The following is a 144,179-nucleotide window of genomic DNA, read 5'->3' on the forward strand; positions in this document are numbered from 1 at the left end:
CAAAAGTAAAATTAGATCATAATCTCATTTCATACAGAAAAAAAATAAACTCCAGATGGTTTAAGAATCTTAATATGAAAAATAACTTTGAAAGTTTTAGAAAACATAAGAATATTTTAATAAATTCTAAATAGAGGTGGATTTCTGGGGCAAAACACACGAAAAAGAAATCATATGGAAAGTGAATTATAAAATTGATCACAACAAAATTAAAAGTTTGTATAACATATAACATAAATATACCATAAATCTAGTTCAGAGATACAAATCAAATTGAGAAAGATAATTGTAATATATATATATATATATATATATATATATATATATATATATACACATATGTATGTATATGTATATATAATTGACATGTATATATTAAAAACTATTAAAAATCAATAGAAAAGAAGATGAATAACCTAATTAAAAATAAATAAAGGTTATGCACAGACAAAAACACCCAATTAGCCAACAAACATATTGAAAATATGATGAACTTCACTAGTAACTAGAGAAAAGCAGAATAGTGTGGGAAGCCATTGCCTACCTCACGCTCCAGTGGGCACTCTGTGGGGCTGGCTTTGGGCATTCCCTTCAGCTTTGAGACCCCGATTCCTTCCCATGAACACCATCTTCGCCACAGCCTTGGTCTACTCTGAGGAGCCCAAGCTCTTTCAGATGTTTGGTGAAGCATGTTTTCAGATTTCTCAAATCTCTGAAGGAGCTTCTACCAAATCATGCCCCCCATCTCAAATATCTACGTTGATGGTTGATAGTGGGAGGTGGGGAGTGAAGACATTTCCATGTTGCCGCTTTTTCTATTCTTCCTCTTTATATAGGCCCTCCTTAGATAGTCCCTCCTCTCAGCAAAAGGAAGGCTTTTTCTTAATTTCTTTCCTCATTTATTTCTTACACCGGAAAGGTGGAGAAGTTTGGGTAAGCCTAAATGATAAGAGGAAAAGAGGAATAGTAGCTGAGGGCAAAAGAATGAATGAATACGTAGATTATGCAATGACAAAAGTCCAATATTGCATTAATGTTTTGTGAAAGGCTCAGAGCAAGAGGTTCCTGAAAGGGTGAAGCCACACGTTGCAGAGACCACGCCAAGAGCAGCTGGACACCTGTGTGGCATGGCTCCGGGAGATATTTCCATCACAGGCTGTGATGATGGACTGAACTAACTGTCAATGGCTAAGACTCTAGTAATGTGTGGCTATGTTTTGATCTGTGGACTGCCAGAAAGGTGAACAAGTGAGTCCCAGAGCAAATGAATCCTGAAACCTCACTGGAGGCAAAAATGACAAAACTGAAGCTGTCCTGCTTTGGGCACATCATGAGAAGGTGGGGTTCTTTGGAAAAGAAAAGAAAGCTGGGAAAAATAGAAGGCAGCAGGAAAAGAGGAAAACTAAATGTGAGATGGAGCGGCTCCACAAGGCAGCCATAGGCACCATGAGTCTACAGGCACCTTGAGTGGCCATCTCTCCGTCATAGGGTCACCAGGAGTTAGAACCAACTCAATGGCACATGACACACAACCGTTTATTTTTATATTATGTCTACTTCAGTTCAGTGATATGTTGTAATACTGATAGTGGTGGTCAAATGCATTGTTAAACTACACTGAGTGGCCAGATTATTATGATCTCTGAACGCATAATAATCTGGCCACTCAGTGTATATCTTATATAATAAAAGGCTAATATGTAAATTGTCCCCTCGACCAGGAGTGCGACCAGCAGGCAGGTTGGCCAGCCGCCCATGTCCCCTCCCCCTGGCCAGGCTGTCCAGACCCCACCCATGCACGAATTCATGCACCAGGCCTCTAATATATATATACACTGAGTGGCCAGATTATTATGCGTTCAGAGATCATAATAATCTGGCCACTCAGTGTAAGTTAAAGCCTCCCCAGTATAAATGGTGGAAAATGAGTGGCCTGGGGAAGAACTGGTTTTATCTAGCTATTGGCTCATTTCTATGCCAAATAATTCTGCACAAGTTTAACCCAATGCTAAATCAAGGGAATGGCTTTATAGAATGGATCAATCATTTCTTTAAACTATTGCTCCCTACACTGGCTCCTCCAAATGTTCGGTATATGTGTAAAGATGGTATTGCTCTGTCTGGTATATTGATGCTATACTAAATGTAGATGCCCACACGAACAAACTTATTTGGCTATAAGAGAGTCTTGGACAAAGGCCAAGGGATAGGCTGTGTAGTGAAGAACTTGACCTTGCACAAACAGAAGTCTGGTATTTTCTTAGGCTTCTAGTAGGTAAACGATGTCAGGTCTCATAGGAGTGTTTTTGTTTAGGGTTGAGGCTGGCCATTCCAGATTTTCGGGGGAAAGGGCAGTGGCCATGCCTAATAGTTTTAAAGCAGGGGTTTGGTATGCCAAATAGACCAACATTGTGATTTAAAGTAAGAGCTTTGAATCATGTAATATCAGTCAGTTAGGGAAACTGAGTCCAATCATGTGGCCAATCAATCAATTATGCCTGCATCATGCAGACTCAGTAAAAACTCCAGATATCATAGCTCAGGTGACGTTTTATTTTTGATAAATACTCCTTGTGTGTTTTCATATATCACTAGAGGCCTGGTGCACAAGATTCGTGCACTGGTGGAGGGCGTGGCCTGTGGGGATCAGCCAGCTGTGGGAACACCCTTCATCCTGGTCAGCCAAGCAGCTATGGACCCGCCCTCTGAGTGGCTGCTCCCACTGTGGGAGCGCATGACCACCAGGGGGCAGCTCCTGCATTGAGCGTCTGCTCCCTGGTGGTCAGTGCACATCATAGGGACTGATCGACTGGTCATTCTGGTCATTCCACCATTCAGTCGCTGGGCTTTTATTATATAGGATTGCTGGGAGAGTAACATGTCCTGATTTCAAGAGGAAAGAGTCTTTGGAAACTTCCTGGACTTCACTCTATGTATTTTCCCCTTGGCTAATTTTAATCTGTACCTTTCTCTTTAATAAACTGCAGCCATTGATATAATTGTTTGAGTGAGTTCCATGAGTCTCCTAAGTGGCTACTGAACTGATGGCGGTTTGGGGAACCCCTCAAATGTACAGTTAATGTCAGAAGTGAAGGGGGTCTTATAAGGACTATGCCCTCGAACTTTACAGTTTTACAAACTCCAAGCATCCTGTCAACATTAATGACAGTAGTTTGCTTGTTTGTTCACTTTTACATTTGCAAAAAGGGTAATTTGAATTACTTACTTAGGTATTTTCTTTTATATTGGTCAGGTTTTACATCTCTATGAGAGAAGATAATTTACTTTTTGTGTTTTGTAACTGAAAGAGGTTTTAGATGTATGGTGACAATTAATTGTGGGCTAAGTCAGATGTGAAAATGGATTCCATACATAGGTTTCTTGATTATAGAACCATACTATTCCCTAAGACTATTTCCACCCTTGGGTTGTAAAGTGTTATTTGCACATACTTTGATATTTTTCCTTTCAAATTAAGCACAGTGAGATATTGCAAAAGCATCCTATTCTCTAACGTGTACTCTAAAAAATGCTCTTTACATGATTAGTGTAAAGAAGACCTTTAATTGATGTCTCAGAGGTTCTTATTACTTCTAATCAACTACATTTTTCATAATTATAATATGTAGTTAGAACCAAAAGTTCTTAAGATAAAGGGAAGCTGAACAGGAGAGGTAGACTCTCTGCCATTAGTACCTTTAGACCCGTGTTCTTCTCCACCAAAAACTTACTGTCACCCCTTAATTCACAGATAGTACACCAGAACTTATTATGACGTGCTCTTCAGCAAGAAAGCATTCCTTAGCAAAAAGACTGATATTTTCCTCAAATGCTTTATAAATTCCTTTTAATCATGATGGTAAAGATTTAAAAATAGAACAGATTCATAGAAATACTTTCCTACCTCCCTTTCTTTGTTGATGGACATCATTTAACTCTGCCAATGACAGAGAGTAGACAAAATGCCTTCGCTTTTTATTATTTGGACATTTCTAACCATTTTTTTCACTGTTTATTTATGTAGAATAAATGGTAACTAGGGTTCCTGAAGGATCTTTATTAAAACATGTTTATTTTATTAATTTGATGGTAAAGGGGGGCTTATTTAATATACATTTGTTATCTAAGATGATCTTTTTTTTTCTTTCTACATGAACCTCCCCATCATGACCTGGCCAAATAGTAGAAACATTTTGTGCTTAACACAGCTCATGAAAGCTCCAAAGATCAATGAGATTTTATGGAGAAGTGTTGACCTTAAAGCATTTGCAGTTGAACTGTTCTTACCATGTGTGTGCATTCTCGAAAGGTGCTAGATGGAGAAGGAGAAAGTCCATATTGGACTCACTTGGGGAGCTATTCTATAATTCACAAATCCACCCATGGCTTTGTCTTCCACATCCTTCCAATTGACAACCGATTGTCTAAATACTATTTGTGCAAATGTAGTAGAGTATTTTCCTTGAGTCATTGAAGTCCCTAAATATGCTTCTGTATATAAAACCTACAAAATTATTACTACAAGAAACATTTGCGAGAGAACCAAGATGGAGGCATAGGCAAACACCTGTACTCACCCACCTCCATCAACCACATGAAAATTACAACTAAAATACAGGACACCCGTCATCCAGAACTGCTGGAAAGCTGGCTGAATGGAAATACTACAACTAGAGAAGTAAAGAAGAAAGCACACTGAGACTGGGAGGAGGGGCGGAGGTGCAGAACAGGCTGGTCCAGCTTCCACGTGAGCCGCTGTTTTAATCAGGAGGGAGATCACCTCTGTGGAGGCTGCTAGAGGAGCAAGGGGTCCCAGCACCACACCAGACCTCCAGCCCAGGGTTCCAGAGCTTGGAAAAGAAGTCCCTATGGGCAGTAAGAACTATAGGCTGTAAAAACCAGTGCGGATTGGGACTCAGTGACACAGAGGCTGCCGGAGACCCAGCTGTTCCTCTTAAAAGTCCAAAACCATGACTGAACTTACAAGGTCCTGCTTCCTCCTCTGAGCTCCAGCACCAGGGCAAGGTCTCTGTGGCACACACACACATATGAGGAGGAACTGGATTGTCTGGCATCAGGGCAGGAACTTGGGGTGGCTTTCTCCCACATGGAGGTACTCACGGGGGTCATTATTTCTATGCTGGTACCTCCCCAGTCACAGGGCTGACTGGCAGCCATTTCTGTTTGCTCTGCCCTGGTGATTCCCTAAGACACCCCCCCATCCAAATTACAACCCCACCCAAGATATGTGAAGCAGTTTTTGCATATGAATGGGATTTGTCCTTCCTCAGGCTAAAACCTCTCAAACAAGCTGCAGCTGGGTCAGGGAGCCCCAAACCTATCAATAAAAGGACCAAGATCTGGCATCAGCACCAGCCTCCCTTGTTTCATAGCTGGGCCTCATCTGGGCACTTCCAAATCCGATACAAAGAGGAGAAATCTTCAGATCTCTCTGTAGCTCCTACTGGTTGGTCCCAGGAAGTGGCTGACTTTGCACCTCCCTGGAGCCCAAGAGTCAGTGTACCCAGTGGTCAGTGTCAGACCATACCACATTACAACTCTTCACATCCATAAGCAACACACTCAGGGGGCAGACTCAGTGAGCACCAAAGCCCCACTGCAGCAAGTCCTGCTCCATAGGGGTGCCTTCTTCACAGCAGCTCTCCCACTTTAGTCGCAGCTGGTCCCCATAGTCAATTGGCCTGGAGGTCAATTCCTCCCAGTGACACCAACAGCAATCAAGGCTCAACTATAACAAGACTGTTCACACAGCCCACAAAGGGGTGCACCTAGAGTGCCCAGCTCAGGTGACTGGGAGGCTGAGCCACTGGGCCCTACAGGACACCTACTACACAGGGCCACTCTACTAACTCAAGGAGACATAGCAGCTACCCAATACATAGAAACAAACAGGGAAGCAGCCAAAATGTGGAGACAAAGAAACATGTCACAAATGAAAGAAATGGAAGAAAAAAACTACTGGATACAGAGTTCAAAACCACAGTTATAAGGTGACTCAAGAATATTCTAGAAACCTCCAAGGGACTTAGTGAGACTTTCAAGGATCTTAGTGAGAATACCAAAAAAATGGAAAAGGACCAGTCAGAAATTAAGCATACACTGACTGAAATAAAGAATAATATACAGGGATTCAACAGTAGACTAGAGGATCCCAAGAATCAAATCAAAAATTTGAAATGTGAGTAAGCAAAAAACACCCAACCAGAAGAGAAAAAAGAAAAAAGAAACCAAAAAATATGAAGATAGTGTAAGGAGCCTCTGGGACAACTTCAAGCGTACCAACATTATGGGGGTGCCAGAGAAGAGAGAGAGCAAGATTTTTAAAACCTATTTGAAGAAATAATGACAGAAAATTTCCCCTAGACTTTCTTTTACCAGAGAGTCCCAAACAAGAAGCACAGAGAGTCCCAAACAAAAAGAACCCAAAGAGGACCACTCTAAGACACATCATAATTAAAATGCCAAGGGCTAAAGACAAAGAGAGAATCATAAAATCAACAAGAGAAAAACAGTTAGTTACCTACAAGGGAGCACCCATACGATTGTCAGCTGATTTCTCAACAGAAACTATGCAGGCCAGACAGGAGTGGCAAGAAATATTCAAAGTGATGAATAGCAAGAACCTACAACCAAGATTACTCTACCCAGCAAAGCTATCATTTAGAATTGAAGGTCAGATAAAGAGCTTCACAGATAAGAAAAAGCTAAAGGAGTTCATCACCACCAAACCAGGATTATATGAAATGTTGAAGGGTATTCGTTAAGAAGAGAAAGACGAAGAAAAAGTAAAAGTTTTAAAAAAATATGAACAACAAAAGGGCAACAAATAGATACCTATCAACAATTGAATCTAAAAATCAAAATAAACTAATAAGAAATCTAATGAACAGAATAAACTGGTGAATAAAATAGCATCAGGAACAGCCTGACAATTCTCAGAGGGAAGGGGACTGGGGGTGGGAAGAGATTAAACAGACAACTTACTTGCATATATGCATTACCTATGGGCACAGACAATAGGATGACAAAGGCCTGGGGTGAGGTGGGAACCCGGTGAAAGAGGGCTATGCGGAGAAAAAAGAGGGACATCTGTAATAATCTCAACAATAAAGATTTTTTTTTTTTTTAAAGAGAGAGAGATTTGCTTTTTGCCTTTAGTTGACGTAATAATTCTTACCAGGGCTTTTATCCTTTGTAACCTGCTTATAGCTGTCTGCTACACTTAGAGTTGCAGCAATTTAGTGACATTTCTAAAACTTTCTCATCCTTACTAAACACAGTAAAAATGATTAAATGGCAGCCAAGAGAGCCTGAGAAACAATAGCATTCATTAATTATAGTATTACTTAAGAGGAAGACACAGGAAACCAGCAACAAATAGACTTAATAGCAAGAAACCAGAAAGTAGAGACTCTAGCACTAAGACGCTAGAATAAGGAATTAGATTCCATTGAGCACTGGTGACATAAACCACTCGGCATTTAATTGATAGATTGCAGGATTTAGCCAGACAGGTAAGCCTCCCAGGCTTCTAGGCTTCTTTCCAATTCTGCACCTGAGGAAGCTGCAAAGCCTTTATTTTAATAGCTTAGTAAATAATAGTTATCTGGTATCTGAGGCTCACAGGAGAGAGTTGCTATGGAGCTAAAAAGGATTATAGCGGCACCCTAGAGGAGGTTGGGGTTTACACACTGACACCCCAGGAGCTGGATCGGAGCTTGCCCTGTAAAGATGAGCTTCAGAGAAAATCCTCTAAATAAGATCCTGGTGAAATCGGATCTGACCAGAGTCCCCTCAAACTGAAGAGAACTTCTGAGCTCTCTTGAGTTGGGTACCACATTCTTTGACCTCAAAAGCATTAGAAAATGCAATGGACGTCTAGTAAATCGTACCTATGTTATATATATTTTGGTTGAAACCCCAATTTTAACCGATGTTTCAAGGTGAGGAAAATGACTGCTGACTACTTGATGTGCTTTTGTGTACACGTTTTAATATCAAAGGACACAATTAAAGCGTTCTAATCCAAAGATACATACAGTTGCCATTAAAAAAAATCCAAATGCTGTCATGGTCCAGGAAAATATAAAAGGTTTATTTATAATTGTTAGGAAGCTGAACTGCTCACCAACTTGTTCACCAACACATTTTGACTCCCACTGATGCTTTATGTCCCCGCATTTATATTTTAAAAATTCACCTGTACATGAAAATAAAAAGCTGCCAATACCAGATTTCTGGCCCCTATTTTTCACTTGCAGTCATGCTTAGGTACCTTTTGATCCATTAGGAAAAGAAAAGACAGCCTACAGTTCCGAACTACCAATCATAGGAAGAAGAGATTTTTCTCCTAAAGAATGAAATGTTTCCTATCACAGTGGATTCCAGCATGTATGTAGTATGCTGGCTAGTTGCATGTTGGCCTAGTTAAATTAGCTGATCATCCTATGTGTTTTATGCAGCATTTGGCAAACCTAGAAAATGTCATAGGTCTGAAAGAAGTCCAAATCATTAATACCTCCAAACACAGCTTTGATTGTGTGGCATTTAGAAGAGCGCCTCGGTCATTTCTGCATTTTTTATTGGCTCTCCTTGCTAACGCCAATACAACCTAATGAGTTTCGGTTGGGAAAAAAGGCAGAGATAGGGAAACCACAAGAAAACTTGCACATGAAGGCTTTCATTCTCTGGTATTCTCTGATTATTTGGAAGCTTTTGTACTAAACCTGAGGGAACAGTAAGATTAGATCTTTGAAGTGTATTTCACAACAAAATGATCAATATTATAAGATGCAATAAAATCTAAGTGAAACATTTCATGTCACCGAAGTCTAAAACAAGTCAGTTTCTATAGTGGGATCCAATCTATCCATTACAACGCATGAGCTATATTTTAAAGTATTCAGAACATAAACATCGCCATTTGACCAAATATGTTACTCTCAGTCATTGCATATCATTATACTATTATATCATAGTCCCCGAATATCCACTTTTCACTAGAAAATACAAAGAAGTAAAGTGCTTGGTTGTAGAGAATTAAAGCTTACATTCTAATTGTAGATATAAAGCCCATCCACCTAAGGTAAAAAAAAAAAATTGCAATAAAGCGCAATCAATAATAATTGCCCAATGAGCATTACATATATAAGACCTATTGCAGAATTTAGGACCATGCCATAGCACATGACCTGGGACTATAAAAATGTCTCTGATGACACATGAAAAAATGTGAGTAGGCTTCAGATAAAGTAACATAGTCTAACTCAAAGTGAGAAAAGAACCAAAGCAGTACCAAACAAAAATGTGAAGTGAAATGGATAGCACAAGTTTTTCAGAAAAAATATCAAGTTGAGGATATCCAGCGAGGGTTGCCCAAAAACCAAGGATAAGCGAGAGAGTGGGATTTAGGCAATACCTCTCTCTTGAGATACTCCACTGTGTGTAGCAGATCGTCATTATCTGCTGGGTCACGGGGGCTCAGCAACGACTGTGCGTCAGCAGTGTCTACCCCCGTAGGAAAGGCCTGGGATGGGTGGGATCCAAAACTACTCCACCAAGGTTCGGACCACAGATCTACCAGTTCCCGGATTCTTCTACTGCGTTCATCTGATTGCAGGAACTCAGTGCCATGAGAACCACTTGGAAACTCCCATTTCTATTTTTGAAATGCAGGGCGACTATTTCCTGACAGATGAGATGACACTTCTGCAGACCCCATCAGTGAACACAAAGCCCCATCCAGATGCATTACAGGAGTAGTCACTGAGTGTCAGCAAGTACTATCGGTCAATAAAGAAAGAAAAAGATGGTGATACAGGGAGAAACCAAACAAAAACAAACTAACAAGCCACGCCATCTATCCAGATAATTGATGCACACATTGAGGTTAGGCATAGGGGTTCTCAACCTTTCTAATGCCGCGACCCTTTAATACAGTTCTCATGTTGTGGTGACCCCCAACCATAAAATTATTTTCGTTGCTACTTCATAACTGTAATTTTGCTACTGTTAATGAATGGTAATGTAAATATCTGTGTTTTCTGAAGGTCTTAGGCGACCCTGCTAGCGGTTCTCAACCTGTGGGTTGTGACATTAGAACCACTGCTGTAGAGCCTGTGAGGAACTGCATTAAAGGGTCGCGGCATTAGAAAGGTTGAGAACAACTGCTCTAGATGCAAACAAGAAAAGAGAAATCAAATGCAGAAATGAAAGTTTTGAAACAGATTATGAGACAGAGAATTTCTATGCCTAAGTTATGTGTTGCCATGACATTTTTGTAGAGCACCAGTGGCCTCAGACTTGAGGCTGGACAGTAGAAAGCAAGAGATCACGTAGGTAATTATTAGAATATTAAATTGAAGAGTTGGGCTGTGCCAGATTTCAGAAAACCACTAGGAAAGTCTGCATTAGAACGCTACTTGCATCTAGGCAGCCACCTGAGACCCCTCACCTGCTCTGCCTACCCATCGCCAGTAGGAGAGCACATTGCTGTTCCCACACTCCTTAGGCTTTTGCACTTACTATTCCCTCTGTCTGGACCATTTTCCTTCCAGGTGCGTGTGGGGCCCACTCCTGCATCTCCTTCAAGGATCTTTAAAATGGCAAGGTAGTGCGTGAGACCTTCCCTGACAACCTGTTTAAAATGTCAGCCTCACCTTTGACTGCCAACACCGCGATCCCTTCCTTGCCTTGTATCACTGATCACCCTGCTGTATAGGAACTAGCTTTCACAGATGTCTTTATTCCCTGTTCCCTTCCCTAGTTTGTAAGCTTCGTGAATGCAGAACTTGGGGGTTTTGTTTGCCTGGTGAATCAGCACTATTACAGGGGTGGGAATGTCCAGACTGAGAGCTGTATAAGGCCCATGAAGTCATTTGATCTGGCCCTGCTAAGGCTACCACTCGCGGGACTCAAATTCAATAAATTTAGGAGGTTTTATCCACAGCAACATAAATTTATATTAAGTGAGTTATATTAAGCGAATAATGTTATAAATACCCAAATGGCCTTTGGCAGAATAAAGGTTCCCCAAACCTGATTTAAAAGAACATTTGTTGATACTCAAAACATGTGTGAGTGTGACAGTCCTATATAATAAAAGGCTAATATGCAAATCAACCAAACAGCAGAACAACCGGTGGCTATGATGTGCACTGATCACCAGGGGGCAGATGCTCAACACAGGAGCTGCCCCCTGGTTATCAGTACGCTCCCACAGGGAGAGTGCTGCTAAGCCAGAAGCCGGGAAGCAGGCCTAAGCCGGCAGTCAGACATCCCCTGAGGGCTCCCAGACTGCAAGAGGGCACAGGCTGAGCTGAGGGACCCCTCCCCCGAGTGCACAAATTTCATGCACTGGGCCTTTAGTTTGTTAATAAGTATAATGTTCCAAATAGAATTAGTGATCTGAGCCAAGGCAAAGTGATGTTTGAAAACAAGAGAAAGCCCAAGTCCAGTTGAATAAGAACATAATGTAGACAGAGAATTAGTCAGAAATATGATCAGGACATAAGTCCATATAAGAACCATATATCTTACAAACGACATACTGGAAATACAAAACTATATTTAAAAGTTTGGATTATGCATCAATTAGAATAAAGGAAAAAATCATAGCCAGAGTTTTGAAACCTAAAAAAATATTACTGTTGGTCCAAACAAATCAAACAAGGACTGTATGACTAAGATACAGAAAATAGAAAGTCATATACATTAGCAGTATACACTAAGACTTAAGAGGAACATCCTTTTGTTTTTTATATATACATATATACATACACATAGAGAAATAGATGATAGATAAATAGATAGGAATGTATTTATAAACAAAAGTAACATAAAAAGAGGGAAAATATTGTGTCCAGAAAAATATAAGTTAATATTAATATAAGTAAAATATAAGTTAAATATAAGTAGATAATCCCAGGCATATTCTATCAACCTTCTTAGAGTATTATAGTCACGAGAAAACAGTTACTGTTGCCCTAGCTGGTTTGGCTCCGTGGATAGAGCGTCAGCCTGCCGACTGAAGGGTCCCGGGTTCCATTCTGGTCAAGGACACATGCCTGGGTTGTGGGCTTGGTCCCCAGTAGCGGGTGGGCAGGAGGCAGCTGATCAATGATTCTCTCTCATCATTGATGTTTCCATCTCTCTCTCCCTCTCCCTCCCTCTCTGAAATCAATAAAAATATATTTTTAAAATGAAAGAAAACAAACATGTTATTGTTATTTGAGACACATTACTTGAAACAGAAGTCCTAACTTGATTCCATAGATCTCCTGAAATTTCTGATTTTTCTTATCTTTTCTAATTGATAAATTTTGGTATATACTGAAAACATAAGAAGGTAGCAGAGATCCTAATAGAATTGTCACCTATGCGGATGAACAAGTAATGAAAAATGAAGTTGGAGTTAGTAAAATCATAGAAAGAGTCTGAGAGTTTGCTTTTAATTTGAGTAAAGCACCCGTTAATGAGGACCATTAGAAGTCAAAAACGCTAATTTAGTGAAAACCTCCAATTACATTCTGTTAGATTTTCCCATTAACAATATCAACTTTCAGCAGGTTTTCTCATTAGACATTAAAAGAATATCAAAGAAATTAAAATAAGGGCATGTTTAAACCAATAGAATTAGTGTAAAGACTAGGTGAAATTTCACAAGAAGAGCTATAGTAAATTTCCCAGGAGACCAGATAATTCTGGAAACCAAATGTAAAAAATTTATCCCAAGTTTGTATTATAATTTCAGCCCCTGGGACATACACTGTAATTAGACTAACCAATAATTTAGACTTGCATTCTTTAATGGGGGTATTTTTACCCCAAAATCTTCTGAAGATGCCCACATTATAATTTAGGTTGGACATGGATAGAAACAATGTATAAACCCCCAAACTATCGCCAAAAGGTCTTTGGTCCTGGGTAGTAAATGTTTTAGAATCAAATCTGGGAGGTGGATAGCCTGGTTTTACATTTCTCCATTTCTGTGTTATAAATGTGACCACTACCCTGACCAATTCCAAGCTTTATGTAAGTCCTGGTTTTAAAAGACTTCAATTACTTGAAAGATTTTTTTGACAAATAGTATTTTGTATATCTGTAACTGTTTTGCTTTTAATGGTTAATATATGAATTTTATAAAGTCCTTTTTAATAAATATTTAAACAGTGCTGCAATGAATATCCTTGTCTACTCATCATTTTGCTTATGTGTGTGGTAGATGATATTTTAAATGTTTCATGGAATGTATACTAGACTTACCAGTGTGTTCCTTATTACCCACAGCCCAAAGTTTTTGCTAAAGCAACAAACTTATATAGAAAAGTTAATACATGATATGAATTTTCTTTCCCAGCACAGGCAAACTGGAGTGTATGAGCTGCTGACTGCCATCATCAATCTTTCAATCTTGGCTTGCCAATATTCATTACATCGCACAAGAGCATGAGCTCAGACAATTACATTTTCCCTTTCAGGGGGAAAAAATATTAAAGACTTTCATTCTCTCATTACATTCTCCATCTATTCTCATCATCATTTCAAATCTCGTTCTTCTTTTCTTGACGATCTTAATTATTGTTATGTTAAAGCCCTGGTGTGATTATTTCAGTATCTGGGTCATCGGCATTTGTTTCCATTGTCTGTCTGCTCCTTCTCCTTGGCTTTTAAATTGCATGTTGAACCCTGTCTATGAGAAAATGCAGCGGGTCTGTGTGTTACCTTCTTCAGTGGGGGCCCACCCTCTCCTTCCATAGGCAGGCAGAATGGAGGGTGATCGATCCCCTGCTCCCAGCCCAGGACTGAGCTGGCGCTGAGGCTGGTGCACGGCTGGCAGGCCCATTTTCCTCTCTGCTGCAGATCCCAGGACGTATTCCTTCAGAGGTTTTAACTGAGGGGAGGGTCCAGTGTCCACAGGGCCTGTCCACAGGGCCTCTCCTCCCAACACTAACCTCCACCGTGAGACTGCGCAATCTCTGCTCTGATTTCTACTCTCTCAGAAGAATATCGAGCTCTCTCCTATTACAGGGAATTTGGCCTCTTAAATCTCAAGCTTCTTGTCTCTTGAGCCTGATGGGACTATCAAAGGTTCTGCCAGTCTCTCTGTCTCTGGGTCACATGAACTGCTACCCCATTCTGCGAATCAAAGGCGCCCGGAGGGAGATAAATAACAGTTGCAGAATTCCTCCTTGTGTCTGTGCTCTGAATCTGCTTTATCAGGATTTTGTCCCCTCAAGACTTAGCTGCTGCAAAGATTATCCATTGCCTTCAAACACTTATTTTTCATCTGGCTTTCCACGTTTTCCTCAGTGAGATCATTGGTTGACTGAAAACCACTCCATCACAGCTGGACGCTGAAATCCCTCCAGCAGGAATTTGTACTAAGAAAAGGCAAACGGAATGCAAGCAGGCAAGCAAGGAAGGAACCGAATCAGAGAGCTGTGGGTACTGACTGTGAGGACACACAGGAAGGAGGAATCTGAGACAAAGCTGCAATCAATGTGCTAAGCGAAAATTATAAGAAAAAGAAGTAACACAGTAAAATAAAGTCCATAGAAGCACCCACAGAACTTAGTCCTCCTTGGGAAGGTAATAGATATTCAACAACAAAGAATTCTGTAACATAAAAACCATTGTGAGAAATACAATCTCACTAATATGTGAAATCTAACCAACAAAATAAACCGACAAGCAAAATGGAACCAGAACCATGAATTCATGGAACAGACTGGCCAGCGCCCAAGGGGAGGAGGACAGGGAGTCCTTGGATAAAGAAGGTGAAGGAAATAGCTAAAGAACATAGATGCTCACCCCGTGGACACGGGCAAAAGTTGGGTAAAGGCTTAGGGAGGGGGAAACGGGGGAGCTTGGAGACAGGGAAAGGGGGAGGGGACCGCTGCAATAAGATCAACATTAACATTTTTTAATAAAAAATAAATGCAGAACACACACACACACACACACACATATATATATATATATATACACACACATACACACACACACATACACACACACACACACACATACACACGCACACACACAGCTGCAGAGCCTGGGCTGCACATCATACTCTTCAGTTAACATGTGCTTTTCAAATATTTGGCCCTGATTTTTATTAGAGATGCTACATTTACAAAATTAAAAAAAAATACATATGAGGAGTATATAAAAGGCACCACCACCGTTCTATAAAAACAGAAAGAGAAATATGTATAAATAGTATGTTTTCATCAAATAAATTAAATATTCTTCAAGTATAATTTAAACATATAAAAACAATTTATAAAAATAAACAAAAAGAAAAAATCATTAAAGAAAAACAAATAGGTTTGTAAGTACCAGAGACATCAATATACCCCTGTGCTCTATGAATCAGGCTCCTAGATCTCTTTTTAACATTGTCCCAAGTGTATCTGACTGGGAACCTTTTCATAACAGAATTGTGAAAACTTGTGCACATAAGTGGTAAGTGGTGCCAGACAAAATTCAATAACATTTGAAAACCTAAAAGTCTTAATATATAAAGTAAACAAAAACAATTTTGAGAAAATAGAAAAAAAGAGAGAGAGAGAGAGAGAGACAATTAGCAGGAAGCAGGAACGAATGCTGTTGAGTTCCTACAAACACCTTGCATGCGGGCGTGCTGGCCGCTACCTTCTATTCTTGGGCTCCCCTATCAGTCATGCCTACCTATGGGCCAATGAAAATATTTATAGTAACCCCCTCCACCAAAAACTTAAACATAATTAATGTAAAGTATAAAACAAAGTATTTCAACCCATTTCTTTTACATGATAAAAGTGTCTTTCCATTAAAAGTTACTCAATACATTCATAAATCTATCCAAAGTATTCTGAAAGATGCTTTGTTTCAGCTGTGAAAAAATTAGTTCTGCCACCAAGAGGTGAGCTTGATTATAATAGACCAGTGGCCTGGTGCACAGATTCCTACACATTGAAAGGAAATTAATTAGAAGAAATATTTTCATATCACTATTCACCCTTTCTCTGTAATAGAAGTGTCAACCAAATTCACAATCGACAATGACAGATCGAAACACATGCGTGCGATGGCGCCAGAGAGAGCTTTATATGTATCGTGCATGCGCGCGTCAACTTAGCCTTTTATAGATATAGAAAAAAACTTGCTTCGTTAGACCTGCTTTCTGAGGTAGCTAAACTTTTTCCAGCCCAGTAAAGCACCCCAACTTCTCTTTCAGGTAATTGTCAGCAACACAGCAGTAAATATCAACACAAAGCAGATTATTATTGTAGATCACGCAGGGAGAACAAAGGGTAAAATATTTAACTGCAGAAGTGTTTGACTATATTCTGTGCAGTGAGAAAACCTGAAGTCACTTTCAAGGTCCACTTCCTTTCAGTCGGGTCAAGTTCCTAAGCTTTCTAAATCTCCATTTCCTGGCTAATGAAAAGAAAGTAGTATTCTACTGAGTCTCCTATCTACCTACTCCAGGACTTCTGTGAGGATCAAATGAGATGAGGCACAGGAAAATGCCTCACAGACATTTGGCTAAAGTGAAAATGTTTCCACCTGGCTATAAAGCAAGTCATGTTCCTGGGCTGAAGAAACTCCAAGGAGGCTAGTCGCTAGGGAGAGGAAGCCAGGTGATTAGACCTGCTTTCTGATGTAGCTAAACTTTTTCCAGCCCAGTGGGGTCATTACTGGGCACCCACAGCGACCGTTTCCGGCTGTGGGCCGCATTTGGTCCCATGGGGTCTCAGCAGCGTTGGCTGCGATTTGGTGGGCTGTTGCTCTAGGGTGGTGGCGGGGCCTGTGTCCCACTTGGGGGAAGCCAAGTGTTGGTTTGTCAGCACCAGGTCCCCGGTGCTGTTTCTTTGTAAATGGCCAGTGTGCGTCATGGCAGTTCTTGCGTTGAGCACCTGCCTCTGGTGGTCAGTGCACATCATGGTGACCAGTCGGATGGTCGGAGAAACACTTAGCATATTAGCCTTTTATATATATAGATACTTCAGATGCAATCAGCACACACACTGGGGCAGTGACTCTGACTCCGTGGAAGAAAAAAAATTATGCATCTCCTCCAGAGGCTCTCTTTTGACTTGACAATTTGGCATTCATTCAATATCTTAGCATTATTGTGAGTTTTCTTGTTACACATATATTAGCTACTCTATAAAAAGTAAAATTTAAAATACCTCTTGCAAACAACTAACAGTACAAAATCCAGGAAAGAAATATCTCATAAAGCAAAGAAAAATGAGAAAATAAAATCTATACTATTTGTTTTCATTTGTGTTTCATTGAAGAAAAACTAGCTAGAGGTAATTAATTAAATTCTCTTTGGAGCAAAGTTTGAGATAGCATATTGATCCAATATTCATTTTTCCATTGCAAGCCAATGAAGTGTTCTTGTCAGGGTTGCTGCAAATGCATAAACAATTTTTATCTTCCATATGATAAATAGAGCTTGAAGAGAAGCAGGGAATTTAAAAATGAGAATGAAAGAGCCAAGAAAAACACTGAAGACAAAGTATTTTAGAATAAATAGTTCAGGCATCAAGCAGGTGGCCTAAGTGTGTCCATTGTGTCAGGTATAAGACAAAAGGCTGTGGAGTTGTGATAAGATAGCTTGTGCTACATCCATATTCATTGTTTATATTGTGTATGGGCAAGTGAGACCTAGAGCCATCATGTGAGCAGCTATTTTTTGACTTCTGCTTTAGACGCAGCCAGCCCCAGAACGTAGCAAGAAGCAAGGCAGAGAAGGTAGGCTATATAGTAAGAAGTTGCATCCATTGATTGCTTTCCGTGGGAAGCCCTGTTTAAAATGCTTAACAGGTTATCTAAATATATAAAAGGGTAAGCAACTGTCCGACTGGCCAGTAGGTATGATGTGTATTGACCACCAGGGGGCAGACAGTCAATGCATTTGCTGCCGATCTCTGGTGACTTGGCAGTTGCAGTTCTTGGGTGATGCAGAGAGAAGGGAGTCTGATTCTGGTTGCATCACCCAAGAATCACCCTCTCACAATCCAGGACCCCTCAGGGGATGTTGGAGAGCCAGTTTTGGCCTGATCCCTGCAGGCCAGGCTGAGGGACCTACCTGCCAGAGGGACCCTGCTCACTCTGCAGACACCCTTAGAGCTGCGGTGGGGAGGGACTGCGGGAGGTTGGCTCCAGGGCATGTCCAGCCCATCTCACCCAGTCCCACCCCTCCAGCCACCTTCTAACTAATTTCCTTACAATGTGCACCAATTCGTGCACTGGGGCACTAGTATTAACATAATATCTTAACAGCGTAAGAGGGAGATACTATGAATAACTCCACTTTACAGATTCTGTCTCTCATAAAATTTGTGATGGGTTGTTTTCATTTACTGAGTCTAGTCTTTTAAAAATAACTTATTTATTAAAATTTTACTCTAGTCTATCCAGGTACTCTACTAAGCATTATTGTATTTACTTCTTATCTCAACCCTTTGGAGAGGCTGTGTTTAAGTAAACTGAAGCCCCAACAGCTTAAACGAGGGAAGGAGAAATTTGTCGCCCAAATAAGTAAGTAGCCTAAATAGTAGAGTGCGTAGGCCTTGGGGGTGGTGGGGGGGGGGTGATTATTCCTTTACCATTAGAAATCCAGATTCCATGGCTGCATTGGGCTTTTGATAAGTACCGTTAAAGAGAAAACCACAGGCCCAACATGGCATCACTTGTGCTAAAAACCCGTGATACCAAATCAAGCTTTAGTACCTGATTTAACTGCAGCTTCAATCTCCTTCAATCTCCTCCAAAACATCATCTGAATCTACCAGTCTGGAATGTTTTGGTCAAGAACCAGTAATCTATGGCTCTCTCCATCCCCCATAGAAAGAAGAGGCAATCTGCATGACAAAAACCCTTCCTTTCTCTTCCCCCAAAGAAAGCAAATCTGGGTGTAAATGTAAACCAACCTTCCTTCCTTCCTTCCTTCCTTCCTTCCTTCCTTCCTTCCTTCCTTCCTTCCTTCCTTCCTTCCTTCCTTCCTTCCTTCTTTCCTTCCTTCCTTTCTTTCTTCTTTCTTTCTTTCTTTCTTTCTTTCTTTCTTTCTTTCTTTCTTTCTTTCTTTCTTTCTTTCTTTCTTTCTTTCTTTCTTTTGTGTCTATAGCTTTCTTGATCCACCCTTCTTCCTATAAAACCTTCCTTTTTGTACAACTCATGGGAGCCCCCTTCTAGTTGCTGCCTGGGATGCTGCCTGATTCGTGAATTGCTCAGTAAAGCCAATTAAACATGCAAACGTGCTTGGTTGGATTTTGTTTCCAAACACACTGATAGAAAGCAGCTCTGGTCCCAGTGGACACAGGCCGGGCCCGCGTGCCCCTTGCGGCTCCTGGTCTCTGTCTGCAGCGTCCAGGCCAGCGGGGAAGCAGCCCCGTCCGGTGAATATTGGTAAACGATAAAGGTGGTTCCGTGTTTCAGCTGCCATTCTGGTTCCGATTTTTCTGACGAGCACCCAAGTCGATGCTTCATAATGTGCTCTTTGTCAAACCAGGCATTTCATGGAAATCCATGCTGTTTTAATAGCATATTCTTTCCCACGAAGAAAATTTACTTCTGGAAACATACTTCCTTCAAAAGAAAATTGCAGACCCCCCAGGAGTGATGAAGTGTGAGGAACACTTTTTTTTTTTTTTTTTTTGGTGTGGATTTATGGAATGACACCACCTCTCCCACCACCTCTCAGGCCATCAAGGCCTTCCTAATACCCAGGCCCTCCCGGTTTCTCCCCTGTCCTCCTGTCCCCTCAGGGCTGGTTGCAGCAAAGGGGTTCATCGGCGAGTAAAAATGCAGGACAATCCCCTTAGCAGAGCCATGGGGTTTGTGCTAAAAAACTATCCCCCTGGATCTCCAACCACAAGAAAGGAAAATCTGATCTCATAACATGCGGTGGAAATCCTTCCACCACTTCCCATAGCACCAGGCGTGCCAGGATCCCCCTGCCACTCCAAGCATGCAGGTCCCAGGTTCCTCTTCGCATCTCAAAGCAATGCGTCTAAAACAATGCCTCCCCCAACCGGTTTGGCTCAGTGGATAGAGCGTTGGCCTGCGGACTGAAGGGTCCCAGGTTCGATTCTGGTCAAGGGCATGTACCTTGGTTGTGGGCACATTCCCAGTAGGGGGTGTGCAGGAGGCAGCTGATCGATGTTTCTCTCTCATCAATGTTTCTAACTCTCTATCCCTCTCCCTTCCTCTCTGTAAAAAATCAATAAAATATATTTTTAAAAAAACAATGCCTGTACATTGCTAATCGATGCTTATTTTATTCATAAGTGTATCAGTGAAGGAAGATATATTATGATATTCCTGCTTTCCTTTCTGCATGGTGGCACAGAAAACGCAGCGTGTCAAGTCCAGCTGCACTCGTCCTTCCTGTTGTTTCTATGTGGTAGCACTACAGGACAGCAGAACCACACTAAGGGGATTGGAATTAAGAGCTGGATCTGATTACAGTGATGAATAGAGCCACTTCCCTGGAGAAAAACACTCCTGGAGAGAGTGTGCTTCTCAGAAGGGAGCAGAGGGAGCTTATAAATAGGCTTTGCTCTGTGCCCCTGTGTTCAGGCTCAACATCTCTAACTCCAGGCATATCCGAGGGACACAGTGAAAAGGACATTAAGCTGCATCAGAAGAACCGGCTCTCTCCCTGGCTCCGCGGGCAGAAAGCTGTGTGACCCGGGCAGATCTTCCCTTGGCTTCTCCTCTGGCTCCTCAGATGCTCAGCGAGGAGCTTATTCCTCCAGCTCTCAGAAATTGTGCTGGCTCCCTGCTGAGTGTGTCCCAGAGGCCTGGGACACAAGAGGACCCAGATGGTCAAAGCCCTGCCTGAAAAGCCTTTTGTTCTAGGGGGTGAGGGAGGCAAGGGGAATAGGCAATAAACAAATGGGCACAAAGCAAAGGGCAGTAAAGGCCTTGAAGCAATCAAATAGAGCAGTGGTTTTCAACCTTCCTAATGCCGCGACCCTTTAATACAGTTCCTTGTGTTGTGGTGACCCCCAACCATAAAATTATTTTCGTTGCTACTTCATAACTGTAATGTTGCTACTGTTAATGAATCATAATGTAAATATCTTTGTTTTCCAATGGTCTTAGGTGACCCCTGTGAAAGGGTCATTCGATCCCCAAAGGGATCGCGACCCACAGGTTGAGAACCGCTGAAATAGAGGGATGGATGGAGAGAGCCTCCCGAGGGATAATGTTCAGCTGAGTGGTCGGTCCGTCAGCGTCTCTGAGGACATGATGTTCAGGCTGAGTCCTAAGTGGCCACCAAGAGCCAGCCAGCCTGGTGGACATCTGAGACGGCTGTGGCTCCCAAGGTCACTCCCATCCCCAGAACCTGGTTTTATCGGTGCCCGATCATGGCCATGGACGGTGGGACATTTCACCAGGGAGGTTACACAAGAAAGTTAATGTTGCTCCTTGGGAGGTCTGTGAGTGGTGAACGTGACTTTGCAAGGGAATCCACCTGCCTACGGTGAACAGTTTGTGTTATTTACCCATCATCCATCCCGCCTTTTCCTCTCACAACAGCACATTTTAAAATCCCATCACTGCACTATTTAGCATTTTGAATTGTTTTATATTCCAAGGATCATTTAACATATTTTTGAACTCAAAGATGATTCAAGCAAAAAAATTCTTTGAAATCATTGGTATTAGGCAAATCAAAATATGACTCAAATGCCAGGAAAATAAATTCTTATCTAACTTGCCTAGTGAACAGGCCTTAATGAACATTAATCAGTTTTGATGTTAAATTGAAGAGCTAACATTCTTGGAGAGTTTTATATATTCATTAAATTCCATATTTATTATATCTAACTTGATTCTTAGGTGATTATTATACTCATTATTAAGTTCAAAATAATAACCTCCTGAATTTATGTAGCCCAATGCATTCTTCACATAACTCACAATACAATTACATATTATTTTCTCCATTTTAGATATGAGGCAATTGATACTGAGGGAAATTAAGGAATTTATGCAATGTCCACAGGCAATAATTGGGAGATCAAAGTTTGAAGACCAGTCCTTCCTTCCTTCCTTTCTCCCTTCCTTCCTCCCTTCCTCTCTTCCTTCCTTCCACCCTCCCTCTCTCCCTCCTTCCTTTCCTTCCTCCCTTCCTCCTTTCCTTCCTCTTTCCCTCCCTCCTTCCTCTCTTCCTCCCTCCCTCCCTTCCTTCCTTCTCTCCCTCCTTTCCTCCCCCTCCCTCCCTTCCTTCCTTTTCTCCCTTCCTCCCTCCCCCCTCCCTTCCTCCTTTCCTCCCTTCCTTCTCTCCCTCCCTCCCTTTTTTCCTTCCTTCCTTCCTTCCTTCCTTCCTTCCTTCCTTCCTTCCTTCCTTCCTTCCTTCCTTCCTTCCTTTCTTCCCACTACCCATGTGGCAGAGACTGTAGAGGCTACTGGCAGTTTGCTCATGAATGAATCTCCATCTGCAAAGAGCTCTCAATCAAGTGAAGGAGACAGAAAAAGACAAACTCCTCCTCAGCGTCCGCACGGCTGCTGTGGAGGTGTATCCGAGAGCCCGCACGAGAGCCCTCTCTAGGGCCCACTGCCTTCTTTCCCGTCATACATCGCCAGCAGGGCTGGCTTTGCTTGTTTAAGCACATCATCCACAGGGAATGGGACTGATCACGTTGGAATCTCTGCATCTGTTTTATTGAAAGGAAATAGCCCTGGTCCCTGTAAAAAACTGTCCATAACACGAGAGCTTTTCCAAGGCAATGCAGTTAACTCTTCTCTACAATTGCCCTTAATCTGCATTGTAAGTGACACATCTGATTAGGTTACAGTGACTGAAATCTGGCAGGGCAATTTCCCCACGCTAACTGTGTAAAGGTAGTTAGCTAATTGTGTGGATGACATTCCCACTACAACTGCTTGCAATGATCAATTTAGAGAATGTGAGTTTGGTTAACTTGTTCCATCTCCTTCACACTTAACATGCATAGAAATAATAGTGTGGAAATGAATAATCCTATATAATAAAAGCCTAATATGCAAATCAACCAAAAGGCAGAACGACCAGTCACTATGATGTACACTGACCACCAGGGGCAGACGCTCAATTCAGGAGCTGCCCCCTGGTGGTCAATGCACTCCCACATGGGGAGTATCTCTCAGCCAGAAGCCTGGCTCATGGCTGGCAAGCGCAGTGGTGGTGGCAGGAGCCTCTCCTGCCTCCACAGCAGCACTCAGGAGCAGCGAGCAGGCAGGCGGTAAGGCGTGAAGGGTCCTGGACTGCGAGAGAGCACAGGCCAGGCTAAGGGACCAGCCTCTAGTATATAATAAGTAGTGTCCAACTAAATCAAAGCCTTATATTTATTAACAAAGCAGAATCAATGGCCTGGGGTTGGATTCTTAGCATTGTTTCTAGTACATCTTAAGTGATCAATTAAATAATAGGAAGAACATCACTCATGTCCTGCAGAATTACTTTTAGTATCATAAATAAAGCTATTATCTAAAATGCCCCAAAGTGATAACGCTTATGTGACATATTCAGATCTGCAACATCCATGATTATGAACATTTTCTTTCACTATGGAGAGACGTAGATATCGAGATCAGTACAGAACAAATGGATATTGCTGTTCAGACCTGAGTTATTCTGGCCACTTGTATTATTATAACTACTTATAACTGTAATTCTAATTAAAATGCTACCAGATAAGCCTTCTTTGGTAATCTCTTATTCAGACACGCAAAGTTCTCAACTAAATGAATGAAGCCATCTAATTACCGTGTTTTGAAGTTGATAAAGCATCCAGAACATTCATCAGACTAATTCCCATTTCTCTCCTGGGCGATTCCATAGCACTGGAAAGGCAGCAGGTGAACCGGGGGAGGGGGAGGGGACAGAGGCAGAACCAGACTTTGCAGGGACATCTGGCTATGTCAGCGCCCTGCCCGTGGCACCTCTACCCGAAAGCTCCCGAAGTTACACAAAAGCCAACAGAAAATCACCGGAGCTAACAGACGTGGGAGCCTCTCACTGGGGCTGTTTAAAGCGCCCAAGGACAACCGGGGCCGAAATGGGCACAGTCAGCCCTGCAGCGTGGAGGAGAGGTGCCCGTTGGCTCATAGCCCCCTCCTCTGGACAGCTGTTCCTGAGCACCGAGTGGGACTGTGCAGCCTCTCCTCTGGGACAGAGGCGGGCTCTCGGTGTTACTGGGAGTCACAGGCACTCCCTCCTAGCGCTTTAAAGAAAACGAAGACACAATGAGAAGCCAGGTTACTTCCCATCCCGGGGATGTTCAGTATTCGCTCCCGCCTAGCATTCCCAAGTGCCTGCTCTGCCCTGGGCTGCCCCCTGCCAGAGTCTCGTCAACAGGCGGCCCAGGCTCTGGCGTCCATCTGCTGCCTGGGCCCTGCAGACGTCGTTAACAGAAGTGCAGTTTGCACGCTTTGGGGGAATCCTCCAGGTCCAAGCCTGTGCAGGGGACATGGAGGGTCAGCCTCCAGGACAGTCAGAGGCCTCGCTGCATCGCAGCCTCTGCAGAAAGTGCTGCCGGAGAGGGAGCCACCACCTGGGAACCCTGCATTCCCGCATGCGTCAGCTCTCATCCGACGGTAAGCAACGTACATCCGTTCCAGCAGATGGGAGAGTGTCTGATTCATTCCTGTCTGTGCATATCTGTTCTTACCCATATCTATGATCAATATCTTTTTTTAAATCTTTACTGTTGAAAGTATTACATAGGTCCTCCTTTTTCCCCATTAACCTCTTCCAGCCTGTTCCCGTCCTCCCCCGCCCCAGGCCCTCCCCACCCCATTGTCTGTGTCCAGGGGTGATGCATATATGCAGACAAGTTCATTGGTTGATCTCTTCCCACCCACCCTCCCTTGCCTTCCCTCTGAGGTCCCACAGTCTGTTCATGCATCTGTGTCTCTGGGTTGATTTTTGTTCATCAGTTTATCCGGGTCATTAGTTTCCACACATGAGTGAGATCATGTGATACTTGTCTTTCTTTTGATCCATATTTATGTACCATCAAACCACATGGAAAAAAAAAACAAGCAGAAAAGATTGGGTGGCTTTTGAAAAATTATTGGAAATCTTTACAAGCCTTAACTTCTCTTCAGATTTTCTTAAAAGGCAAATACTGCAGGATAGTCTCATCTAAAGAAAATCACCTCTTAATGTTTGCCTATTAATAGTGTTCAGCCTTTTTTTTTTTTCTTTTCTTATAACAGTTTTACAAAGAACGTTAGAAAGCTAAAGCATCAGAAGTGCCTTGCCATTTGCTTAGCTATGAAACTTCCTCCCATGCAAGGCATGTTTATTTAAAGCATCTCCAGCTACACACACACTTCCAATGCGTTTGTTAAATTAGTTAAGAGTCGATAAATGGGGCATTGGGGATTAGCTGCATTATTCCCACATCTCTTTACTAAAAATGCAGGCGAACAGTGAGCAGTGTATTTATAACCTTGTTCCTTTGGGCCATTAGTGATACCATCGGTTGGTTTTCTCCTCATACCTTTAATGTCAAATTCAACATGCAATCCACAGCCTGGTGTGCTCATGTTTTATAAAGTAGCCCACAACAGTGGTAAGTTAAACACAGTGCATCCGCCTGCTAAATTTGGAAAAGAAAAGGATGGAAGAGTTCCCAAAAAACGGCATTATAACTGCAATTAGAATTTGTAATTTTTCTGTTCATTGCCCATGGAAAAATTTCCAATATCATTCTTCTTTCATGTAAAAATAGACCACATTATACTATCTTGCTTAATCATGGGAAATTAAAATTAGGAATCCAGAATATTTCCAGCGGTAAAAAGCATATTCTTCCCCACTATTCCTGCAACCTCGGATCTGTATCACTTCCATGTGTGTCAAGATGGAAGTGGGTAATAGCATCTTGTCACTTACAACGTGGTCTGAAGCATTTTGGTGATGGCTGCCTGTCTGGAAATCCGTGGCCGCTCATCATCATTAACATACAATAAAGAGGCCTCTCATCATCGTTAACATACAATAAAGAGGTCTCTCATCGTCATTAACATAAATAAAGAGGACTGACAGACCCCATCCCTGCCTGGAGGCGTGAGTTCAGCTTGGAGAGCAACAGGGTTCCGGGAGGCCATTGCAGCAGAAGAAAAACTGCTAAGTCATCTTACTTCTCCAGGGACAGGCCTCTGCGTATCCACATTCTGATCAGCTCTTACCATGCACTGGGCCCTCGTTTTTCTCTAAACTGGAAGCCTGATGCACGAAACTTCGTGCCAAAATGGGTCTTCCTTTCCCTGGCTGTGGGCACAGCCTCCGCTCCGGCCCAGAGCTGCCTTTCCGCCTTCCCACGCTGCTCAGAGGTCCTGAGCAGCTGGAAGCCTGTGTATGCAAATTAACCCGCCATCTTTGTTGGGTTAATTTGCATACTCACTCCTGATTGGCTAGTGGGTGTCATGAAGGTACGGTCAATTAGCATGTTACTCTTTTATTAGGTAGATGAAGATTTCCATGAAGCAATTCTCCGGAAACCTGTCCTGACTTAGGCTAGCCTGACTCTGCCCACTCTGGGAGATGAGGTTGATGGGGGCCTGACCCCCTAGGCACTTGATCTTAGCGTTGGCCTCACTGCCCAACTTCCATCTGTTGAAGGACAAAGTCCTGCATCAAAACAGAGATGTACCACCTACTGATAAGATGGCTTACGCTCCTCTCGGCTTTGTTGATCAATAGACAGGTTGCTTCTTGACTTGTTATTTTGAGTGTTTCCTTTAAATAACTTCTAACTCTATTTTTCATCTGCCCTTTTGAAATGTAAACCTTCTGCAACCCAGAACTGGCTCTCAAGGCCCTGGAAGACCCCTCTTTGCCATGTAATGGTGGAAGGAGTGAGCGTGCTGTGCCCCCGGTTCTGTGGCCGGGTAGGAGCCCAGCATCAATGCACACCCACTAGTGAAGGCAGATGGCTTCCCTCTAACGTTCTTCATACTTTTTCATTAGTTCAGTCCAGCATTGTCACATCCTCCTGCCTTTGGTTTCAGCAGAACTGAGTTCCATCTCCCTCCCCTATTTCAGTCCTCTCTTTCCCCCATTGAAATTTCCTGGAATAGAACCTCCTGACTGTTTAACTAGTGCAGTTTGTCTTTTCCAGGACTGTTGTTGCTTTTTAAACAAGAGTAAGACAGATGCTGAAACCTAATTACTAGCAACTAGTCATTCACTGCATGAATGACTTTAAAAAAAACACACCTTTATTTTACAAAAAGAAAATGTGCTGGCTTCTGCTGAAACCCCATTTGCAGGAGATGAATTTATAAGGACTGCAAGCTACCAATGTGTTCATGGTTTTAGGATGTGTAAGTTGAATTAGCACTGTCCCAACCTCTTCAACTTGAATATGTCTGCATAGAAAATAACCTCAAGATTACTTTTTAACATACTGGGTCTGAGTCCCACTTGCTTCCATATTTTTTAAATATATTTTTTATTTATTTCAGAGAGGAAAGGAGAGGGTGGGAGAGAGAGAAACATCACTGAGAGAGAATCATCAGTCAGCCTTCTGTACGCCCTATACTGGGGATCAAGCACACAACCTGGGCCTGTGTGCCCTGACTGGCAATGGAACCTGTGACCTCCTGGTTCACAGGTGGATGCTCCATCACTGAGCAACACCGGCCAGGGCTCCATTTTTTTTTTGTTTTTACCTCCTCCCCTTCCACCCTCAGATACCATGCTGTCCCTTAGTGCTCAATGAATAATTCCGACTGATGCTTACCCAAGATGAGAGCACCGGTGAGAAAGAAGTCTGAATGGAGATATGAGGAAATAATTTGTCCATTACCTCTTTAATAATTCCCTGGTGGAGCCATTCCCTCCAGCCCGGTGCGACCATGTGGCCAAGATAAAAGTGCATTCCTGCTGATGAAGTTACTGTGATCTGAAGAACGAATCTCACTGTGGCTGACGGCGAAAGGTTAACAAGGAAATGATTAACTTACATGCAGAAGCTCCTTCCTCTTTCTGAGCCTTCAAAGTCTTCAACACAGAAGGAAAAGACCGTGCCCAGGAAGAAGCCCTTTCTGACTTTCTCGCAGAAATTCTAATATTTTGCTTTAATTTGCTAATGCTGTGTTCTCTTCTATTTAAAATCAACTAGAGTAGGAGCAAAATGTGTAGCTACCATAACTGCTTTCCATAGTTTAAGGGATGAAAAGTAGCTGCATTAAATCAAATAAAATAATTTAAAATGCACTGAAAGCATTTTCCTATTATATATGACACAACATTGTGAGTTATCATTAGTTTCATGCCCTGGCCCTTATAAGACTTCCCCTGGAACAATGAATGGTGTATATCGCACACATGTCTCTCCACTAATTCATACCACGTTGTGTGTGTCTGCCTATGTGCCTAGGCTAAGTGAAGCCATGAGGATGCATTAGGCAGTGCCATGAAATACACTTTAGTGCCAAAAGAGAGAGCGGGTGTTGATTAAATTTTATTTTTATAGCCCAGGAGAAATTTCACGTAAGTTAAACTGTTCAGTAGGAATAAATACATATTTAAATAGTGCATAGAAAAATAGTTATTTATATCTTTCCTGGGAAAATATATATTTATTTAATTAAAGGGAAATTACTTCATTAAGAAACTGTCTTTTTGCAAACGCTCTAAAATCTCAAATGCCATGAGAACTAGGTATAAAGGTTAACAAGTGGCCGAAGCTGCATAATCCCATGCGAAGCGTGGTTCAGTAAGGAGTATCATTCCTTATTGAGCACAAACTGGAAGAATGGGTCTCTCCCAGAATATTCCAGTTCATCTCGGAAACCATCTCCTGGCCTGCACAAGTCTGCTGCCTCGGTGTGTGCCCTGCCCGCAAGAGGGCAGTCCCTGACGTACCGCCTGATGCTGCTTTCTGGGCAGGAAATGTAGTATCTGCATAACTTAAGCACACTTAGGCCATGAAAGTCCATTCTCGTTGTAATAGTCATAAGTTGGTCAGAGAGTTGTAGTTGAAGTGGTCATTGGTTTGCAAAAAGAACAATAACAGGCAGGGCATTGATGGTTTGGATAAATTCTCTCTTTGGTCCTTGCCTTACTCTCTCCCATTCTCGATGCACATCTCTACACATGTGTACTGATTCCAACATCCTTATCTTCCCCGATCACGTCGGAATTCTTTCATGTGGGCATATTTTGGGGGGTATAATGGCCATAACATCTCCTAACAAGTCCATGACGAATATTTTAGTAATAGATTTTACTTCCAGGTCCTGCCGTTTGAGATGTTTGATATTAGATGATTGGTTTGATCTTTGGGGATGTCTCAGAAACTTTCACCCAAGTTCAAGTCATTATTTGCAAAAGTGCTCTAAGCACTGGGACTCCGAGATGGAAAGGAAGCCAGCCTAATGAGTCCTTTTGGGGTTTAGAGAAGCAATCAAAACCTTGGGACAAACAAGAGACAGTAAATGGACGGATGGTCCCCGTACACTGCCGCTTCCAGCAAACCCGTGAGGATCTCACCAGTGTCCATCCGCATCCGTGGAAGGCTTTTCGTGGCTGTGTGAATGCCATGTCGCGTGTGATAGCAAGGAGTCCAAGAACGGCAATTAATAAATAGCAATGAATATATGTGAATTGCATTTATATAAAAATTGATCGCTTGCAGTGTTTCTAACAACAGACTGATTTAGTTACTACTGAAATCTAACTAACACGGATTGTGTTCTCACGGAAACTAGCTGCCCTTTAACTAGACAGCATCTTGTGTATTTTGCCACATGCCAACCTCTATCTCCCAAAGCAGTGATGGCAGACCCCGCCCCAAAGCTCCCCTGAACAAGAATTCAATCAGAGGTTTAAAGGTCTCTGGGTAGCATGTCTCAGGGACCATCCACAGCACTCCCAGCGAGCAGACGGCACAATGAAGAGCAGCTGCTGTCTTCACATGTGTCTTGCTCAGTGTAGACTCGGGGTCCTGGGAGCCAGATTCATGCCCATCTGGCAGGGCTGGGAGACACGCACTTGAATGTCAGCTGTGCCGCGGAGCTAACATCACCACGGAAGCCGAGCCCTCTCCAGCTCCTGATTTCCAAGCTCAGCCATGCAACACATTCCCAGCGTCGCTGTCCAGCGCGGGAGAGCAGCAGGAGGAGGGAGAGGAGATGGCAATGTCAGACAGTGCTAATAAAAGAACCAGTCACTGGCAGGGGCCATGCCTGTGGTGCCTCCAGGGCACCCTCCCAAGACACCGAGGCCTTCATCTGTCCCCAAAGAGAAAATGCTCCAAGGGGTCTCTGTCCCTGAAACACTGCAGATGTTCCCACAAAATGCCCCTCACCTGTCCTGTGCATGCAAGGGAAAGAGGTCAGTGTGACCGCGCAGAATTCCGACAGACTGGATTCTTGCGAATGTTCAGTATTCTTATCTCTGTATAAGAGGTATGTGTTTTTCTACTTTTGTATAATTACATTAGTATACCATAGGCCCCAGGTATCCTATCTAATAAAGAGGGAATATGCTAATTGACTTTCACACCCTCACAAAAGATGGCGGTGCCCACAGCCAATAAGGAAGAAATATGCTAATTGACTGCCACGCCCTCAAAGATGGCAGCACCCACAGCCCAGTCCTCTCAGCCCTGCCAGGTCTGGCCGCTTCGCACTCCTGCCTATGGAGTCCCCCGGTCCCCTCAACCCCCCAGCTGCCCAGAGCTGGCCCAAGGCACAGGCAAGCCTCAGATGACAGCTGCCCAGCTGCCCAGGGCTGGCCCAAGGGATGACCAAACAGCTAAACAAGCAGGCTGCATGAGGCGACCAGGTCAGCAGGGGGTTAGTGAGGGACGACCAAACGACTGAACAGCAGGCTGCATGGGATGACCAGGCTGGCGGGGGAGAGGGGGGCATGAAGGGCGACCAGAATGACGGGGGGAGGAGAGTTGGGTGCAACAAGGCCAGCAAGGGGTTCTGTTGGGGGTGACCAGACCAGCAGGGGTATAGTTGGGGGTGAGCAGGCTGGCAGGGGGGCAGTAAGAGGCTACCAGGCTGGCGGGGGGGGGCAGTTAGGGGTGACCAGGCCAGTGCGGGGAGCAGTTATGGGTGACCAGGCTGGCAGGGGGGGCAGTTAGGAGTGACCAGGCCAGCAGGGAGGGGGTAGTGAGGGGTGATCAGGCCAGCGAGGGGGGGCAGTTAGGGGTGACCAGGCAGGCAGGCAGGTGACAGATTAGAAGCCAGTGGTCCAGGATTATGAGAGGGATGTTCCAGATTGCAGAGGGTGCAGGCTGGGCTGAGGGGACAGCCCCCCCATGCATGAATTGCATGCACCGGGCCTCTAGTATAATTATATTTACAAATAGGGTAATTACTTTAATCCACAATTTAAAATATGAAATGTTTATCTTTTGTATTTTATGGTAACACACTTAAGGAAAAAAATAGATATTGCTCTCATTTGCTTATGTTTGTGGATATGACAGTTGGTAGCAGCTCTTACACATTTGTCTGAAGTGTAAGCAGTGGGGGTTGTTGCCAGGGTGGGAAGATGGAAAATAAAGGTCCTTTGCCTTAAAATTCATCAGTAAAAGATTTCATATAGTTTTAAAGTTTCTTGATATTTAAGAGAACATACATAAGCATGAAAACATACACAGCGCAGAATCCTACAACTCTTCAGTATAGAGGCACAGACTGGGGTAAACGTGAACTCCTTGCCATTTAATTACAAACTCAGACTGAAAATAAAAGTGTGAATTAAATATTTTATCAACTGAGTCATAGTCTGTTCTGAGATAAGACCAAGTACTTTCCATTTCTTAGTTACTTACTTAAAATTGAGGCTGAATATTTCAAACCAACCATAAGTGCTTTCTAGCTTTTGATACATATACTAAATTAAAGATAAGAAAAACTTGTACATCACATTTAGTCCTATAAATTTGAAATTCACATATATACTTTATTAAAAGACAAAAGCATTCCCTTATTACCCTTTTTTCTTTCAAAATACATTACTAAGTTGCTGTACGTACTAGACAGTGATCCAGGAACTAGCAAGACAGTGGTGGACAAAACAGTGATTCCTGCCCTTGTGTAGCTTACAATCTAGTCAATCAATACCTGCTGTGCAACCTGAGCAAATCACTTAACCTCTCTGTACTTCAGTTTCTCACCTGCAAAAACGGGATATTAATAGTCTCTATACCATAGGGTTTTGATAAGTATTAAATGAGTTAATATGTATAAAGTGCCTTGCACAGAGTAAGTCCCATGATATAAAAATTAATTTTTATCATTTTTCTAACTTGTGTAAATGTAAATGTACTATATACAGAGATAAAAATATTATATTAAATTATATGAAATTGACAGTTTTGTAGGCAATGGCCTTCAGTCCAACCTATAACTTGAGACAATGATTCTCTCTGGTTGCACATTATAATTACCTGAGGGAAATTTTAAATCTACCGGTCCAGAGCCCACCCCCTGCCCACCCCAGGTCTATTAAGTCACAGTCCTGTAGGTGAGATGCAGGGGTAACTTATTTTTTTTATTATTATCAGGTGATTCCAATGGGCAGCCAGAGATAAGAATCATAGGAAGCATGAGAAAATTGGAACATGTGATGTCAGAGGAAGCAGAGAGAAAGAGGAAGAAGTGGTGGATGATGCCGAATGCTGTAGAGAAGTTCTAGAACAGCAAAATGATCTTCTAATATTTAGGGAGGCATGTTCACTTGGTTGTTCCTTGAGTTAGTGACTGTCTCCACTGGAAAACATAGCTCCTTTGCTTTTGCTCCTGTCCCATTTCTTACTGACATTCAGAAGTGATCCAGATCATAGGGCTCAGGCAGTCAGTTGTCAGAAACAATAATTTCGGGGGGGGGAGGGGTGAGAGAGGGAGAGAGAGAGAAAGAGAGAAGATTTTCCCATTTCTATAGAAAAGCATGAGTAAACAAACTCAAACTTTAAAGAAAAAAATTTTACTAGAAAATAAAATATATTTAAGTGTTTACTAAATTTTTCTGTGCACCACATATGAAAGTACAAAATGAAGAGACAGCATATTTCCAAAATTGAGACACAAATAGTGGGTTGTGATCCAACTTATCATCGGTCAAGAACATCAACATCGACCAGCCCATGGGAAATGTTTGAAGTTGGCTACTGCAGGGTTCCAGAGTGTGCAGATCAGGTTTTGCAGTACAACGAGCTATTTTAAGGACATCTTTACAATGGAATCTGCTCATCATCAGGAACGGGGAATGTTTATCAGAACCTTGTAATAATGGGAGCATCAGCCTGGGGAAAGGTTCGCCTCAGCCTCTAGTCCTCTCCTCAACATTTTTAACATGAAGATATACGTTTTTAAGTAAGCTTATAAAATCTGTGAATCATGAGGAACGTGTGAAAGAAACTTAATTTGTTGATAGACTCTTGACAGATGTAACAGGCTACATCTAAGAAGATAAAATGAACTAGTAAAACAATTGCTCATCTGATCTCTTTGGTTTTGGTTGGAATAAAAGCCTATGGTCTATGTTTGTATAGAACCTTGTGCATACTCTAATTTTAGACAGCATGTTAAAATAATGTTATATGATAAAAACCACAGTATTTTGAAATTATGAGTTTATCTGCTATTTCCCCAGCAAAATGCATGCCCATTCATACTTACACCTTCAGTTATCTAGCAGAGTACCTAGTACACAGATACATTTTTGCAGAGCTAAACAGAAATATAGCTTAATGTAAAACAATGTGTCTTAGAGTTTATTTTAAAACATGGAAAATGTTGAGATATATCTTGTTCTTTGTATAATTTTAAGCTAAAAACAACATATTTTACCAAAAATACAAACCAAAAATTACAATTAAAAATCAAGGGCATTTAACAAACAAGTAAATGGATAAATGAACATACAGAGAGGTAACTGAGGTCAAATCAAAATGTTCTAAATTTAAGGAGAAACCTCTAAAAGTTTACACAGTCTACTGAACAGGCATATGCTAAAGACATACTTCTATTTGAATTTGATTAAATAAAATCCTATATAATAAAAGGGTAATATGCAAATTGACCAAACGGCAGAACAACCAGTTGCTATGATGTGCACTGACCACCAGGGGGCAGATGCTCAACGTAGGAGCTGCCCCCTGGTGGTCAATGCGCTCCCACAGGGGGAGTGCCGCTCAGCCACAAGCTGGGCTAAGGGCTGGTGAGCGCAGCAGCAGTGGCAGGAGCCTCTCCCGCCTCCTTGGCAACGCTAAGGATGTCCGTCAGTTGGACATGCCCCGAGGGCTCCCAGACTGCTAAAGGGCGCAGGCTGGGCTGAGGGTCACCCCCCTCCAGTGCACAAATGTTGTGCACCGGGCCTCTAGTATTTAAATAGAAATATCACCCCTTCTATAATGAAGTCAGTTTTTATAGACGCTCAGATGGCAACTGTTACATTGTTTTCTAAGCCTCCTTATATTGTAAGAGCATATAAACTAGCTCCTTGGATTTGTCACTTTCAAAACTGCAGCAAACACTGTAGGGCCCTGGATGGGAAGATCGGCACTCTGACGTCTTCACACAGTGAGCTTTCAGATATGTCTAACACAACTTCACAACACTGCAAAGTGAGAAATCGGACAGTACTTTAAGTACTGTAGGTCCTCAGGTTACGTCAGATGTCCGCTCCTACGGCGCCGTAAGTAAGAACCTACCTACATAAGCACCCACGTCACTCACTTGGAGCCACACACAGCAGTAATGAAGTGAAACAGTAAAAAAATAAATAAATAACAGAAAGATAACAATTCCTGAACTTTACTTGTGGTAAATAAATAATAAAAAACATAAAACACATATGTACAGATGTCGAAATGACGAAAATTTCCTTTTTTATAAATAAATGGGAGATGGCGACGGAACCACAAAATGACGTACGTCGAGTCCAACGTAACCCGAGGACTGCCTGTATCCAGAGGGACAGGACATGAATACTCAATAAAGTTGCGTTAAATAATCCATTCATTTTGACCCCTCATCTGTGGCTTGGCTTTCGTTAGAAACATGGGAACTACTCATCATGAGTTCTGCTACTTATGTGCCAGGGTATTTTTAACTCTTGTCATTTTATTTTTCCAGACCTGTACTCTGACGGGGAGCACTGTCCTGCTTTTTGTAAGCAATTACTATGTATCTAGGGGCGATGCATCCACCGCACAGGAAAGGGGGAGAAAAAGAACCTGTCAGAACATCACCAAAAACTCAGCAAAAAGTGGGAGGACATGCACAGAAAGAAAAAATATCTTCACTGATGTGCTGGAGAAAAATGGAGAAGAAAAGAAAGACAGGGGGAAAAAGTAACATCGCAGCTCTTAAAAAAACGAAATAGTGAGAGTAAAAGCAGAGAAATGAAGAAATGAGAGAATCATAAAAATTCAGATTCCGAATATATTAAACTGAAGATGAATAATTAAAAATACTAGTTGAGACCAAGATGGCAGCAGAGACAAATGCCTGTACACACTGCCTCCCACAACCACATCAAAATTACAATTAAAATATAGAACCATCATCCAGAACCACTGGAAAGCTTGCTGAAAGGAAGTCCTACAAATAGGGAGGTAAAGAAGGGAGCACACTAAGACTGGTAGGAGATGCGGAGGTGTGGAATGAGCTGGCACAGCACCCATGGGGACTGCTGTTTTAATCTGGAGGGAGAGCATCTCTCTGGAGGCCCCCAGAGGAGCAAGGGGTCCCAGCCCCACACCAGACCCCCAGCCCAGGGTCCCAGAGCTGGGAAAAGAAGTCCCTTTAGGCAGGTGCAGGTGCAGCCGTTGGCGCCCAGGACCGCGGGGCGGGCTGCTTGTCCCTCTCCCGGGCCGCAGGCGCGGCTGCTGGTGCCTGGGACCGTGGGGACCATGGGGTGTACATATTGTCCCTCTCCCAGGTCACAGCCTGGCTGGTCCCCATTCCTCTCTTGCGAGCTCATTTGTGCCTGGCTGGTCCCCATTCCTCTCTCCCCAGTGTTGAGTGTCTGAGCCATTACTGTGACCGCGTGTGGGTGTGATGACCATTTGCATATTAGCTCTTTATTATATAGGATAATCAAGTCCAATTAGATATTGGGTTCTCAATTTACATTTACAAAAGTTAAAATAACTGGATGAATGTACAAAATGTGCATTATATCTTTTCCTTTGAGAACTTTTATATTCATTTGTCATTCATCTCTTTAGCCTCGTTCTTACTTTGCAGGTAATATGCAATATAGGAATATCCTTTCACCCTGAAGTGTGCTTTATCCTTTTCATCCATTACTGACACTGAGATACAATACCATCCCACCCCATTGGGCATGACATCTTAGGGGTCCAGGATTTCTTGGCAGATGCATAAATCAGTGGGCTCCCTAATCCATAACTAACTTGCCTTAGCTTGTGAGATCCTGCGGCCCCAACAAAGCAAATGTACAGTAGTCTCCCACGTTTACCTCTTCCAAAATACCACATTCACCTGCTGCCATGTGGAGCATAACAGAAAAGGTGGGAGGAAAGACTGTCAATTGCCTTTCAGAAGAAGCTTCTTTAACATTCTATGATCAGACCGTGTGCCCCGTGAAGTGTCATACATGGAGAGTTCTAAATTATGTGCACGTTATACATCCAATAGGAAACACACATTCTTTATGTTTCCTCTACCAATTCCCTAAAGCACAGTGGTGATAACCAGTCTCAAGGTACCAGGCACCTAGACTTTCTCTTCGGTGGCCACATTTTTTTTTAATGCAATAGAAGGGCATTGTGCAATGCAGAGTCCATCAAAGTTAGCTGACCTTTAACAATGACACATCGCCAGAGGCCTGCCAGGATGCAGGAGAGCGGGCAAATTTAACAAGCAGTCTCTCTCACAAGGTGGAACCCACAGAGCCGACTTCAAGTCTAACTGAAACCCCCGCACATTATTCAAATACATCTTTCAAACCCCACAGACTTTATTCTTTTTAATATTGACTTTAGTGGTGACATTGGTTCACAAAACTGCACAGGTTCCAAGTGTCCAACTCAACAAAACATCATCCGCACACTGCATTGTGCACCCATCATCCCAAGCAAAGGCTCTTTCTATCCCCTTCCCCACCTTTGCCCACCTTCACCTCCCCCACCTCCCTTCCCTCTGGCTAACACCACACCTTTGTCTGTGTCTATGTGTTATCCTATATAATAGAAGGCTAATATGCAAATTGACCAAACGGTGGAACAACCGGTTGCTATGATGTGTACTGACCACCAGGGGGAGCGTTGCTCAGCCAGAAGCCTGGCTCACGGCTGGCAAGCATAGTGGCAGTGGTGGGAGCCTCTCCTGCCTCTGCGGCAGCGCTAAGGATGTCCGACTGACAGCTTAGGCCCGCTTCCTTGAGGGTTCCTGGACTGCAAAAGGGCGCAGGCCGGGCTGAAGGGACACCCCCCCGAGTGCACAAATTTCATGCACCATGCCTCTAGTATATACATAAATCTAGTATATACATAAATGTTTTGTTTTCTTAATCCCTTCACTTATTTCATCCAGCTCCCCAACACCCCTTTCTCTCTGACAGCTGTCAGTCTGTACCATGTAGCCATGCCTCTGTTTCTATTCTGTTTGTCAGTTTATTTTGTTCATTGGATTCCACATATAAGTGAGACCATATGGTATTTGTCTTTGTCTGGCTGGCTTATTTACCTCACCCACAGACTTGAAATAGAAATAGTCTATTTGAATAAAGTCAGAGAAATATTTATATCACAAGAGGAATTTCCATTTTAAAAACAGGAAAGATGAAGTTTAAAATTATATATGTTTTTCATCATCAATACTTATTGTTTCTTCCCCATAGTAGCCTTGCTACAAATGGGCTTAAGGTCTATGGGAAGAGTCAGTCATTTAACTAATTACTTCATTCAATATTTGCTTATGCTTATGATAACTGGGATGAAGGGGAAGTTCAGGTGCAGGGAGTATAGTGAGCCAAGGACCTTCATCTAGTGGTGACTTCAAGGAACGCTTCCTGTGTGAATGGCTTCTGAACTGACTGATAATGGGTAGAGTGACAGGTAAAGGGAAATGGGATAGAAAAACCAGCTTGTGCTGACACCCCGAGGTGGGAGGGAACATGATATGAGGATGTGATAGAACAGAGAGCAATTGGCATAATGGTGCTATGTGAGAGCCTGAGAAGGAGGAACAGATAGCATGGGGCTGGAGAGACTGTATTCAGGATGGTGATCTTAATCCCAGTGCCTGTCAGATGTCAGGAACACTTTCAAGTGGTAACATTTGCATGTTAAATGTTTATGTTAAAAGCATCAGTGTGGTTACAAGTGCAGGGCTAGATCTCTCAAGAATCTTTTACAGTTGCTTAGACAAGACAGTGGTTTCTTCAATTTGATTGATATGAGAGAAGAAGAAAACCGGACAGATTTGATACAAAGAAAGCAAAACTTAAAAAGACAGTGATCATTTTGGATGAGAGAAAGAGATTTTAAAAAATGACCCTAAATTTTCATGATGTGTAACATGAATAGTGGCAGGACCATTTTCTTGAGATTTTAAATATGATAAAGGAACAAGAGTGCATCAGGGCATACTGACACTGTGACCTCCGAGATCAGGATGGGAACAAACAAACCTGGAGTTGGAGGAGAAGTTTGGGCTGGGAATCTAAGTATGTGAGACATCAGCATATACACTGAGTGGCCAGATTATGATGATCTCTGAACACATAATAATCTGTCCACTCAGTGTATATCCTATATAATAAAAGGCTAATATGCAAATTGTCTCCTCGACTAGGAGTTCGACCAGCAGGCAGGCCGGCCAACCGCCCATGTCCCCTCCCCCTGGCCAGGCTGACCAGACCCCACCCATGCATGAATTCATGCACCGAGTATCTAATACACACACACACACACACACACACACACACTGAGTGGCCAGATTATTATGCGTTCAGAGATCATAATAATCTGGCCACTCAGTGTAGACAGTACATGAACTGCTTGTTCATCTGTGGGAATATAAAGCACCAATATTTAAAGGATTGTGGCCAGTCTCGGAGATCACAACAGCAGCCGGTCTCAGTATGTCCTCATAAACTCTTGTTCACTCATAATATCTAAAATCTCAAATGAATAGTGCTGCCACTACTGGTACGCATGTTACACAATCATGCAAATCTAGGGTCATTTTGATATCTCCTTCAAAGCCAGCTCAGAAGGAAGCGCCAACAGAGGCCCCGGGAAATACAGAAGAGTCCTGATAGCGTTGCCAGCCAAGGGGAGACATTGTTTTGGAAGACGGGAATGCTTAGCATGTATTCTGCGATGACAAATCGGCTGTTGGAATCAGCTGTTTACATTCAGTGCACACTCTAGCAAAGGCCGAAGAACCCACAAATGATCCACATCAGAGGAATGCCAATGGAAGCAGTGCGCAGGAAAGAATGCTCAATGACACCAGCCATCTCTACACATTTATGTCAACCCATGAAATGCTCTTTTGCATTGATACTAGCAAAAGGCTAATGTTGGCAAGGTTGCCAGAAAACCAGTCAATTCATTCGTATTGTCATTAAAATAATTGGTACAATAATTTTGAAAGACAGTTCAGTAATACGTATCAAAAGCCTGGCGCTGCATTGATGACCGTTGGACAATGGTCCCATTGCTGCACAGAAATAATTCGAACATCCCCAAGCAGCAATGACTGGGAATAATTCTGTTGGAGACGAACTCATGTAATATTTACAACAAAGCAACAACACATGTAGGGCTATTCTTCTGATGAGCAAACTGAGGTACAGATGGCTAAGGTTGCCTGTTTGCACACAGCGAAGAGAAAATGGGGATTTGAACAGAAAGCCTGCACGGTGCATGAGTCCGCCATTGCCCTCTGACCTTTTTTCCTTGTGTGCCTTGCATTTAGGTGCATACTTTCTGTTTTGCTCTATTCATTCTATGAGAGATTCATTGTTTTCCCCAGATTGTCTGGGACATAGCAAGTGTTAAATAGTTTGATAAAATAAGCAAATGAATGAATCCATGACTCTTTAAAAAAAAATATATATATATATATATATATATATATATATATATATATATATATATATTTCATTGATTTTTTTTACAGAGAGGAAGGGAGAGGGAGAGAGAGTTAGAAACGTCAATGAGAAAGAAACATCAATCAGCTCCCTCCTGCACACCCCCTACTGGGGATGTGCCCGCAACCAAGATACATGCCCTTGACCAGAATCAAACCTGGGACCCTTGAGTCTGCAGGCTGGCGCTCTATCCACTGAGCCAAACCGGTTAGGCCAGTGGTTGGCAAACTCATTAGTCAACAGAGCCAAATATCAACAGTACAACGATTGAAATTTCTTTTGAGAGCCAAATTTTTTAAACTTAAACTTCTTCTAACGCCACTTCTTCAAAATAGACTCACCCAGGCCATGGTATTTTGTGGAAGAGCCACACCCAAGGGGCCAAAGAGCCGCATGTGGCTCGCGAGCCGCAGTTTGCCGACCACGGGATTAGGGCGAATCCATGACTCTTAAATAAATAAATAAAAACCTCTCCTACACAGCCAGTACAACTCCCCACCACCACATCTTTTAGAACCTCACCAAGTAAGGTTCACTGCTCATTCACTGCTCTGAAAACCTGACATTCAGTTGACTCTGAGCATTTATTGAACATTTTTAAATATAGGAAACACTGCCAGATCCCATGGAAAAATAGATTAACTCCTTAGGATCCTATATCCAGAGAGCTCAGAGTCCTCCTCCGGGGAATGCAAACATATGAAGACACATGTGTGTTTATATGTGTGTGAGTGTGTGTGTGTGTGTGTGTGTGTGTGTGTGTGTAATGTTATCTGTAACCATGTAATAGAATCAGTACCATGGTAAAATTTTACAGGGTACATGTGGACTGAAAGGAAGATTACTTAGCCCATTCTGTGGGTCAAGCAAAGGTTAGAAGAGGCAAAAACATTCCAGGAAAGGGGAAACAGCATAGTATATGGAAATGGAGTGTGTGTACGTGTGTGTGTGTGTGTGTGTGTGTGTGTGTGTGTGTGTGTACATGCATATCTTGATGGTGGCAGTGGGAGGAAGCAATGGAGGGGAGGTGGTCTACAAATTACCTGAAAAAATCCCCTTGATTTTCCTACGATACTGTCTGAAAGTATAGTCCCAGGTTCTTCATCCTTACTTACTATTAAATACACTCATCTAGTTATTGTTCAGAACTCAAATATCAGATTTTGAATGCATGTTAATTTCCACAGGATTCTCTTTATGCAAAATTGTATGAAGAGCCTGATTTGGTGACCTCCATTTCATACCGGGCATCTGTTCTCATGCTAAAAATGCTTTCCTTCTTCCCAGAGCTCAAACGTTCTTGTTCGCCCCCTGCCTAAATATTTTTAACCCACTTCTCCATATAAATGATTCATTGGCCTTCTCAGCTAATCTCCTAAATTAATGTGAATATTGGTATTACCTCCTTAAAATGTCATATCTTATATCGAATGGACAACTGCTTCAACTCAAAATATTAATCCTGGGCATGGGTTTATCCTTTTATAGCCCATAAAATACATATGATCTCAGTGGATACTTGTAATAGCATTATAATAAAAGCAAGGTAGCTATTATTAGACCATTTTTAAGATGAAGTTAATGACCTTCAGAAACTAATTGACTTCTTCAAAGTCACAGAGTCCTTGGTACAGCAGATACTAGAGCCCATTTTATTTATGTCTTCATGGGAGCAATTTTATCCTGACACCCTCCACCTACTACTAAAGGCAGGATAGGTGATTTTGCTACTGGAGCAAGTTAGAGGCCTATGTATTTGAAAGTCCTTCAATTACTTCTTCGCATTACACCAGGGAGGCGGCCTCCTACCCGAGCTACACAGATTGACCTGTGTTCATGCTGTCTTGGGGTGACATTCACATAAGTTGACACTTAAATGTGTTATTAACAATCATCTGGTTCAGAAAGAATTGGACATTTTCCCTTTGATCATTTTAACCTTAAAACTCAAACCTGTTTTCAAAGACATAACTCTTCACTGTCCCAATGCCTGCTGGTTTTTATTTACGGGCTAAAGTTGTGGTGGTATTTTTGCCAGTTGTTTTTCCCCCTTAACTCATTTTGTCCTTCCCTTTCACTCACAGTGATGGGAAGAAAATGTTGACAGGTAGACAGAACCCCGTGAGGCAAAACCATGGGAAATGTCAGCGTGGTCACTGGTCAGTCAACGAGGAGAGAGACAGAGGCGTGGGGACCACTGACAATACGTGGGCGCTGCAGGACACCAGGAGAGAATATCGCACTGTCCCTCTCACCCGGAGGCAAGTGTAGCGAGTATGGTTTCGTTTAAAAGGGCTTGGGCTCATTACTCCCATGGACCAGAATCAAATTCATAGCTCTGCCCTTCCATCCTCCTCATGGTTCTTCTTTATGCTCCTCTCAAGTTCATTCCATTACCATTGTCAACACATGTGACTGAACTGAGTCAGCGTGGCAGATCACGTTCCCCTTTTTTTCTTGTGCTACATCTTCCTTAAATATGTTTCTCGACTCCTCTCCAGAGTCATGATCCCACTCAGGACCTCAACATTTCCACTGGGTTCCTATAACACCCTAAAATTGGCTGTCTGAGTCCCATTTCCTTTCCACCCCACCTCTGTCTTGCCACCTCAATTAGCTTTGACAACACAGATCTTTTCATGAAGGTTCTCTAAAAGTTTCTGGTGGCTCCCCAATATGCATACGTTAAATCTTGAACTCCTTCTAAGTTTGGTTTTGCTCTTTGTTTGTTTGTTTTTCTTTCATTGTTTTTGTGATCCAGCCCCTATCACATCTCTAAGAACAGAGTTGCCTGTATTCAATGCACACACACACACACACACACACACCAGGAGAGGACTTCAGCATGAGTCTCTGACAGGGACTTAGCGGCTCTCTCTACGCTGAGGTTTCAGAGGTGTCATTGATCTTGCCTTCTTGGCCAAAGTTAGCCCATCTTACGCTGTGGTGAAGAGAGGTGTCTATTTAGAGATGGTGATAGATACAGCCAGACTGGTCTTCCCTTCAGCGAGTTGGCTTTTTTGACTTAAATACGTATTTGAATTAAATACGTTTCTGGTTTCACTGGAAGAAACGTTCGCATGACAACTTGCATTTTTGCAATTTCAAGGGGAGGATTTGGAATGCGCCCTCCCCAAGCGTTGTGGGGGCACACAATACGAAGCTTCTAGGACATGCCTACTTACCATATTTCAAACTCATGACTGAGTGTGGCAAATGCTGGCATACACCCTACACACATTAAGACTCACGTAATTTCACAGAAGATAGGGTTGAATGGGAGAAAATGAATGGATGTGACAAAGCAGAAAACACTGGGGGAAAAACAAGCCTGGGATCCTGAGATGTGTGTGTGTGTGTGTGTGTGTGTGTGTGTGTGTGGTGGATGGGGGTGGGGGGGCAGTAGGTTGTGAAGGGGGTCATGAATGAACACAGAAAAGAGGACCTAGACACCTAAATTCAAACTTTATCAGCTTCTTGTACACCCCTTTCCTTGATGATTAATCTGAATCAGGCTAAGTATTGAGGCAACATCATTCAGGATAGATGACTATTATATAGAAGCAAAAGTTGAGCATTGAGTTACCCTCCTGTGAGAAGAGTCTTTTGACACTATCAAAAAAAAAAAGAATACTTTATCATGGACACAGAACAACAGTTCTGAAATATTCTCACAATCTCTAAGATCAGAGCAGCTCTTACAAGCATTGGGCATTAATCATTTAATGGAAATATACGTTCATTGTGTGAACTAGCCATCAAATTTTTGTCCGGCTCCATCGGAAAATTTTGTTTATAAATGTCAATATTATTTGCATAAATAAATATGCTCGGCATTTTCAAAAGAAGCAAATCAAACGCATTAGGGTAGACCTTTGAGCACTTGCTGGAAAAAACCTCACAGCATTTCATGTGTCATCGTTCCCAAGTTCACTCCGGAGAAAAGAAGTATACATAGTGTACAGTTGGCTTCTTGCAAATAGACTGAAAGTAAGAACCAACATAAGTTGAGAATATGCAAATTAAACTCGGGGTCCGTGGGAATAGGCTTGGGTTTATGGTACAGCAGAATAAACCGAAGGACCAAGCCCCTTGTTAGGGAAGAGTCGGGGCAGGAGAACAGCTCTGGTCCCAAGAGCGGTCTCGGCAGCTGCTGGCCGCTGGTGCTTCCAGAGGATGGAACCGAACATGCCGAAGCCAGTCCATGTCCCACCACCCCATGGCCTGGCAGCGGGGCTGGGCTTTGCCAGCCAGCCCAATAGGACAGGAAACACGTTTCCATCAGGTGTGGGGTGTACTACTTGGGCCTCCAGGATGAAGACAAGAAAGGATTTCCTAGGAGCTTGATAGGAAGGTGTTGGCCCAGGCGCCCTGACCAGGAATCAAACGTGACCTCCTGGTTCACAGGTCGGTGCTCAGCCACTGAGCCAGGCCAGCTGGGCTACTATTATTATTATCATTGAATCACTCCCTGTCTTGTGCTTGGAGCAGGGTTGACGGAACTAAGGACAGAGCTGCCTGTGATGGCTAAGTGACAGCTCCATGCTGGCCTGTGTGACAGATTCCGTGTCATTAAGGAAACCCGCCTCGTGGCCTCATTCTGTGCCATGCTTTCTTCCGTGCTTGAAATTAGCTCTGGTTGATGGAGTTGTACTTGATTTCTATCAAGGATGGGTTTCTGTATATTTATGTGTTCTGAGGGGTGAAAATTTTTGAAAACTAGGCCTTAAAGCATTCACACACACACACACACACACACACACACACACACACACACAGTTACTCTCCCCTCCTCCCCCCGCCCAGGATGGACAAAATCCTGGCTCATCGGGATCAAGAACCCTGGAGGACACTCCACTCTTAGGTAAACTTTTCTTGTTTTCTTGCCTTTTGCACACTTAGAGGGTTACATTGTTCAATGTTCACACCTAACCAGTGATCAGCTATAGAGTACAGCATTTCTACAGAGGCCATAATAAATGTTTGTCACATTAGTTTGAGAAAGGGAAAGTTTTGCTCTGTATATTTTGTTACCTTTTTACAGAATAATGAAAGAATTACTTTTTTAAAAAAAAAGAAAGAAACAACAAAGCTCTAAACTCTCTACCTTCAAGGAACCTGAGTCCATTCCGGCAATTTCAGGTTTTACATTTCAGAAACAACTCAGCCCTCATTATTTTCGCTCTCGCTGCTTCGAAGCGTGAAGAATTTGGGTCAGAGCTGAGACGGACTTCGCTTGGTAACTGTCAACAAATAAATCTCGGCCCCCGTCTCATTCTTCATGAAAAATGAATGATGTGGGGCAAGAAAATTGACAATCTTGTGGAGACAAGAATCTGTTGGCACCTGTATTTGCATTTTAAAATTACTTTTGAAGAAACGATAATGGACTTTCTACATTCTTCCCAAGACACGGCGACGGCGGCCCAGGGAGGCGGGTTTGCTGGGCTGGGTTCCTCACAACCAGGGCTCTCTGTGCGCCTCCGGCTGGGCCCCCACATCGGTGTGATCACCCCCCGGGGAGCAAACAAGCTCTGATGGAAATGACTCCAATTAGCATCGCTCTGATAATGACCCTTCAGCTCAGCATTGTCTTGTGTTATCAACAAATGCCTGTTCCAAGCAGCCCGAAGTCCTAGCACAACAAGGATTTTATGTTGATGTCTCAGTCCAAGTCAGTATCTGAACTGCTTCATTTTCTGCTCCCACGGATTTTATTTTGCTCTGCCTGGCTTAGGAAAATGTCCCTAATTTGGTTGAAGTCCCATTTATTTGCATCAGAGGAATCTTTGAAAGATAAAAGAAAAAAAGAAAAGTTCTGTGCAAATCTCGGGCACAAAGACAGGAAGGGACTGGATCTCCGCAGCGCCGTGACCTTCAGGGCTGAACACGTGGAACCCGCCCCAGGCCCCTGCGAGGCGCACCTGGTGGGGAAGGGCCTGACTCAGAGCTCCTGTGCCTCCAGCAGGTGTGAGTGACATCTGAGCACGGGGCTGGCAGCCTGGCTCCTGGCATCCTTCACGCTTCAGCGGCGCTGCCCCTCCTGCCTCCTCACACTCCTGGGAAACGTGTGTGGGTCACAGTGAAGCTCTTGCTGTCCCTGGTGCCTCCCGTGGACACAAACTCGGGGAGGACCAGGCCCTCCGCAGTCTCTCTGAGTTTCCTGGGTGCCATGGAGTCCAGAGCATCATTCTGCAAGTGAACTCCTTCGACTCCCGGGGATGACCCTGTGATGCCGTGAGACTTCCCACATGATTTCTCTATCGTTTTGAACAGACTCTGCATCCCTCTTGTCTATGTCTCGAGTGGGGGCATAAAATAGAGAGTCCCTGCTGGTTTGTTCAGCATCGAAAACGGGACTCCATATGGGTGACATGGTGGCTTTCCCTTCCTGGTTCCTTTCTCTGAAGCAGACAGTCACAGCCACCCAGTCACAGGACATCTGCCAGGGCCCCCAGCAGGTGGCTGATCGGAGATGAGAGGCTTTCTCCGTCCCCAAGAAGCACCCATATGTTTGCTGGCCATCGCCCTGATGTGTCAGCGGGCAAGCCTGCTCATTCTTCCTGCACTCCAGCCACTCAGCCATGGTGTCCAGCTGATCATCCTCCAGGGGCACAGGCAGGGGGCACCCTTCAGCTTCAGCAAGTGCTGCTCTTTCCTCTGCCACCGGGGGCGCTACACACAGGGAGCCAGGCTCCTCTCCACTCAGAGTTCTGCTCCATCAGATCGCCTATGAAGAGACTTTGTTCCCCCCCATCCCACTTTGGCAGAAGGAGACAGAGGCAGTAATCTGAGCTTTGCTATCTGTGTGAAGAACATGGGGAAGACCACCAGTCAACCTCTCTATGCAGACTACAATCGCAAAGTGTTATCCCACAAAATGTCCCTGCCCCAGTCCCTGCTTCCCAGAGTTCCATAGGAAGTCAGGACTGAGCACAGCTGGGATGAGCACACTCTGAGGGGAGAGAAGAATTACTGGGTTAGGGTTAGGGCTAGGGCATTAAAGTTAGGGTTAGGGTTAGGACTAAGGTTAGAGTTAGCATTAGGGCTATGGCTAGGGTTTGGCCTAGATTAGGGTTAAATCTAGGGCTAGGGTTACAATTAGGGGTATGGTTAAGGCACAGGGAGCTCACCCTCTCTGAGGAGGAGTTCAGAGGTGGCCTGGTATGGGGGTGCTGGTGACGAGGTTGAAGGCTGTAACTGTTTGAGGGGGGGGCAGGATGGGTCAGTTGAGCATGGCCTGGGGATCTGGTGTCCACCTGGTGGGTGGGCTCCATGCTGGCCTCCTACATATTGGGGGTGGTGCCCAAGAAAGTGCATTTGAAACTCCACCCTTGTTAACAAAATGAAAATGATGTTTTATCTTTTTCTAAGTTGTTCCTAAAAAAATCTCAAAATCTTAAAATACTTGAGCTTGTTATATCTAGGGACCCACACCTCATGGCGATTGGAGCCTTAATTTAGTTTTTCTTTATGCTGTATGAGACCGAAACAATTTTAGTTTCACAGTGTGCATCTTACTCCCTTCCCTAACCCTAACCATAGCCCCTACCGCGAACCTAACCCCTACCACATCCCCAGCTTCAGGCCCAACCCTATCCAAACTGAACCCCTACACCAAACCTAACCCTAACACCACCCCAAATCTAAGTCAGCCTCAACCCTAAACTCTACCCTAAACCTAACCTTACCCCTACCACTACACCTAACCCCAAAACTAACCAAAAGCTTTTCCTAAACCTAACACTAAACCAGACCCTAACATTAACCCTAACCCTAACTCTAACCCTAGCCCTTGCCCTAGCCCTAACCCTAACTCTAACCCTAGCCTTAGCCCTAGCCCAGCTTAGCCCTAACCCCAACCTTAATTCTACTCCTAGCCCTAACCCTAAACCTAACCCTAACCCTAACCTTAGTGCTAACCCTAACACTAACCCTAACCCTAGCCCTAACCCTGACCCTAATCATAACCCGGACCCTAGTCCTAACATACCCTAGGCCTAGCCCTAACCCTAAACCTAAACCTATCTCTAACCCTAACCCTATCCAGAAAAGGAAGGTGATCTCTTAAATGAGTCACTAGCATATCAATATACCACCTTTTGTATCCAAAGCCTAACTAAACGGATAACAGGTAAAGTCTTTTTTAAAAACCTATGCCCATCTGCCATTATTGAACCAGGAAAGGTGAGATGCCACCTGATGACAGAAGCTACTTTTTTGAACAGACAGACAGACAGAAGAAGAATAAAGCCCTACCCTTCTTTCCTTGGCAGCTGTGTAATGAAGACAAGAAAGTTGATGAGAAAGAGATAAAAGGCACCTTTCTCTGCAATGAAGTCCTGGACAGGGGACCATGTTAGGTAAGTTGAGAGGAAAGCCATAGACTAGAGAGAGGGCTCTGTGATGTTTGCCACCTGGAACTGTGAAGAAAGCCATTTTAAGGTATATTAGGCCCAGTCGGGTGTGGCTCAGTGGTTGAGCATCAACCCAACAACCAACAGGTCACATGCTCGACTTCCAGTCAAGGGCACATACATGCCCAGGTTGCAGGCTGGATCCCCAGCGTGGAACATGCAGGAGGCAGCCGATCAACGATTTTCTTTCTATCTCTCTCTCTCCTCTTAAAAAAAAAAGGTGTATTAGGAAAACCATCCGGGGTTGGGGAGAAGAAGCTCTGACACCCCCTCACCTGGGTTTCCTAGGCTCCCATTTGCCAGGAAACATATTGGCAGGCTTCTGTGGAGGAGAGAGCTGCAGGGGTAGAACTGACCATTTATCTGAGGACCACAGGAAGGGCCCAAGGTGAGGGGAAATTACAAGAAAAGAGAGGGTACAGCCAGAATTCAGAAGAGACTGAGGTGAAAACCAAGTCAGCAGGAGGGATGCCTGACCAGCCTGAGAAATAGCTCCCCCGGCAGGAGCTCCCTGCTGCAGCCACAGAATGTGAGCAGGACCCTCAACCACCAGGAAAGGCCTTGGTGGCAGAGATCAGAGAAGCAAAGTCTTGCAGATATAAAGACCGAGATGTGCGTTACCTTGTTGGGTGCACAAAGCCCACCATGGCATACACTTCATCTTGGAGACAAGAAGGAAAGAGACAGAAATCAACAAGACTGTGTTATTCAAAAGAGACAAATCCTGAAGAAACTGAATTTATAAGCTTGAATGTATTAGGTCGATGGAATGTAGCTTCATGAGTTTGTCTGCTTTTCTTTCCTTTTGCTATCCTGAAAGATCACATCAGATATAGAACACCAGGAAGCCATTTTGGGATTGTATATCAGTGTACCTAGAGTCAGTTGAGATAATAATACATAAAAACAAAAACTAAATGTGTTATAAACTTTATACACATTGACTGTATAAAATGTATTATACACATGTTATAATCTAAATGTTTTAATATAGAGGGAATGTTGACATACATGTATGTTCTATTTCTTCTATGAAGCATGTACCTGGCTATAAAATAACTTGGAGATATCTCCATCTACCTTGGGCCTTGAATCTTTTCTAAGCTGACAGGTATCTTACCTAATAATAGACAAATATGTAAATTGTACCTCCACTACACCCACAGCCAATCAGGAGTGAGTATGCAAATTAACCTGCTGATGGCTGGTTAATTTGCATATGCAGGCGTGGAGTGGCCGGGAGGGGCGGGACACCTGCTATGAGGGGGAGGGGGGCAGCGGGGGGAGCTACAGGAGCGGTGCTCTGGCCAGGAGCAAGGACTTGCAGGCTCCCGGGCAGCTGGGAGCAAAACCAGGGAAGGAAGGCCTATTCTTGCACGAATATCATACAACAGGCCTCTAGTATAGTATAAGGAGCTAATTCAGTATATTGTCTATACTGGACAATACAAGAGCAAAGCACCAACATTTATTGCATTACCGCAGGGTTTCTTCAATTCTTCAAGAAAACTGTCACAGTGACCATTTATAGGTTTCCTTTCAAACTTTTAAGAAATTAACAAACAAAAATAAAGTGAGACAAAGAAGTTGTCGAAGGCATCAATTCCACTCCCCATGGGCAGAAGGGAAGGGGAGGCAGATAAGGAACCACCTCCACATCCCTTTCTAAATGCCATTTGAAATCTGTGCACAATTAACGCCATGTCACACGCATTTTACACAAAACGCGCTGTTCACAACCAGGAACTGTCCGTTATGACTCAAGTGGCGGGTCACCTCTCTCGAAGCTCTCCTTCCAAAGAGTGAACTGGCTAAGGCAGGGCCAGCTCCCAGCACCCGGTCTGCCCTCAGGAAGGCCAGCCTCTGGGCTGGACAGGAACGAGAGGCGGCCTGCTTGGGGGACGGGCAAGAAGCAGTAAAGAACTCTTTTCGCACCGATGAACGGGTGGTAGAAGCCACTATTGATCACTGAACATCAAGTGGAGTGATGTGCTTCCCACAGGAAAAAGTCTGTGATTTTCAGCAAATAATTTAGGTGCAAAGGGTTATATCTCATGCACACCTTAGGAGGACACACGTATGACAGCACGTGATGCCCTGAACTGTTCCACCAGCCGTCGCTCCTGGGATGGTGAAGAACAGGGGCTTGTTTTATGTGAGCTGTGGGTAACTTCCGCTAGAGAAGTCCCGTGCCTTCCCCCTCAGGCATACAAATCATTATGTCACAATATTATCACTTTCCGATGAAGCGGTGCTATTGACAATAGCATAGACACTGGAAATTCATTTCTGTGAGAGAGAGTTGATGGCAGAGAAAGATGCTGCCCCTGGAGTAAGGCTGGCATGTAAGCCGCCCTCGCCTTGCAGACATTATTTTTACAGAGTCCATCAGAAACAGCTCCCAGGAACTAAAGCTGCTCATGGGCTCAGCGTGCCCTGTTCTTGCTGGGAGCCTAGAACCTCGCATCCGATTTCACTCTGATTAAATGCACAACAAGCCTGTGTCAACATAATCCTTTTTGTCGTAAAGGGCAATATTTTCTTTTTTAAAGCATATGTGTGTACATACATTTCAAAATTAGAAACCCTTTCCCAAACCAATTAATTCCATGACTTATCTCCAACCAAGACTAACACGACTTTCTTAAAATTAAAGATTTCAGAAAATGTACACTCTAATTGAACTATCAGCTGGAGTTCACAAATTAATAAATACAAAAGTTAAAATGTGTTAAAATGGTTTGTAAGGGTTTTGTTTATAAAGCAGCCTTACTCTTTGGAATTTTCACTTAAAAAATATTTTTATTGATTTCAGAGAGGAAGGGAGAAGGAGAGACAGAAACATCAATGATGGGAGAGAATCATTGATTGGCTGCCTCCTGCACAATCCCTGCTGGGGAATTGAACCCAGGACCCTTCAGTGCACAGGCCAATGCTCTGTCCACTGAACCAAACCAGCTAGGGCTGGAATTTTCACTTTTTAAACACGAGTTATTCTCAGGCACTGTTCAGTGTCTGTACTGAGCTAATTTCAGAAACAATTAGCCACTTGCAAACACTCCGCATGCCCACAGATATCTGTAGGTGTGAAGATGTCATTAAAAAAAACACAACAAAACAGGTTCCTATGTGAAGCCCACACCTCCCTGGAGAATGAATTAGACCAGGAGATGAAAATCAAAATGCCCATTAAGTATTTTCTGCAGTCAGGTTATTAAAGCATCTATGATTTTTAAAGTAAAGGATTTGTGATAAACAAACGAGGCACAGGCTCTGAAATTGTCAGGGCTTTTTGTTGGCAATTCTGTTTTGTTTGGAACCAACAAAAGTCCAGCAGCCCATTTATTAAACGGGAGAGAAAAAGAAAAGGAAAAAACACACAGTTCAGAAAGAAACTCCCTCTCCCATCACACTAAAAAGGAAAATATCAGATAGATCAGAATCGGTACACACTTATTTTTCTCCTCAGGTTTGCCCAGAACTCATCTGCCGATGCTGAGAGTCACGGTGATTCCAATTGGTTCTTAGCAAGGGGACTTTCAGAACCAAGGACACATGGGATATTCTTTTCTGATTTTCTTACTGACCTTTATGTAAAAATTACTAGAAAAGCATCGTTCTATTCTTTTTCAGTCACAGCAGATGAGACTGAAGGGACGGTGCCTGCAATAAGTTAACTGAGTATTACTAGTAAAACAAAGGGGAAACAGTCAAGCCAAGAGATTATGTGCAATTAAACAAACACAAAGATTGTCTCGAGAGAAGAGCCTGGATCTAAGGATTCGGTGAACCTGGTTTCAAGTTATTAGCAAGAAAAAGAAAAGGAACCTTCCAGAAACTTCTATAACTACAAGATGTAAATGATTCCCAGGTGTCTGTTTCCACTAAGTTGCTAATGGTTCCCCCCCCCCCCAAAAAAAAGGTACTGTTGGCAAGAGAGACTGTTAGCCACTTGTTTCTGGTAGTAAACGCCTATAGATTATATTTTGGGGGGGAAAAAACTCAAAACTAGAGAGTATTGAGGGAAAGGGATATGCAGTTGATAGAAACGATGTAACTCTATCATAATCTCTGTTCTTGCTCCAAATATTAAAGAATTACATTTTTTAGAAAAATATCCATCTGAAGCTTATATAAACTCTATTCCTTAGAGAAAAGGAGGTAAAGATGATATTTGTTATGAAAGTGTATCTACTGAAAGAGAGAGAAGAATACTTTCTAGTTCAAAAACCCGTTACAAGTTTGGCCATTGGGATCTGAGCCTTTGATTCAAGTACAGCTTTTTACCTGCACCGCTGCATGACTTGAAGAAAGTTACCCAAGTTTTCTGAATTAGATTTTTATGGGAAAAGATGTGTCTTAGTAGCACTTTCCTGTTAGAGCTGTGTTATGGACTCAACATCTGTATCCCCCGAGAATGCACGTGTTGAAACCCCAACCCCTAATGTGATAGTATGAAAAGATAGGGCCTTTGGGGGTGATTAAGTCATGAGGATGGCGCCTCTGTGGATGTGATTAGTGCCCCTATAAGCATTCCCTCTCACCCTTTCCGCGATGTGGGGACACAGAGAGAAGACTCATCTGTAAACCCCAGAGTGGGCTCTCACCAGACAGTAAATCTACTGGCTCCTTGACCTTGGACTTCACGCTGCCAAAAGTGTGAGAGAAAAATGTCTGCAGTTTATTGACTCTCCTGTCTGCAGCATTCTGCTATAGCAGCCCGCCCAGACCAAGACAAGTGTTCTGAACATGATATTAAGTTATTCATGTAAAATGTGCTGCATACTAGTATAACATGTGCATTAACTTCTGTTCCTCTGATAAATTATTTTCAAAAGGACAACCGAGACCATAATCATTGTGTAATCAATTATTTTTCATACAAATGGCTTATATCAAAGGTCATGTCATTTTTATATCTGTCATATTTTTCTGTTCTAACTCTCTTTGGACATAGTAACAACAATAGCAATAATAATTATAAACAAACTAGAGGCCCCGTGCATGACATTTGTGCACTGGGGGGGAGGGGGTCCCTCAGCCTGGCCTGTGCCCTCTCACAGTCCAGGACCCCTCAGGGAATGTCCAACTGCTGGCTTAGGGGGAGCGGGCCTAAGCCGGCAATCAGACACCCCCCAAGGGGTCCTTAGTGCTGCCTCAGAGGCGAGAGAGGCTCCCACCACCGCTGCTGCACTCATCAACCATTAGCCTGGCTTCTGGCTGAGCGGTGCTCCCCCTGTGGGAGCACACTGACCACCAGGGGGCAGCTTCTGCACTGAGCATCTGCTCCCTGATGGTCAGTGCGTGTCATAGAGACCAGTCATTCTGCCGTTCGGTTGATTTGCATATTAGTCTTTTATTATATAGGATGATAGCTAGCATGTATTGATACTGGCTTTATGAAAAACACTGTAAGTATGTTAATAGTTTAAAATATATAATTTAACAATTACCTTATGCAATAGATACTGCTATTTTCTCCATTTAACTAAAGAATCTGGCCACAGAGGCATGCACTAATGTAGCCAATGTCGCACAGTTAATGAATTGGAATCTGGGTCCAAACCCAAGTGGATTGTTTCCAGAACCTGAGCTCTATTCTGCTTCCAATCTAATCTTACATGGTTTGTACGGACAATATGACATAGAAATGTGTTTGCTAAATGGACGAGTACAAATATATCCAATCCTATGTCCAATATTCCAACAGATGGAGCATCTATTTTGAAGTTGTCACCAAGGATTTAGCAACACGACTCCCACTGCCATCGGTGACAATCAGGCAGCCAAATCAGTGTGTGCTTTCTACACCAGTTACCCCAGGATGTTCTTATTAACTGGTTTAAGCTAGTCATTGTCTCAGAAAGACAGTACTACACAGTGATATGCAGTAATCCAATTAGTGTTAGGCTATGCTGTTCGCTAAGAAATATAATTATTTTTTAACACTGCAAGAATCATGTTGCCATTATATTTACTTTCTTTTTTTATTTTAGCCTAGCACTAAAAGTCTTGGAAAGAGACATTAAATTGCTTAGCAGTCACAAAGCTAAATGCAGCTGAGACACAAGCACAGATATACACCTGCACCCATACCTGCTGACACCTCAATATATTTATAAATAATATGCTTTATAAGAATGTAGCCCATTTTAGCTATTCATAGAATCAATGAAGTCCAAACCTTATGCATCAAAAGTCCTGTCCAGAATAAGTTCTTTTTATGCAATTTATCAGTTGAAATTACCTACCTGTTAAGGTAGCATAGACATTTCTTGGAAAGTAATTTGAACTTATTCTATGAATCTTGTCCTTCAAAACCACCTGAAAACTCCCTTGTAACCCATAGGTTAATGTCATATCCTAAAGAATTAATGGAAGTACAAGGCAGTATTGCACAATGGTTAAAAACTATTGGGTATAGACCAAATGGAAAGGATACGTAAGATTCTAAGCCCTAACGGTTCTTAGCTTGGTGATTTGGGCAATGTGTGTAATCATCTGTAAAATAGGGATAATAAAAACCAAACTTAAAGGAACTGTGGTGTGGATGAGAGAAAATGATCTGTATAAAAATACTGCAGCATAAGTCACATGTAAGTGCTTCACAATTGTAAGCTGCTAGTAACAGTACTAGTTTTTATCGTCTTCTGACTATATATTTATAGTAATGCTATGAAGCTGCCAGCAAATGTGCTGTATTTTCTCAAAGAACCCCAGTATAGCAGGTAGAAAAGGGTTTTATTCTCCTGGATGTCCTATATTACACTTGCTTCGTTCTTGGGCTAAAACAGAACTCCGTTTTTCTCCTAAAGATTCTTCTGTAGAATTTCGGGTTCCCTTAGGCTCTGACTGATGGGCATCTGCAATGACATTTTTCTCCAAGGACCTTGCGCTGGAGGTAGTGTGTGAAACAGTGCCTGTTCCCAAGACCTACGCTGCCCTGTTTAGACAAAGCAGGGCAGCATAGGTCTTCCTTCCTGGCGAGTTCATGTTGGACAGTCTACGTCTTTGAAATTAATGTCTCTTGTATTTTTTATTGTTCTCAGCTTGTAGAAGGATCCCGGTCTGCTTTATCACCTGTTGTCTATCTATTGTCCAGAAAATAAGTAGCTGAGGTATTCTTGTTTGTGGTGAAAAAGCAGCTATTTTTGGTGCCATCATTTATGTGATCTGATGTCCGACTGCTGGCTTAGGGGGAGTGGGCCTAAGCCGGCAGTCGGACATCCCCCAAGGGGTCCTAGCACTACTGCAGAGGCGAGAGAGGCTAGAAAAGAATTGTGAGCCTGATTTTAGATCAATAAAGGAGTCTCAAGCTTCAAATCCCAAGTCTTAAAGCACCGAGCCTTGAAAAGTATGCAGAAATTTGAACACAAAATTCCACAATGGATTCTAGGTATATATTTTTTAAATTTTATGTTGTTATTTTATGCTCTGTTATTTCATCTCATCTCATTTTATTTTACCTACTCCTTCTCACTTCACTCCACATCTTACTATTGAGCTGAAGGTATAATACACGTCCTAAGGTTAATGAAATAAGTAGTTACCCATATAAAAAATAAACCACTGAAAAACTCATTACAAAGCAGCACATCTAAGAATACGAATGAACAGAGTATTAATTATGTATCTGGCTAAATTTGGTCCCAGAACTGATCGGAGGCGACCAATTAGAAAAGCTTCCTGCGTTTTTGAAGGTGGAAAGGCAAGTGCAAGAGAAGGCCTGGGGGTAGAACCATGCCATCGTGCCAATGAGGACGTGAAGCCTGGAACACTGCAGAATGTTCTACCGAAGAGGAAACTAAGCCTGATGAGATCAATGTGAGCGAAGGCGAGCCCCTGGAATATACTTTTAACGAGAAGTTTTTCAGGAAACGATGACAAAATGCCCTTGTCTCCAGCCAGCGTTCATGGAAAATGCAAATGTCTTTCGTGAGCTGACTCGGGCTTCTGGACCAGGTGTATTTTTTGTTTTTTTTTCTGAATGGTGGCTACAGTATTTCAAACGACACATGGCATTAGATCGCTTGAGGTATCCAGGTAAAAAGCAATCAGTAAACCGTGTCGTTGAAATTGCTCTTCCTCCTCCCCGCGTCCCCCCCCCCCCCCCCCCCGCCCTCCAACAGAAGCCATTTTTGGAGCCTATTTATTACCTGAATGACTTTACGATGTTGATAAAATCGTTTTGTCAATGTGTGCAAAGGAAATAGGGGGGTCATGGTTCTGATTTGATTTAAACTGTAGTTTGTAAACAATTATTCTTTTCCTTCTTCCCTCTTTCAGTTCAGCACACCTCACTGACTTGACCTAGTCTCTCCCCCTCATGATCCCTGACCCCTGAGGCAGCAGAAGACAATATCCCCGTTGGGATCGATGGTCATAAGGCTGCAGCCCTGGTGTCTAAAGACACTGTCTGACTCAGCCCCTGGGTCCTAAGCCTGGACAGTTCCATGGGCTACTCCCTCCTTCACTCCAGTTCTGGATGTTGGAGTTGACCTCAGAGCTGTCCTCAGACCTGGATAATTTATTTATTATCCTTATCTCACCTCTGTCCAATCAGCTCCTAACATGACCTTGAACCTCTTACCCACGGTGTCTTGTGATTTTGCCCATAAAATCTGTAACCTGTAGGCCATCGGTGAGTTTGCCCTCTCTGGATTGGCCAAGGTCGAATAAACTAATTCTTTACTGCAAACCCCTGCTCCTGCATTTTTATTTTTATTTATTTATTTATTTATTTATTTATTTATTTTTCTTATTATTATTTTTTTTTTTTGGCCAGAGCATGCAGGCAGACGAACGTTATTATTGAGCATCGGTAACATGAGCTTCAATGGTATCGGCCAAGATTTCAGCAGAAAAGGAGCTTGTATGATAATTTTTAAATACATTTTTTATTGATTTCAGAGAGGAAGAGAGAGATAGAAACATCAATGATGAAAGAGAATCATTGATCGGCTGCCTCCTGCAAGCCCCCTATTGGGGATTGAGCCCGCAACCTGCACATGTGCCCTTGACTGGAATTGAACCCGGGACCCTTTAGTCCACAGGCCAACGCTCTATTCACTGAGCCAAACCAGCTAGGGCTGTATGTTATTTTTTATGCTAAAGCAGCAGCACCCACCAAATAAAGCCTCATTGATTAACCATTGTAATCATCCTACAACTTGCAGAAGGTATGCATTAGGAGAGCAAATTAACAAATGCCCGTTTCGTTATATTCTTGCACTGCATTGGTAAAATATATCGGAATGTGCCTGAAAACAATAAGAACATTCTCAGGTCACTCATATAACTCATGTTCCTCAGCTTCCTCGGGTAGAGTTTCAATTTTCCCAGAAGAGAGACGAATTTCTCTCAGATGGAGTTTGTCCCAGGTGAGCTGACAAGTAGGAACGAAATGACCCCAATTTTGAGGACGTGGCAGAGATAAGGGCTTTAAGTCCAGGAGTCTGACTGGCACTTATGACTTTTATCAGAGACATCTCTTTTGTGCCAGTAGAATGTATATTTCATTCAGAAAAATATCTGTACAGTAATAGCAACATAGATTACTCAAGAATGACCATGCCTCAAGGGGGTAGTTTTAACTTAGGATTTAGGGGGACAGCAAAAGGATTTGCTGGGAATGACTAAGTCACGCCCTAGAAAAGAATTATAAACAGATTATAGGAGACCACATAGCCACTTGTCTACACACACTTAAACATGCACACACGTCAGTAATCTACACTGACCTGTGATGCATGTGTGCATGTTTAAGTGTGTGTGTGTGTATACATGTGTCTAGTTCCTCCTCAATAAGGAACAGATGGGGCCTTTTAGCAAGTATATTTATTCACCCTAAATTCTTTTATTTTTTTAAATTAATTTTATTTATTTATTTTTAAAATATATTTTATTGATTTTTTTACAGAGAGGAAGGGAGAGGGATAGAGAGTTAGAAACATCGATGAGAGAGAAACATAGATGAGCTGCTTCCTGCACACCCCCCACTGGGGATGTGCCCGCAACCAAGGTACATGCCCTTGATCAGAATTGAACCCGGGACCCTTCAGTCCACAGGTCGTCGCTCTATCCACTGAGCCAAACCAGTCAGGGGCAAATTAATTTTTTTTTTATTGTTTCAGGTATTACATATGTCTCCTTTTCTTCCATTGGACCCCTCCCCTAAATTATTATTCTTCCAGATTCTACAGAACTACATTTTTAGATCTACTGCTGTCCTAATAACAATGATTTACTCTAAAAGTCATTGTTTCTTTATCTCAGGACTCTTATTTCTATGTGCAAGAGTCCTCAGTCATTTTATTTGCTGAAGCTCATTTCTCACGCAGACATCGCCAATGGATTGCATAGCGGCTTCGCTTAGCTCCAAAGGACCTTACCACACGAGAGAGAGCTGCCTGCCTTTCCTAGTGAAGCATCGGACTCTTCTGACCCCGTTATCCTGAGCACATGGGCCTGCATGGCTTCTCTGTTCCAATCAGGATTCTCATCACATATTTCACCGTTGGAGTAATTATAGCCTACCTAACTATGGCAGGGAGAAACCTGAGTGCGGCCCACACTAAAAAGCAATCTTCCTTCACTACTGTCACAATGATCTTCCCTATATCACTTTCATAAATCGCAGTGCCACCATCCCCCATAGACAAACTCAGTGATGTTCAAGTTTGATGACTTCATACATGTCAACATGTAGGCAGACACAGGATTATTTACGTGTTCTAATCATTAACCGTTTCAATCTCAAGAATCACATATTTAAGAGGAAATAGAAATGTTATCACAAACTATTTTGTCCATAAAAATGTCATCTTAAAAGGAAAGAAAATAAAGGTAAATAAGAAGAAAAAGATGTATATGCCCATTAGTACAAGACCTCATAAAAACACTTCCAGATTCATTGTAGAATTAGAGCAACCTTTCCTGAACATCTCATCATAATTAGATATGTTTGTCATCCTAATAAATAGAAACCCTGAGTCCATCACATCCACAACGACCAGGAGGCTCGACCAACCGGAAGTCAGTCCTGTAGTCAGCACTGGGTTGCCATGACAACCCAGAACTGACTGCTAAGGCTGCAGGCATGGTGACCCAGCACTGACTGCTGAGAGGGCTGCGAATCAGGCCCAGACAGAGGCCTGAAGAGAGATGCAGGGTCTGATCCGTAGCCTCTGTGGCAGCTGTTGATCAGCACTTGCCTCTCTCTTTCTTTCTGCGCCTGGTCAGCAGCCTCACCTCCATTTCTCTCCAGGCCTCCACCGGGGCTGCTGATCAGCCTCACCTTTCTGATCAGGTCCCGTTGATAGGCCCAGAGATTCTGACTGGCATAGAAACCAACCAATCAGAACCAAATCTGGGTCAACTGTGAGGAGCCAATGGCTGCCTAGGAGGTGGGGCTTTTGATACTGACTGGCATAGAAATGGACCAATCAGAACCAAATTGGCCGGCAGAGGAGGGCAATTGGGCGCGAGATCAGGCCTGCAGGGAAGGGCAGGTGAGGCGAGATCAGGCCAGCAGGGGAGGGCAATTAGGGGTGATCAGGCAGGCAGAGGCAGTTAGGGGCGATCAGGTCAGCAGGGAAGGGCAGTTGGGGATGAGATCAGTCCAGCAGAGGAGGGAAGTTGGGGGCAATCAGACCGGCAGGGGAGAACAGTTGGGGGCAAGATCAGGCCAGCATGGGAGGGCAGTTGTGGGGGACCAGGCCTGCAGGGGAGGGCCGTTGGGGGCAATCGGGCTGGCAGGGGAGCAGTTAGGTGTTAATCACACTGGCAGGGTAGTGGTTAGGGGGTGATTAGGCCGGCAGGCAGAGCGGTTAGGAGCAATCAGGCAGGCAGGCAGGTGAGCGGTTAGGAGCCAGCAGTCCTGGATTGTGAGAGTGATGTCCCAGATTGGAGAGGGTGCAGGCTGGGCTGAGGGACACTCCCTCCCCGCAGTGCACGAATTTCGTGCACCAGGCCTCTAGTGTACTATAAGAGAGAGGTTGAAAGAAAGGATTACCTATAACACTACACCAATATATTGTAGAATCTAGTCAGAGTGGCAGGTTTAGAGAATTTATTATCAGAGTTGAATGAAAGCTGAACCCTGCTTAGAAGGTGGGGGGAGAGCGACAATGGGAAGAGGATTTTTATTACAAAATGTGTGAGGTGCAGGATGTAATGCGGAGTTAACAGAAGCGTTACTTAATAGCCTGCTTAATGAGCAGATGGCCCCCTCCCCGGCCCACTACCCCCAGACACTGGCAGAAGGTGCGGGAGATCTGACATGAATTGAAGTTGAGCAGAGCTGAGAGTGGTATTGGATGGCATCCTGAAAGCCGGCAGATGAAGTGATAGTTTGCACATTGAACGATGATAGCCCTTCCTAGTTCCTGTGTCTTCCCAGAACATGAGTAGATAGGTTTATACTGTCACGGGCCAAAGAGGGGAAGGGTCCCGCACAATTACTTACAGATCCTATTACTTGGGGATTTCCCACCAAAAGGACATGCTCTCCTTTGGATCAACTCTGTGAGGCACACATACCCACGGACCAGTTTCTTTTCAAATCAGAAAACTTCCCATGAGTTCATACAGTGCCTCACTCTAAAATATGAACAGAGCCGAGAGTCATCAAACACTTGAGAAAATTCTCCCCGTGCCCCTCCCTGGGGGAGGGTCTACTTCCTGACCCATTTGACTTGCTTCGTCCCAATGAGATGTGTGCATAGGTGAGATGAGCCACACACAAGCACACGTTCCACCGCGGTTCCTTTCCCTCTGCCAGGAAAATGACACAGCGCATAAGGTCTTCTCTTTCAGTCTGAATCCCAAAATGACAGAAACAGGGGAGAAGCCACAGCCAATTTGCAGGTGTCATGTAAAGTGAGTGAGTTGTAAACTGTTTTGGTAAAAACCCCTGCAATTTGGGGATTGTTTGCTACAATGTCGCAAACTTAGAAAGGCTGAACAATACACCAGCCATGCAAATAGTAGAGAAAAACCAATCCACGGCGGAACTATAACTTACATCCTTAGAGAGAAAGGGGAATGTTACGTCCATGAAAAAGATAAATTGCTATAAGCAGGAAACTTTAAAAGGGCAACAAAGGGCTCTATAATATGATAATTATAAATGGATATAAGATAAATTTAAAATTCCATTAGTATATTGGGAAGACAAAACTGAAAAATATCTACCAAATAGAAAAATGTTTACTAGACTTTTTGTTAAGTTAGCTACTCGATTTTGTAAGTTATACACTTGGATAAAAACAAAATAATAAATTTAAAAATAAAAAGGCTAAACATGAATAATAATATTCAAAATAAAATATTTTTATAAAATTTATAGACATTAGCTATATAAAAATATTTAAATTTTATAATTTTAATATGTTTTAATATAGAGGGAATGTTGATATACATATGTGGTCTATTTCTCCTATTAAGCATGTACCAGGTTATAAAATAACTAGGCGATATCTCTCCCTATCTTGGCCTCACATCTTTCCTAAGATGACATAGGTACATATTACAGGAAGCTAATTCAATATCTTGTCTACACTGTCTTACCATCAAGAAGCTAAAGCTACCTTACAACACCATCTCTCTTCTCAGCCACGGAACAACTCTCAACCTGAATGTTCGGCATTTTGAAAAAGTTAACATAGAAAGACTGCCCTTGAACCTTACCCAGCACTGTGGACACACACAGGAGTCAAACTTCAGTGAGTTGATACTTGGGTCCACATTCCATGTGGCAATACAAACTCCTGGGTGACCCTCAAGAAGTGGTCTCCAAGTAGTTTCCAGATATAGGTGACATCTCAGCTCGTACGTCCTCCACCAGGATTTTGGATCAAGCAGATGGCCTCTTAATGTCCATGTTCTCTATTCAAAACCACGTGACACAACCCAATACCAGCACACAGGTAGTCATGTTTTAATCTGCGCGGTCTTGTTTGTGTTCCTGGCTATCCTACTCCAGATGACTATGATACGTGTGAATCCCTCACTATTGCTTCCTAAATGGCCCGATTCTCATTGCTGCTCTTCCCATCTTTCATCCAGTACCTGCCTCTTCTTACTCGTGATTCAGCTTCCTTTAGTCCCAGTCCCATCTACAGAAACAACTGGTTTCATGAGTATTTGTTTTCAACCACTAGATGGCAAACTCAACACTAAATCAGACAGCCAAAGTTTCAAACTCTCTATGCCATCATTTTAAAACTCTCTGTTGCCTAGCATTGGCAGTTCCCATCTCCATCAAAACAAAGTTGAGACCTTTCATCAGAACTACACTTTGTCACTGCACATTCACAGACACAGAACTTGGTGAAGAGGCGAGAAACGGCCTGTGTGTATATAAAAGCTTCTGTAACTTTCCTTTTTTAGGCATCAGTGAAACTCTGTTCTAAATAGCATTCTCTATTGCCAGAAGGATTAGGAATAAACCCACCTTATTTTTTGACAAAGGCTTTGCTGGTGATCTTTAGGGAAATTTAAACAAATTATTCCTTTGATTTTTTTTTTTAGTTTATTTAACTGTGTGTGCCTATTATCAGCAGTTTTAAAATAAAGTAGTAGCCTTAAAGGTAAGAAGTTAAACTTGATAAAGTTGATTGTCCTTTGATCCAAACTAAACCTATTATTGTCTTCTCTAAAAATTTGCCACACACACACACACACACACACACACTATATATATATATATATATATATATATATATATATATATATATATATTCCAGTGAGTTCGTACAGTGCCTCACTCTAAAATATGAACAGAGCCGAGAGTCATCAAACACTTGAGAAAATTCTCCCCGGTGCCCCTCCCTGGGGGAGGGTCTACTTCCTGACCCATTTGACTTGCTTCCTCCCAATGGGATGTGTGCATAGGTGAGATGAGCCACACACACCACACGTTCCACCGCGGTTCCTTTCCCTCCGCCAGGAAAATGACAATATACATACATATCTATATACACGATGTCTTCCAAATTGGCAAATTATTATCTGCATAGCTAACTCAATTGTGACTAAAATAGTAACTGTAGGAAAAAACAGAGATTAGGAACTCTTAGCAAAAACTCTCTTCTGAGAACGCTGACAAAATCCTTGAAGCATGAAAATGCAGCAAGATGGTCAAGATGAGGGAAAGTGATGTTCAAGATGGTCTGTGCTGCTGACTCTTTCGTTGGACGCCCTCCTTCGCTGTGCTGAGGCGACGCCGTTTACCTAATTTTCCACCCAAAGCCATCTATAAATAAATCCAACAGAAGCCACGAAAGGAAGTGAAATCACCCACCCTGCCTTTAGAGGCCCACTCTACCTAAAAACAAACATCAGTTAGTTCCCGTTGACTGTAGGAGAGTGGAAGGAACACAGAGGCATCCAAGTCTGGCACTGCCTCCTGACACAGGATCTTGTGCCAAGTTGCTGAGTGGTTCCAATAACAGTGTTGAATAATCATTTCCATCGTTCATTTTAAATGAACAGCGACATGCCATGAATTAGTATTAATCAGGAAATTACCACAGAAGCACAGAGAGAATGGTGGTCCACATGTGGCTCATTAGGCTTCTAGAGCTTAACACCTGAACTAGAGTTTTAGACCCACGATTTATCGAATTTTATAGAAGTTGGTCATTCAAATATTTTACCATAGTATAAAAGCTAAATACAATGTTGCTGTGTTGTTGTTGTTAATCCTCAGCGAAGATATTTTCCCATTTATTTATTTTTTGTTTTTGTTATTTATTTATATACTAGCGGCCCAGTGCACAAAATTTACACATGGGGAGGGGGTACCTCAGCCCGGTCTGCACTCTCTCGCAATTTGGGACCCTCCGGGGGATGTCCAACTGCCAGTTTAGGACATCCCTCTCACAATCTGGGACCTCTGGCTTCTAACCGCTCACCTGCCTGCCTGCGTCATCACCCCTAACCACTCTGCCTGCCTGCCTGATGCCCCTAACCACACACCTACCTGCCTGATCGCCCCTAACCACCTCTGCCTTGGCTCCCACTACTGTGGCTTCGTCCAGAAGGACATCTGGAAGGTCGTTTGGCTGTCTGGTCTAATTAGCATATTAAGCTTTAATATTATAGATTGATTTTTAGAGAGAGTGGGAGGGAGGGGGAGAGACTGAGAGAAACATCAATATGACACATCCATTGGTTGCCTCCCACACGAGCTCTGACCATGGCCAGGGACTGAGCCTGCAACCAAGGTACGTGCAACCAAGGTTGACTGGAATCGAACCTGGGACAGATGCTCTATCCACTGAGCCAAACCAGCTAGGGCTAAGTATAATTTAATTAAATCTTAAATAAAATGTTACTTTAGGCCAATAATCTTGGCTATTTGTTTTTCTAAAGGAGTAATAAATATACATTTTGCAGCCAAAGAAGCACTATAGACCAAATAATGGATGTTACTCATGAAAAAGAAATGCCATCTAAAGTAAATATTTCTACATGTCATTTTATAGATTGCATTTCCCATATTTATAGGAGAAGGCAGGGCAGGATGATATGTAATAAGCAGTTAATTTGAAACTAAAAGTGAATGATTCATTTGATCCGTTTTTGCTGATTTAAAAATATATATTACAAAGTAAAAATAAGAAAAGTATGTCTGTCTACTTCTGTATTTTCTGTGTATCTGAGACCTTTGGCAGACGTGTTTTTGAAAATAAATGAAGTGAGCTTGTCACTTCAACGAAAGCATTTATTTGCTGTATGACCATGTCTGGGAAGAGATCCATTCAAAGAGCAAGAAGGGTCAATGGATTTTAATGTCACAGAGCACACTAAGTGCCTTGATATGGTTTCTGCTGCACATCACAACTAACCTTTAAGAAACTAACAGCTCCAAGTGGTGGTTGCAATATTAAGGAAAGGTGTTGGAAATAATCCTACCTTCAACAGTGAGGCCAGATTTTCTTCTATATTTCAACTAAAGCAACATATTGCACTAGATTAATGAGACTCGAGATATCTTATATTTCACCAGTCACTAAATAAATTTACAAAACTGTGAAACAATGGCACTTTTTTTATGGTAGGCCAGATTCTCCTGTCTCCAAGATTCCTGTCCCCTGGTGTACACACCCAGTATAATCACCTCCCTTGAGTTTGGGCAGGACCTATGAATAAAATAGCAGAGTCAGTCCTAAGTTACACCATATGGCAAAGGAGCTAGGATTGTATCATCCCTGGCTGATGCCTCGTGTCAGACTGAAGAAAGTCTTTGCTGACTTTGTACAAGTAAGCCGCCGTGTTGTGAGAGAGTATACATACAGATCAGTTCCATTTCCATAAGCTCAAGCATAGGCGAAACCAATCCTTGGTCTTGGAAATAACCATAACAGTTCGGCTTGCAGGCACAGGGAAAGTAGGGACTAGAAGGGGGCATGGGGAGAACACCTGGGATGCTGGCCATGTTCTAGTTCTTCTTCTGGATGCTGGTTGCCTGACCTTGTTTAACTGATAAAACTTCAAGTAGCTGTACTAGTGTCTTTTGATGTATGCATGTTGTACAGCCATTTCAATGTAGTCATTTCATTGAATAAGCATATGTTGCCACCCTCTTTTATACTACCTGAGACAAGATGTGTTAGAATCTATTGCTCTGAAACAAATTGCCACACTTTCCGCAGCTTGAAATAACATTCATCTCACTGTTTCTGTGGGCCAGGGATCTGGACACAGCTCCGCTGTCCTCTGCTCAGGGTCTCCCACGGTGGCCAGCAGGTGTCCGCAAAGGGGGGTTCTTCTCTAGAGCTCAGAGTCCTCTTCCAAACTCAAGAGGTTGTGGGTAGAAGCTCTCTCCTGGGGGATGTATGACTGAATGGCTGATGTTCCCGGCTCCCAGGGGTCGTCTTGGACCCCTGCTGCGTGGCCCTCCCCATCGGCATTCACATCGCAGTAGCTTGCTTTTTCAAGGTCAGTAGGAGATATCTCCTTCTAAGGCTGCATCTTATGTAAGGTAACTACATCAAGGGAATGGCGTCCTATCAACTTTGTCATGTTCCATTGATTAGAAACAAATTCCAGGTTCTGCCTGTCATTAAGGAGAAGAGGTTATACAAAGGAAGAGAAAGGAATTTTTGGATGTCACTCTAGAATCTTTTCACTACACAGAGTATCAATGACTCCCAGGGGGAGGGGAAGGAGGAGGGACTCCTTCCTTATGTAGCATTTCTCCAAGTGCAGAAAATTTCACCGTGGAGATTTCCAAAATTAGTTTCTCTCTTGAGAAGCTTTAGGAAGTCCTTTAGAAAATTTCATTATAAGCTGGGCATGTATCAAAAAATGACTAGTTTTTTGGAATAAGAAGTATTAAAATGAGCATGTCTCTCTCGTGTTAGTCAGAGTCTTCTGAATTGTTAAATTAGCAGGCATAATAAGAATATTTTTGATTCTCAACTTCCGGGGAACACATGGACCTCAACTTCAGGGACTCTGTGAATTTTTCTTTAGCAAGTACTTACTCTATAAGACAGGGTATGATTACTCATGTGTGTGATCTTACAGATAAAATATACCAATGAGACCATTAGCCACAGAATTTTCTAACAGTTTCTGTTGTCTCGGAAGTAATCCAACAATGCATTATTTTGCAATGTCTGATTCAGTTAATTGAATGATGAAATCAGCCTGCTTTCAAATGTTATATATATCCAAATAAGTAACATCCAGCCTTGAATTCATTTCAAAGAAGCACTTGCCTTGCAAAATGTGAGGCCCTGAAATATGAGGCAATCATTCTGCACAATGATATTCCTTGGGAACACGTGGACCTCAAAATTGGAAATAAAAGTAAAAACATGTGGCTATGAGAAGTAATTAATGAATCAACATATGAATGCAATGAGTAGATGTATAGCCCATTTCTGATATTTTTCTCTTTTTATTTCTTAATCCTTTCCCAGGTCATCTTTGTACCCTCCTATGGGCTAGCTAGATCATCTTCAAGTCTGAAGAATAACTATGAAAAATGAAAAGAAAAAAAGCCACTTCCCGTTGATTTCGTTAAGAAGGTGAAGAATTAAGCTATTGATGCAGACAGCAAGATCTGCTGGGTCAGGTTGCAGCAGAAGTAAGCCCTGCATACAGGTAAAGCCTCGGGAGCACCGGGGAGAGGTGGGATGGAATTCTGAATGCTTTTAGGGGAGCTGAGAGTTGAAAGAGCCTGTCTCTACAGGACTCGGGCTGCCGAGTCAGTTGCTCCCGCTAATGCCAGGTGGCAGGTGTGCGGGCCCTGCTTTCAAGTCTGATATTTCACTAGATGAGCTGGCCTTTCAGCTCCTCCGCCCACCTCTGGAGTCACTTAATGACTACACCCAAGAGCTGTGGGTTGCTATGATGCCGTAAAGGTCACATCGTAATCATTTAATGGATATTTGATTATTAAAAGGACTATTTACCATAAACGGTTCAGTTTAAAAATGTATTTTCTAATGTTGATGATAAATTCTTAAGAAAAAATAATCTGCCCTGACAACATTATTTCAGAGTTCTGTGATAACAGCAGATTCTTATTTAAAATATCCATATGATTATGAACACAACTGCTTTGATAAACATTAAAGATTTTTATCTAAAGTCATATGTTCACTGTTACATTTTGAGCATCTGTTAGGGCTGCTAAGTATGGGGAGCTTTGTATATGTGCCATGCCAGCACAGCCAAGGTTCGGCAAGCCTGAGGGAGGGTGGTGAAGGACTGAAGAAAAGACAGACAAAGAGAATAAGCTGGGTCTAGGTGGATCTTCCTGTGCCTGGCTGAGGCCACAGAAAAAGATCCAGACGGCAAGCTGAGCCTTTATTTTATAGCCAGAGGTAAACAAGGTAGTGGTCACCATAGGTACAATGTTCTTGTGAGTTTCACTTGTTTTGGCAGCACTTGCTGCACCTCCCACAGCCCATTAGCTACCCAGGAAGGATCTGGGGAGTGTCATAAGGTCAAGCTTAATTATGTTAAGAGGGCTGTGCCCTCTAAACTGGGACTTGGTTTGTGGCTTTGCCAACAGGTCAATCCGAGGCTTAACCTTATAGCTGCTCCCTACATGTATAGATTTGTTTTTATAATGGGTTAGCTTCATCAGATGAAAAGAAATCAGATGGAATGACAGTGCTGGAGTTCTCAAGCAAAAACATCCCTCATATTAGGGAGGTCTTTGGCAACTTGGGGAGTTTAGCCCCAGATGTCAGCGGCCACTGGCAGGCAGAGCCTATGCCGAGGGTCGGCGGTATAGGAAGCATCTTCTTAGACGTCCTAGGATGAACCCAAATGAAACTCCAGGCTGCTGAGTCACACGCGAACTTGAGCAAACAGCATCTGCCACTAACGCTTGTTTTCAGTCCTAAGCAACTTTGAGGGGAAACAGAGCTTTGGCAGGATGCTTGCTTCTTGCTATCAGCATTCATTCACTCAACGTTTATTCTCCACACACCACACACCAGGACCTGAGAAATAACATCCACTACATGTCCCTCGTGAATGACATGGCTATCTCTCCCATTTCTGTGTCCTTTTTTTGCTAATCATATTACAATTTCTATACTGTCAAGATTTAGAATATTTCTATTTTCTGTTATAACATGATTTCCACCGTGTTATGTATTTAAATTATTTAATTCTTAATACCAGTATCTTTATGTGTGTGTGTGTGTTTGTGTGTGTGTGTGTGTGTGTGTGTGTGTGTGTGTGTGTGTGTGTGTTTAAATGTATCTCTATTGTTGAAAGTATTACAGATGTCCCACTTTTCCCCCTATTGGCCCCCTCCCACCCTTCCTAAGCCTTCATTGCATGATTGGCTGGGTCCATGGGTTATGCATATATGCATGTAAAGTATTTGGTTACTCTCTTCCCGCCCAACCCCCTTCCCTCTGAGATTCATCAGCATGTTGAGTCCATCTCTCTATAAACTAGATTTCTTTTGTTTTGTTTTGTTCTTCTAAGAAGGATTTGTGTTGCTATAGTTTCTGAATTCTTACATGTTTGAAAATCTTTGCCTGTTGCTTTAGCTCTGAACAATAATTTGTTTGAATAAAAAATTCTTGGAGCACACTCCCTTGCTAAGGATGTTACAGCTGATACTGTGTTGATAGGATATATAAAGTATACAGCCAGCTTGATTTATTTTTACTAGCAATGGTGACAAATTATTTCCCCAAATGTCTATGCTATCTTTTCCTCTTCTCTAACATCTAATAACTTTTCCAAGACATGTTTCAGTGTAGATTATTTTTAGACAACTGATAAAATTCCAGATAAATTATTATCTGGAGAAAATTGCATATTACCCACCTTAAATTTTAGTTCTATGAAAATGTATAATGCTGTGTATTGGGCACAATGTTATATGGGGTTTCAGATGTAAGTTACATCAAATCGGTGCTTTTAGGTCTGGCAAATTCTTCTTTTCTCTGCTTTTAAACAGATTGTATATGACCTTATAGTGTTATTCAGTTCTCCATAGTACAGTAGTTCTCTCACTGGATTAATAATATATATTTTAAATAGTCCAGTTAGTATGGTTCAATCACAGGGTGAAGACAAGAAAAATTGCAGGCTTTTACTTTTATAAATAAGTAGAGAGGAACATAGAGAGGAATAAATCCTTTTGATTTGAAACTTTTTCTGTTTTCCAAAGTTTTGGACCTATTAAAACATCAAAAATCAGATTTACCTCCCTGTGTCCATGGCATTGTAGCAAGTACTTTATACAAACTTGGGCTATTTCTACAGGACACACACATCCTTAAAGGGTGATAAACGATGTGAGGGGCTGAGACACTTACTTCCTAATTCTGGCACATTTCTTTTTATTGCTAGTTGTTGGCTTTCACCATCTACTCTGCAATCTCACTGACTTCCTGACAAAAACTTAGAAAAAATCATCGCCTTTTATTCTATTCAGGGAAACCACCGTTTTCCTGCTTATATTCACAGCGCCAGCCAACACCTGCAAAATCACCCAGGCTTCATGTTAGCCACATTACATTTAAAACATGCATGAAATCATAAACTAATGGTAGCAAATTCTATGTGATTACAATACTGTCATACACACACATACACACACACACACAATTTTATATATATGCAATTTTATACATATTTTAAATAGTTCGATGTCTTTTCTAATACCTTCTTCTATAAGGCTGCATATACTCTATAGCTCTGTATTATAGAATGAAAAGACAGAACACAGAGTTTCCATAAGTTGTTCATATATTTGCTCTAGTTTATTATGAGGAGTAAATATCTCAGGTTTCTTCTTGCAGGTGTATTTCCCTCTGAATCGTACTTGCTACTCAACTCAAAAGGTCACAGTGCAATCAAATGATATTTGGTAGGACCAGGGAGCCATGCTTTCAAACAGGAGAAGTGTGCACAGAAAAAAGTGAAGAAGCCACGTTTATCCTCAATCTGAAGGAAAAACACATATTGAATGAACTTAAGAGAAGTTTCAGACAGTCCACAGAATGACTTCCAAAGAAACAGTAAGTTCTTTCTCAAAGTTAGATTGAAAATGAGACAAAGAGATTTCTCTAGAGCTATACATAAGCCAGCCATTACCTGAAGGAGCTGTTTTTCCTTGAATAAAATTGTTAAGATCTCAGCACTTTATGTGTAAAATCTCTGCCGGTCCTTTGGAGTTAGTTCTATAGCTTACAGTGAGACTTTTAGCAAGCATGATTTGAAAGAAGTGGAAATTTCATAAAATGAAATGCGTAAGTTCTTTATATTAGAACCATGGGGAAGAGATTTCAGGGGAAAGAAAAAGAGAGACGGAGATGCAGTTGCAGGAAACTATGAATGGTAACAAATAGTCGAAGTATTCAAACAATAGATGTTCTATTTTGAAACAGGCTAAATGGCAAAACATTTCCTAGTTCTTAAGGAAAATGCCAGCAAGCCTTCGTCCAGTTTCTGCATAGAAGAACAGATGACAGGGAAGATCATGGAGACTGAGCTGACATTCAATGGAAAAGGGAGCGTTACAATTTTGGTGTTTGTTTACCGGGTTATAATATCTGCTGTTCTTTGGGAATGTAAGTTTTCACACTACATTGCATTTGAATGCGATGTCTTCTCCCTGGGTATTCGGGATTGCTGTGCTTAAAGGAAGCAGTGAGAACCCAATTGTGTTCAATAAATACATGTCATGTATTTCTCTTGGTCTGAGTAGGGGAACAAATAAAGAGGCTCAGCGAGCACAAAAGAGATAACCAAACATTTAGTCACCAGTTAGTAGCTCGACGTGTCTACTGAAATGAATTATCATTCAAGCAAAGCGGCGAGCGTCTCGTTTAGCCAGCGTTCAGGGAGCTCCTGGTGCCTGAGATAGCTGGGCCATCGTGGCCCTCGGAGGAAAACAAGCCGGGTATTGTAGACAGAGCTGCCCTTTAAATGTTGCTGTTAACAGGCTAGTGGATGCTTTGCCTCTCCTCTTGGGAGTTTTCCTGAAAGTTACCCACCTTATCACCCCCGTATTTTTGTAAACTTAGGGTAGAGTGTTTTCTGATACTCAATTGCCTAAGTGTGCTGTGTTTCATATGGTTTAGCATGGGATTCCGTTAGTAATGGTCATTAATAAAAATATAAAATATAGCATTATTTACAATAGCTAAGATCTGGAAACAGCTCAAATGCTCGTTAGTAGATGAGTCGATAAAAAGGCTGTGGTACACTTACACAGAGGAATACTATGCAGCTGTAAAAAAGATGGATCTCTTACGCTTTGAGACAGCATGGAGGGAACTGGAGAGTATTATGCAAAGTGAAATAAGCCAGTCAGAGAAAGACAAGTATCACATGATTTCACTTATATGTAGAATCTAATGAACAAAAGAAACTGATGAACAAATTAGATCCAAGGACATGGAAGCATGGAACAGACTGATGATTCCCAGAGGGAAGGGGGTGCGGGCAGGAAGAAATTAACCAAAGAACTTTGTGTAAATACGCATAACCCATGGACATAGACAATAGTGGGGTGAAGGACTGGAAAGGGGTGAAGGTGGGGAAGAGGGGGTTATTTGTGTAGGGAGGGGACATCAGTAATACCTTTAACAATAAAGATAAATTTTTAAAGAAATCATCAAAGTGGTAGGAGGGATCCAAGATGGCTGCTGATGGGACGGCAGGCTGCAAGATGTGTGTGAAGGAGAGAACAAAAGGAGAGGGCGTGGACATGTGGGGAATGTCTGTATTTGTGAGAGAGGGACAGCTATATTCCAAAGGACTGTTGAGGACTGGCAGATAGGGCTCCCCTGACCGGGCAGCCTCTACTGTTGCTGAAATCTCTCCCAGAGCAGCCATCTCTGCTGCAGAGTCCGTACCATCTTGAAGGGGAGGGTGGCTGTGATCAGAAGCCCAGCCTTAACTTCAACCAGGAAGACCTCAGATACCTCCTGGGACCCTACAACCACAATGCCCAGGGACCATGTACCTCAGCTGTGAACCCAGGAACACCAGAACTCCAGCCTCACTGGCCATGAGTGCCTAAAAAGACTGTCCAGGGGAGACAAAGCAGTGCCAAATATGCGGATAGGCCCTGCGCCTTCTCACAGAGCAGAAGGAACAGCTGGATCGAACAACACCCACCCAGAATTGGTGAATTAAACACAGCTGGTGAAGAAATCCATGGATGGAAAGGTCAGATATCACCTAGAGAAAGTCAATGCATGAGAGCAAGAGCTACATAACCAGACACCATGAGAGGAGAGGTCAGGGGGAGACAAAGAAACAGCCCACACACGAAAGAAAAGGAGGAATCACCAGAAAAGAAAGTAAACAAAATGAAGGCAAGCAATATTTTCGAGAAAGAATTCAGAGCAATAGTCATAAGGATGCTGAAAAGGTTGGAAGACAAATTCAACGATATGTGTAAGAACCAAGAGGAAATGAAAAATGACATCGCAGCAATAAAGAACTCAATTGAAAGCATCAACAGTAGAAGAAGCAGAGGACTGCATTAGTGAGCTAGAAGACAAGGTATGAAGAAATACCCAAGCAGAGCAGCATCTAGGAAAAAAAAAAGCACCTATCAATAATAACTTTAAATGTAAATGGATTAAATGCCCTGATCAAAATACACAGTGTAGCTGAGTTGATAAGAAAACATGACCCATATATCTGCTGTCTATAGGAAACCCACCTTAGAACAAAGGACTCACACAGACTAATGGTGAAGGGATGGAAAAAGGTTTTTCAGGCGAATGGAAATGAAAAAAAGCTGGAGTAGCAATACTTATATCTGACAAATTAGACCTCAAAGTGAAGGCCATAACAAGAGATAAGGAAGGCCACTTCATAATACTAAAGGGAGCAATTCAACAAGAAGAAATAACTCTGGTAAACATATATGCACCCAATACAGGAGCACCCAAATACATAAAAAAACTTTTGGAGGATATCAAGGGAGAGATTGACAACAATACAGTCATAGTAGGGGACTTCAATACCCCACTAACACTACTGGACAAATCCTCTAAACAAAAAATCAGCAAAGAAACATCAATCCTAAATGACTCACTAAATCAGATGGAATTAATTGACATCTTCAGAACATTTTACCCCAAAGCCACAGAATATACATTCTTCTCAAGTGCACATGGGTCATTTTCAAATATAGACCACATATTGGGACAGGCAAAGTTTCTTCAAGTTCAAGAAGATAGAAATCATATCAAGCATCTTCTCAGATCAGAATGGCATAAAACTAGAAATCAACTACAATAAAAACAATAAAAAAATCAAACACCTGGAAACTAAACAGCATGCTATTAAACAATGATTGGGTTACCAAAGAGATCAAAAAAGAAATAAAAAGCATCATGTCAACAAATGACAATGAAAACACAATAATCCAAAATCTGGGACACAGTTAAAGCAGTCTTGAGAGGGAAGTTCATAGTTATACAGGCCTATCTCACAAAAAAGAAAGAAGAAAGAAAGAAAGAAAGAAAGAAAGAAAGAAAGAAAGAAAGAAAGAAAGAAAGAAAGAATTGGTAATAAATTATCTAACCCTGTAACTCTAAGAGTTAGAAAGAGAGCAACAAGAAAAGCCCAGTGTAAGCAGAAGGAAGGAAATAATAAAGATGAGAGCGGAGATAAATGACATAGAAACCAAAAAAAAACAATACAAAAGATCAACAAAACCAAGAGCTGGTTCTTTGAAAGGATAAACAAAATTGATGAACCTCTAGCCAGGCTCACCAAGAAGCAAAGAGAGAGGACCCAAATAAACAAAATCAGAAATGAAAGAGGTGAAATAACAACCAATCCTACAGAAATACAAACGATTCTGAAAAAATACTATAAACAACTCTATTCCAACAAAATGGACAACCTAGATGAAATGGACATATTCTTAGAAAAATACAAGCTCCCAAACTCAATCAAGAAGAATAAAAAAACCTGAATAGGCCGATAACTACTGAAGAAATTGAAGCAGCGATCAAAAATCTTCCAGCAAACAAAAGCCCTGGTCCAGATGGCTTTACAGGGGAGTTCTACCAAGCATGCAAAGAAGAACTAAAACCTATCCTCCTCAGACTATTCCAAAAAATTCAAGAGGAAAGCACACCTCCAAGCTCTTTCTATGAAGCCAGCATTACCCTAATCCCAAAACCAGATAAAGACACCACAAAAAAAGAGAACTACAGGCCAATATCCTTGATGAACATAGATGCTAAAATCCTCAACAAAATTCTAGCAAATCAGATTCAGCATTACATTAGAAAGATCATACACCATGACCAAGAGGGATTTATACCAGGGATGCAATGATGGTACAATATCCGCAAATCAATAAATGTGGTATATCACATAAACAAACTGAGAGATAAAAATCACATAATCATATCAATCAATGTAGAAAAAGCATTTGACAAAATCCAACACCCTTTCTTGATAAAAAATCTCAGCAAAGTGGGAATAGAGGGATCAGACCTCAACATAATAAAAGCCTTATATGACAAACCTACAGCCAACATCATACTCAATGGGCAAAAACTAAACTCATTTCCTCTAAGAACAGGAATAAGACAGGGATGCCCACTTTCACCACTCCCATTCGATATAGTACTAGAAGTGCTAGCCATAGCAATCAAACGAGAAGAAGAAATAAAAGTCATCGGCATCCAAATTGGAAAAGAAGAAGTAAAACTGCCCTTATTCACAGATGACATGATACTATACATAGAGAACCCCAAAGACTCCATCAAAAAAACTACTAGACCTAATAAATAAATTTGGCAATGTAGCAGGATATAAAATTAACACCCAGAAATCTATGGCCTTTTTATACATCAATAATGAACTCACATAAAGAGAAGTAAAAAAAAAAAAAAACACAAAAAAAAACCAATCCCATTTACCATTGCACCAAAAAAAATTAAGATATCTAGGAATAAACTTAACTAAGGATGTAAAAGACCTGTATTTGGGAAACTACAGGACATTGAAAAAAGAGATAGAGGAAGACATAAACAAATGGAAGAACATACCATGTTCATGGATTGGTAGAATCAACATCATTAAAATGTCCATACTACCCAAAGCAATCTACAGATTCAATGCAATACCCATTAAAATACCAATGGCATATTTCAAAGATCTAGAACAAACTCTATAAAAATTCATCTGGAATAATAAAAGACCCCAAATAGCCACAGCAATCCTGAGAAAGAACAAAGTTGCAGGGATCACAATACCAGATATCAAGCTATATTACCAAGCCACAGTTCTCAAAACTGCCTGAGAACTTGTACTGGCACAAGAACAGACATGTAGACCAATGGAACAGAACAGAGAACCCAGAAATCAACCCAAGCCATTATGCTTAGTTAATATTTGACAAAGGAGGCAAGAGCATACAATGGAGTCAAGACAGTCGCTTCAATAAATGGTGCTGGGAAATTTGGTCAGATACATGCAAAAAAATGAAACTAGATCACCAACTTATACCATACACAAAAACAAACTCAAAATGACTAAAGGACTTAAATGTAAGACCAGAAACCATAAAAATCCTACAAGACTCCATAGGCAGCAAAATAGCAGACATATGTCATAGCATATCTTTACCGATACAGCTCCTAGGGCAATGGAGACTAAGGAGAAAATAAATAAATGGTTCTACATCAAAATAAAAAGCTTCTGAACAGCAAAAGAAACCATCAACAAAACAACAAGAAAGCCCACTGCATGGGAGAACATATTTGCCAATGATATTTCTGATAAGGGTTTAATCTCCAAAATTCACAGAGAACTCATACAATTTAACAAAAGAAAGATAAATAATCCAATCAGAAAATGGGCAGAGGATCAAAATAGACACTTTTCGAAAGAGGACATACAGAAGGCCCAGAGACATATGAAAACATGCTCAAAGTCACTAATCATCTGAGAGACGCAAATCAAAACAACCATGAGGTACCTTCTCACACCTGTAAGTATGGCCATCATCAACAAATCAACAAACTACAAGTGCTGGCGAGGATGTAGAGAAAAAGGAACCCTCCTGCACTGCTGGTGGGAATGCAGACTGGTGCAGCCACTGTGGAGAACAGTATAGAATCTCCTCAAAAAGTTTGAAATGGAACTCCCATTTGACCCAGTGATCCCACTTCTAGGACTATATCCTGAGAAACCAGAAACACCGATCAGAAAGGATATATGCACCCCTATGTTCATAGCAGCACAATTCACCATAGCTAAGATTTGGAAACAGCCCAAGTGCCCATCAGCAGATGAGTGGATTAGAAAACTGTGGTACATCTACACAATGGAATACTACGCTGCTATAAAAAAGAAGGAACTTTTACCATTTGCAATAGCATGAATGGAACTGGAGAGCATTATGCTAAGTGAAATAAGCCAGTCAGAGAAAGATAAATATCACATGATCTCACTCATATGTGGGATATAATGATCAACATAATTTGATGAACAAGAATAGATCCAAAGACAAATGGCGGGGGATTGTGGGGGTGGGGGTGGTTAGAGAGCAACCAAAGGACTTGTATGCATGCACATTAGCATAACCAATGGACACAGGCCCTGGGATGGTGGGGGCTTGCCCAGGGTGGGAATGGTTGGGGGGTCGGGGGGTCAACTGGGGAAAAAGGAGACTAATGTAAAACTTTAGACAATAAAAAAAATAAATAAAGCACATATAATTTACATTGACTACATAGTAATTTTGAGAGAAAAAATGACAAAAGGGAATAACCATAAATATGCATTGGAATGAAATATTCTGCTTTTCCTATATTTCAGCCCTTACCTATCACTACTTCATTTAGTGTGGATAGCCTCGTGTTCAGGTGTAAAATAAAAACTTACCCCAACTCTTTAACTGGGCCCAACATTTCTGAGCTCTATTTTTGCTGCCTCAGTTCAACAAGTGTGAACATGTTGACATCTCAACATTTTATGTTAAATATTTGCTCTCACTAATTCACCTGCTGATGGATGCTTATCTAAAATAAGACCTTCATCTGAGGCCTTATTATTTCCATGTGGCTAGAAGGTGCTTCCGACTTCTTTATCCTTGTGGAGAGAGGTAGCTGCTTCTCTCTTTTACACAGTTCCTACTACTACAGAAGAAAGAAAGACAAAAGACACAAGTGGCATATAGTTTAGGATGAGATTCATCCCCTTAGCCACCTTCTGGTCGATCACACCTCCCTCATTTAGACTTCCTTGCTCAAAGCCTTTACGGATCACTTTGTACAACATTACTAAAGGTAATCTAATGGTCCCAGCCGTTCTTAGCCATGAAAGAAACTTCGCCTTCATCTTTTTACACATATCTGAACAAAACGGTTCAGAAGAATTTAAATAATGTCATAAAGTAAGCTACCTTGCCTTAACTTGTCAAATTAAAAATCGACCTATGGCCTGGCTGATCTGGCTCAGTGGTTGAGCATTGACCCAAGACAAGAGATAGTGATTCTTTCCTCTCTCTTTGAAAACAAATAAAAACATTGTAAAAAGATCAATCTGTGACATTTAAACTGCTTTAGAATAATTTATCTTTTTTATAATTATTTATAGGCCCTAGGAAATAAGTACTGCTTTTTTTTTTAATTGGCTTCTTGAAATTTGGTGTTTCATAACAGCCTCCCTCCACCCTCAAATGGTATAATCCTCTCTCTTATACCCACCAACTCTTCTGACTCCCCGACTCTTGTTTTTTTAACTATATTTTTATTGATTTGAGAGGAAGGGAGAGGGAGAGAGAGATAGAAAAATCAATGATGAGAGAGAATCATTGATCGGCTGCCTCCTGCACGCCCCCTACTGGGGATCGAGCCTGCAACCTGGGCATGTGCCCTTGACTGGAATCAAACCTGGGACCCTTCAGTCTGAAGGCCAACGCTCTATCCACTGAGCCAAACCAGCCAGGGCCTGACTCCCATTCTGACACCAGGGCTCACTCTGGCACCTGATGCCAGTGTGTGTTCAATGACAGAGGAGGTCAAGACAGTAATTTCTATTTGGGAGTTCCACTTCTTCCTCATAAATTGCACAGCTTTCTGACAGTGCCTTTCCCCAGAAAGGCTTCGGAAGATCTAGACGGCCACTTTTGCTTTCAAGAATGGATCCAATTTTCACCTGAGTGACAGATCCTGCTCCCAGCTTCCTCAGGGAATAACTAACTAGACCAAAAACAGTCGTTCCTTCTTGCATTCCAATGAGAGTCCTCACCATCCAGAATTCTTGCCAGAGAACACAATCTCTCAAGTATTAGATTAAGGTGATATTCTATAAAGTCCTTACAGATACCTCTAGGTTTGATTTGTCTTTATGTCTTCCATAATGTCATATGTAGAAGACACTCAAAAATATATGTTAAATGTATAGATGAAAGAATTGAAGAATCACAGTAAATGTCTTATTACTCAGAGGTAACAGTGCTGATACCTTCTATGATAAAATAAAGTATGACAAAAACTGTAAAAGAGGAAAATTCAGTAAGTGAAAAAACTACAATTATTTTTTATTGAAAAAAAAAATGTGGCCCTGGCCGGTTTTGCTCAGTGGTTGGAGCTTTAGCCCATGGACCAAAGTTGTAGGTTCGATTCCTAGTCAGGGGCAGGTACCTGGGTTGTAGGTTGGATCCCCAGCCCCAGTCAGGGCACATCCAGTAGGCAACCAATTGATGTGTCTCTTTCACATCAATGTTTGTTTGTTTTTCTCTCTCTCCCTCTCCTTCCACTCTCTCTAGAAAGCAATGGAAAAAAATATCTTCAGGTGAGGATTAAAAAAAGAAGTGAAAGCAAAATATATGTATTGCATTATTTTATAAAGCTCCTTGTAAAGCTACAAAACAAGTAGCAATCAGGGGGGAAAAGTTTAATATAGTAGTTTTATAGATTTGTACATCCTGATTGTTCTTAGAAAAATGCACACACACACACTCATAAGTTAAAGCCCATAGATCACATGTGCCATTGAGGTCACTACCGATTAAAGATGGAACCAGAATCCCTAGCTCCTCTGCCGCCTTCTCATGAAGAAAAATCGCGTTTTTACATTTTTCTTAATGGAGTTACACTTATCATTTTTCTGCTCCCTTTTCTTTCTATTCTCAATACAATCCTGTCATCTTTAGAGCTGATGTCAGTGAACTTAAATTTTTCTTAAGTCAGATTCCCAACTAAGTGAGATAAGTGAAATCAATAGCCCCCTTTACGGGGGAAACGAGTTTAGTGGCATATGTAGTGCCGTGCCTTCCTGCCCTGCCTCCCACTTCGCACTGCAATCCATCAGGGCTTCGCTGGGCACCGGAGGAGCATTTTCATAGACGATTTCAAGCAACCATTTGTTTCTACAGGTAAGGAAATATGTCAGTGTTTGTTCTCCAAACCCCACGCCTAGACCTGTGTTCTTTGTTCCTCCGCAAGAATTCATTTCTGTTATTTTTACTGGATTGCTAGTCTTCACCAGTGAATAGTCAGGCCCTTGAGTTCATGAAATATCGAATCACTACATACAAAAGCCTAGATGCTATTCAGTGCTTGGGGCCGGCCCAGGGACATGGAGACCTTCTGAAAACACAGGAAGACCTTCAGAAAAGGGGTTTTATACTCAAGGCCACCGTGCCCCGTGGATTGGCTCTGGATCCTGAAGCACCTGTTTGCCATTATTCGTGAGTTTTCTTCCATTAAGTCAGGAATTCCCCCTGCAACAGTCCTTGTAAAAACAAAGATAACATTATCAGATTTCTTGATGATGCATTCATTAATTAGAAAATGCTGTGTGAATCTTAAAAACTTTCTTAATCCTATAAATCATTATGATTGACCTATTCTAATTTTACATCCCAATTACATCTGTTATCATGTATGGTTTAAGCAGGTGGTAAAAAGAAGAATTCAGTGAGAAACATGTTAATTCATGCTGATTAAAAGATAAAAATCATTTTCATATATCCATATTTTTTACATTTTTGAAAACTGATAAGAATTAGTTTATGTTGTTCAGTATTTGTCATAAGAAAAATAGAGGAGTTATAAGCTAGATGCTTACTACACAATAAATAGATGTATTTGGACTAATGATTGGCAACATCTGGATGTTGAACTAGTAAATTTGGGGAAACATTAAGAAAAATCAAAGCGGATACAAGATGGTAGCAGAATAGGTGGATGATGCACTCACCTCCTCCCAGAACCCACCTGGAATCACAACTAAAACATAGAGCAATCGACCTGAATAACCAACTGAAGAGACATGAAAACCAAAGAGTTCAAGAAGAAGCCACATGGCGACTGGTAGGAAGGGCGGAGAGGCGGAAAGGTGTGGCCTCGCCCCACGGGCAGTGGCTGAGAGTCCTGAGGGATCTCTCAGCTGCAGTGGTTCCCCCTGAGAAGTGTGGGATCTCAACCCCACGCTGGACTCCCAGCCCAGAACACCAGAGCCAGGAAAAGGTGCTACCGGCTGTGAAAATCAGCAGATTTTTTTCAAGTTTCTTGTATTTTATAAGGTAGTCGAGGCAGAGTCAGACCTCCGCAACAGTCAAGTGGCTGAGGTTGCATAGAAGGGTTCTGGATGCTACAAACATTTTGAAAGTTCAAGAATTCCCTCAGTAGAGTCCCAGCTCTCTGAATTGATGTCATCTCACCACTGTTCCCTTGTCAAACTTGGAACCTGAGCACTCATGCTCTATGCAATGTTATCTCACTTCTTGCTTTATTTAAACTAACTTTTAAATTTTTGTATCCTCTTTAATGGAGAAAAAAACTTCACAATCTCTTACTATGATTATTGACATATTTTTTGTCATATCTCCACATTATTTGGAACAGTAATACAATTTGAAAATTAAGATACCAGATAGTAAAAAGCCTTATATATGATCAGGAATACATTGCATCGGTTTTTAAAACAGTTTTTAGAGGATTTAAAAACAATACTTTCAAACTAGTGACATTATTATAAAGAAAATCCTACTTTCATTAAAGAGATAAAAAACAATGAATTAATTTTATAACTCATTTCTACTCATCTGCAATATTTTAACTTAATTTATTGTTCTTTCCTGTCTGACTTTATCCTTTTATTTTTAGCCTCCCCACATTCAGCCCAACTTTCTAGTCGATATAATTTGATTCCAATTCTCTCTTCTCTCTCTCTCTCTCTCTCTCTCTCTCTCTCTCTCTCTCTCTCTCCCTCTCTCTCCCTCTCTCTCTCTCTCCCTCTCCTCCTTCTACAGACAAGATACAACAAGGGCATGCATGAGTTGGACCTAGTCATGCATGGTCTCATAGCAATTGTTAAATGAAGTCTACTAATACTTGTCTTTGGGGGGACTTAATAATTCAATGGTTATTTCTCCAGATTACCAACCTGAGGGTACCAACAGATTGTGTGTTGAGGGGGTATGAAAATCCTACATTAATTTTTGAAATGTCTTTCAGCTTCTCTAGGATCAAAATGGAAAGAAAAGAATGTGAAATTGCTCCCAGTACTGACTTCATCTTATGGCCACATCTTATGACAATAATGTCTCTGTTTGGCTGACTGTCCGTGTCTCGTCCAAAGAATTCTTGCAGCATTTGGGCAACTTGTTCACTGTGCCTGCTGCTACCAACCAATTATAGCTGCACCCACTTACGGTTCATCAACGTGATTACCTCCTGTGCCCTGGGAAGGGAGCTTGGTGCCAAATAAACAGCCATAAGTAGCAAATATATCATTCGGGCAGCCATAGAATGGGAGGCTCATGGTTTCTCTTGGTCTATTGTTTCTCCAGATGCCAAAGGAACAGGTTAGAAAATCAGGGCCTTCCTAAATGCTAGAAAATCACAACAAGTATTCACCCTATTTACATGAATTTAAAAAGCACTCAATCAATCCTTGTATAGTCTTGATTCTTTCTCCAAAATGAGGTATAAATAGACAGGAATTTTTAGCCTTTTAGGGATAATTGCACTGTGTTATGCGGTCATTTATTATGTAGCATCCATTGACCTGAATATTAGCATATATTTACTAAGAATACAGAATGGCTTCCTTCAGAACAATTAGACCACACACACACACACACACACACACACACACACACACACACACACACACATAAGCACACAAGCATGCAACCCATCATGTGTCAGTTATCCCCAAGTCATCAAGTGGGCCCACACGTTTTACAATCTGCTTTCACAACTCAGCAACTAAACTGTGACCGGTTGATGTGGATACCTCACCACCAACATCGACTCTGACGAATCCTGTCCATTTGGGCTGCCACCCTTTTCTTGCTTTTCACTCCCAGCGCTTTTCTCTAAAAGAGCCCTGGCTGTCTCTTTTCCCTGGACACCCACTCGCTGCTCAGCCCACACCAATCTGTTCTCTGCCCCCCTTTATTCCACTAATGATCACATCACTCACTCCACCAGCCCAATTTAAGCCTCTTCCCCCCGCCGCCCTGCTTTTCAGCGGCACATAGCAGTACTGACTCCTTCCTCCTCCTTAAACACTCTTTTCTTTGTCTCTATCCATGTCTCTTCATTTGTTGTCTCTCCTCTCTGGCTAGTTTACTGCAGTCCCTATCATCACACTTTCATTTGCTACCTACACTCTAAATCCAGGATTGGACCTGAGGCTCTTATCTTCTCACTAGAGGCCCAGTGCATAAAATTCGTGCATGGGAAGGGGGTCCCTCAGCCTGGCCTGCACTCTCTCGCAATCTGGGACCCCATCAGGGGATGTCCGACTGCTGGTTGGTTTAGGCCTAAACCGGCAGTTGGATATCCCTCTCGCAATCCCGGACCACTGGCTCCTAACCACTCTGCCTGCCTGCCTGATGGCCCCTAACTGCCTCTGCCTCGGCCCTGCCATTGCGGCTTCATCCTGAAGGTAGTTCGAAAGGTCATTTGGCTGTCATGTCTAATTAGCATATTACGCTTTTATTATTATAGATTCTATTCTCTTCCTCTAGACCAGTGGTCGGCAAACTGCGGCTCTGTTGACTAATGAGTTTGCTGACCGCTGTTCTAGACAACCTCATCTACCCAGTTCCTTAAACTTCTATTAGCTTCCAAAATGCCATAACCATCTAATAAGTATCTCCTCCTCTGACTCTCCTCTGACCCTCTGACACATCTATTCAACCGCCTACTTGACATACTAGTATGTGCCTGAATGGCCCAAAGGCTCAGCGGGTCTTCAGCAAATGAATGGTTTTTGCCTATATCCCCCACCCACATCAGAGGCAGGCTGTCTACAGTGGCACGTGCCAGACCCTCTGCAGCTCTGGGCTGAGGAAGTGTCGGAGAGTGACCTGCCCCAGAGATCCTTTTGTTTTCTCTCCTGCTCCTTCCGTAGCATCACTCTGGCTTTCACTTCCATCAGGACTGAAGAGAAAAGTCCTCAGCCTCATGCTAATGTTTGCTAAAAACTCTAAAAGAAATTTGGAGAGCTCAGCCTGACCTGTGTGGGCCAGTGGTTGAGCATTGACCTATGAACCAGGAGGTTACGGTTCGATTCCCAGTCATGGCATATGCCTGGGTTTTGGACTCAATCCCCAGTCAGGGGCGTGGAGGAGGCAGCTGATCAATGTTTTTCTCTCATCATTGACATTTCTATCTCTCTCTCTCCCTCTCCCTTAACTCAATAAAAAACATATTTCAAAAAACAATTAGAGAGCTCAGTATAATAGTAGTGTTAAAAGTTCTGCTAAATATATTACAGCTAGTAGCCCTGCGCACGAATCTGTGCACCAGTAGCTCGCCAGTAGCTCACTGCCGGCCCACCAGAAGCTCTCCGCCCGCTCCCCCACCCTCCTGTAGCTCCTCCGGCCCCCCACCCCCCCTCATAGCTTGCTGCCCTGCCCCCTCCTGTAGCTCTCTGCCGCCCACTTGTAGCTCACTGCCCCACCCTCTGCTGATCTGTGATCCGGTCATTACGTGGTTGGCCATTAACGCTTCATGGCATAACGACCATCTGCATATTATATCTTTATTATATAGGATTGCAAAGAATGCTATGGTATAGTGATCTCCAAAAGTTTTGACAGTGGCTATCAGTAAAGTTTTATTTTGTGATTTTAAAATGTCCTAATAATTCAAAAATATTTTATTTTCCTTGTATTACTCTTATTGATAATTCCTACTAAAGTAAGGTTATTGACTATCTGCTTAGTTATTTTTTAAAATTTTGCTTAATATTTAGTGGTAGAGCAATATGAATATTTCTATGTTTACATTATTTCAACACCTGATGTTAAAGCTTCTGTCAATGAAAAATATTTCTTACAAACATACATGAAACCAAATAGAAGAAGCTCTTCACATGCTGAGCTTACAGAAGCATGACACTTATTTTTCACTTCCTTCTGCAAATTATACAATCGGTTTTTAAACTGCCTAGTATAAATCCTATGTTAACCAAAGAAACACCTAAAGCAAAAGGTCATTTCCCATTGGGATAGGGAAGAAAACATGAGAGCTATCACCAATCTTATACAGTGACGTCATATTAGCAACTTAATCAGTATAATAGTAAAAACAGCAATGACAGCATAGAAACCTAATGATTGGAAAGGAAGAGACACAACTGTCAGTATTCGAAGTGACACGATTATGCACACATTAAATGTAACAGATTCTACCAGTGTCCTCCCTCCCAACCACCAAGCTACTTCACTCCTCTGGAAATGGAGAGGGACGGAAGAAAGGAAAGGTACTCGCTCTCCCGAGGCTCTGCTCAGGAACAGAATTAATTGGAGCCAAAGTTTTGAAAATTGGGGGAGAGGGCTGGCAAGTTTAAATTTGTAGGGCAGGGAGGCAGGCTGGAAACTCAGGCAAGAGTTGTTGCTGCCTTGAAGCAAAATCCCTTCTTCCCAGGAAACCTCAGATTTTGATCCTAAGGCCTTCAACTGATGGGATGAGGTCCACTCATATTATTGCTAGCAATCTCCTGACTAAAGTCAACTGATTGCAAATGCTAATTACATCTACAAAATCCCTTTACAGAAATATCTAAACTAATGTTTGACCACACAGCTAGGTTCCATACCCCACCCCAAGTCAACACATACAATTAACCATCACACTTAACCAATTACCGAGTGCTTTCTACAAAGGTAGCATGGTGTTGATACCAAAGTCTGACCAAGATGTCACAATAAAAACAACACCATTATTTTAAATATGGTTCAAAAGTCTTAAAATAAATAGCAATTCATCAGAACAATACACAAGCACAGCGGCCTTAACTCTAAAATGTATGAATGTTTTAACAACAGAATATGTCCTAATATAATCAATAATAATAATAATAACTGTTGATACCATTACTACTTAACACTGCTCTAAACAATCCAATGTAATTAGATTATAGAAATTGAAGATATAAAAATTGAAAGATAGAAGCAGACGTTAGTGGCAGATGATATAATTATATACTGGTACATAGAATGCCAAAAAAAATAAAATCTTATAAAGTATTAGAAACAATAATAAAGTTCTACTCTTGCTGGTTATAAAAACCAATGTCATAGAGTACAAGATACCATTTATAGAGCAACTTGTAAGTAAATTAGCAAAAGTAAGTAAAACCTACATAAAAATTAAATTCTACTGAGGTACATAAAATAATTGAGTAAATGAAATAAAAATTGTTATGTTTTTTATATATATAAGATACCTTCCTTCCCTTTCCCACTTCAAATTATTCAAAATTAACTTACGGACAAAATTAGAAATGGGAAGACCATGTTCTAAAAGAAGGAGGTGTGTACATGGTAGGACACATGCATGTAAAATGTTATGAGAAAAATTTGAGCTTCACACTATGTAACTGGTTTTCTTACTAAAACACTAAATATTGTTATCATTAAAATTCAAGTTATTCTCTTAACCTTTTAAACTGAAACATATCACAATACATGATTCAAAAGCATCAAGGTTGCACTTTCAAATGTTAGTTAAGCCTAATATTACAGACTTTAAAATATCCCTAGAAATAGGGTTGCTTGGTATGACTAGCAAAATCAAAGAACATAGAGAAAAGGTAAAATACCCTCCAAAAAGTTCTAGCTATAGCTCATATAACCAATAAGAAAGGTAAAGTGATTTTGCAAAAAAAAAAATAATAATAATAAATAAAGTAATACATGGGTATTAAATGAAAAAACCCTTGGACAAATGAAGAAGAGTAAATTTCTCAGCAATTATAAAAAGGAGAAAGAGAAGTATAATGTAGGAAAATGAGATGCAGGCCTCTTCTTCCTTCCTGACCCTAAGTATAACGGAAATCTATTCTTATTATATAACTAGTGACCCGGTGCATGGATTCGTGCACATTGAAAGGAAATTAATTAGAAGGTGGCCGGCGGGGCGGGACTGGGTGAGAAGGGCTGGACAGGCCTTGGAGCAAACCTCCTGTGGTCCCTCCCCAGCCCCAGCCGGCCACACCTGGGGCAGTGCCACGGCTCCAAGGGCATATGCGGAGTGAGCAGGGTCCCTCTGGCAGGTGGGGTCCCTTGGCCTGGCCAGCGGGGATCAGGCTGAAACTGGCTCTCCAACATCCCCCCCACCCGAGGGGTCCCGGAGTGGGATAGCTCCCTCCTCTCTAGTTCCGGGGTGCGTTACCCAAGAACCGCCGCTGCCAAGTCACAGCAGCTCCTGCGTTGAGCATCTGCCCCCAGGTGGTCAGTGCTCATCATACCTACCAGCTGGTCAGACCATCAGACAGTCACTTAGCCTTTTATATATATAGATAAATACCTATGAAAGATTTTAGAAATAGTATGTTTAAATAACTAGTTAACCTTAGGTGGCAAGATGACAGATGAGCTTTTAATTATTTTTTTAAAGTTTTCTGCCTTAAATATGTCTTTGTTTTGAGATTTAACCAATATATTATTAAATGTACAATTTTAAGCAGTAATCTCAGGTTCGTATTAAAGCTCAATGTAAATTTTCAAGCATCCAAAATTAAAATTTTCATTATACCTGTTCTCCAACTCAGTATGTCACCAAGGCTAGGATTTATTCAATGGCAGCTAATGAGACAGAGTCTCATGGTAAAGTTCACTCATGTGTACTTTGTTCTGAGAAGAGCATTAAGGCATAGCATTCAATTCTAGCCTGAACTGATGGGGCTGAGTTACACAGGCAATTCTCTCTGAACACTCTATGTACAGTATAAGGTACACCGTGTGTACTTTTCTTCAAAATGTTTTTAAACTGGCAAGAGGAATGGTATTGAAGGATAATCGCATCAGTGTAATGATTACCATAAACAGACACCATAATTTTGGAAAAGAGTGATTTTTCATTTTCCTTCCATAAAGAATATTGTTCTGAGACACATATTTTTCTCCTTTGTTTAATATGAGTCCATAGGATCCCCCATATTAGCTTTCATATTATAACTAACCTCCTGTTATACTTAGGGTCAGGAAGGAAGAAGAGGCCTGCATCTCATTGTATATATTGTACAAAATATATAAAGTACAATCAAAATCATTCAACAGTTATAAGATCTGTTCATGTTCGTGAAGATGTGATCTCAATTGTTCTCTTGTTAAATGTTCAAGTTAAAAATAATTGAGATAGTACTTAAAAGGCTTATTAAAGTTCTGTGCATTTTGAAAGTGTTTCTTACAACAAAACATATAATTAAATGTATCACTCTTCAGAAGTGTTTTGTGAATTATTCTTAATAAATATTCACAGTACATAAATTTGAGAATACTAAAGTGAATTCATATTTATAAGTTCCAGAAACTCTCAGGAACTGTTAAAAAGCATTCATCTCTGAAGTATTTAGTATGATAAACTATGGATGAAGATGAATTGGGAAGCTGTTCTTCCATTTTCCAGTGAAATGACAATTCTGGATTTTCTGAGAACTATACTCTTTATCCACAGTAAATGGCCTCATTAAAAAAATAAAATAGCAACAGCCCACTCACATGTGATCTAGTTCTTTTTGAGAGTCCAGTAAGCAAATTCCCAAAATAAAGCCTGCTCAAAGGAAGATCCTGAGTGTGGGGAGAGGTTTGGGTCAATAAGAACACTTATATGCTGGAATTGAAGATTGCCAGCAGGGGTACAGAGCTGGAAACATACAATCACAGAAGAAACCTGCGACATTACAGATGAGAGATGGTAAGAGCAGAAATTCAAAGGAATTTCTTGAGAACTAACTTTTGAAGATTTTTTGCAAAATATAATGTCAGCATTTTAGAAGAGATGGGACTTACTGAAATAGTAGTAGTGCTCACTAGACAGTCAAGTTTGGAGGAGAACAATGGAGAATATATATTTTATGTCATTGATAAAGAAAAATAGCTTATGATAGCTGGAGTGGCCAATGAGAATTTGTCAAGGGTGTATTGCATGTTACCAGGTAGATAAGATGAAAAACATCAACAATGATATTAAACTTTAATTTCCCATAATGAAAGAAAAGCATTTCCTTTGGAATAATCAGATATGACTGAGGGTTATAATGGACTATTTCATTCTAAATGATGCAGTCAGTATCTCTCAGTCACTTTTCCAGGGACTGGAGAGGCAATGAGGAGTAAGACTGCTCCTCCCCACCGAGGTGAAGAGACTGGCAGGTTAGTGGGCAATCACAGTAGCGTGAAATGAGAGCCAGTCCTAAGGGAGCACAGCACACCCTCAGACTCAACAAGGCGCCCCCTCACCCCCACCCCCCACCCTGGGTGAAGAGGTTAGGAAAGCCAGGCTTAAAACCAGTAAAGCTCAGTGAAGACAGAGAGGGAAGGAGGCGTGCTCCTGAGAGGGGGCGGGGGTGGGGTGGGGAGGGGAGGCAGGGACAGAGACCAGAGGAAAAAGAGTTTAGTCAGCATCATTAAGTAGTTTGCAGGAAGCGGGTAGAAGCTGAATGGAAATGGAGACAGAGGGAAGCAGGGACAGCTTGCAGAGAGCTTGCCCTGCAGAAGGAGGAGTCACAAGACCACAAGGAAGGAAGGTGGTGGAGGAAGGAGAGCTGTAGAAGTCGGCTCAAGAAAACGGTGCACGTCGAGTCCTGGTTACGACAAAGTTGGTATCTGGTGTAGTTCAAGCATGTCACACTCCCAGGCTAACACGGGCCATATAAAGAAGGTTAAAGTGTATGTGGCCGCAAAAAAACAAAAGCTTCCATTTTCATAGAAACATAGGTTTATTTCAATAGAGACAGGAGAACCAACACTGTTCCAGATCGGGGCTGAGCCCTGTCCTGGGGGCCAGGGTGCAGGCCACGTGGAGCAAGGTCACAGCCCACCGCCCGCAATAAACACGTGTGTCACAGGCTCCTGAGGGTCTTGAGTATTTTGTTACCACAGCAAAACGTACCAGATGATTGGAGATCCAAAAGAGAAAGGCTCAAACTCAGATGCTACATAAATAAATAAATTCCAAACACACCAAGTCCTACAGAAGGAAGAGAGTTCATCTTTTTCCTGTGTCACAATGGAAATTCCTACAAGTCCAACACTGTCCTTGACTTTGGACCAAATCAGCACTGCAGACTTTAATGTATCACAGCCACTAAGATCTCTCTCTCTCTCTCTCTCTCTCTCTCTCTCTCTCTCTCTCTCTCTCTCAGTACTTTTGGATAACGTTTCTTCATCAGGGCTTCTAATAATATTTATTTCAATCCAATATACATATCAAAGTGTTGGTAATACAAAACACATTCTGAATTGCCACAGATGATAAATGCTTCAAGGTACCACCTGTGTGTTCAAGGCAATAAAACATGTTATTTATGGTCATAATCCCTGAGTAATCATGCAGAAAATGACAATGATTCCTCACCAAATTTTAAACAATGAAACATTTAGTTCCCCCATGTCTCTTATTTTGTTTTTATTAAGTTTATTGGGGTGACATTTGTTAATAAAATTATAAGGATTTCAGATGTACAATTCTCTAATACATCTCTGTATGTTGTATTGTGTGTTCACCACCCCAAGTCAAGTCTCCTTCCGTCACCATTTCCCATATGCCTTACAATATCTGTTTGCCTCTCTATATATATACACACAGACACACATATGTACAAATACATATATACACGTATATATACACATATATAAGTACACATATTAAACATATAATGTACATAAGTATCCAAAACTTGAAACTCTAATTTTATATGTCACTATTTGTGAACAGACAACTAGATATTTTTCTAAGGTCTGGAATGTCAAGTTTACCACGTGTATAGTTTCCATGAAGAAGATGAGATGCGGATTTTTAAAAAGCGGTGGTGGGAATAGAGAGCAGGGTACAATGAAAATACTAACAGACACAAAGACATGTCAAAAGCAGATTCTCAACTAGGTAAACTTCAAAAGCAGCTGTCAACCAGGTAAGTACATTTCCAAGAGAACTTTTCCTTTCTTCAACCAAAATGATGAGAAATGATTGGCATTAGACATTAATCAGAATTGTAGTGGACATCAATTATGATTGAGAGCTGCCAGAAATCAACATAATAATAGGTACTAAAGAAAGCTCTCTCTGTTATTTGCTTTCAGAATATCTTACAAATTTTTTTGAAGAAGGAAGAGAGTTTAGTTGAAACTTATGCATTTATACCAAAATAGCAAAGGTGACTTTAAGTTATTTTTATGATTTTTATGCTTACTTAATGGTTCTTGCTTAAAATCTTTATTTTATATTTCTTCAAAGATGGAGCCTGGCTGGTGTGGCTCACTGGTTGAGCATCTACCCTATGAACTAGGAGGTCATGGTTCAATTCCTGGTCAGTAGGGGAATTGATCCCCAGTAGGGGGCATGCAGCAGGCAGCCGATCCATGATTCTCTCATCATTGATGTTTCTCTCTCTCTCTCTCTCTCTCTCTCTCTCTCTCTCTCTCTCTCTCTTCTCTGAAATCAATAAAAATATTTTTTTTAAAGAATGAAAAAAAGATTATAAAAGGCAACCAGTGAACTTTAAGATATGAGTTCCCGCTGCGCATGACCGTGTCATATTCACACAGTGTAACGACGTGTGGATTCTGCATTATTCCTCTTGCCCTCACAAGTCTATAGGTGTTTCCTCTGAAAACCACCACATAATTGCATATTCTGATGCTAACGCTGTGAATATACGGAAGGACTGAAATACATGTTTTGGCATCTCTATGCTCAACCAAAATGAAAACTGTGAGGGATTACTGAAGGCTTGCGTGGCTAGACCCCTCTGCACACTGTACATGCCTGATTCACTGTTCCTGACATACGGGGCACCGAGAAAGCTGTGAGTCCCGGGGGAGAAGCATGAGTTGGTTAAGCCGGTGCTTCAACTTAAGTGATGTATTTATAACCGTGTAAATGGCTTTTACAAGGAGCGGCTCCAATAGGGCTTACTTGGAGTACGGTAATCATATTTCATACAAGACATTATAGTATGTTGGGGGGAAAATGGAATAAAAGCTGGGCCGGAGAACGTTTTTCTTAGTTACCCATTAGAAAAGCAGAAGATTTAAAAAATATAGCAGTAAATGGGGTTGAAAATTAAAGAAAAAGAAAACAAAAGATTTTACACCCAATAAAAGTGTAATAGGCACACGACAACTCTGGATTTCTGTTCCGGCATAAGTTTCTAAAAAATATATCTGCTCTAGTCTTGGTTGGTGGTATTTGCCACTGAATTAAAAACCTGCAGCAGGGGGAGACTGGGAGCTAGTGTACCTTAGAGATGAGGAACGGGCGGATGGTCCCGCCCTTTCCCCAATGGCCCACAACAGACACCTGGCTACATGGAAAGCAGCTTCGAGCCCCATAGGTTTTTTATTTTTATTTTTTACTTACGAAGCACCATCACGTGTATATTACATGCTTACCAGTTTTCAAAGAATGACATTTTATACACCCAATACTCATCATTACTGCCATCCATTTTACAGACTTTAGTAACACAGCATCACACCTGAGTGCAGATCACACCTGAGTGGTCCCAGCAGAGGAGGAGCCACGAGCTTCCTGTTCATGAATCCAGTTGGTACCTGTCAGTTACTAACAAGGAGTAGCAGGATACCAGTAACCCAGCTTTTACTATCACCATGGAAACGGTGACTATGAGTAATGAACACATTAATGCGTTTAGGTGCACAAATAAACTTTGAACAAAAATAATTTAGGGGGAATAACCGTGTCAAGGTTCAGCAAATGTGTGCGATCGTATCATGTAAATACCTCCAGAACAAGTGTGTAGTCCCTCTAGCTCACTGCTTAGAGCCGTCCTTGATACACAGTAGGTGCTTAATTAGCACTTAGTGAACAAATGGTTAATGAAATGAGTATACTAACACCTTGGCATATTTCCACGCCTTCATCTCCTCTTATACAAGAATAGCCTCTGCTAAAAAAATATATCTGCTCTAGTCTTGGTTGGTGACATTTGCCATTGAATTAAAAACCACTGTGCACTTCCCAGCATGTTTTGTATTTATGTGTGTTTACATAAACGACAATGCTTATTACCTCAAATTAGTGATTGTTCCGCAGTCTGCTGCATTGGAAATGGGAGATGATCTCTTTCATAAACTCTGGCTGTGCTCCAGGAAAACACGCAGGAAAGGACAGGAGACAAGTTAACCAGCTCGTCGCGGGAGGCAATGCCGATCACCGTCCTCACACCCCTCTCTGTGACAGCAGAATGCAAGGCAATGCCTGCAGTCTCCAGACAGACAGCTTTGGGAGATGGGCATCTGGAGTTAATTAGAAAAGTCTACTTTGTCAACGTTCTCCATCGACTAGCAGTAGGCAGGCCCCGCCTTTGGATCCTGGGGCTGCCGAGATAGGTTACTGGGGAGCCACCTGTACCCCGATCAGGAAACTACTTGTCAGAGTCGTCCCCTGAAAGCCGTAGGTCTGGAATATATCGTTTAATAAGATGCATTATTTTCATAAAATGTAACAACGACACGATGCAGGCATTCTCACCTCCATTTTTAGGATGAAGAACCGGAGTCTCGGGGAGAAAATGAACTCTCTCAGACCACCCAGCCCATAGGTGGCAGCCCAGGGCCTCCACACAGTGCTGCTGCCTGGAGGCCCAGCATGTGCAGGAGGCAACCAACCCCCTGTCTCTCACATTGATGTTTCTCTCTCTCTGACTCTCCTCCTTCCCTCGCCCTTCCATTCTCTATAGAAATCAACTGAAAACATATCCTCACTCCTCAGGGGAGGATTAAAGGAAATTAATTTGTGAGCTTGTGAGAACAAAACTGAGCATACCTCCACAGCCCTGGTCTCTCCAGGGAGCACGTTTCCTCCCCCAAGCTTGCATTCGCTGCTTATCTGCGTGGGGTGTGTGTGTGGGGGGAAGGCTCAGACTCCGAGAACAAGGCTCTGGTGGTCCCACCCAGTCAGCATTAGGTGGGTCAGTTCAATGTAGGAAATATCCATTAGGAAGCTAACTTTGATGAACAATCAAGTGAGCTTTCCTAATTCTGTTTTATTATTATTATTGAAACCACCCTTCTTTCTGGCATAGCATGGCGGTAAAGAATACAGACTCGGAGGGCATGCTGCCCGGGGACTAATCAAGTTCCACCATGTATGCACGCAAACATGACTTAACCTTTCTGTGCCTCAGTTTTCTCATATGAAAAAGGGGACAATAATACCCACAACATGGTTACCAGTTGGCAGGTCAAACCCACTTAACCTACTTCCCAGGAGCTGCTACCCCAGAGGCTGTTTTGTGATGTAAAGAAAGTCTCCTCACCCTCCCGGCCTCCTCACTTCCTCCTTTAATCTGAGAGCATGCTCTGATGAACAACTCCGAAGGCCCAGGCCCAGTTGTGCAGGAAGAGCCACAGGCTTGTTACACAGGCTTTCTTGACCTAATATTGCTCCTCGGTCCTGTTTTTGTCCTCTCACATGATACTGCCGTTTTCATTTTCTTCTTTCTCCACAAGGTCCTGCAAATTATGGCTTTCATCGGGGATTATGTTTTCGGATTCTCTCTAGCTCCTCTGCCGTAAACCTGGCTATTCAGGGAATGTTCCTCTGGAAAAAAGGAGACCTTGGTCTCACTTCTACAGCAGCTACAGGCTTTGTCAAAGAGGACGGCCACCCTGACAGAGGCAGGCCGTCCTGCAGTCAGGGTGTTGTAGTGATATATAGAAATGTTTAGAAAATGCTCTAATAATGGGGTCCAGACCAGCCAACGCGCTCGCCTGTCAAGACAGCCGCAAAGGCACGTGTTTTTGTCAGTCCGGCAAGAGACCCCGCTCCACGCGCCTCTCCCTGCCAGACCACAGAAGAAGGGCTAGGACCTCCCGATCGAGACGGGTCTGAGCTCTCGGGTGAGGAACCCTGACCCCCTGTACCCGGACCAGCCCAGCCCAGCTGCTGGACCCCCGAGGACAGCACCACCGGGATCCCATCAAGCCTGTACCCACAGCACCAGGAATTGTGTGAGTAATAAAGTGCTGTGTGATTTGCAACTGCATATGTTTCATGTGGTGTAATTCCTCCAGCAGTTAATTGAATTATTTTGCATACACTTAGAATTTAAATTAAAGCTTCTGGTCTTTTCGGTCCTAGGCCTGTCCTTGGTCCTGCTTGCATAGAGTAGCCTCTTTGCTAGCAACTACTTGAATGTCCCACACCTGCACGGTTCAAGTTTATCTCAAGGGAAGTCTTAGGTAAACACCCCAGGTCCTTTCCTGGGATCTACTTGGGACAATTGGCACAGTCGTCATTTGGTTGAGAAAATATGAGCAGAATAACATTTTTTCCATAAATGAGAGTTGGATTCATCTGAGCTCCAAAGATAAAGGGCATAACCTCCCTCCAGCCCGGACCCGGGTGCTCCTAGATGACTAGGGGCCTTCGTGGAAGTGTCAGAGGTTAAATCTCGAGCTGGGTACGCAGCCCTATGGGGAGTTCCACCTCAACTGTAATTAACTCACTGGCTCGCCCGGGGAGCGCAAATAAGGCCTGGTAAGCCGGCGCCCGAGCCCTCCTGAGTGTTTTAGACGATCAGGAGAGGAACCGAGACACGTAAGAGGGTTGAAAGGCCACAGACAGGTGACACCACCGTGGATCATTGTTTGATTGCTGGGCACTTTGTCGTCACGATTGCTATGATCCCTGCGCTGCGCTGGTGGCTCTGATCGCTGGAAGTTATCTTCGCTGATCGCCCCCAGTTTGGGTGCGGTGGGGTGACACTGTCGTGAAGCCCAACCCATAAGCAGCACACTACTATCCACTACAACACAGGGGTACACTTCGCTGTCTGTGCTCCCCAACTAGACCCTTCGAACGAGCTCATGTTTGCAGTTAGCAGTTCCTCCTCATACACTCCTGACAGCTCCCACAGGCTTCACTCCGCCTTGCACATGCGGTTTAGAATTAAGGTTAGGAACAGGTTTTAGAAGAGCTAATGAAGGTAGAATCAGTGTAAGAAAAATGGGGCTGGGGTGGATTTGTAGGAAGCATGCCTCTATGACTCATCTTCATGGAAAAGAAACAGCATGTGGCCAGGCGGCTGCTGAATTTCCCCAGAGCAAACAGGATGTGGGGGTGGGAAGAGGGTCTGAGCTGTGCACCCCGCCATAGCACGTGTCCTAGGAAGATTCCTCTAGACCACTGGTCGGCAAACTCATTAGTCAACAGAGCCAAATATCAACATTACAACGATTGAAATTTCTTTTGAGAGCCGAAAACCGACTTCTGCGCATGGGCCACGAAGTTTCAATCGCACTGTTCGTGCGCGCCAGCACGTGGTATTTTGTGGAAGAGCCACACTCAAGGGGCCAAAGAGCCGCATGTGGCTTGCGAGCCGCAGTTTGCCGACCACTGCCCTAGACAAAGGGAGGTGGGGGCAACTAGAGAAGGCCCCAACCCATTTTTTTAAATAACCCAATGGGAGACAGCAAGACCTCGGTGACCTATTAGGAAACAGGTGACCAAATAGTCCTCAGCCAATGAGGGACCGGAGGAGGGTCTAAATAAATAGGCTGTGTCCCTGCCCCAGGTGTGACCCTGTACAATGGGCACCCGCTCCCCAGAGTGTTACTCAAAGTCTCATTCTCACCTTGAAAAAAAGAAGAAGAAGAAAGAATTAAGGATAGGAGTAAAATCTTTTAAATTTGCTGTACAACTTCCCGTGATTAGCCCTTTCAGCCAACACCTGCAACCAACCCACTGCACCCATGAACTAGGCTTTGCTGCCAGCCATAAGCTGCCTCGGATTTTTACAGAGGCTCGGGGTCTCTCCCTACATCATCCATTTACGAGCAATAAGAGCTACTACTTGACTAAGAACTCTAGTGCCAGTTAGCTATCAATGAAGAATTGTAAATACCCAGATCACCCCTTGGGATTTTCAAATCAATTCACCCCCTTTCCTGGAGAAATACGAACAAGTAGGTATTTATTCAACAACTGCTCTGCATTGGGCATTTTTCTGGGTACTACAAATGCAGAGACAAATAAATCCCTTTCCTGGGCTCTCACATGGAGATGGCTAAAGAAACGAACAGCTGAAGCTTCCCAGCAAGGTCAGGTTTAGTATTTGTGCCACCTGCAGTGGGAATGCAGAAGGGAGCTCAGAGTCAGGACAGAAAATGAGACGACGTGGTTTGAGTTGAGCCTTGTAGGGTTAACAAGCGTTTGCCTGGTAGGCAAGGAGACAAAAGGCATTTCCGTGTCATAACTTCACTAACAACAAAGCAGAACTATTACTCCCAGGGAGGTGGCTGTCCCCATCATAAAGCCAGATTGGGAGGGTGCACAATAGCTGTTCAGCTAGAACAGGCTGACTTGGTGCCAATTTGTCTGCCAGGGATAATGAAATGCACAGAATAATCAACTTGGGTCTCTAATTAATCTGAGAATGATTTTTGTTTCTCAATTATTTAGCATGAAACGTTTTTTATTAGATTTCAGGACCTGAAGCCCCAGGCATACATGTATAATTTTAAAAGTATCATTTGTCTCAAGTCTTAAAAGGGGCTTACTACTAAATAAATTAAATGGTAATATTTCCAGTAATTGTTAAAGAAGATATAATATCTAAATGTAGAAAGTACTTAGACCATAGAAGATCATCTTTCTAAGTGTTCTGTCACATTTTGGGATTTTACAATTAAATATAAGAGATCTAGATCTTGTTTAAATAATTATAGATAACATATCTATCAGTTTATTGTATACATTATTTTTGGTTTTAATTCATCTTTGTTTCCCTTGGAGACCCTGACACTGTTATCAATAAATGTCTGTCACATAGATGGTGTTATTAATAGTTATTTATTAAATGGAATCAATTATATATCAAGACTCCAATATGTATTCCACAGTCTTATGTTACAGGTTTTTTATCTAATACTCTAGTAGGTGGCTCTTCAATACATTAGGCAAGAAAAATAAATTATCTAAAATTGAATAAAACTTCAATTTGAAAGTTATTTACAAAATATATTATTGAATTTGAGGATTAGATTTTGTGTCCCATTAGCATGAATTAGAACTAGAGGTTAGAGGCTGCTAATTATTAATTGTCAAAATCAAGTTTCAGTTTATTGATAAATTTAGGATCACACAACTCACCAACAAGCAGTTCTCAGAAGTGAAATCAAAGTACAATTAACTACAACACTGACAAATATTCTTGTCATCAATAGTTTGGCATGTCTTTTAAAATAGTCCCCCATTTTTAATTTTGACCAAAGTTCAATATTGTATCACTAAATTAATATTCCATAACATAATAGACTGATTGAAACTATTTTTTATTTTGATACTAGTATCAATCTCAGGTATCAAGATAAATGCAACATAGATAGATAGATAGATAGATAGATAGATAGATAGATAGATAGATAGATAGATGATAGATAGACAGACAGATAGAGGCAGAAAGTAAATAGACATAAATGACTCAATGGTACCTGAGACAAGTATATAATAACAACCCATTGAAATCATAACAAGTAAATCAGATTGAAGGTGAGAAAATAAATGTAACTAAGATAATTTCATCTTTATTATTAAAACACTGGACCATATCATTTATTTTTGAATATATATTAGCATAGGAAAGGATGTCTTTCAAAGATTACTTCATCAGATCCAAGAAAATGTGGAGTATTACTGGATACTATCTTTACCCCAAGTCTATCAGGAGTCTTTCTAGTCTTTTTTTTCATGCCCTATTAAAGGAAACATAGTTCCTAACAAACTATTGATAAAGGAGAGAAGAACTTTAACTGCTCTGCCATTGGCAGCCACTATGGATTAACATTCGGCCTCTGTAGCGGGACCTTAGAGGATATGGGCTTGGCTAAGTCCTTAATGAAGAACTCTGAATACCCAGTGGCTATTTTTGTGGTTAGGATAGGGTGAAGTGTCAGAGAGAGGATAATGACACTTTATAAAGTAGGGATATAAAAAAGATGAATATGTCTCCTTCACAATTCCTTCTAAGACCAGCCCTAGCAAGAAGACTATGACATGCATACATATATACGTATTTTTATATAGACTATCTACATATATAAAAACCTAAGTGACCAGAATGACCGGTCACTATGACATGCACTGACCAACAGGGGGCAGACGCTCAATGCAGGAGCTGCCCCCTGGTGGTCAGTGCGCTCCCACAGCCAACCTCCCACGGCCAGCCAACCTCCCACGGTCCCTTCCCCCCCAGCCGGCCAACTTCCTACAGTTCCTCCCCCCAGCCAGCATGCCCCAATCGCCTGATCGGAGCCAGGCCCTGGGCTGGGATGGAGAACCAGGGGTGGGTGATGGTGGATGAGGCCCCTTTCCCATGGGGGCTGAGGACCGGCACCCTCCTTCGGGCTGGCGACCAACCTCCTGTGCCCCATCCCTCCCCCTGGCTGGCAGGCCCCAATCAGCACTCCACCTGCCTACAGTGGTGGTGGCATGGCAGAGAGGGAAGGAGGAGGGGGGAAGGTGGGGAACGGCATGGTGGCAGGGTGCTGATGATGGCAGGGGTGGCGGCGGCTGGCATCCGTTCCTTCCGCACCTGGTCCGGTGACTGTCGCCTCCTCTCCAGCCGGGCCCTGACTGGCCTGGCCACAATAGGCCCTGATCATCGGCCAGGCCTAGGAACCCTATCTATGCACTAATTTCATGCACCAGGCTTCTAGTAAAATATATATTTTTTAAAGAAATGTAAACCTACCTAGCCCATTATATCCCATTTCTTATGTGATAAATCTCAACAGAAATCCTTTAAAAGATACAAGGAATACTTTAAAACAGAAATAACTGTTTTTCCCTATCTTGAATAAACCTTCTAATGTAAGCAAACTCAAAATTTTAGGAAATTTTTACAGCTGGTTTGGAACAAAAACAAGGTAACCTCTGCCCAGACAGCCTGATCAGTTGAATGAACCCTGAAAAACCATAGGATGGCAAATACTTCATTTTATTTAAGGCAAAGAAGAAGCACTGGCCCTGTAGACAATGCACACTCATCCCCAACACCGGGCACAGAGCCCAGACCCGGGCGCAGAATTGGTTCCTCAACTAGAACCTTCCTTTTGCCCATGGCAGCCAGAGGAGGGTGGCGCTCTCAGGAGTGAGATGACACTCACCTCCACTAACCCTGAGGCCCCCAAGGTACTTAGCATTATGACATAAGGACAATGAGCAGTAGGATGAGACCCCAAAAAAGCAGTGAAATAAAGAAAGACAAATACTATGTAATTTTACTTATATGTGAAACCTAATGAACAAAATATACAAACAAACAAAACAGACTGAGGTACAGAGAACGGACTGATGATGCCAGAGAGGAGAAGGAGGGGGTGAGAAAGGTGAAGGGATGAAGAAGTGCAGGAATTGTAGTTACAAAATGGTCAAGGGGGTGTAAAGTACAGCATAGGGAATATAGTCAATAACAGTGTAATAACTACATACAGTGCCAGGTGAGTACTGGAAATATCGGGGGGAACACTTGGTAAAGTATATGATCGTCTAACCACCATGCTGTGCACCTGAAACTCATACCAAATAATATTGAATGGAAACTGTAAGTGAAAAATCAAATTAAAAAGGGATAGCAGAGGAAGCAGGACTAATGAAAGGGAGAGAACCAACATTCAAAGCAGAATTGTTACCCGATGAGAGAAAATAGAGAATCTCATCAACATGAAGCAAGGACATAGGGTTTTTACCAGTTAATTACCACTTGTCCAAAATGGGAACCATCCCCACAAACCGTGATATTTTGAATTTAGTTTTAAAAAAAAATCAATTGGCAATGAAAATTATAAAAATAAATATATTACTCACAATTTGGGTGTTCTTAGATATGTTCAGTTGAAAATTCTCATGAAAAATGATTTTGAAGTTGGTCAGGGCTGCCACTTGGGGAAAACATTTTTTTTATAGACGCACATGGCGTGTAGGGAAGGCCCACCACTTGTGTCTACAGATGCTGATGGTGTACAATGGGTTAAAGAAAAATCATTTGACACGAGTGCTGTATTAAAAAGGACAGAATCACTGGGTGGGCTGACCAACACAGTGAAAACAGATGTCATAGCCACACCCCACGGAAATCCCTCTTGGACACCCACCATTATCTGTCGTGCAATTTTCAGGACTGATGGTATATATTTCATCTCCCAAGAAGGAATGCCTTTCCGGTTTCCATGCTATTACTCAGCCCAGTACCCTTCTTGAGTCTGTCTACAGGTCTGTAAGGTTTGCACAAGGTTTGCCATCTAGAAGTTACTTGAGCCATTCCATGGCGTGAATTACACTGAAAACTCTTCGGGGAACTCTTTCATTGCACTTTTGTGGCTCCTCCAGCACCATCTAGTACACAGGGTACAAATACTTCCCAATTAGCTACAATTACATCCCATAGTGAGGCATATTTAACAACATCTCAGATCTAGAGCTTTTTTTAGAGCCAGTCAACAATGTGTTAAAAATCAAACTGGCAAGGGCTGCGATCAATACGAATGTGGAAATTACTCATTGTTTTAAACTTGTTTTGAATTTAAAACTTTAAAATAGTATCTAAAGCATATTTTACTACAAAGCTGTTTGTTAATAAAAAAAAAACCTAATTTGTAAGCTTTGGCACAGATTTATCCCAGTGTTCAATGCTAATGCTGATATGGCAATTCAGGGCCATCTTAGAGAAGAAACTAGAGTTTGACAGTTAATTATTGCATATGCAAAGTACTCACTTCTCAAGATTTCCTCACCCATGAAAATGGGATTTTGTTGGTTATTATTTCATTTCCTTTGTGTCCTAAATGCTAGTGTCAGCTCAGAATACATAAAAGAGAGCCCACAGAGAACAAATCCATCTACTGTTATGATTGAAAAAGAACTGCAGCTGTGTGGCATCTGTTGCTAAAATCTTTTTAGATATTCTCAGTTGAGACCCTAATCATTCTGCGGATATGCAATCCTGGACCCCTGTACGAACTCAACTACGTAACTATGATACACAGTTGGGAAGAAACAGCTTCATGAGTTTTTAAAATGAGTGTTTACATTGAAGTTCATATATTAAAACAAACATTTGACTCGTCTTCAATGGTTTACTTGGCCAATAACAGAAACATCTGGAATTGGGGGTTGGAAAATCAGCTGTGTCTATCTCCTGTCATGATGGATGAGGAAATGTTAGCCCTGACTGCAGACTGATCACTAACACTTACTGAATAACGGCACAAATACATCAACTCCGGTATTAGAAAAGTCAAGTCACCTGATCAAGGAGGTCATGGCGGACCCTGTATCTCATGTTTTCAGTCGTTATGCAACTTTCCTCCAACCTGATAAAAAAGGTTGATTTCCACCCCATTTTATAACATGTGTGAAGGTTCCATTGAGATGCAAAACATAAACTTATGTGAACCTATTACATTTTTCATGAGCAACAGCCCCTAATTCAAAACAACCCATTTTAAAATCACAATGGATTGTGTCCTATTTTTAGGACAATAAATAAAGAATAATATAGCCTTTAGAATTACTCTATGTGTTGTCTAGCAATCAAGTAAATTCTTGATTCAAAATCTTCAAAAGAGTATTTTTAACGCACACAGCAAAAAAATGCTTAAAGAAACTCTACCTGGGACTAAATACACAGACACACAACTTTAGGAGGTTGTGTTTTCTAGCCTATTTCAAATCCAAACAAGTGTCCGTTTGACCATCTTAGAAAAAAGTTGCTTAAGGGAAATATTTAAAAGTGTCCTTAGCACATCAATTCGATGAATGATCTTTTATAGACGTAAGCCTGAAAATTCTAAAATTGGGTCTAGAGACACCCGTTAAGGCATGGCATCGTATTTTATAAATAATTTGGAGAAAATACCTTACTTATTTTAACTCACAGATTTGCAAACACACCAATTTTCATAAACTGTTCCTTAGAAACAAATATTTCATGTAGAATGCCCTGTTTCCTCTTCATCAAATGTTAAAGCACAGTTCCAGAATTCCTACATGATCTAACGTGTTCAACTGTAGTGTTTTGGATTTAAAATACAGATAGCTAGTAAACACAGACTCTGAAACCTTCTAAACTCAGCAAGACCTTTAATGAATAGAAAACACTGTCAGTTGTTAGGTATTGAGCTCATTTATTATTTTTGTAAAATGATATTTGAGTCATTTAACCTAAATCCAATCTCTAATGTTCTTGACATTTTGGTATTGCCATACTATGTCAGCCTTTATTATAGCATGTATAACTGGCCTAAATCCACTACCTATGAGGATAATGAGGTGATTTTTGTTGTTGTTTTAAAAAGCATGTTTTTCAGAGCAGAGAAACCTGGATTCCAATCCCAGTAGTGTCATATATTAGTTAACCTAGTCTCGCTCCATGCCCCTATTTCCTCTGCTATAATAAAAGGAGACTGTGGCAGCCTCATAATCCAGTTGGGAGGATTTAAATTATATACGTGCAGCAAGTCTTCACTTAGTATTGTCAATAGGTTCTGCGACTTTAAGTGAAATGTCATAAAAGGAAGCCAATTTTACCACAGGCGAATTCACACAAACAGAAGTCAAGTTCCTACTGCATCTCATCATTTAAAATGAAACAACATTGAATGAAATGACATTATTCAAGGATCTGCTAACATTATACTCTAATATAATGTAAGATATACTAGATATATTTAATTATATACCATGTTATATATTATATATTAAATGTGTATATGAATTTAACTACATATATGTATCATTATAGATCCTTTATAATAATCATGAATAAATAAAAATTAATATATTGAATATATAAAGTTCTTGATAGGAAATATTTTCTTTTCCTTTGCATTTCCTTTGCAGTCATGAACTTATATTTTACAAAAATAAAAATAGAAATAATACCTTACTGATTCAGAGTAACTTGAGGTAAAAAAAACAAAACAAAAAACTATCCAAATTAGTAAAAGACCTCAGATTATAATATTTTATAGAATTTTATCAAAATTTCTATTTCTCACAATGTTTTCAAGTAGAGGACACTACTTAAAACTAAATTCACTTCAAATAAATGCTAGCTACTTACATGTAAACCATAAAAATGGCAAAGACTAGAGTGCTCACTAAATGCCAGGTGCTAACCTAAGTGCTTTTATTTTTATTTTTTTAATATATTTTATTGATTTTTTTTACAGAGAGGAAGGGAGAGGGCTAAAGAGTTAAAAACATCGATGAGAGAGAAATATCGATCAGCTGCCTCCTGCACACCCCCTACTGGGAATGTGCCCGCAACCAAGGTACATGCCCTTGGCCAGAGTCGAACCTGTGACCCTTCAGTCCGCAGGCCGAAGCTCTATCCCCTGAGCCAAAGCGGTTAAGGCTTAAGTGCTTTTATTTACTAACTTTTTTATTGATTTTTTGTTTTGTCTTTTAGAGAAAGAGGAAGAAGGGGTGAGAGGGAAAGAGAGAGATTTGTTGTTCTGCTGAGTTATGCATTCATTGGTTGCTACTTGATCATAATGAGTGAAAATAAATTTCAAGGTGGCTTCTTGCATGTGCCTGACCATGAAACCAGCAACCTTGGCATATTGGGAAGATGCTTTAACCAACTGAGCTACCTTCCCAGGGCATCTAAGTGCTTTTAAATATATATAAAAAAATAATCGCAACAATGATTTCCATGGAAGTTCTCTAGAGATAGTTAAAATAGTATTAATTTTTATCAAACCAATTAAAGTAAGCATAAATGTTTGTTAAGTTCAGAAAATAGAAAAGTAATTCATGGCCCATGGACATCATTTTTAAAATAATGAAAGAAAATTAGCTCTCTAAAACTTCAACACTTCAGTAGAGTTTTTTAAATTTTCCAAGAGAGCCAAAATTAATTTGCACTGATGGACAAAACACTAAGATTAGTAGTATTAATTGCATAGAATGTCATGTGATCTAAAAGTTTTCATGTGTTTGTCAAAATAAAATCATTTTATTGTTTCTTTTTGATTCAGAGAGTCCTATCATATAAAAATTCTTAACCCTCTTACTTAATTCAGAAAATAGAATGTCTTTGAGGCTGCGTTACACAGGGTTAATCCATTCTCCACAGCGAAGTGCACACATTTCAGCAATAACATATTCCGTTCCACTGTCACCATATAAAATAGTGTTTACACTCCAGGACTGTTGCTCCGGGAAATTATTGATGAGAGCAGCTGCTCCGTTGGAAGAAAAGTAGAAAAGTCCTTTCTGTCCAACCAGGGGCATTTCAGTCCTTGCTTTATCTCTGCCTCGCAGAAGCATGCAAGATTGGATTGCAGACTTTGAAATAAAATCATAATAATAAAATAAAGTCATAATCTTTAGAAGGGAACTCTTAAAACTTCACTTGGTAACTTTTATCAAGCTCTGAGCCATCTCCCTTTGCTCAGAATCCTTTGTGAAAAGACCAGATGAGAAGCAGAGCCTCAGCGAGGCGGTGCGATCGGCGCCTAACTTCAAATATAGCCCGTTGCTACTGAACTCACATCGTAATTGCAATTAAAACTCTACTCTGGTTCATGCATACATTATTCAAATTTGGGCAGTGGATTATTCGAACATTATCTGCAAGAAACACTTCTGAAAGCTTGCTAACAATTATGCTACAACCCTTCACTCGCAAATGCCATTCAATTAAAAGCTGAATGTATTTTTAGATCCTAAAATGGTCACTAAAATTGTTTCAACACAGCTCTGTTTCCAGATATCTCACTATTAAAAATGCCTCTCTTGTCAAATCTTAGAAAATTCAACATTCTTTCTCTGAAAAGGAAAGGTCTAGAGTTCATCTACATTGTTCACGTTGAGTTTCTATACTTGAAAGGACAATGTCTTTGATAAAAATGTGGAAATCTGAATATTACTGAAAAAGAGAGATTCTCAATTACTGTTAAAATGTCGGTACAATGCCATTTTTGTATGACTTTAACTGACTTTCCCCACAAGCTGCATGAAACTGTACTTTCACATAAAAAAATCAGTAAAGCATTAGAATCATTTTCCTCTGCGTCCTAAAGTTAATTATTAGGACCTGCCTTTGTCCAGGTCATAAAGTTTACAAATCCTGGGGTACGTTCTTGTTTATGGTGTAGACCAGTGGTCGGCAAACTCATTAGACAACAGAGCCAAATATCAACTGTACAACGATTGAAATTTCTTTTGAGAGCCAAATTTTTTAAACTTAAACTTCTTCTAATGCCACTTCTTCAAAATAGACTCGCCCAGGCCATGGTATTTTGCGGAAGAGCCACACGAAAGGGGCCAAAGAGCTGCGGTTTGCTGACCACGGGTGTAGACTATGTGAATCGCCTCATTCAAGATGATGTCATCCGTGATTCACACCGGATATTCCGAAGGTCCCTAATGCCTTCGTGCAGCCTGGCATCTAGTCAGAACCACAGAATGGTTTGCTCAGTCGTTGCTGTCTAAGTCATTGTGAGGGTCACTCAGAGTGAGTGACCTTGGCTTGATGCATTTTTAAAATCAGAGGCTCAATAAGTGTTACTGCATCACCTCTGGGCAAGGAGTTTCCCAGCCATTTGACTGAAACGTCCAGAGGCAGGTCTTACTTCTGCCAGGACTGGACCTCTTATACCCATTGCTTCTCGTTGGTTCTGAAGAAGTCATATGCCTATTCCTGAGCCAACCACTAAGGCAGCTGAAAGGTAATTCTCCAATTAGCTAGGCCTGGGTCACATGACCAGGAATAATTTATGTAAACTTACCATCACACTCTCATCTCTTATTTTTGTATGTTTTAAATATAAATACATCCTTGTCTTGGTTATACATAGATGACAAAATATCATGAAATTGTCCTGTTACTCATCAACTATGTTGTTGGATGAAATGTTTTCCCTATGTGTTAAAAGTAGACTATTATTCTTTGTCTAACCCTCAACTCCCAATTTTTTCCCATTCAAGGGAAGAATTTATAGGCTGGCCTAATCACTGTCATGTGGCAGCAGAGCAGAGGTGTCCAGTGTGTATTCCAGGTGAGTCTCTGTCTGGGTATGTGTCTATATTTGCACTCCACATCATTCCACAAAAGATTTCAACGTGGTTTCAAGGAAAATACGCTATATGACAAGATGAAACGAAATGCGTTTTGGCATCGTGGCTAAAGGAAAACAAAAGCACTAAGACAGCAGCAATAAGATTTTCTTAAAACTATAATAACTGCCATTAATTTGTACACAATTAGTAGAGAAACACTGTAAATTTGCTTTTAAGCTTCAGACCAGCAAGACCCAGGTGGACATGATCAGCTTCCTAAACAGCATTTCTATACAACTCTCTCTCTCTCTCTCTCTCTCTCTCTCTCTCTCTCTCTCTCTCTCTCTCTCTCACACACACACACACACACACACACACACACTTGTTTTACAAAGTTAAAACCATCACCAGCATCTGATTTTTCTTCCTCACTGAAGGGAGCCAGAGACACAAAATCAGAGCACTGGCCAGAGGTCACCTTGAAGGAAATGCCCTGAAATGGTCGTCATGATTCGAGTATCAGTAACTGGGGACCTGCAGCCTTATTTTGATTCTGTTTATGAAGCCCTGGGGCAGAGGACGAGAGGAGATGCAGGTTAAGGAAATGCCCTAAACGACCCAAAGGCCGAGTGTGGAATAGATATGAAACTATTAGCAGAATTTTTGCTGCCAGCAAAGAGGTATCTGTGCACACAGATGATGCTGTGTACCAGTTAGATCTGTCTGAGAGGTAAGAGGAACCAGCACAATCCTGGCCCCCTCTTTCTTTTGTTATTCAAAAATATAAATAACTAGAGAAATCTTGCATAGAAAAAATATATTTATAAGACCAAAAGAGCTATAGAGTCTATTCTTAAAGAAATTAGCATTAATTTTCTTCTTTCAACTTTGCTGGAGAGGAAAGTGATTAGGTTTTGGGACTTGCGTTAATGAATAACTTAAGAGTCGTGAAGAAGACACTGTTGCTGGATCAACCAGGCTGAACAAAATCCTATTGAGATAAGCAGAGAGCCTCAGGGGACTCCTGTCAGTCAAAGGAAGCCACTTCATTTCATAGGGAACTTCCACAGCTCAATGTTGCATTAACTGAGAGACCTTGTTTGAAGCAACACTGTCGCTTATGCATACCAATGGAAAATCTCAACAGAGACATTATTTCTGATTTCTGGATGAGAAATGAAAGAGTAGCAGACCACGTGGGAAAGGGTTGTAAACAAAAGTAGGGGAAACCATAAAGAACTCCACAAAAGAGCCATTGCAGCAACAGTGTTGCCTACTCAGCAGATCTGTCGTGCAGTTGTAGTTGAATCAATTGGCTATGAACTCATGGCCTGTAAAAGACCCCGACAATCACATAACTCAACGAGGAGACACAGCCAACCGGTATTTACTGCGTTCCTACAATAGATGCTTTTCTAGACACACAAGTCAGAGAAACCTCTAGGTATTTATGAATTATAAAAGCTCACCAATGCTGAATGTACTATAAGAAGCAAGCATTAAACCAAAGAGAGAAGAACATGCAGCATTATATTCTATTTCTAAAATTCTTTCTATTTCTAGGATTTAGGTTTTATAATGCTACATACATTTTTAAACTTTTCATTTTTAAAAAATATTTTTATTGCTTTCAGAGAGGAAGGGAGAGGGAGAGAGAGATAGAAACAATGAGAGAGAATCATTGATCAGCTGCCTCCTGCATGCTCCCCACTGGGGATCGAGCCTGCAATCCAGGCATGAGCCCTGACAGGGAATCGAACCATGACCCACTCAACCACTGAGCAACACTAGCTGGGCTATTTTTCTTTATTTCTAATTTATGGGAGTGCCATTGGTTAGTACAATTACATAGGTTTTATTTAATTTAAAAAAAGATGTGATTTTAGAGCAAAACAGGAAGTATAATAATTACTGAGGCAGATTTATTTGGATGAAGGGTTTGAACCTGGAGTGAGGAATGAGGGGAAAATTTGGATTATGAGATTATGGTTACTTGCTTGTAATACATGTTTTCACTTTCCAATTTTTCTGCAATAAATACTAATTGCTTCTAAAACCAGAAAAGCATAAATAAATTATATTTTAATTAAGTATAATATAATATCAAAATGAATAAAAGTAAATCTGCATTTGCTTCCATATGTTCCAATCTACTTTAAAATGATGTTTCATATTTATGTAAACATGTATATACTTGATGCTTACATACATACTGTATATTGCCCATACACTATGCCCTCAGCACAAAGTTATTGGTTTCCACTTCACTGCACAAGGTAAGGTTCCTTTAGTATGGATCATGCTGGGAAAAAGACCAACTGTTAAGAATAATGAAGATATCAATTTTTGCATCTCTGGTCAATGTTGTAGAATGCTGAAAATAACCATATATTTCCAAATGTAATACTGAAATATACATTCAAAATTGTTATTAACTCTGAAGTTTTGTGTATTTTCAATACATAGCTATGGAGACAGATTAGTATGCCTTCTGTGGTCATTAAATGTTAAGTAAAAATATGTTAATTTGAAGAAAAATCTATTTAGGTTTGTATATTGAAAAAACAAAACAAAACTCCAGATAACTATAGGTTTCAACTCAGCATGATTTTCAAAAGGAAATGTGTTAACAAATACTGGACTGGAGTGAGAGTGCACGTCTAGAAAAGATATAAAGAGGTTTCCTCCATTTAGAGCAAAATAGACTGATGCACCCAATGAAGTATAGAAACTCTATAATGTTCCCCTATTTTTAGGAAGTATAGTAGCCTAACATGATGTCAGAAAATATAAGACCCCATCCAACTCAATCAGTAATTCCATTTAATGAACATTTATTGAGAACTTATCAACAGTCACCAAAAGGGTGCCAGAACTTATAACCAAATGAGCTATATGGATGGGAAATAAAAATCAGTTAACCTTTGTTATGCTATTATAACCATATTTATATTTGAACAGATTCTCATTCTTCAGTGACAGGTATATAAGTTGGCTTCCCATCTCTCCACCTCTTGCATCACACGTACACACACACACACATAGCTTGTTGCATTTGTAGGCAAGTTAAAAAAAATTATAAATTTAGCCAAGGTGTCGGAGAAAAGGAACTTTTACCTGGTCCTCAATTTTAACCTATCATGGGAGACCTCAAACCTCATCTCATGTGATACTTGGTTATTAATATATTAGAGGCCAGGTGTACAAAATTCGTGCACTTGGGGGGGGGGGTCCCTCAGCCCAGCCTGTGCCCTCTCACAGTCCAGGAGCCCTTGGAGGGCGTCCAACTGACAGCTTAGGCCTGCTACCCACATGGAGCGGGCCTAAGCCAGCAGTCGGACATCCTTAGCACTGCCGCGGAGGCAGGAAAGGCTACCACCACCATGGCTGCCCTTGCCAGCTGTGAGCCCGGCTTCTGGCTGAGCAGCGCTCCCGCTGTGGGAGAGCACAGACCACCAGGGGGCAGCTCTTCCATTGAGCGTCTGCCCCCGGGTGGTTAGTGCGCATCATAGCGACTAGTCATTCCGCCATTCGGTCGATTTGCATATTAGCCTTTTATTCTATAGGATTCTGGTTGCTATGATCTCATTTATTTTGCAATTCAGAATTCCCACTGAAGCCCTAGGTCCTCAGGGTTAATTCCCTGACATTCTGAGATATATAGTCATTTACTCCCTTACTTCAAATTAAGCTGAGCGGTAGGGAACTAGGAACTCAGACCTTATCTGCCTGGGAGAACCAGGTGGTTATTTGTTCTATGGAACCCTCCCTGCTGCAAGATTTCTTGTTACCACTAAGAAAAGAATATGGGTCAAGAAAATGGGCATGGCTCCTTCGATCTGGAATCTGATGATATTCTTTTTACTTTGTCTTACACTTTTTCCTTCTCCATAGCCCGAGCAACCTTTTTCTGTCTTGAAAAAAAATTGCTCTTTCACAGTGCACATTTTGTTAGACTTAGCATGTGTGTTTGCGTGTCCTGTGTGATCCCATCTTAAATATTTTATATTTCCAATAGCTCCTGCAATATTGTGCCAGATTTGTTTTTTGACCTAATAATACCCAGGGATTCTTGTTGCCTCTTAAAAGAAATTCACCTTCCTTATTTTGTTATGCAAGTCTCCTGAAAAATCTGAATTTATCATAACTTGAATGGAAACGTTTCTTTCCCTCCTAGGTTCCTGGAGGAAAATCGCTGTAAAAACTTGCTCCTACGAAAGATCCACCTCTCTAGTGAGACGGGTCTCATCATTGCTCCCAAAGTGCATCGCCCAGCTTTAATCTCGTTAATGTTGCTTTACATGTACTTAATTTCCATCCAAATCTGGAAACTTTCAAAATTCAAATCTAGACATCTGTCCTTCATAAATTTTCCCCAATACTTTGCCCATCTTGATCACCCTTTGGTCAGGCAACTGTTAATATATACCTCATCTTATGTTATTTGCAGTACTTTCTATTTTTATTATATTCTATTCACTTTTACATGCTCAGGTATTACTGGAATGGAAGCTTCTCACAGATAGAATTCATGGCAGGCAGCAGACACATGGGTAAAATGCAACAAGTAAATACTTAGTACAGTGAATTAAATATGTATATGGAGACCTAAAGAGAGAAAAAAATGACTGTTTCAGATATTGTCTCTCTACTTTATTTATGATCCAAATAAATACAAAATATAAGGTGGGGCAAAGTAGGTTTGCAGCTGTTCCTATGGAAAATAATACAGTAATTAATAAATAATAATACAAGAATAAGCTGTTTTTCATATATTCACCACTGTAAACCTACTTTTGCCCTGTATATTAGTAAATAAATATTGAATTTATTTCTGCCATGTAGACATTCTAGAGTATTTTAGTATTACGAAAACTCAACACGCTAGTACAGAACATCACTTGATTTTTAATATTTTGATAATACTTGACCCAACTGCCTGCCCTGGTGCGATGCTCTAATCCAATACCTTGAGAAGATTTGTTCAGTCCTCAGTCTTTTAGGAATAAAATTCTCAGTTTGCTCTGGCTGTTTCTTTATAAGTGCTTTCTACTTTGATGCATTATTTAAAGTGAAAACATGTGTAGGAGCCTGTTTCTATTGGACATGTTATGTTCATTTGTTTGCAGAGACAGAAAGACAAGAACACAATCATCACCTTTGTGTATTTAAATAATTCACATCGCCAGAGGTCTTTTATGCTTACTAAACCAGCAGTGTCTCCCAATAACCTGTGAGACTGTATTACTAGTACACGATGGCTCTCTAGATATAATTGCCTTCCTCAATGCTAAGACGCTTTCTTTCTGATATTAGATATTTACAGCATTGGTGAAAATGACACTTAAGTGTTACATTACTTTATTGGGAAATGTTTTTTTTAATATGTTTTTATTGATTTTAGAGAAAGGGGAAGGGAGAGAGAGAGAGAAAGATCGATGAGAGAGACACATCGATTGGCTGCCTCCTACAAGTCCCCCCATTGGGGATCGAGCCTGCAACCCAGGCATGTGCCCTGACCAGGAATCAAACCAGTGAACTCTTGCTTCATGGGTCGATGCTCAATCACTGAGCTGCACGGCCAGGCTTATTGGGAAGTTTTTATTTCCCATGGGGTGATATTCTTTCTGGAAGCACATTCGAGATCATTTCTAAGGGTTGTCTTTATTCTTTACCTGGGGAAGACCTCAGACAGGAAGTCAGCTCCAGGGACACTTTTCTCTTTGACTGAGGCTAAATCTACAGCACCCGGAACAGTCCCTGGCACTCAGTAAACATTTGCTAAAGAAATAAATGATTAAATCAGAAAATTGTTATTTTTCTCTATATCTTTTCTTTCTTATGTCTTTCGTAAAAGTACCTAACTCTGTCATTCCTCCCTGTCCCCCCGGGCTGAAAATCCCACTGATACCTTTAGAAACTAATTGAGAGAGATCGTTTTTAACTGCACTGCTCTTAGTGGTAAAATACTAGTTGATGTGCACTGGGCAAATATTTGTGGATATCAGGTAAATATTTATAAGTATTATGAAAACTTATCTATCCTCCCTCCTGAAGGGTTGCCTGATTTCTCAAGTTTTTGTAAGTTTGCATAAGAATGATAGCAAATAGAGCTATTTTCCTACAGGAACCTAGGAAGAAAGTAAATGCTACCTTTCTCCTCAGTCTATGCCACACAGCATTTAATGATAGGAAAAAAAAAAAAAGGAAAGAGACAGAGACAGACAGAGACCAATATTCACTGCATTAAAATATGGAATTTATTGAAAGCATCAGTTAGCTATTTTAGATTATATAGATTTAAACAACTAACTAGCTTACAGATATAAAACTTTCCCTTGAAACAAAATTTCACTGCCAGTAATCACACTTGTTCAGGACTGTCATTACAAAGATGGCAGCATCTGAGTAACCCTCCAAAAAGCACCTTGAGTTCTTAGAAGCTCCGATTTCTTTTTTTGTTTGTAACTGTTCCTCTCCATGGAAATCTTTAGTAAAAGGCGAAAGATTTATAGGATCTGAAGAGAAACCAGAGTATAAAGCTCCGATTTCTTGGATTATACAATACATTACTCAACTCCTTTTACATGGTATCGAATTATTAATATTTAAGAAGCAAAGCCAATTCATGTTTAACTTTTGCGGCGGGAGCTCACCATGTGGCAGTAACTCCTTTATAAGAACAAGAATCCATGCACCTCCAGCTGTGACAGAAATAGGATGGGAGAAAAGCCGCTCGTCAGCTCTCACCTTCTCGTTGTCAGCATGTCGTCTGCTGTAATAAATCATTTTAAGAGGCGTGTTTCACAGCATCACTTCTGCTCACTTCCTTGATAGTCAATTTTGGGTGCGTGTTGATATGTTGAGATACACTTTGCATTTTTATAGAAAGCTTTATGCGAAGTTAAACTTGTTTTTAATGTTGAATTTTAATTCTCTTGAAGTATTGCACTTGTTCATATTTTGAATCTTGGGAAATGGAGAGTTCTTTAATTTTACTATCTAATTATTATTCTAGAGTTCTTTAATTTTACTATCTAATTATTACTCTAGAGTTCTTTAATTTTACTATCTAATTATTACTCTAGAGTTCTTTAATTTTACTATCTAATTATTGTTCTAGAGTTCTTTAATTTTACTATCTAATTATTACTCTAGAGTTCTTTAATTTTACTATCTAATTATTGTTCTAGAGTTCTTTAATTTTACTATCTAATTATTACTCTAGAGTTCTTTAATTTTACTATCTAATTATTATTCTAGAGTTCTTTAATTTTACTATCTAATTATTGTTCTAGAGTTCTTTAATTTTACTATCTAATTATTACTCTAGAGTTCTTTAATTTTACTATCTAATTATTACTCTAGAGTTCTTTAATTTTACTATCTAATTATTACTCTAGAGTTCTTTAATTTTACTATCTAATTATTGTTCTAGAGTTCTTTAATTTTACTATCTAATTATTACTCTAGAGTTCTTTAATTTTACTATCTAATTATTACTCTAGAGTTCTTTAATTTTACTATCTAATTATTACTCTAGAGTTCTTTAATTTTACTATCTAATTATTACTCTAGAGTTCTTTAATTTTACTATCTAATTATTACTCTAGAGTTCTTTAATTTTACTATCTAATTATTACTCTAGAGTTCTTTAATTTTACTATCTAATTATTACTCTAGAGTTCTTTAATTTTACTATCTAATTATTACTCTAGAGTTCTTTAATTTTACTATCTAATTATTACTCTAGAGTTCTTTAATTTTACTATCTAATTATTACTCTAGAGTTCTTTAATTTTACTATCTAATTATTACTCTAGAGTTCTTTAATTTTACTATCTAATTATTACTCTAGAGTTCTTTAATTTTACTATCTAATTATTACTCTAGAGTTCTTTAATTTTACTATCTAATTATTACTCTAGAGTTCTTTAATTTTACTATCTAATTATTACTCTAGAGTTCTTTAATTTTACTATCTAATTATTACTCTAGAGTTCTTTAATTTTACTATCTAATTATTGTTCTAGAGTTCTTTAATTTTACTATCTAATTATTATTCTAGAGTTCTTTAATTTTACTATCTAATTATTACTCTAGAGTTCTTTAATTTTACTATCTAATTATTGTTCTAGAGTTCTTTAATTTTACTATCTAATTATTACTCTAGAGTTCTTTAATTTTACTATCTAATTATTACTCTAGAGTTCTTTAATTTTACTATCTAATTATTATTCTAGAGTTCTTTAATTTTACTATCTAATTATTGTTCTAGAGTTCTTTAATTTTACTATCTAATTATTACTCTAGAGTTCTTTAATTTTACTATCTAATTATTATTCTAGAGTTCTTTAATTTTACTATCTAATTATTGTTCTAGAGTTCTTTAATTTTACTATCTAATTATTGTTCTAGAGTTCTTTAATTTTACTATCTAATTATTATTCTAGAGTTCTTTAATTTTACTATCTAATTATTGTTCTAGAGTTCTTTAATTTTACTATCTAATTATTACTCTAGAGTTCTTTAATTTTACTATCTAATTATTATTCTAGAGTTCTTTAATTTTACTATCTAATTATTGTTCTAGAGTTCTTTAATTTTACTATCTAATTATTACTCTAGAGTTCTTTAATTTTACTATCTAATTATTACTCTAGAGTTCTTTAATTTTACTATCTAATTATTGTTCTAGAGTTCTTTAATTTTACTATCTAATTATTGTTCTAGAGTTCTTTAATTTTACTATCTAATTATTACTCTAGAGTTCTTTAATTTTACTATCTAATTATTACTCTAGAGTTCTTTAATTTTACTATCTAATTATTACTCTAGAGTTCTTTAATTTTACTATCTAATTATTACTCTAGAGTTCTTTAATTTTACTATCTAATTATTACTCTAGAGTTCTTTAATTTTACTATCTAATTATTACTCTAGAGTTCTTTAATTTTACTATCTAATTATTACTCTAGAGTTCTTTAATTTTACTATCTAATTATTACTCTAGAGTTCTTTAATTTTACTATCTAATTATTACTCTAGAGTTCTTTAATTTTACTATCTAATTATTACTCTAGAGTTCTTTAATTTTACTATCTAATTATTGTTCTAGAGTTCTTTAATTTTACTATCTAATTATTACTCTAGAGTTCTTTAATTTTACTATCTAATTATTACTCTAGAGTTCTTTAATTTTACTATCTAATTATTGTTCTAGAGTTCTTTAATTTTACTATCTAATTATTATTCTAGAGTTCTTTAATTTTACTATCTAATTATTACTCTAGAGTTCTTTAATTTTACTATCTAATTATTGTTCTAGAGTTCTTTAATTTTACTATCTAATTATTACTCTAGAGTTCTTTAATTTTACTATCTAATTATTATTCTAGAGTTCTTTAATTTTACTATCTAATTATTATTCTAGAGTTCTTTAATTTTACTATCTAATTATTGTTCTAGAGTTCTTTAATTTTACTATCTAATTATTGTTCTAGAGTTCTTTAATTTTACTATCTAATTATTACTCTAGAGTTCTTTAATTTTACTATCTAATTATTGTTCTAGAGTTCTTTAATTTTACTATCTAATTATTACTCTAGAGTTCTTTAATTTTACTATCTAATTATTGTTCTAGAGTTCTTTAATTTTACTATCTAATTATTACTCTAGAGTTCTTTAATTTTACTATCTAATTATTGTTCTAGAGTTCTTTAATTTTACTATCTAATTATTATTCTAGAGTTCTTTAATTTTACTATCTAATTATTGTTCTAGAGTTCTTTAATTTTACTATCTAATTATTGTTCTAGAGTTCTTTAATTTTACTATCTAATTATTACTCTAGAGTTCTTTAATTTTACTATCTAATTATTACTCTAGAGTTCTTTAATTTTACTATCTAATTATTACTCTAGAGTTCTTTAATTTTACTATCTAATTATTACTCTAGAGTTCTTTAATTTTACTATCTAATTATTACTCTAGAGTTCTTTAATTTTACTATCTAATTATTACTCTAGAGTTCTTTAATTTTACTATCTAATTATTGTTCTAGAGTTCTTTAATTTTACTATCTAATTATTACTCTAGAGTTCTTTAATTTTACTATCTAATTATTACTCTAGAGTTCTTTAATTTTACTATCTAATTATTACTCTAGAGTTCTTTAATTTTACTATCTAATTATTACTCTAGAGTTCTTTAATTTTACTATCTAATTATTACTCTAGAGTTCTTTAATTTTACTATCTAATTATTGTTCTAGAGTTCTTTAATTTTACTATCTAATTATTACTCTAGAGTTCTTTAATTTTACTATCTAATTATTACTCTAGAGTTCTTTAATTTTACTATCTAATTATTACTCTAGAGTTCTTTAATTTTACTATCTAATTATTACTCTAGAGTTCTTTAATTTTACTATCTAATTATTATTCTAGAGTTCTTTAATTTTACTATCTAATTATTACTCTAGAGTTCTTTAATTTTACTATCTAATTATTGTTCTAGAGTTCTTTAATTTTACTATCTAATTATTACTCTAGAGTTCTTTAATTTTACTATCTAATTATTGTTCTAAAGGCCAGGGCCCTTTAGGTTCTGTTTGTGCTGTTTTCTTTTTAAGATCACTTATCTATAAGTTTACAGATATGTTAAAGCTACTGTATATATTTTTTAAATCTAAATTTTTGTATCTACATGGAAAGAAAGTATACTATTTGGGTGCATTAAAGATATAACAATATTTATAGAAAATATTTCATTATTTTTCACAGAATATTATGAAGCTATATAAAATATAGGATATAAAATGTGCATATAACTATATATAATTCTGCTTTTCTTTTATGATAATTTAGAATATAGCTATCACTTTTCTGCACTTTGCTTTTTCATTTCAAAATGCATCATGTAAATCTCTCCAGGTTAACCAATAAAGAACGAATTCATTAATGTTAAGGGTGACACGATGTTCCATGGTATGGATACCCCACAGTTTATAAAGCCATTCCCCTAGTGAAAGGCACTTCCTTTGTTTCCACTACTTTATAAACTTTTCTTTTACTCAATATATTTTTACATATTTCATTAAGTAACGATTCTCTTATTTATCTATTTGATAGATTATTGAAACTGAATTTGTTAAACAAAGGTGTAGATAAATATAGATGTAGATAGATATACATCATATACATATACATATTCATAAGCATATCTTTATTTTAATAGATATTGCCAGATTACCTTCTCAAGTAGCACTGTAACATTTACTTTTCCTAGTACATGAGATTTAATTCTTCTCTGGATTACTACCAGTGACAGGAACTACAGTTCCTTTCATTTTTTGACAGCTCTATTAACGTAATGCAGTATGTTGTTTCCTGTTTTGGGTGTGTGTTTATGTGTGTATGCATGTGCACCTTCTTCTTACTATCAAGTTTGAACTTCTTTTTCAACAAATATTGTTGACCATTTAGGCCAAGATCTTTACTATTTGTTTTATTTTAAATATTTTTAATTGATTTCAGAGAGGAAGGGAGAGGTAGAGAGATGATGAGACAGAATCATTGATCGGTTGCCTCCTGCATGCCCCCCACTGGGGATCGAGCCCGCAACCCTGAGAATCAAACCTTGACCTCCTAGTTCATAGGTTGACACTCAACCACTGAGCCATGCTGGCCAGGCATCTAGACACTTGTTAATATACTTCCTGTCAGTCTAGAAGCTCTCTGGTAAGATATATTACATGCTGCATAAGGTATTAGTAAGTACAACCCAGAAACAAATCAAAATAAAAATATATGACAAGGGTTTATGCCAAGAATGAAAGAGGATGCATTATCAAAAAGTCTATCAGTATTAATAAAATAAAATAAGTGATCATATCAATAGATGATTAAAAGATCTTTACAAAAATCACCAGGCATTCCCCATAAAAGAACTAAATAAAAGATTAACAGAAGCATAATATGTAGATCCTATCATACCACAACCCAATAGTACATGTTATAATAAATAAAGAATCATTAAAATATTTCCAGTTAAAAACAGGAATGAATGCTGTCACAATTATTATTAAATGCTGCCCTGAAAGTTTTAACACAAGCAATATCCCTAAAGAATAAATAAGTAGCATAAGCACTGGAAAAGAAAAGATAAAAATTATCCCATTTAGATGATTAATAAATCCAAGACATAAAATGTTCAAAAACAAAATTAATAGAGGACATTGCTAAGGTAGAAAGACACAGCATAAATATGCAACACCAATAGCTTTCTCTATTCTAGCAATAAGTACCAATAAATGCAAAGAGGGGGAAGATCTTTTTTCATAGTGAGGAACCAAGAAGATACTCAATAACCAATATATCAAGAAAGAACAATATAAAAACTACAAGATATTATTTTAAAAATAAAGAAAAGATCCAAATAAACTGTCTTACCATGTTCCTGGTGAGAAAGACAAAAGAGCCCCTGGATACCTGGGAGCTGGCCCGGCCAACACATGCTCTCCTGCTGAAGATATAAAATGTCATAGAATAACATCACCACTCAAGGCCACTCCATCAACGTGATGAATACATTAAAAAAATAAGACCACTGCCTAATCATGCCTGCACACAGACAACACCTGAACGTTGCCCAAATCATAAACCTGACCCAACATCTTCCATCCTGGCTAATATGAATGCCTGCTTCATTCCTTTCGCCTGATACATGAGATCTTCTTACCCTCAATAGCAGAACTGCCCTGGCTCCTTGCAGTATCCCATTTAGGGCACAGCCCTGCATCCTTGAATCCTCTCCCAAATCACTTCACATGGGTAACTCCTATAATAGATCCTTATTTGTTGCAGAGAAAAATAAACCCAACTTACTCAACTACAGGTTGGTGCTGGCATCATTGACACTAGATGGAAAGATTAAGAGCACAAACCTTTCAATTCTCCTAACATTACTATTTAACATTTAAATAAATACAATCAGCATCTCCACCTGGGATGTGTTGTGGGTTGGGATTTGCCCAAAATAATCTTCAAGTTCACATAGAAATATAAATGCCCGAGAATAGTTTAAATCATTGTAAATAAAACTAGGGAAAATGAATATGATTGGTGGATTGTTGATATCCTGGGATGATAGACTATAATTCTGAAAAATGTTCCCATTGGGAAAAAGTGGGAAAAATGTGCAAGGGACTTCCCTATATTATGTCTCTTACAACTACAAGTGAATCTGTAATTATCTCAAAATTTTCGACAGAAAAAAAGGAATAGCAATGCTTGTGGGGGAAGAAAACTTGAATTATCAGAATTCATATTTTACTCTAAAATCAGTGAATACAAACAACAGTTGCTGGTATGAAAATAGATTAATTGACTAAAGTATAAAATCTAGAAATATATTTATATACTCATTATTTTTCATATATATTGATTCTCAATTCAGATATTATTGTTTAGATTAGATAAAAGTGTTTCAAACTTCTGGGAAGCAATATATAAGACTATGTAAGTGATTATTACCCTACATATTTTAATCAAGTTGTTTGATATACTGAATATAACAATTACTCAATGAATAATAGGAAGCAACATTTACTCTTTCAGAAGAATGTAAATTCTATTTTTAAAGTTGTATATTATATTTAAATTCTGCTTTTACATGAAAAATTACAATTTAGGTGTACGTAGTAGAAGTGATATTAGTGCTTTTAAGTTAAACATTAAAATAATATCTAGCATGAAAATATATATTTACTGTTATTATACAAAGCAAAGGAGGTCCTCTATATCCAAGAAACACATAAACCACCCAAGAAAGAATTCATCTATGAAAGTTGCTCTATAAGGCCAAAGCTTCATTCTTCTAGTCTCCCTCACAGGTTCTTAAATAAATCTAATACCTAATGACTCTTTCCTAAAACCGCCTTCTCTCCGGGAAGTAAGTTTCTTGTTCCTGCTCTGTGGTAATTTATCTTTATTTCTTTCATTTTTTTCAGCTGGTCTCCTTAATCCTCTTAATTACAGCTTCTTTAAAACTCACCCTTATGTACTCGCACTCTTACCAGATCATTTCATTATCAATTATCTGTAAAATTAGTTCTTCAATTATTCGTGGTTTTTAATAACTTACTGTTCTCACCCATCAACCTTTCCAATTCGAAGGTAGTATTTTTAGATGTTTCTTATTCTCTTAGGTCCATTAATCAAGGACTACACTGATCTTTTTTCTCTCGAGAACCCCATGGAGTTCCAACCTCTCCTGGGACTCAGGGCTGGGAACAGAGTTTTTCGAAGTCAGGGGGCCTGCAGGTCACGTGAGGGGCTTGTCAGTGATGCCATTCCCACCTCCATCGCCAGATCTCCTGACTAGGAGGTCTGTGTGGGACACAAGCATTTTTTTTTCCTGAAAACATTTTTTCTTTATTTTTCCCCAGCCTCATTGTGATATGATTGACATGGAATAAGGAATTTGTATCTTAAGCAAGCACCTTACATGATTCTGATATGGGGCATGTAAAGCCAATTCTTTTTTGTTTGTTTGTCTGTTTGTTTTTTAATATCTTTTTATTGATTTCAGAGAGGAAGGGAGAGGGAGAGACAGACAGAAACATCAATGATGAGAGAGAATCATTGATCAGCTGCCTCCTGCACACCCCCCCACTGGGGATCGAGCCCCAAACCCAGGCATGTGCCCTGACCAGGAATTGAACTCTGACCTCCCAGTTCGACACAACCACTGAGCCACACCATCCAAGCTAAAGCCAATGCTTAAGAAACCCAGGAGGAAGTGTGGATGGTGCCCATGTCAGAGTTCTCCTCATGTGCACCTTGTGACAGAGCCTAGAGCACAGCCATTGGAATGGGAGGAGCTGCTGTTGCTGGTAAATCGTGGGCAGGATCTCAGCCTAAGGCTGCGACCCCAGCCAGTCACTGAGACAATACACTGAGTGACGGGGGGCAAGAGTCAAATGAACTCAAGCCATTGTGTTCACATCTCTGAGCCTCAGTTTCTCCCTCTGTAACACAAGGACAGCCGCACCCCGCAGGGTCATTGTGAGGATTCAGTGAGGCCACATGGGAAGCTTCCTCTCCGAGTCAGACACGATGTAAGCGCTAAGTAAATATTAGCTCCTGTTTTTCTTCGGGAACGCTTCACATTTCTCTTAGATGTTTTATTCCTAATAACTGTTTACATTTCTGAAAGAGCCCGGCCTGGGTGAAACACCTCGCATTGTGCTGGGAACCCGCAGGCACTGAAATTAGATCAGAAACTCAACCACGAAGAAGTGCTTTATTTTCCTCCTGTGTTTAATTTTCCTTTGTCTGAGGTGAGGGGGATGATCTGAAAGCTGAGAGAAAAACCATGAGCACAGGGTCTGATGAGGAAGAAGATACCTCCCTCACGGCTCAGCTTATACTGTCCCCGCCCCCCATGTCCTTACACGGTGGCCCAAAGTCACAGAGAAAGACATTTCCTCTGTTAGGAACATAATAGCATCGCAAAGTATGGCCATGGATCTGTTTGTTCTGTGAGCCATAGAAATATCTCACATTTTCCATCAAGTGTGAAAAGGGAAACAAAGAAGACAGTGCATGCTTTCTCCTGGGGAGTCTTCTCAGAGAGCAATGCTCCGGAACCCAACAAGGTTCTGCAGAAAATTACTGGTCGTGTCCTGGCCGGGTGGCCAGTAGGCGGGTTTGATTCCTGGTCAGGACACATACCCAGGTTGCAGTTCCATCCCAGTCAGGGTGCATGTGGGAGGCAACCAATCCATCTCTCTCTCTCTCTCTCTCTCTCTCTCTCTCTCTCTCTCTCTCTCTCTCAAAATCATGTCCTTGGTTGAGAATTTTTTATAAAGACAATGACTGGTTGTTTGTGCCCCTGGAAAGAAGAGGCAGACCACCCCTCTTCGTTTCAATTAGTGTTCTGATCAAAGGATTTTACAATTCACTTTCTATGTAGGAAGCTGTGAGTGTGTAGTGAACACACATCTGCAAATTCCTAAGATGTTTCCTCTCCAGCCCCATGAAACAGTGTGCTGGTCGCGCTTTCAATACACGATGCCAGACCCCACGCCACGACCTTCAGCAGCTGTCGCTCTGACAGCAGGAGGGTATCCCCAATACCTCCCCTCCTCCTGCGTGAAACATTTCCCATCAGGCATCTGCACCTCCAAGCCACGTGGTTTGTCTATATATTTTCTTTCTCTCTTTTTTTTTTCTTTTGTTTAATCTATTAAAACTGCCCTGTTAGCTCAGGTGCCTGAGAATATATCACAATTAAGTTCTTCTGGCTAAGATGATAAGACATTATAGAAACCAAACTTAATGACCACACTCCTAGTAAGTCTTTCTCATTTGAACAAGTATCTCTGCTAAAGGGAGAGATGTTTAGGACAGGAAAAGACTACCAGTGTCTTTAAATCGTGGTGCAAATGCAGCCAAATCCTTTGCATTATAATGTCCATCTTCCAGTAACATATTAACTCACTAAAATGGAAATCAATTATCTAACATGTGCTAGGCACTTTTCATAGTCTAGGCAATTAGAACTTACTTTTAGCTAACATATTGAGTGTTTATGCCATGCCAAAACAATTTAATGCCCTTTACATAGACTAACTTACAATAATTTTGAGTAAAGATACTATCTCCACTTTATATGTAAGAAAGGTACCATATTTTCCAGTGTATAAGACGACTTTTTAACCCAGGAAAATCTTCTATACAACTAGTTGTCTTATACGCTGGAAAATACGGTATCTCTATCGATCGATAGATGATAGATAGATAGATAGATAGATAGATAGATAGATAGATAGATAGAGATACTGTAAAACCCCTAATATGCAAATAGACCGAACAGAGAAACAACCGAACAACCGGTCGCTATGACATGTGCTGACCATCAGGGGGGTACATGGACCATGGCGGACGTCGGCTATGGCAGGATGGTGGAGCAAGTGAGTTGGGGCACCAGACCAAGGTGGGGCATCAGTCGCTGTCATCACGGCGAGCTTCTGGTGGTTACTGAAAATTCTTTGCTCCCATGTGCCACAGTCCTGCCTGGCACTGGCACCTGCTGCCAGCACCAGCCCTGCTCACACCTGCTGCCAGCACCTGGCACTGGCCCTGATCACTTGGCGCTGTCAGCGGGTGCAAGCGGCGGCTGCCAGCCCCGATTGTCCCGATCGCCCCTCATGGCTTCTCCATGAGGGGCAATCAGAGCCGGCAGCTCCTGAGGGGCAATCAGAGCCAGCAGCCGTCACTCACACCTGCTGCCAGCGACAGCCCTGCTCGCACCCACAGCAAGCGCTGGAGCTGCCACTCGCACCTGCTGCCGGCGCTCGGTGCTGTCAGTGGGTGTGAACAATGGCTGCTGGCCCCAATCGCCCCTGAGGGCTTCTCCACCTCCCCCTGCTCCTGAGGGGCAATCGGGACAGCAGCAGCCGCTCTTACCCACTGCTGGCGCCGGCCCAAATCGCTCTGCGCCATCAGTGGGTGTGAGCCGGGCCAGTGCAGTCAATGCATGGGAGCAGGGGCCACGGTGGGAGGGGCCGGGCAGGGGCGCAGAGGATGGGCCAAGACCCGCCCCTGTGCCCACGACAGCCTTGCAGCCCACAGTTCCTTTTAAGGTGCACGAATTCGTGAACTGGGCCCCTAGTATATATAAGAAACAGAAAGGTTTGATATGCTTGCCAAGGTCACACAGCAAGGAGGTATTAGAACCATCACTGCAACCCAGGCTGCTTACTCCACAGTTCAGGGGCCGAAGCATCATAAGCTTTGCCACTTTGAGAAACCTTAGGTGAGACTGCAAGCCCACAGGCTTAGGAGACGACGTATGAGGAAGAAATAACAATACCAAAACATGAGCTACACAGCAGATGCTGTGCCCTGGAGGATGCCTACTTCCGACGGCTGGGCTCCTTGTTGCTGTAGACAAAAAGGACCACCTCGCCCAGGTCAGCCCTCCTTCCAGGCCAGCTCTCAGTCCATGCTGATGATGGAGGGCTATTCCAAGGGCCATTTACATGGCACACCTTCCCAGGGGCTCCCCGGAGTCTCCTGTGAACCTCCATCCCAGCCTGGTGTCTCCCTCGGCTCAGCCTGCTGTCTTCCCCTTCCTTCCGCAGTGATTCTCCTCAGGGTACCCCTCATGAGCCTATGGCATGCTAACCGCCATCCCAGAGTCTGCTTCCTGGGAACTCTGACCTAATACATGCTATCATATAAGCAAGATTTGAGTGAGGTGAGAAGCAGGACAGAAATCCATTAACTTCCTTTGGAAGTTCTATTGGCAGTGGGTAGGATTGAGGGCAGAGTGCATATTCCAGTCCTTAGTTGTAAACAAATGCCCAATATGGCTAGTTTCCATTCCAAAAACTCTTTATTAAGGAACATTAGGTAGTTCATAGGATCTCGGAGAGAGTTCTAGAATCATAACACAGCTCTGGAATTATCACCACCCACATGCGTGCACACACACACACACAAGCGACACATCTGCCCGAAGCATCCCTGCCACGGTCAGCAACCCTCTGTCTGGGATGGGACTCTGAAACCTCTGCCCCGCCCCCAGAGGACAGTGTACCTTCACCATCGTGCTGGTCACACCAACACCGCCCGTGCCAGGCCACCTCCTAATGGTCCTAACCCCTCCGTCCCCATCTGATTTGTAAAGCACCGGTCAGACCGCCTCCTAGCAGCAAGGGCATCTGCGGATGTGCCATTCAGGATGGACTCGCAGGAGGAAATCACCAGGTGCAAGGAGAATGTTCAAAGATGGCAGCTGGCGGCACACATTGTCCATTGTGCCAGGATTACTTGGATTTTCCTCTTCCTAGAACAGGGAGTCTGTGTAGGCTCTCTGGCCCATGCAGAGTTCATGGTAGGTGGGATAGAAAATTAATAGCCAACCTCCCTTTCTTAATCAGATACTTATTGCTCTTTCTCCTCTCTCTGCCCACAGAAAGTAGTATCAGATCAATTTTGTATATTTAGAATGTTTTAAAAGCATTTTGCCATTCCTCTTAACTTGTTCTTTGTCCATTTTTAATGATTTCAATTAATCTCTATATTAGATTCAGTGTAGTATTTGTATTTTACAACAACCTAGACCAAAAGCAATTATTGAATAAAATATGGTATTCCTAGAAATAACCATGAATGGTTCCTGCTCCCTGAAAGGAACTGTACAATTGTGGAACACGTTTCCATAGTTCACTCATAATTAGGTCCATCTTGTTTTATTTATGATTTAAATCAAAGTACCTTCATTGAAAGGAACATTTATCATAATTGTTATTAAAGTAAGTTCATAATAAGCCAATCTCAGCTGCCACTTTATAATACAAATTATAATTTAGTCATACACTCAGCTTACTATTCTGAGCTAACGTGTTAAAACCTTCAAATTCTAAAATTCTTTTAATCACTCCGGTTTAGACAAATGTAGGGGTGATTTGTAAAGCTATGATCTCAGGTACGAGATAGGAAATAGGGGTTAGGAGCCCATCTTATTAAGTCAGCAGGCTATCCGGCACCTCTTGCCTGTGAACTGTCCACAGAGAAACAAGAGGCCCAAAGAAAGCCAGAGAATCTGGATTATCACTCTATATTTAGGCAAAAATGTTCCCCTCCAAGCAACACACACACACACACACACACACACACACACACACACACACACACACACAGGTTAATGTAAATGGCCTCGATAGAATATGTATTGAACCATTAGTTGTTAAAAGCTATCACACATTGGGTTTGCATCAATGTTTATGGCCCCTTTGTCACTTGACCTTTTTAGCCTCCACTCAAAAGCAAAATTGCATATGCTATCGCAATAGCATTAACAGCACTTATCCTAATGAGAATTAAAAGGAAACCAAAATAATTCCATGACTTTCCAAAATTCTACATATAAAATAGTTTTAAATGTCTAGGGCTTTTACCTAAATGCATGAGACAAAATTTTTGTAGCTATCTTCTGAGTCTGAACTTTTTCTTAGACGTAAAATACTGATGTGCTTGTTAGGACTGGAATGGATTCAATGTAATTTTCATTTGATAGCTTTGTTTCTCATGGTAATTGTGTACCTACAAAAAGGAAAGAATGAAGTTTCTGATGAACTAGGCATTGGCTTCAAAAAAGAATCATTTGTTAATAAATAAGTGATATGAAAAGGAACATAATACTTGACTATTGAAATGCTTTTACTAAAAATATTTTTTCCACAATATCAAATAGGTTAATTGAAAAAGTTATCCCAACCATGTTTGAAGACCTAGTTTGGGGGGAAAAAAAGAAAGGTATGGTTATTTTAGCTTTTAGCCACAAACATGGCTTCAGAGCTTTTCTAGCACTCTCGAGAAATTTTTCACGGCCATGTTACCCAGGTGGAACACACACTAAAATAAACTAAGAAATAATAAAATATCTCTTCATATCATTACAATAAAGGTATAAGTATGCTGGATGTAAGGATTGGTTATAGGCTGATTCCCTCTAACATTGCTAAGGAATTAAAAATTGCAACCAAAATAATAAAATGAAAAATTCAAGTTTAGTGGACATAGGGCTAGACAGAAGCAAAATAAGATGACAACAGAGATTAAGTTTCAAGCAAAGATCTTCTGCGTTGACTGTGTTAGAGAAAAAGTAGCTAATGCTTTATTTAGATTGATGCAAGAATCCTTACATGAAAAACCCAAATCCTAATTTTTAGCAGACAACACGGTGCAGAGGTAGTCAGGCCAAACTTAAACCCTATCTCTGCCACTTCCTGGCTAGGTGACTTTAAAGAAGTTGCACTCATTTGGGTTCCATTTTTTCATCAATAAAAGGAGGCAAATGCTAACATCTACCTCATAGGCAGGTGTTAGGATTAAATTTCCTTCAATAATTTCCCTGGCCCCATGTCCTTGTAAGATGATTCCAGGGCCCATGTTGCAATTTATAGACAACTACTAGTCTGGAGTGAACTTCCAGCGTGGATGAGTAGAGGGCTAGAAATCTGACCCTGAATAGGTATCTGGTGGCCCCAGATGAATAGGCATCTGGTAAATGGGGACACAGTAACATGGAGACAAAAAGGCAGGGTAAGAACGGAAGGAAGTCTCCAAGCAGATTCCCATCCGAAGATGTCAAAGCTGTCTTCCCGACAAAGGCTCTGGGACCAGTAATGGCAAATGGAAGATGGAAGCTCACATGAGACATCATCTCAACCTCAGGAAAGGCCTTATCGAGTTCTGTGTCAGCTCTGTTTTAGTGAGGACTGCGGTAATGTGGTTCAGTAAATCCTGGCATCTGGGACTACAGATACTCTTAACAAATGGCTGCTGTTATCCTTACTTGTAATCTTTGGTCATTAGTCTCTGCTGAGCTTTGTCTGCTGTAATAATTATTCACGTGCTTTCCGACACAATGGAATGAGTGGTATGGCAATATTCTACTCCTTTTATTTGAAAGGATCCCTATCGTTTCGGAACATGAGCCAAAAAATAAATAAATAAAAGATTCACAATTAGAAAAACATTTTTGTCATCATGTTTCTTAAATATCAGCTCCTGAGCCAGCACTCACGGAGACTCCTGTTTCAATATTTCAAACCCGATGGAGAGAAGACCTCACTAACAGCTGGGGACGGGTGGCTAGTGTATTTTCATAGGGAAACACCAATATTCCGCACTTCTAGGGATTAATGCCTTTCCTTTTCAATAAAATAGTGCATGTGTCTATTTTAAGTAATACGTATTCCTTGTGTGGTTGTTCATAATAACATATAACTACGACATATAGAGACTAGTAGGGAATCATATATTTCCTAGACACTGAACTCAAGTTCTGATGTTAGACTTGATAGTCCTAAAATTTCCCAGAGAATTTAGCAAAATGTCCAAAGTTCAACAGAACGGCTTCTACCATAACCACTAGATAGAGAACTACATGACCAGCCATATGCCCAGCTCCAGTTTCCTGAGCTTCAGTCTGTTCCCCCAATTTATTAACCGAATATCTCCACCTTGGTGCCACCAACCAACACCACCAACTTATCTCCCAAACCACTTCCTCCGTAAAATCCATTCCGTCTCTGGTCCCTATTTCAGCTCATTTGAATGATTATTCATTTATTCTCCTTGCTCAAAACTGTAACTCGTTATGTATAAGTGCTACTCTTTCCATACTGAATGGGTCATAAAGTTCTGTAGGTGTGTTACTCAACCATGTATCTCACATTGGTTCCCCCTTTTCATTACTGACATACTCTTTTGCTCCCACAGAGACTATAGCAAAACGCCCTTACAAAGGCCCGAGCTTCCTCCTCTTTCTAATCCGCCTTGAGCACAGTCGCCCCATACATCTTCCTACTGATGATGTCATGCGGTTCACTCTACACAGAGCCTTTTCCTAGCTTCCTATTGCCAATTAGATGAAGTTCAAACTCCTCGCTTAACCTGTTAATCATAGCCCTCTATGTTCCAATCGTAACGTACCTTTCTAATCTTCCCAATTTATATACACTTAATGTCGATCTATCAGAATTATTTATTGGACTGGTTTTCACTGCTTTAGCTTCCTTAACATTGTTGAGGACATTCTTTAGATCTCTTATATAAAGATGCATGTTAGAAAAATAGAGTATGTGTTAAAGTATTGCTTCTTTTTCAAAAAAAATATTATTATTGCTTTCAGATAGGAAGGGAGAGGGAGAAGGAGAGAAACATCAATGATGAGAGAGAATCATCGATCGGCTGCCTCCTGCACGCCCCACACTGGGGATCGAGCCTCAACCTGGACAGGTGCCCTGACTGTGAATCGAACTGTGACCTTCTGGTTCGTGGGTTGACACTCAACCACTGAGCCACATCAGCTGAGCTAAAGTATTGCTTCTTCTGGTAAGTTTATTTTGATTTCAATAGAAAATATTATGCAAATTACTATATCTACTTTAATTTTTATCATGAGTGTTACATTGCTTAGACATAGCTAACTTGTATCAATAATAGTTTTCCCTATGGTCTAGTAATATCTTTTTTCCTGGTAATTTTAAAATTTATATTTTAAATTTTATACAGTATTTTTTATTATCTCTAATCAATCATTTGTTTATTCTTTGTAAGCCATTTAAAATACATAAGTAACTAGAATGAGGCAAGGTAAGCAAACTTCTCCTCTCATAAGCCCTAATAATATTCCATTCAATACAAACTTATTTTGTTGGCCCCATAGAATGCACACCGTTTTTGGTTATATAATGTACGCCTGTCCTCTCTCAGCATCCTTAAACAGACCTGACCTCTGTATGACGACATGTCTCTGAACATCACCAAATTCTTCCCTGTTGTGCAGGCTTCCCTCCTTACTGCTCCCAGGTACGTCTTTCACCCGCTTCCTACCCAGTGTGGCCCCTGACGCTCTCCTCTGAGCCCTGCTCTGAGGCTTCCCCAGCTTCACCTCACACTTCCACTCTCAATGTCCACTGAGGCCCGGAGCTGATGCTGCTCCCCCGCCCAGGCGGCCCTGCCACACCTAAGAACCCCAAGAACCCCAGCCGCCCAGTGGAGACACCCAGGAAAGAAAACCGGCTAAATTAGCAACCCCAAAAGGCCTTTGCTCTAATTTACACGGTTCACATTCCAACCAGTCTTCGGTTTATTACATTTACCTCCTCCATGGAGTCTTTCTTATCTTTATTCCTCCCGTAACCAAACAGCCTTCTCCTAAAATATGAAGCATTTAACTGCTTTTCAAATAAAGTCATACTCCCTTTTATTGGAAGGACAAAAATACAAATAAAAATAGAAAGCTTAATTCTCCCTGTGGAAAATAAGGACTTTTCCTCTCTTGCTTTTTCTTGGAGCATTTACTTTAGAAGACTTCTAATCTTAAGTACTTTCTCCTCTCTCCTTGTATCAATCCCTTTGAAGACTAAATAGGCCTATTGTCAGCTATAAGACCCAGAAATGTCTTTCTCAAGGACCAGGGAGCCATCTCTCTGTAAATGTCAAAGGGGATAGTACCCCTATCTCCCAATTTCTGTGGGAGGGTAGGAACAAAACTTCTGTGGGAACTTTGCTCCAATTAGCAAAATTCCCTCCTGTTGTAAAAAACAAGTTTGCTTTTCCTCTCAATAAAGCCAATTAGCTGAGACGGATGCTGCCCCATTTACCAGGTACCATGAGGGTGAATTATGTGTGACAAGTGGTGTCATGAAGTCCTCTTATTTGAAGATTAGTTACTGTTGTTTATCTTGAGAAGATGTATATCATGGGTCATATCAAATTGGCTATAGGAAAGGGTGAGATTCTTTTCTGTCTTAGCTAATAGTCTTAAGGAGGCAACACATTCTGGTTAATGCTTATTCAATAATAAAAGTGTTTTCTTTTCCTTTTATCTTTGTGGAAGGGACTCTGGTTTGAGAACAGATTTTGTTTTTATTTCGTTAACTCTAGACACCATAGATACTTGGGGTGTTTCATTTCCCTTATAAACTACAATAGTTTTACATCACTCTGTCACACTGGATGTTCAAGTAATGTCATATTACAAACCAACCTACAACAATTACATACAATTAGTCTCATTAGTAAGTTCTTCTGTAGATATCAGAATAATCTCTGATACTTAAAGGATGTTGAGGGCACCTGTGTGTGCCTGCTCGCATGCACACACCCACCCCCACCCACCCCCACATACACACACACTCTCCCCTCTTGCTACCAGGTTGTATATTATAATGAAGGCCAGCATTTGACTAAAGTCAATGTCCTGCCACCTATACACATATTTTTTTATCAAGCAAAACAAAATGTTATAAAGTATGTTCAATAACTTAATAAAGTCTCAATTCTCTGTCCTTTTAAGCACTCTAAAATGGACCTACATGAAAATTACAAGTCATGGCAGTTGCAACAATAATTCTTGCAGTAAGACTCAGCTAAACGACTGGCCAAGTGTCAGATGCCAGAATCCTCCACAAATCTTTGAACACAGGTTAGATGGAAATCTTAAGTCAAGGATATATTTCTAAAGAGTATACACAATTGGATTCATTGCATTCTTTTTTCCAACTCATGAAGAGTGGGATTTTATTTTGCATATTTCTAGTGAGCCCACATACCTTGAATGGTACTCATTTCACTGACAAAGCTTCAGTAATGGGAAACTTCAGTTCTCCACTAGTCACACGGCATATCCTGTGGGGTTGATGGAAAATTCAGCCAGCTGAACCGTGTGCAAGCTTTTCATGAATCTTTCAAATGCTGACTTCCTCTAAATTGTATATCTCGGATCACTGTGCTTCAGAATAACTGGCTGCTTTACCAGTTTCAGCTAACATTTCAAAGTAGATGATAGACAGTATAACACTTGCACCTTAATTGTCATTAGATCTTCCGAGAGCCCTCACATGGACAATGGTAAGAAGGCTCCTCCCTGGGACCGTGTAGAATTTTACATCCTAACACTGCACACTCCAGAGCTCAGGCCAAGGTTTTTATTTTTGTTTTTTATAGTCTAGACTCTCTCCCTGGGTGAGCTCATCAGTTCTCAAGGCTTTAAATGTCATGTGTAAGCCAACATGTCCGAATTTATGTCTCCAGCCTGGAACTCTCCCATAACCCCCGGGCTTGTTCATCCGACCCCTGCTTGACATCTTCCATCTTCACTTGGGTGTTTAATGGACATTTTAAAACTTATCATGCCTATAATTGGGCCCATGTGTTGTCCTTTTTCTTCTGCAGCGTTTAGCTTAGTGTCTAGCATATAGTAAATGGCCTTTCAGTATTTTTTACTGATGGAACTTGTACAATTCTAATGTCACATAAAACCAATCATTCTATAAAAATAATTTTATCCCAATGGCATTCAGTGTCAAATGTTACTGTTTACACATTTGGGGGGGAGGGGGATACTTATTATGGTTAATAATGCCACCAAATGTTGGGCTTAAATTCAGTGCATCTCTGACCAAAGAAAAGTAGAGCCATTATCCCACGGTGTCTGGCATCAACTTCACTAACAGCACATTCCCGCAGGTCACGGGACACTGTCTGTCAGCAACATCAAAGTCATCATTATATGATCACATACCAACTCATTACCTCTGGTCCAAGGAAAACAGTGGAAGATGTGTTAGGTCTTTTTCTAAGATAGACTCAGCAAAGTTCCAAAACGCAGCTCGATCCTGCAAACGTATGTTGAGGGCCTACAGTGTACCAGGTGCTGCTGCTGGCACGTAGCAAGCATGGTGAAGCCGTGTGTGTGTGTGTGTGTGTGTGTGTGTGTGTGTGTGTGTCCCTTAGGGAAAGATGAGAAGCGAGGTGACACGCCCGCCAGCTGCAGAGGCACACAGCAGGTCCCTGCAGGGAAGCTGGGTGTTTTCTCACAGGCTTCCCGATGGCTCTGCTCTTTGTGAAGTTGAGCCACAAGGAAATAAATGAGCAACACATTCCAGCGATAACGAATCTACTGTGGGAGAAGATGCATCTCTAGCATAGTACTGTCATAATGACAAGTCATGAGGATCTGAGCAAATGAGCATCCCTCACAGAATCCTGGGCAGATAGACATGGGAAATAACACAGGGTCTGGAACCGTGCCTGAGGCGATGAGGAACTGGAGAAGACTAATCACTGCTCTTATTTTTACAAGCACTGTACATGATAGACACTTCAAAAGTCTTCAAATGCATTAACTCTAATTATTATAAGACCTCTAAGTATAGTCAATATACTAGGTACTAAGGAGGTATTATAGTGGATTTAAAGTCAATACAATCATCCAATTTTATAGACAAATAAACTAAGTCATAAAGAGGTTCAACAACTTGCCCAAGATCAGAATTCTTTGTATATGTGCAATACATGCATATTAAGTATGCATAACCCCTGTTTTCAGAAATGTCAAATGCAGGCTTATATTGACAGGGGGGAAAAACAGATGCAGACAAAATTTACTAATGTAAAAAATACAGAAATATATCATCATAGCAGAGATATAAAATGGAAAATTAGCAACATTTTTCAGAAAAGACAGAGATGCGCCCGGCTGGCGTGGCTCAGTGGTTGAGCGTCAACCTATGAACCAGGAGGTCATGGTTCGATTCCTGGTCAGGGCACATGCCTGGGTTAGAGGCTCCATCCCCAGTGTAGGGCGTGCAGGAGGAAGCCCATCAATGATTCTCTTTCATCATTGATGTTTCTCTCTCTCTCTCCCTCTCCCTTCCTCTCCGAAATCAATAAAAATATATTTTAAAAAAGAAAAGACAGAGATGTAAGCATTTGTGGCACCCAAGAACAGGGAACACACCACTGAGAAAGAAGCATGTGAGTGAGTGAGGGTTGTGTCAGAGTCTAGAATCACTCGATGTTGCAGTTCACACGGAACAGCCCTGATCTACACGTGTATCCCTGCAGAATTGTTAATAGTAACCCCTACTTCTGTGTGCTAGGTAAATGTGTGTGCTAGGTGAGCATGTGTGCTAGGTAAGTGTGTGTGCTAGGTGAGTGTGTGTGCTGTCTGAGCATGTGTGCTATCGAGCGTGTGTGCTATCTGTATATGTGTGCTATCTGAACATGTGTGTTATGTGTGTGTGCTATTTGTATATGTGTGCTATCTGAACATGTGTGCTAGCTGAGTATGTGTGCTGTGTGAACATGTGTTCTGTGTGAGCATGTGTGCTATGTGAACATATGTGGTATGTGAACATATGTGCTATGTGAGCTATGTGAGCATGTGTACATGTCGAGGAGGTCCCCTGATAGGGCTGAGTGAGCCTCATACATCTTGAGGTTGCACATCCGTGCACAGCACCCAGGAACAGAGGAGGCGAGACTCAGAAATAAGCACGTTTCTCCCACGGACGGTGTCAGCTTGGTCCAGGGCCTTTGTGCGTTCAACGATGAGGCCAGAAAACAAAGGCCCGTTCCCTGGGCGTCTCTGCGCGGCAGGCGGCAGCGCCGGGCTGTTGTAAGGAATACCCTCAATAGCACCTGTATGGTTTGGTGATGACCTTAACATGGCTCTCTGCCAAGGACTCTTCAAAAATGGCACTTGGAGGATAAGTGACAGTGAACAGCAAAACACACGTGCGTACACACACACACACACACACACCAGCACATAAGCACTGTGGAGAGGAACAGGTACCCACAAAGAAGTGGTCCTTAAAACTCGCAATCAAACCAACACGGGGCAGTGACAAGTTCCAGAAGCTGCATGCCTGCCAGATCCGGCACTGCCTGCTCCAAGCTCCAAACCGATGACAAGTCACACGTAGGTTTACGAAGTTCTTACTTAAGTGAGGCTGTATAGAAACAAGTGTTAAATATGCAAATGCAACATTAGATCTAAATAAAGGAGGCGTGCTTCAGGAAGTGAGTAATGGAAGCATGGGAGCAGCGACTGCTTTGATAAAGCCTAGCTCAGCTGTCTCTCCCTCTTCAATGCACAGGTTCCGGGGCAAATTCATTTCCCCGACTCAATCACTGAACTGCGGACAATCCTCAGACGCCCAAGGAAATAGCCAATTTACAATGTTTTCCTGAAGCCTGTGTAGGCAATGTATTATTGTGATGGTGTCAGATTCGATTATAAACATCTTAATTGGAATCTTTTCATATTTCAGTCTCCCTTTGTGAGGTGTCATATGGTTTGGTGGTGTAAGTAAGCGCACTGCTCTGCGACAGGCAAAGACAAAGGGGTTTCAGGTGGGGGAGTGCAGATTTCACAAATCCACATCTTTGACTTTCAAATCTCTTACCATGCTCACAAGACCTCGTGTTCCAACTCTGCTCCTCTCTCTGCCTCCCCTCCCCCCACCTTCTAGCTGCCGACACCATCCTAGGGAGTTCTCTTAAGACGCCCCTGCCCTTTGACCCTGCTCCCCAACGTACCTTGCTAAGACCTCCAAGCAGTTATCCAAAGCACACTTTGTCAGCAATTTGAAGACCAGGAGTTTGCTTCCTCATCTCTGGCCTCAGCACAGAGCATCTTACTAAGCACACAGCAGTTGCTTAATGAATACCTGTAGCAGGAATGAGTGAAAAGTTACGCTCAGTGTTTCGATTTAAAATGCAGCGTTTAGTCATCTTCATAGAGCCAGGGAAGTCTGAGGAATTTTTTTAACCTGGAGTCTGAGTTCCCAACAGCACCATGTTTCGCACACAACAAATGCGGTTTGGTGATTTAGAAACAAAGCAGGTTTAAAAAAAACACACAAACAAACCAAAACTATTACATATTTCAAAAATAATCAGAAAAGGTCCAGATATAATCGCATGATCTCTCACTGACAGAGCCTATTCATTATTTTCTAAAACTACCCTTTAAATCTTTTAACAAGGATTGCTTCAAACTCACAAGCATGACTCAGCACATCACACACACACACACACACACACACACACATACACACACACACACACACACACATACACACACACGGAGGCAGACTTGCATTTTCCTTTTCTCCCTGAGAGTAAGACGTGGCTGTTAGTCAGCCGATCAGTCAACATGTGACATGCAAAGAGCCGCTCCCAGTGGGTTTTCCCAGGCCTCCTAGTCCAGGCCGCAGACATAAAATCCATTTCTCAGGGAAAATCAAATGAACCCCATGTGAATGGAATGTCCTTTCTACCAGTTCCATTTTTTAGAAAAGGCAGAAATGCTTTTACCTGGAAAGTACTTCCTTTGACTCAGTCAGTATCACGCCTGACCTTTCCTTTATTGGCCTGCCGGCTCCCTGGCATTTCAGCAATTGGGCCTGTGATAATAGTCCTGAAGAATGGAATGGGCTTTTGGAAGCGATTTTCTCCCTAAGGATTTAGAAATCAGTCTTTATTTTCCACATACTCAAAACAAAGCACTTAAAAAATAAAATGGGAACGCAGTCAGTGCAAAGAAGTGGGCCCATGTCTGCTGAAACTCCTGTAAGTGCCGGATGAAAAAGAGTAGTGCACAGAGGATGTTGAAATGTCTTTTTAAGCTTGAGTGGTTTCTGGGTTCAGGGTCAAATGCAATATATTATAAGACTCAGATCTTTCCTTTGTGGAGACTTTTGGGGATGACGAATCCTAGGACAGACAGCCCAATGAGGGGTCAGAATTTTCCAGATGTGCACACAGCTGGCTCTGCTGGAATATCCTTGGGCCTGAAACCAACCTGCTGGTGTTTCTAGTCTATCTATGCAAACTTGACTTTCTCTGCCTTCACAGTTTCCGCTAGTATAGGCTTTCAGCTGTTTTCCAAATAAAAAATGAATAAAAAAGAAAATCAAAGGCTTGTTCAAGTCGCAAAGCAACCTCCCCCTGCTGAGCTAAGAGATTTCTCTCCCTTTTGTCTGAGAGGAAACGGCATATACGCTTAAACTCTCCCTCCGTCCGCTCACATTTGCAGCAGCTGCTTCTCAAAGATTCGTGGCTACCACAGCCGAAAATTCTTATCAAAATGTTAAAAAGCTATTCAAATAAAACTTATAAATGTGAAAGTTAAAACTGTTTTTTTTCAAGTATTTCAATGCACCAAAATATACAATTACTAAATAATCTGAGAAAGATTTTGTTGAATTAGCATCACTGATAAAAATAATTTAAATTTGTTACACAAAGAAGATGTCAGTGTTTCTAGGTAAACGTGTCATCATACATATATTTTCTGAATAATCAATAAAGCACTACTCTAAGATAAGACTATTTTAGGCTTTTGTAATGGATTTTATATTCACGAATATGGTCATTAATAAACTGGCCAACAAATATTTAAAGAAAAACACCAAAGGCACATACTTAGAATTTTTTTAAAATCATAATATATAAATTTCCCATCCACATAAAGGATTGCAACCTATTTATAAAATAACATAGTAAGAATCTATGAATGAAATAGCAAATACAGAAGTACTGTTTATAGCAGCCAGCTATGCTGTATAAGTGTTAGTGAAATAGGAATGGAGACATTGTTGTGAGTTGGTGGCAATCAAGAAGGTTCATCGTGCATTCCTCAACCCTTGTCAAATTCCCCTCTCCACCACTGTGTTTTGATAGCCTTCTGGATGGTAGTTGCTTAATTTTTCTCATACTTGTTACTTTCATCACCAAAGACAAATACTTCCCTGGAATTGTCAGTCTTCGTGTTTTACCTATTCAACACCCAAACTCATAATATCATACATTTTAACCATTTCAAACTAAAATTCTTCACGTTAATCTCCATCAAATCCCCTGATGGCCACAGTCTAGAATCTATCATCACCCAGAACTGCTCAGGTATGTAAACCTACAGTATCTCTCTCTCTCTGTTACCAGTCTTCAATGTCAACACATCACTTATATGCACTCTTTGACCACGTCCAGACCAATCTCTCACCCCCATCCCTCTCACACAATTTATTTTCTTCCATTTTTAATGCCACTCTGCTCTCACGCCCTTCCTAGCCAGGCTGAACCCATAGCTGATGAGGTAAACTAATTCGACATCGGTACTGTCAACTCCCCACAGCCTTGTCCTTTCTTCAGACCTTCCCTACAAATCATCATCTCTTTGCTCACAAGACCAACATTTAAATGCATAGGTGCTGTTATAGAAAAAGCCCAGATATTGTGTATTGCTATACTAAAATTATTGTTTAATGAAGGAAGCTAGACTATGGGGAAGAGGAGGGGAAGACCCCTGTGTACTCAAGGCCTTGGGGGAGTGCCATGAGACTGGTGTACTATTTAAAGTCCAGAGTTCAACCCTGACCTCTGACAGGACATATTTAAGGGGAGTAACTGTTGCTAAATCAGGGTAAATGAAGAGATGAATTTGAGGTGACAAATAGGTGATGATGAGCATAGAACACCTTTTCGAGAAGATTGGCATAAAAGAAGTGAGAGTTACAATGATAGCTAAAAAAGACAGGTGGGGGTCTACAAAATCCTTTTTAACATGGGTGATATTTGAACATTTTTATAGGCTAATGAGAAGAAGCTAATACAAAGGGAAATGCTCACAACCAAGGAGAGCAAAGCTGTTCATTGGTGGATCAAAGTATCAGAAAAGGAAGAAAGAAATGAGATCAGAGGTCCAGTCAAGGAAGAATACCTTATGTTATAGGGAAAAGTGGGGAAAAGAATGTAAGAAAATATTTAAATATATTTCAGGTAAAAGAGACAGAGTTGAATAAATTCCCCGTTGACAGTCTGCTTTGTTTGTTTGTGTGTGTGAAGTTTGGAGAAATTCTTTCCCTGGTTTTTAAAAAAAAGGCGGGGGGGGGGGGGGGGGGGGCGGGCGCGGAGATTAGGTGAGGCAGGGGGTTTGACGAGAATGGTAAAGTTTTAGAAGAGTTGTGTAAGTAGCCCCTCAAGAGAGTCAGAGAAGGATAGTCAAGCATAGTTCACAGTGCAACGAGATTAAAAACCACACATTTAAGTTATCAAAAATACAAACAGATTGTTTTTCTGAAACAGCGTTCCATGGTGTATTGTGCGATGTACCAGTTTCTATGTTCCGATCACTTCCACCTGATCTATTCTCTGTGCCCTATTTCTGTGTCTGCCTCGTGTCCAGGGAAAAGATTCCCAATGTCCTCTCTTGCCTAATGCTTTGTACCACTTCTCGCGTCATGGCTGCTGGCTTGATTCATGTGCGCCTTCGACTGCCTTGCTTCTACTCAGTCACGTTCACCACCACCTGTGACAGCGCAGTAACTTGAACCCTATGTGATATACACTCACCAGTCCCTCTATCCCTATGCACAGCAAACAAAGGGGTAAGAGACCCTCTCAGACTGTTTGACTTCACCGTCTATAGCATTTGATGCTCTGATATATTCTAGGATTTAGTCGTCTGTCCATATCCCCTGTCACCCATGAGTTCCAACAGTTCATCCTCATTACTGGAGCCCTGGTCAGAAGGAAACCCAGACAGATATTCCTGGAAGTAGCCATCCAAGATGACCTCTGAGAAGCCTGAGTGGTCTCTCTTTAGTAGTAAAAGAGGACAACATTCGTATAATGAAGGAATGTTGGAAAGGAAGCTGGTTTGGGAAAGAAGATTCGTTGGGTTTTAGATTTCAGGATGATGATTATTTTCCAGGTGTGCCTCCATGCCTACCTCTAGCCTCGTCTGTGCCCCAGGAGGAGACTGGTCCACATCACTTAGGTTCCCTCATCCTCTGGTTTGCCCAACGAGAGGCCCAGGAAATGGGAGGGTGGGAGGAAATAGAAAAAATAGGTGGCCTCCCAAGTGGGCCTGCCATTCCCCTGCCACCACCACACCATTTCTCTGGAAGCCCTCTCTGAGCTTCAGTTCCCTCCAGGTTCTGGTAGCCACTCTCTCCCCGGATGCTCAGGCCAAGGGGTGTAAGTCTCCTGATGCTGCTAGTCCCTGGATGCACCCCCATGCCCTCTGATCCCCTTCATCCTGCTCACACCACTGGAAATAGTTCATTCATTAGCTATCTCCCCTTGGCCCTTTGAGGTTGCCATCCGTCTCCTGCCTGGACCCTGACTGGTCCTGAAGTGTTTTGTTGGAAATGACAGTGGAACACCCGAACCGTGAGAGGGCAGCACTGACCTGGAGACACTGCCCAGAGACAAGGGAGGGAACACGTGATCTGCACAAACGTGATGAAGGAATCCACAGCAGAGGGTCTAGACAGGAAGTACAAAGTAAAGAACGGCATAGACAGGAAGTACAAAGTAAAGAACGGCATAGACAGGAAGTACAAAGTAAAGAACAGCATAGACAGGAGGTACAAAGTAAAGAACCAAACATAAATCAGGGGATGTACTCACATTTAGAACAAGTAGGAAAAAAAGAATGAAAGCAAGAGAAAAATATTAAAGAATCAAAAAGGTCATAAGGCTTGCTGGACCCCATGTGCATTTACATTTTTGTTGTACAATAACATAATACATTTGAGGAAATGTGGGGACTCTGTCCTCCCCAAACTGTTAAATTCTGTTGTTCTAGCATCTAAGTGTAAAGTGTTCATATTTGAGCATGTATGGGTGTGTGTGTAACTGAATTTTCTAAAACTACTTCAGCAAATGGTTTGCTTCTGTATATGTGCATTAATACAAATGTACGCTATATAGCATGTCCTTATTTATAATTGTCTCAGATCATGCAAAGTCACTGGCCTAAGCATGAAAAGTTATAAAATTATGCAGAATCAACTCTGGATTTTTTGTTGGCATGAGTGTTTTTTATAATTTTCATTTTGTTTTGAACAGAAACAGCCCTTGATATTGCAAATAACCTGCATGGGTTAAAGCAGTGGTCGGCAAACCGCGGCTCGCGAGCCACATGCAGCTCTTTGGCTCTTTGAGTGTGGCTCTTCCACAAAATACCACGGCCTGGGCGAGTCTATTTTGAAGAAGTGGCATTAGAAGAAGTTTAAGTTTAAAAAATTTGGCTCTCAAAAGAAATTTCAATCGTTGTACTGTTGATATTTGGCTCTGTTGACTGATGAGTTTGCCAACCACTGGGCTAAAGAAACTGCTGTGGGTGTGGAAGGGGGTGAAGGGTTGTTTTGTCACATGCTGTTTGGTTTTAAGCTAGCAATGGGACGTAAAGATGGGGGAGATGTCTGCAGAAAGGAAGAGAGACCAAATCTGCAAGCCAACATTTACCTCCAGTTGCTTTCTGTTTTCAAAGTTTGCCTGTCCAGCGAAGTGGACATTGGTAAGTGCATTTCAGGATGCAGTTCAAATATAGAATGATGCTAAGTTTAGCAAGTGAGGAAAACAAAACCCCAGATTCCCTAAAATGCATTATGTTATTGTACAACAAAAATGTTAGATGCATCAGGGATCCAGCAAAACGGATGATCTTTTTTAAAATATATATATATGTGTTTTTATGGATTTCAGAAAGCAAGGGAGGAGGGGAGAGAGATAGATCAATGATGAGAGAGAATCTCCTGCACACCCCCTACTGGGGATCAAGCCCGCAACCTGGGTATGTGCCCTGACTGAGAATTGAACTGTGACCTCCTGGTTCATAGGTCGATGCTCAACCACTGAGCCACACAAGCCAGGCCTGGTGATCTCTTTGATACTTTAATATTTGTCTATTTTTGTCTTGCTTTCATTCATCTCTTTCCTATTTATTTTCATCTCAACCATCCCTAAGTTGAAAGTTCAGCAGCACCCAGTGTCAGTTCAGGTCGGCTGGCCTGCAGATCCAGTCTCTGCCCCTCTCCCTCTCTCTGTCTTGATGAGGATGGGTCCCTGCTGCGAGCACTTACAGACTCCCTGTCAGAAGGCCCTCTGCTGGGGCTGGCCATCTGACAGCGGAGGCGAGAGAGTGGATCCCGGGAAGCAGAGAGAAGCCAGATGTCTGCCCTCTCCCTCCGCAGGTGTCTCTCAAGCTGCTGTGTCCCTCGGGGGTGTTACACCTGCCACACAGGCTAACCAGGAGCCCATCTTCCACTCAGTGACTCAGTGGCCAGCGTCTCTGGGCTCCAGTCACACTGCTTCTCACTTTTTTTTAAAATCCTCACCCAAAGATATTTTTCCATTGGTTTTTAGAGAGAGTGGAAGAGAGAGGGAAAGACAGAGAGAAAGATCAATGTGAGAGAAACACATCGATTGGTTGCCTCCTGCACATGCCCTGACCAGGGCCCAGGCCAGGGAGGAGCCTATAACTGAGGTACATGCCCTTGACCAGAATCCAACCTGGGACCCTTCAGTCGGCAGGCCCATGCTCTATCCACTGAGCCACACCGGCGAGGGCTTCTTCTTACTTTTGTTCTTTCAGCCCGGGCTGGGGGCACCTTCAGTTCTTGCTGATCTCTGGGTTGCTTCACTGCCCCCAGGTTGGCTTCTCACTCTCTTCTATGAATTGAATAAACAATCTTCTGCATTAAAATCCTTCTGTCTTAAATACACTGAGTATTTCCTATGTTCCTCATTGGTCCTTGAATAATTAACACTCCATATTTTGCTCTGTCTCATACTGATTTGCATATTTGTTCCATTCCCTCCTTTCTTCTTTGAGATTTTCGCCTGTAACACCTGGCACCGGGCCTAGCACAAAGCAAATGCCGCACAAAGATGTGGAACTGTGTTTCTAAAGTGAGTTTTGTGAGGCTTAATATTTAATGGAAAATTAGAACAGATTTGAGAAGCTTAATTAAGGACAGAGTTGTCCACAGCAAACTTAAATGCAGCTATTACAACTGGCCAATGATGACTTGTCTCACGTGACACTGACTGGGGCGAAGACCAGCGTTCCTGACCCACTCCCACGCCAAACTGCCTCAGATCCTCTTAAAATTAATAGCAGGCAGAACCCCTTTCACAGGTGAAAATGCAGCACTCTTACCAGGAAAGTCACACCGCAACCGTAATGGCCTGTAATTTATACCACTACTTGCAAAACACAGGCATTCCGTGATGGTTTCCATGGCTACGTGCACAGAGAGAGGAGGGAGGTTACAGCTGAAAATGATCCAGGACTGCCCTGTTAAAAAAAAAGTGTACAAGAAGAGCAACTTTGAGAATGAGGAACGTTTCTGAAAAGATGAAGTGTGACCATTAAAACCACGTCATTAAATATGTGGTTGCTGTTATAAGCTGACAGGGATGTGATTAGCTGAGGTAATTCTACCGAAGTGAGAAGAAGTGACAGAGAACTGTC

Source organism: Cnephaeus nilssonii (assembly GCF_951640355.1).
Source record: "Cnephaeus nilssonii genome assembly, chromosome: 10".
NCBI classification, from domain to species: domain Eukaryota; kingdom Metazoa; phylum Chordata; class Mammalia; order Chiroptera; family Vespertilionidae; genus Cnephaeus; species Cnephaeus nilssonii.